This window comes from Muscardinus avellanarius (genome assembly GCF_963383645.1).
Source record: "Muscardinus avellanarius genome assembly, chromosome: 14".
Lineage (NCBI taxonomy): Eukaryota > Metazoa > Chordata > Mammalia > Rodentia > Gliridae > Muscardinus > Muscardinus avellanarius.
In genome coordinates, this window is record NC_137800.1 from 56,414,359 (window position 1) to 56,557,659 (window position 143,301).

Here is a 143,301-nt window from a genome sequence, read left to right on the forward strand (position 1 = left end):
AAAATAGGTCTGGGAGTGTAGCCTGGAGGTAGAAGGGCTTCCAAAAACCCCAATACCACCAAAAAAAAAAAAAATTACTTCCTTTTTTTTTTTTGGCAGTACCCAGGGGCATCTACCTCTGAGCTACACCCCAACCTGGTTTAATTTTCTTAAGTTTCTAAGCACCAGTGCCTCCTTTGTGCGAGATGTAAAATAGTCCCATAATACAAAATTGATGTCAACAAAAGGGTTTTTTTGTTGTTGTTTTTTTGTTTTTTGCAGGTCTGGGGATGGAACCCAGGGGCATTTGACCTCCAAGCTACATCCCCTGCCCTATTTTTTATTCTTTATTTTGTACAGGGTCTCACTAAGTTGCGAAGGGCCTCACTAAGTAGCTGAGGCTGTCTGCAAACCGTGATCCTCCAGTCTCAGCCTCCCAAATGCTGGAATTATAAGCGTGCATCACCACGCCCGGCTGTCAAAAGTCTTACTACAAAAATCGAGTGGTACTCATTCTAATGTTCCTCCAAGCAAATTGCCTGACCTTGATGTCAAAATGTATTTGAGAATTATTTGGAAATATCTTTAATGATTTTTGTGGAGTTTGTGATTTTTATCAGAAGTAATTTAAGTTTACCCTTAATTAAAAACTTGACCCAGGAAGTATAGAACCTGAAGATATTTTTGGTGCTAATTAGATAAAAAAATTTTTTTTGAATCTGGGGATGGAACCCAGGGGCATTCGACCTCCAAGCTATACCCCCTTCCCTATTTTTTATTCTTTATTTTAAAACAGGGTCTCAGCCTGGCATGGTGGTGTACGCTTGTAATTCCGGCGCTTGGGAGGCGGAGACAGGAGGATTGCTCTGGTTCGGAGCCAGCCTTGCTGGTTTAAGAGACCCTGTTTCCAAATTAAAATATAAAATAGGTCTGGGAGTGTAGCCGGGAGGTAGAAGGGCTTCCAGGAACCCCAGTACCACAAAAAATAAATAAACAAATAAAAAATAATAAATAAATAAATAAATAAATAAATAAATAAATAAATAAATAAAACAGGGTCTCACTAAGTTGATGAGGGCCCCACTAAGTACCTGAGGCTGGCCACGAACTGCGATCTTCTGGTCTCAGCCTCCCAAATGCTGAGATTACAAGTGTACACCACCACACCTGGCTGAGTAATGTATTTTTATTTTATTTATTTAATTATTTATTTGTGGTACTGGGATTCCTGGAAACCCTTCAACGTCCCAGACCTATTTTTCTATACTTTTTTAAAAAAATTCGGAAACAGGGTCTTTTAAGCCAGCACAGCTGGCTTCGAATGTGCGCATTCCTCCTGTCTCCGCCTCCCAAGCGCAGGGATTACAAGCCTGCGCCAGCACGCCCGGCTTCTATTATATTTTTGAGTTTGAAATAGAATCTTACTAAGTTGCTGAAGGCCTCTCTAATTTCTTTTCTTTTCTTTCTTTCTTTTTTTTTTTTTTTTTTTTTTTTGCGGGTCTAGGGATGGAACCCAGGGCCATTCTACCTCCGATCTACACCCCCTGCCCTATTTTTTATTTTACTGAGTTGCAGAGGACCTCACTAAGTGGCTGAGGCTGTCCGTGAACCACGATCCTCTGGTTTCAGCCTGCCCAATGCTGGGATTACAAGCGTACGCCACCACGACCGGCTAAGTAATGTATTTTAAATAGCTCATATCTTGGATCTTTTTTGAGTATTTAGTATATTGATATGTATTTTTATAAGGTGAGGTAACTTGAAATTTAAAAGTCTAAAACATACTGGTGTGGTTCAGATGTATTCTCTATATAGCCAGTTGCTTGCCTGGCGTGGTGGCGCGCGCTTGTAATCCCCGCACTTGGGAGGCTGAGACAGGAGGATCGCACAGGTTCGAAGCCAGCCTCAGCTACTTAGTGAGGCTCTCAGCAACTTAGTGAGACCCTGTTTACAAATAAAATGTAAGATAGGTCTGGGAGTATACCCTGGAGGTAGAAAAGCCCCTGGGTTCCACCCCCAGTACCACACACACACACACACACACACACACACAAGATTAAGTGGTTAATAAGAAATTTAAAGTTTAAAGTAAAAAAATAATAATAAATTTTAAAGTAAAAGCAACTGGCTATGTGTGTGTGTGTGTGTGTGTGTGTGTGTGTGTGTGTGTGTGTGTGGTACTGGGGATTGCATCCAGCCCTGTTTTATTTTTTTATTATTTATTTATTTATTTATTTATTTTCTGGTGGGGGTGGAACCCAGAGGCTTTCTACCTCCCGGCTATACTCCCAGACCTTTTTTATATTTTATTTGGAAACAGGGTCTCACTAAGTTGCTGAAAGCCTTACTAAGAAGCTGAGGCTGGCTTCGAACCTGCGCGATCCTCTTGTCTCAGCCTCCCAAGCGCGGGGATTACAAGCGCATGCCACCACGCCCGACTTATTTTTTTATTTTTAAACAGGGTCTCACTGAGTTGCAGAGGGCCGTCACTAAGTTGCTGAGGCTGGCCTTGAACCTGTGATCCTCCGGCTCAGCCTTGCCAGTGACTAAGGAGAAGGAATTCTGAGAGTGAGGGATTGATTATCATACTGGGACTAGAACCACTAGGTGGCTCAGGCTTAAAAAAAAAATGACACGCTGTGGATAGTGACAAAACCCATAAATATTTAAGAAAAATAGCATATAAGTTTTGACCAAAAAAGTTATATATATGGCTGGAGGTGTAGCTCAGAGGCAGAATTCTTCTGGGTTAAACCCTCAGTACTATCATGTGTACATACATAGAAACATACATACTAAATAAAATAAAGTAAAAGTTAATAAAGGCTGAGGGTACAGCTCAGAGGTAGAACAATTCTCCGTTTATCTCCTACTACAGGAAGAAAAGAAGGAAAGAAAACCGGATGTGAGCGCACAGGCTTGCAATCCCAGGATTTGGGAGGCAGACACAAGAAGATTGCAGATCTGAGGCCAGCCTCAGCAATTTAATGAGACTCTCAGCAACAAAGTGAGACTCTGTTACAGAATTTTAAAAAATTAAAAAGGCTGGAGGTTTAGCTCAGAGGTAGACTGCCCCCGGATTTAATCCCCACCCAAAAAAATATTACTGGCAGCAGAAAATGGCAGTTATCACTCTCCTTGTATAAAGAATCTTGTTGAAGCTGAATATGGTGGCACACAACCATAATCCCAGTACTCGGGAGGCTGAAACGGAGGATTGCAGGTTCAAGGCCAGCCTTAGCAATTTAGCAAGAAGCTGTCTCAAACTAGAAATAAAAAACTGGGCGTGGTGGTGTACCCTTGTAATCCCAGCATTTGGGAGGCTGAGACAGAAGGATTGCAGTTCGCGGACAGCCTCAGCTACTTAGTGAGGTCCTCTGCAACTGAGACACCCTGTTTCAAAATAAAGAATAAAGGCCGGGCGTGGTGGCGCACGCTTGTAATCCCCGCGCTTGGGAGGCAGAGACAGGAGGATCGCGCAGGTTCGAAGCTAGCCTCGCGCACTGGCTTAGGAGACCCTGTTTCCAAATAAAAATGTAAAAATAGGTCTGGGAGTGTAGCCCGGAGGTAGAAGGGCTTCCAGGAACCCCAGTACCACCAAAAAAAGAAAGAAAGAAAGAAAGAAAGAAAGAAAGAAAGAAAGAATAAAAAATAGGGCTGGGGGTGTAGCTCAGAGGTAGAATGCCCCTGGATTCCATCCCCAGCACCACTAAATAAATAAATAAATAAATAAATAAATAAATAAATAAATAAATAAAAAGGGATAGCCGGGCATGGTGGCACACGCTTTTAATCCTCGCGCTTGGGAGGCGGAGACGGGAGGACTGCACAGGTTCGAAGCCAGTCACGATGGCTTAAGAGACCCTGTTTCCAAATTTTAAAAGTATATAAAAAATAGGTCTGGGAGTGTAGCCCGGAAGTAGAAGAGTTTCCAGGAAACCCAGTACCACCAAAAATAAATAAATAAATAAATGGATGAGGGTATAGCTCAAAGTAGATGGTCCGTTCAATTCCTGCTTGGCACACTACATCTGTTGAGCTGATAATGAAACTCCAAACTGCCTGGGTGCAAAACCTCCAACCTAAGCCGGACGTGGTGGCCACACTTGTGATTCCAGCATTCAGGAGGCTGAGACAGGAGGATGGCAGTTTGCAGACAGCTTTAGCCACTTAGCGAGGCCCTTTGTGACTCAGTGAAACCCTGCTTCAAAATAAAGAATAAAAAACAGGACTGGGGTATAGCCTGGAGGTAGAATGCCCCCTGGGTTCCATCTGCAGTACATGCAAATAATAATAGTAGTAATAGTAGTAGTAGTAGTAGTAGTAGTAATAATAATAATAATAATAATAATAGATTAATTAATAAACAAAAAACCCTCCAACCTGTGCAGAAGCAAAACTGGGTCAGGGCTTGTGCCCGCCTGGGACTCTCAACACCCCTTTGTAGGTATCAGCGCTGTGGCATGGAATGTCACTCCACTCCCCGTGGAGAAAGTCCTTTTAAAGCAAGAAAGGTAGAACAATCTAAATTAAACCCATGGGATTATAACTTTGTGGTTCCATAATGTAATTTCTGAAGAGTTTGGAGTGGGAGTGATTATTTTTTGGAAGCACCTTCCATCCGAACGCTATGATCAAACAGACACCTATGGAAACAAAGGTCCAAAGGCAGCATCAAGAGCTGCACAGATTTTAGACAGAGCCTTAAAGACCCCGGCTGAATTACCAGAGGAGTACAAGGACTTCTATGCCCGGCAGATGGTCTTACACATTCAAGACAAGAAGTTTACTCAAACTTCTTGCCTACAGCAAACTTCTTGCCTACAGCAAGAAGTTTGAATAAACAATGAGGGGGAAGCAATGAATATAAACATTTTAATAAAATTTAGCTCAAACACTGGGAAAGCAAAAACTAAAATAAAATAAACCCAGAATGAGCCCTGCTTGCTTGGAAGGGACAAGACACCGGCTGGCTCGCCCTCCAAGGTCGGTGTCATTTATACCAGGGGAATCCTTGGACTAGTGCTCTTTTCTTTTGTGGATATCTCACATCATAATGTAAATCATGTTGACACTGACATACATGTACCCACTCTTGGTGCTCCCCTTCCCATTTCCCTCCCTCCCACTATGGAGTACCCAAATTGACATTGGTATATATTCACATGTATATACATAGCCAATGATAGTATTTCTACTAATGAACCTAAGTCTCCAGCCCCACCCTTCTATTTTCTCCCTGGCTCCCCTGAGGTTTCTCCTCATCTGGAGTCTCTCTTGTATCCCAATTACTCCCTATCCTGCACCTATTGAAGAAAACATAAGACCCTTCACTCTCGGTGCTTGGCTAATCTCACTTAACATAATGTTGTCCAGGTCCTTCCATTTTCTTGCAAATGATGTGATTTTATTTTTCTTTATTGCTAAGTAGAATTCCACTGTGTATTTCCCATAATTTTGTAACCCATTCATCTGTTGATGGACACCTAGGTTGGTGCCATAGTTTCATGCTATTATGAATTGTGCTGTTATGAACGTGAGTATGCATATGTTACTGTAGTTCTTTGGTTTCAACTCCTTTGGGATACCCAGTAATGGTATGGCCAGATCATACGATGGACCCATTCCCAGTTTTCTTTTTTTCTTTTTTTTTTCTTTTTTTTTCTTTTTTTTTTTTTTTACAGGTCTGGGAATGGAACCTAGGGCATTAAACCTCCAAGCTACACTCCCTGCCCTATTTTTTATTATTTATTTTGAAACAGGGTCTCACTAAGTTGCGGAGGGCCTCACTAAGTAGCTGAGGCTGTCTGCGAACCACGATCCTCCAGTCTCAGCCTTCCAAATGCTGGGATTACAAGCATGCGCCACCATGCCCGGCTCCATTCCCAGTTTTCTAAGGACTCTTCACACTAATCTCCATAGTGGCTGGACTAGTTTGCAATCCCACCAATAATGTAGAAGAGTGCCTATTTTCCCACAGCCTCGCCAACACTTATTGTTTTTTTCCTTCTTTATGATTGCCATTCTGATTGGGGTTAGATGGAATCTCAGTGTATTTTGATTTGCATGTCCCTGATTGCTAATGATGTGGAACATTTTTTCATGTATCTATTGGCCATTTGTATCTCTTCTTTTATGAAGTGTCTATTTAATTCAGTTGCCCTTTTCTTGACTGGGTTATTTGTTTTTCTAGTGTAAAGTTTTTTAAGTTCTTTGTATATTCTAGATATTAGTCCTCTGTCAGAGGTAAGGCTGGTAAAGTTTTTTCCATTCTGTAGGCCTTCCCTTTAGATTCTTGATGATTTCCTTTGGTGAGCAGAAACTTTTTAGTTTGAAGCCATCCCACTTATTAATTCTTGTTTTAATTTTCTGATTTTTTGGAGTCTTGTTGAGGAAGTTTCTACCTATGCCTATATGTTAGAGTGTTGAGCCTATGCCCTCCTCTAATAACTTCATAGACTGGTCTGATTTCCAGGTTTTTGATTCATCTCAAGTTGAGTTCTGTGCAGGGTGAGAGGTAAGGATTTAGTTCCATTTTTCTATAAGTTGATAGCCTGTTTTTCCAGCACCATTTATTGAAAAGGCTGTCTTTTTTCCAGCGTATGTATTTGGCCCCTTTCTTTCTTTCTTCCTTCCTTCCTTTCATTTCCTTTCTTTTCTTTTTTTGTTTGTTTGTTTGTACTGGGGGTGGAACCCAGGGGCTTTCTGCCTCCGTTCTACACTCTCAGACCTATTTTTAATATTTTATTTGGAAACAGGGTCTCACTAAGTTGCTGAACCTCACTAAGTAGCTGAGGCTGGCTTAGAACTTGTGCTATCTTCCTGTCTCAGCCTCCCAAGTACTGGGATTACAAGTGTGCACCACCACACCCAGCTGTATTTGACCCTTTTATAGAAGATCAGTTGACTATATAAGTGCTCTTTTTTTGACAATGGAAGAAAAAGAATGTCTAGCCTATTTTATCAATTATTTATTCATTGATCAGCACTTACTAGACACAGTATGTGTTGGGCACCAGGCTGGGTGCTGGGAAATACCTAAAGACATTGGGTAGAAGAGCGAGCCAGGCGTGGTGGCACACGCTTGTAATCTCAGCGTTTGGGAGGCAGAGACAGGAGGATCTCAGTTCACAGACAGACTCAGCTACTTAGTGAGGCCCTTTGCAACTCAGTGAGACCCTGTTTCAAAATAAAGAATAAAAAATCGGTCTGGGAGTGTAGCTTGGAGGTAAAGAGCTCTTGGGTTCCATCCCCAGTACCGAAAAAAAAAAAAAATAGTAAAAACAATAATTCATTTCTCCTTACATTCAAATACAGAGACTCAAAACACAACATTTTGGCCTGCCTGCCTGCCTGCCTTCATATCTCTCTCGCTCTCTCACTCTCTCTCTCTGTACTGGGGAGGGAACCCAGGAAAATTTTACCTCCAAGCTACTTAATTTTTTGAAACAGGATCTGAGTTGCAAAGGGCCTCACTAAGTAGCTGAGGCTGAAACCTCTCTAGGTTTATTGTCTTCTGCAATAACAATAACTGTTGAAATGAGTGGATTAGACCAGGACTCTTGCATGAAACTATGAAACAAAGACCACTTTTTGGTAACATGTGGCCCAGAGGCAGAACACCCTGGATTCAATCCCCAGTACCACAAAATACCAAGAAGAAGAAGAAGAAGAAGAAGAAGAAGCCGCCACTAGACATGGTGGCACAGGCTTATGATTCTAGCATTTACAATTTAGTAAACCCTAAATAAACTCTACTTCTTTTCCTTTTCTTTTCTTTTCTTCCCCCCCCCCCCAGTACTAGGGATTAGACCCATGGCATTCTACCTCCTAGCTATACCCCCAGCTCTACTTTTTATTCCTTTGTGTGTGTGTGTGTGTGTGTGTGTGTGTGTGTGTGTGTGTGCTACTGGTGATGAAACCCAGGGGATCCTACCTTTGAGCTACACCCCTAGCCCTATTTTTCATTCTTTATTTTGAAACAAGGTCTCACTAAGTTGCAGAAGGCCTAACTAGCTGAGGCTGGCCACAAACCTATGATCCTTCTTTTTCTTCTTCTTTTTCTCTTCTTTTTTTTTTTTCTTTTTCTTTTTCAGTACTGGGAGGAATGTAACCTAGGGGCATTCTCCTTCGAGCTACATCCCCAACCCTAATTTTTATTCTTTATTCTGAAACAGGGTCTCACTGAGTTGTAGAGGGCCTCGCTAAGTAGCTGAGGCTGCCTGCAAACTGTGATCCTCCTGTCTCAACCTCCCAAATTGTGGGATTACAAGCATGCATCACCATGCCCCGTTCAAATTATAAAAATCTTTTTATTTTTTTTCTTTTGCAGTACTGGGCATGGAACCCAGGGACATTCTACCTCTGAGATACACCTCCAGCCCTATTTTTTATTCTTTATTTTGAAACAGGGTCTCACTGAATTGTAAAGGGCCTCACTAAGTAACTGAGGCTGTCCAAGAACTGTGATTCTCCTGTCTCAGCCTCCCAAATGCTGGGATTCCAAACGTGTGCCACCACACCCCGCTATAAAAATCTTAAGGGAAAGCAAAGGGACAAATCTTCAAGACTTTAGATTTAGCCACTTTCTTAACTGTGACAGCAAAAACAGGCATCCAAAGGAAAAATAGATAAATTAGACTTCATTAATATTAAAGATTTGGGGATACGGTGTAGTACTTACTTCGCATGAGCCACCATCCCCAACTTTAGCCTCAGTAATTTAGTGAGGCCCTCCACAATTTACTGAGACCCTGTTTCAAAAGTAAAGATAAAAATAAGCCGGGTGTGGTGGTGCACACTTGTAATCCCAGTACTTGGGAGGCTGACACAGGAGGATCACAGGGTCATGGCCAGCCTCAGATACTTAGCGATGCCCTCTGCAACTAAGTGAGACCCTGTTTCAAAATAAATAATAAAAAATTGGGCCGGGGTGCAGCTTGGAGGTAGATGCCCTGGGCTCCATCCCCAGACATATGTATGATCAGCTTCATTGGTCTTCAGAAACTAAAGCCAGATTGAAATGACTTCACACCTGCTAGGACGATGAGAGTAAAACAAGAACAAAAGAGAAGATGACAAGCGTTGGAGAAGATATGGAGAAATCAGAGCCCTAGCGCACTGCTGGCAAGAATGTAAGTGGTGTAGCCACTGTAGAAAAAAATTAAAATATAGAATTACCATACAACCCTGTAATTCCAATCCAGTGTACACTCAAAATAATTGAAAACAAGGACTCAGACAGATACTTGTACATCAGTGTTCACTGTAGCATTAGACACAATGGCCAAATGGTGGGAACAACCCAAATGTCAATCGACTGGTAAATGGCTAACCAAAATGTGGTGAGCTGGGTACAGTGGCGCACGCCTGTAATCCCAGTACCTGGGAGACCGAGTCAGGAGAATCACAGGTTCGCAGCCAGCCTCAACAACTTACTGAGAACCTGTTTCAAAAATAAAGTAGGAAGCCGGGCGTGGTGGCGCACACTTGTAATCCCAGCATTCGGGAGGCCGAGACCAGAGGATCGCAGTTCACAGACAGCCTCAGCTACTTAGTGAGGCCCTCTGCAACTCAGTGAGACCCTGTTTCAGAATAAATAATAAAAAAAAATAGGGCTGGGGGTGTAGATCAGAGGTAGAATGCCACTGGGTTCCATCCCCAGTACCGCAATAAATAAATAAATAAATGTGGGAGCTGAACATAGTGGGACATGCCTGTCATCCTAGGACTTGAGAGCCTGAGACAGGAGAATCACAGGTTTGAGAAGAACCTCAGCCAAGTAGTGAGACTCTCATCTACCTAGCAAGACCCTGTTTCAAATTAAAAATAAAAAAACAGGGCTGGGGTTGTAGCTCGGAAGCAGAATGCCCTTGGGTTCAATCCCCAGTACCTAAGTAAATAAATAAGAATAAATAAATAAATAAATAAATAAAATAGGGCTGAGGGTGTAGCTCAGGTAGAATTCTCCTGAGTTTAATCCTCAATACTACAAGGGGAAAAAATGTGGTACATACATATTTTTCAGCCATAAAAATAAGTACATATCTAATATATATTACTACATCATAAATGAACCTTGAATACATTAAGCTAAGCAATATAAATCAGACACAAATGGACAAATATTGTGTGATTCCATTTCTATGAAATATCTACAATAGGCAAATTCATAGTTATGGAAAGTAGATTAGAGTTTACCAGGGGATTAGGGAAGGGGAGAGGGAGGTATTGCTTAATGGGCGCACGACTTCTGTTTGGGTCATGAAAACATTTTGGAAATAGATGGTGGCGATGGTTGCACAACACTGTGAATATAATTAATGAGTTGTACTTTTTTTTTTTTTTTTTTTGGTGATACTGGGGTGGAACCCAGAGGCTTTCTACCTCCGGGCTATACTCCCAGACCCATTTTATACTTTATTTGGAAACAGGGTCTCACTAAGTTGCTGAGAGCCTCACTAAGTAGCTGAGGCTGGCTTCGAACCTGCGTGATCCTCCTGTCTCAGCCTCCCAAGCGCGGGGATTACAAGCGTGCGCCACCACGCCCGGCCTAATGAGTTGTACATTTAAAAAGTAGTTTGCCGCCGGATGTGGTGGCGCATGCTTGTAATCCCAGCATTCGGGAGGCTGAGACAGGAGGATTGCAGTTCGCAGCCAGCCTCAGCTACTTAGTGAGACCCTCTGCACCTCAGTGAGACCCTGTTTCAAAATAAAGAATAAAATATAAGGTTCCATCCCCAGTACCTGTGATCTCAATATTTAGGTGACTGAGACAGGAGAATTGCAAGTTGAAGGCCAGCCTCAGCAATTTAGCAAGACCCTGATTCAAAATAAAAAGGGTTACGATGAGAGAAGTCAGGCTTGGTGGCACACACCTGTAATTCCAGCACGTGGGAGGCTGAGACAGCCTCAGCAATTTAGTGAGAGCCTCAGCAACCTAGCAAGACCCTGTTTGCAAAAAATAAAAAAAAAGAGCTGGGCGTGGTGGCACACGCTTGTAATCCCAGCATTTGGGAGATTGAGATAAGAGAATGTGGTTCAAGGACAGTCTCGGCTACTTAGTGAGGCCCTCTGCAACTTAGTGAGACCGTATTTCAAAATAAAAAATAAAAAGTCGGGATGGGGGTGTAGCTCAGAGGTAGAATGTCCCTGGGTTCAATCCCTAATAACAGGTACATGGGCGCACTCACACACACACACACACACACACACACACACACACACACACACACACCGAAAAAAAAAAGAAAGGAAGGAGAAAGGTGAAAAGGTTCAGACTGGTCAGACAGCACAGGCTGCTGACAGGGAAGAAATGGCTGGCTGTGCTTCCTGTCAGCTACCTTCAAGCCAGGCTTTGCGCTGTGAGGTAGGCGCCCTGGCTTTATCTGATAGGACTCTGCCTTCTATCTGCCCAGACTGGAGGAGCCGGGCTGCTGCCCTGCTACCTGCATCTTGCTATTCTTGTGGACAGCTGTGGGGCTGGAAATGAGAGGCTTTGTTTTCTTTTCTTTTTTTTTTTTTTCTTTTTCTTTTTTTTGCGGGTCTGGGGATGGAACCCAGGGGCATTTGACCTCTGAGCTATACCCCCTGCTCTATTTTTTATTCTTTATTTTGAGACAGGGTCTCAGTAAGTTGCAGAGGGCCTCACAGAGTAGCTGAGGCTGTCCGCGAACCGCGATCCTCTGGTCTCAGCCTCCCAAATGCTGGGATTACAAGCGTGCGCCACCATGCCTGGCTGGCTTTCACTTCTTATTAGGAACAATTTCCATCTCAATACAAACCAAAGAGCTGGGCACGGTAGCACACGCTTGTAAACTCAGTAGTTGGGAGGCTGAGACAGGAGGATCTCAGGTTCAAAGACAACCTCAGCTACTTAGTGAATCCTTCTACAAGTTAGTGAGACCCTGTTTCAAAAATAAAGGATAAAAAATAGGGTTGGGGGTGTGGCTCAGAGGTAGGATGCCGCTGGATTCCATCCCCAGTACTGCAAAAAAGTAGAGAGAAGAGAATTTTCTTCCCGCAGCCCTGGAGACTGAGCTTGCATGTGATCAGCACAGATAATCTTGTTCACTTAGTTTGGAATTGAGTCCCAGTGAACTCATCATTTCATCTGTAAAAAGACAGTCTGTATAAACTGGGCATGATGGCGCATGCTCGTAATCCCAGCATTGGGGAGACTGAGACTGGAGGATCGCTGTTCACGGCCAGCCTCAGCTACTTAGTGAGACCCTCCACAACTTAGTGAGACCCTGTTTGAAAATAAAGAATAAAAAATAGGGCAGGGGGTGTAGCTCGGAGGTAGAATGCCCCTCGGTTCCATCTCCAGTACCACAAAAAAAAAAAAAAAAAAAAAAAAAAAAGCTGAAGGTGTAGCTTGGAGGTAGAGCATCCCTGCGTTCAATCCCCAAAACCACCCCCTAAAAGATGATTTCTAGATGATTTATTTATTTATTTGTTTGTTTATTTATTTATTGTGTTACTGGGAATTGAACCCAGAGACATTGATTTTTTACCTCTGAAATACACCCCAGCCCTATTTTATTATATTTATATTTAATATATTTATTTATATATTTTTGGTGGTACTCGGGGTGGGGGGTAAAACCCAGGGGCTTTCTACCTCCGGGCTACACCCCCAAATAAATATAATTTATTTGGAAACAGGGTCTCACTAAGTTGCTGAGAGCCTCACTAAGTAGCTGAGGCTTTGAATCTGCATGATCCTCCTGTCTCAGCCTCCCAAGCACTGAGATTACAAGCGTGCGCCACCATGCCTGGCTTTATTTATATGTTTTTTATGGCACTGGGGATGGAATTCAGGGGCTTTCTACCTCTGAGCTACACCCCCAGACCTATTTTATGTTTATTTAGAAACAGGGTCTTCCTAGGTTGATGTGAGTCTCACTACTCTGTGTGTGTGTGTGTGTGTGTGTGTGTGTGTGTGTGGTACTGGTTATTGAATCCAGGGCCTATCGCCGAGGTATACTCCCAGCCCATTTATTTATTTATTTATTTATTTATTTATTTATTTATTTTCTTCTTTCTTTCTTTCTTTCTTTCTTTCTTTCTTTCTTTCTTTCTTTCTTTCTTTCTTTCTTTCTTTGCATATTGGCATATTGGGGGGGTGAGCCCAGGGGCATTCTACCTCCGAGCTACACCCCCAACCGTATTTTTTATTATTATTATTTTTTTTTTTGCGGGTCTGGGGATGGAACCCAGAGGCATTTGACTCTGAGCTACAACCCCTGCCCAATTTTTTATTCTTTATTTTGAAACTGGGTCTCACTGAGTTGCAGAGGGCCTCACTAAGTACCTGAGGCTGTCCGCGAACCGCGATCCTCCAGTCTCAGCCTCCCAAATGCTGGGATTACAAGCGTGCACCACCACGCCCAGCTTTTATTCTTTATTTTAAAACAGGCTCTCACTGAGTTGCAGAGGGCCTCAATAAGTAGCTGAGGCTGTCCTAGAACCTCAATCCTCCTGTCTCAGCCTCCCAAATACTGGGATTACAAGCATGTACCACCACACCCAGCTTATTTTTTATTTTGAAACAGGGTCTCACTAAGTTGGGGAGGGCCTCACTAAGTAACTGAGGCTGGCCACAAACCCGGAGCCTCCTGTCTCAGCCTCCCAAGTACTGGAATTACAAGCGTGCACCACCACGCCTGTCTCCACACTTTATTTTCTGAATATTTTTTTTGTCTGCAGTTGGTTAACTCTGCAGATGCAGAACCGACAGATATATAATGTCAGCTATAGTATTTCATGACATATGAAAAGTGCCTGAAATTCAAGTTTAAGTGTTCATTGTTTTTTCTTTATTAACCCAGTTTACTGTACGCTGGCAAGGGACCTGTTGGGGTTACTTAGTTGGGATCTCAAGTGTCCCACAAGGCCCATGTGTTAAGGGCTTGGTCCCCACCCAATGGCATTATTGGAAGGTTGTGGAACCTTTTTTGTTGTTGGTGGTGGTGGTACTGGGGGTGGAACCCAGGGGCATTCTACCTCTGGGTTATACTCCCAGACCTATTTTTTTAAATATATATTTTATTTGGAAACGGGGTCTCACTAAGTTGCTGAGAGCCTCACTCAGTAGCTGAGGCTGGCTTGGATGCGCGATCCTCCTGCCTCCCAAGCGCGGGGATTACAAGCGTGTGCCACCGTGCTCAGCTTGTGGAACCTTTTAAGAGCTAGGCTCTACTGGGAAGTTGGGTCATTGGAAATGGGCCCTTGTCAGGGAGACTGAAGCTCTGATGTGTGTCTCTCTCCTCTCTGTCTGTCTGTCTGTCTGTCTGTCTGTCTGTCTGTCTCTCTCTCTCTCTCTGCCTCCTGGCTACAAAGAGGTGAACAGGCCTCCTCTGCCACATGGTTTTGCCATGATACACTGGCCAAGTGACCATGGACTAAAACGTCTGGAATCGTACACAATGGAATTTTACTCAGCCATCAAAAAAAAAACTCAATTACGTCATTTTCAGGGAAATGGATGGAACTGGAGGACATTATGTTAAGTGAGATTAGTCAGTCACAAAAAATAAGAAATCAGATGCTTTCCCTAATATGTGAGAGTTAGGGAGAAAAGAGGAGCAAACAAGACAACCTAAAGGAGGAGAAAGGAGGGGGGAAGAGGAAAATCTCTAAAGCTCACAATGTACTTAAACATATCGAAGTCAATCACTAAGCCAAGCAAGGGAGGGAGGGACGGGGAGGGAATGGGGTGGGATTTGGGTAGGGGTTAAATCAGCGATGAGTACATGTTTGTACACACAAGTTTTTTACCCCAATAAGTTGTCTGAATATAATGCACTGATAAAATAAATAAATAAATAAAAAATAATAAAACCTCTGGAATCGTGAACCTTCCTTTTAAGTTTATTTCTCTCGGGTATTTTGTCACAATGATGGAATGATGATTAACACAGGAGTTGATTAGTCTTGCCAGGAAAACCTAGGTCAATTGGGGGCCTCCTGAAGAGCCTCTGGATTCTCATGTAAAGCATCATATATACCCGAGTTTCTAGGGTCACCGCAACCAGGACTTCCATGAGACCCACAGAGTCTGAATGGTCCATGTGAAGTCTGTGAGGCAGCCCGAAACAGCTCACATCAGCCATTTGACATTGGGAGGTTAGATGATTCTGATGTAGGAATGCAGCCTCTTTTTCTCTCTCCCCCTGTACTGAGATGGATTCAGAGACATTTTAACTGCAACCTACATTCCCAACCTATTTCATTTTCTATATTGAAACAGAGTCTTGCTAAATTGCCAAGGCTGGCCTTGAATGTATAATCCTCCTATCTCAGCCTCCCAAGTACTGGGGTTACAAACATGTGATACCCATTTCCCCAGTGTACTAAGTACATCTGTGTATGTGTGGTACTGGGATGGAACCCAGGGACATTCTACCTCCAAGCTACACCCTCAGCTGGTTTTATACCCTCAGCCTGGTTTTTGTTTGTTTTGTTTTGTTTTGTTTTGTTTTTTCAGTGCTGAGGATGGAACCCAGGGGCCTTCTACCTCCGGGTTACACTCCCAGACCTACTTTATATTTTATTTGTAAACAGGGTCTCGTTAAATTGCTTAAAGCCTCACTAAGTAGCTGAGGCTGGCTTTGAACCTGTGCAATCCTCCTATCTCAGCCTCCCAAGTACTGGGATTACAAATGTGTGCCACCACGCCGGGCTCTCAACCCTACTTTTTTTTTTTTTTTTATTGTGGCACTGGGGTGGAACCCAGGGGCTTTTCTACCACCGGGATATACTCCCAGACCTATTTGTTATACTTTATTTGGAAACAGCGTCTCACTAAGTTGCTGAGAGCCTCACTAAGTAGCTGAGGCTGGCTTCGAACCTGTGTGATCCTCCTGTTTCATCCTACCAAGCACTGGGATTACAAGCCTGTGCCACCACACCCGGCTCTCAACCCTATTTTTTATTCTTTTATTTTGAAACAGGGTCTCACTCTGTTGCAAAGCACCTCACTAAGTAGCTGAGGCTGGCCATGAACCGTGATCTTCCTGTCTCAGCCTCCTGAATGCGGAGTACAAACATGGACCACCATGCCTGGCTTATTTTTTAGTTTTAAATAGTGTCTTATTAAATTGCTGAGTTCTAGCCGGGCGTGGTGGCGCACGCTTGTAATCCCAGCATTTGGGAGGCTGAGACCGGAGGATCGCGGTTCGCGGACAGCCTCAGCTACTTAGTGAGGCCCTCTGCAGCTCAGTGAGACCTGGTTTCAAAATAACGAATAAAAAATAGGGCAGGGGGTGTAGCTCAGAGGTCGAATGCCCCTGGGTTCCATCCCCAGACTCACAAAAATAAATAAATAAATAAATTGCTGAGTTCTTTGGGATTTTCTCATAAACAAGCATTTCACCTGCCAATAAGGACAGTTTTGTTTTATTCTTTCCACTCTGTATGCCCTTGTTCTTTTTCTTTCTTTATTGCAGGGGACCTGGAGAGTTCTCTTTTGAGAAAGTAGCTATTTTATCTTGATCTCAACCTCTTTGTCTACTGAGTCACAAAGGCCTTGGCAAAATAATAAATTCTAAACTGGGTATGGTGGCACACAATTTTAATCTCAGTTCTTGGGAAGTTGAAACAGGAGGATCACAGGTCCATGGCCAGCCTCAGAAACTTATCAAGGCCACCCTCAACTTAGTGAGACCCTATTTCCAATAAAAAATAAAATAGGGCCAGGCTTGTAGTTCACACTTGTAATTCCAGTACTTGAAAGGCTAAAACAGGAGTATCACAGGTTCACAGCTAGCCTTAGCTACTTAGTGAGGCCATCCACAATTTAGAGAGATCTTGTTTCAAATTAAGAATAAAAAATAGGGCTGGGGGTGTAGCTCAGAGGTAGAATGCCCCTAGGTTTCATTCCTAGTGCTGCAAAAATAAATAAATAAAGCCAGGTGTGGTGGCACACATTTGTACTCCCCGCGCTTGGGAGGCTGAGACAGGAGGATCACACAGGTTCGAAGCCAGCCTCAGCTACTTAGTGAGTCTCTCAGCAACTTAGTGAGACCCTGTTTCCAAATAAAATATAAAAATAGGTCTGGGAATATAGCCTGGAGGTAGAAAGCTTCTGGGTTCTATCCCCAGTACCACCAAAAAAAGAAAAAAAAATACACACACACACACACACACACACACACACACACACACACACACATATATATATATATATATATATATATATATATATATATATATATATATATATATATATCTAGAACCACAAAAGACTTTGAAAGTCTTCAGATCCTTCCTCCCACCTCACATAAAAAGAAACGGAGGCCTGGGGATGGGGTTAATGATTTGCCCGAGGCTCTAAGCCAGTAAGCAGCAGAGATGAGAAGAGGCCAGATTTGGGGCAACCAAAATCTGCCAAGGAAGAGAGACTATCTCAGGGCGGTCCACCTGGGACCAGCTCTCTCTGTTGTCCTGATGGGCACTTGGATGAGAAATTGTACCAAACTGATAGCAGATAGAGTAGGCACTTCTTCTCCTAACAGAGTTGCCAAAGAGGAAATTGGGTCTTCTGGCTCACACACTCTCTGTTTTCCTTATGGCACCAACCAGAGGGCAGTTTCCCAACTGCAGGCAAGAAGGCAGGGAAAGAAATGGATGCTTTCAACCTCCACATTAACCACAGGACATTTCCACAGCCACAGCCATTTGCTGCTTACAGTGCCATCCAGCAGGGCCTTCTGTGATGGAAACATTGCGTATCTTCATGGTCCTGTGACATACACACTAGTCATATGTGGGTACTGAGCATGGGAAATGTAAATAGTGTCATAGAGGAACTGAAGTTTAAATTTCATGTCATTGGAATGAGTTTAAATGTAAACAGCCAGAAGTGACCAGGAGCTATACTATATTGGATCATGCAGAACCAGAGGGATGCCTGGAAGTGGTATATGCAATCAAGAAATAAAAAGCATATGAAGTCAGATGTGGTTGCGCACACCTGTAATCCCAGTACTCGGGAGGCTAAGATAGGAGTGTTGCAGGTTTGAGGTCAGCCTCAGCAACCTAGCAAGACTCTCGGCAATTTAACAAGAGCCTGTTTCAAAAGAAACAATTTTAATAAGGGGCTGAGCTGGGTGTAGTGGCACATGCTTGTAATGCCAGTAGAGGAAGATTGCAGGTTCACAGCCAACCTCAGGCACTTAGTGAGGTTGTCAGCAACTTAGTGAAACCTTGTTTCCAATAAAATATAAAATAGGTAAGAGGCTGTGGCCTGAAAGTAAAAGGCCCCTGGATTCCATCCCCAGGACCACACACACAAAAAATAAATAAATAAATAAATAAGTAAATAAGGCTAAGGGTGGGGGTGTAGCCCAGAGATAGAATGACCCTGGGTTCAATCCCCAATACCAAAACAAAGTGAAAACCAAAATCATAGTTTATAATCAAGAAAAGATCATTAAGACAATAAGTCACGTAAAATTGAGCCAAAAGTCAATGTTGTGGCACATGCCTGTAATTGGAGTACTTCGGAGGCTGAGACAGGAGGATGGCCAGTTTGAGAACAGCACCTGCAACTTAGTGAGACCCTTAGCAACCTGATGAGATCCTGTTTGAAAACAAAAAATAAGCCGGGCACACGTTTGTAATTCCAGCATTTGGGAGGCTGAGACAGGAGGATCACGAACAGCCTCAGCTACTTAGTGAGGCCCTTTGCAACTCAGTGAGACCCTGTTTCAAAATAAAAATAAAAAATAGAGTTGGGGGTATAGCTCGGAGGTAGAATGCCCTGAGTTCCATCCCCAGTACGGAAAAAAATAATAATAATGCTGGGAGTGTAGGTCAGAGGTAGAATGCCCTTGGGTTCCAGCCCCAGTGCCACAAAAAAAAAAAAAATAGAAAGAAAGAAAATTTTAAAAAGAGCTGGCGGTGTAGGTCAGAGGTAAAAGCCTCTGGGTTCCATCTCAGTAGGAAAGAAAAAAAAAGGGGAGGGAGGAAAATGCTGCGAGAATGGCCGCAAGAGAGCGCTCCAACAGCGAACAGGCAGCGCGGCTAAACGGCTCACCCTCTGGAGTCTCTGGGCTCACCTAGCACTTCCCAAGCTCTAGGCAGCTTCAGAACCGCAGCCTCCAGCCAAGGCCTCCCCGCCACACTTCCATTCGTCTGCGGGTGTTCTGTGTGTACATGCCAACCCTTTCAGGGATGCAGGCATCTGTAGGCAGTGCCAGCCCCCAAGAACGCCGGCACATTTGAGGGTTACACAGGAGAATTTCAGGGTTTGAGGACAGCCTCAGTAGTGTAGAAAACCTAGTGAGACTTTAAAAAAAATAAAATAAAATAAAATAAAATAAAGCCCAGCGTGGTGGCTCGTGCTTGTAATCCCAGCTCGTGGGAGGCTGAGACAAGAGGATCGCACATGTTCAAAGCCAGCCTCAACTGTTTAGTGAGGCTCTCAACAACTTAGTGAGACTCTGTTTCCAAATAAAGTCTAAAATAGGTCTGGGAGTATAGCCCAGAGGTGGGAAAGCCCCTGGGTTCTACCTACACACACACACACACACACACACACACACACACACACACACACGGGCTGGGATGTAGCTCGGAGGTAGAATGCTCCTGGCTTCCATCCCCAGTACTGAAAAAAAAAAAAATACATATTTTTTCTTTTTGTGTATTGGGGATCGAACCCAGCCCTGTTTTTTTTTTTTTTTTTTTTTTTTTTTTTTTTTTTTTTTTAGTACTGAGGTTCCTGGAAGCCCTTCTACCGCCGGGCTACACTCACAGACCTATTTTTACATTTTTTATTTGGAAACAGGGTCTCCTAAGCCAGCGCGAGCAGCTGGCTTCGAACCTACGCGATCCTCCTGTCTCTGCCTCCCAAGCGGGGGATTACAAGCGTGCCACCATGTCCGGCCCTATTTTATATTTTTAAATTTGGAAACAGAGTCTCTTAAACCAGCGAGGCTGGCTCCGAACCAGAGTGATTCTCCTGTCTCTGCCTCCCAAGCGCGGGGATTACAAGCATGCGCAATCCCGCCCGGCCTGTTTTATTCTTTATTTTGAAATAAAGTCTGACTAAGTTGCAGAGGGCTTCACTAAATTGCTGAGTCTGGCTTCGAACCTGTGATCTTCCTGTCCCAGTCTCCCAAGTATTGGGATTACAAGCGTGCACCACCATGTCTAGCTCCAATATAATCTTTTATTTTGAAGTAGGGTCTTACTAAGTTGCTGAGGGCCTCAATAAATTACTAAGGCTGTTTTTTGTTTTGTTTTGTTTTTTTGATACTGGAGATTGAGGCCAGAGGCATTCTACCTCCAAGCTAACCCCCCAACCCTATTTTTTATTCTTTATTTTTGTACCAGTATTGGGAAATGGCTTCAAAATGTATTTGAAAATAGCTTTGGTATTAATGTGCCAGTATTGGAGAATGACTTTGGTATTAATGTACTAAAAATGAATTTGGAAAATGAAAATGGTAGTAATGTATCGAAAATTGGTTTCAAAATGTAAAAAGCAAGCCGGGCATGGTGGGGCACGCTTGTAATCCCCGCGCTTGGGAGGCGGAGACAGGAGGATCGCTCAGGTTCGAAGCCAGCCATGCTGGCTTACGAGACCCTGTTTCAAAATATAAAAAAAAATAGGTCTGGGAGTGTAGCCCGGAGGTAGAAGGGCTTTCAGGAACCCCAGTACCACCAAAAAAAAAAAAAAAGTAAAAAGCAGTCAGGGCCTGATTACTGCCAGGCATTCAGGCAGCTGTTGTAATACAGTCTCCTCGCTAAATGTAATTAGCAAGTAGATAGAAGAGTTAGGACCTAGGACCTTCATATTCTTTTTTTTTTTTTTTTTTTTTTTTTTGTGTGTGTGTGTGTGTGTGTGTGTGTGTGTGTGTGGTACTGGGGGTAAAACCCAGGGACCTTCTACCTCCAGGCTGCACTCTCAAACCAATTTTATATTTTATTAGGAAACAGAGTCTCACTAAGTTGTTGAAAGGCAGCTGAGGCTGGCTTCGAACCTGTGTGATCCTCCTGTCTCAGCCTCCCAAGTGCAGGGATTACAAGCTTGCGCCACCACGCCTGGTTTAGGGCCTTCATATTCTAAAAACAGGTTTACATAATAAGTGACATCTAGCAGAGAAGCTAAAAATTCCCCAAGAGGATGAGGGCACAGACCTGTCAGAGGGGAGCAGATACCACATGACCCCGACTTCCTTAATCATTCTGGTCCTAACAAACTTAGGCTTACACCTGCAGTAAGGCAGGAAGAAGGGTTTTTTTGGCCGAGCTAGAAATCCCCATGATCATAATCCCCATAACCATAAAGAGAGGCCTGCACGAGTTAATGGCGGACTGACACTAGGTCAGAAGATTATTGGATGAGCAAGATGAAGGACCACGTGTCTATAAAACTGTTCTGTATCCCAAATCTTCAGTAATCAGCCAGGTGTGGTGGCGTGCGCTTGTAATCCCAGCATTTGGGAGGCTGAAACCGGAGGATCGCAGTTCGCGGACAGCCTTAGCTACCCCTCCGCAACTTAGTGAGACCCTGTTTCAAAATAAAGAATAAAAATAGGGCAGGGGGTGTGGCTCGGAGGTCAAATGCCCCTGGGTTCCATCCCCAGACCCACTGAAAAAAAACTTCAGTAACTTATTTTCAAGTTACTCCCCTACAATATCTGTTTCTATCTTCCCATCTTTGTAACAATAAAATCGCTTAAGCTTACAGCAAAAAGTAGTTCTGGCTATTGTTTTCTACACATAGCTAAGAACAAGAACCCGTGGCTACATCTCACTGTGACAGCTTCTTTCAGAGCCCAACAGGGACACCCTAACAGTCTCACTGTAAAAATTTTGAAACAGGATCTCACTAAGTTGTGGAGGGCCTCACTAATTAGCTGAGGCTGGCCAAGAACCTGTGATCCTCCTATCTCAGCCTCCAAGCACTGGGGTAACAAGCGTGCACCACCATTGTTGGCTAAAACAACAAATAAAAAGGGGTATAGCATGGAGGTAGAATGCTCTTGGATATAATCCCTGGTGCCATAATAATATAAATAATAAATAAATAAATAAATAAATAATAAATAAATAAATAAATAAAATAGAACAGTGTTTAGCTGAGAATCTAAGAATAATGCTGAGGCCGGGCGTGGTGGCACACGCTTGTAATCCTTGCGCTTGGGAGGCGGAGACAGGAGGATCGCGCAGGTTTGAAGCCAGCCGCTTGTGCTGGCTTAAGAGACCCTGTTTCCAAATAAAAAAGTATAAAAATAGGTCTGGGAGTGTAGCCCGGAAGTAGAAGGGTTTCCAGGAACCCCAGTACCACCAAATAATAATAATGCTGAGGCTGTCTTTGAACCTGCAATCCTCCTGTCCCAGCCTCCCAAGTATGTACTACCACACCTAGCCAGTTAATAATTGTGATGGGGAAAAAAAGTTGTGTTAGAGGAGGTGCACTGGAGCTAGAACCCAGGGGTGTCTACCTCTGAGCTACAGTGTAACCCTGTTTTATTTTTACTTTAGTTATTTTTTAAGAGAAATGCTACTATTTTATTGGTGTTTGATTTTTAATATAATAAAATATATATTTATTCATAATATACATATACACTGTGAAATCTTAAATAAATATCAATATGTAATTCCATAGAGTCCTTTATGATTCTTTTTTTTTTTTTTTTTTTGCGGATCTGGGGATGGAACTCAGGGGCATTCTACCTCTGAGCTACACCCCCTGCCCTATGTTTTATTCTTTATTTTGAAACAGGGTCTCACTGAGTTGCAGAGGCCTCACTAAGTAGCTGAGGCTGTCCGTGAATCGCGATCCTCCAGTCTCAGACTCCCGAATGCTGGGATTACAAGCGTGCGCCACCACGCCCGGCTTTAATTATTTTCTAAAATAGTAAACTGAACATTAAATAAGTTCAGAGTCTTTTGCCTTACTCTAGTGCTCCAGTGCTCCAGGGTTTTTTTTTAACTACTTCTTTTTAATTTTTTTATTTTTATGTGGATCATATTGAAAATGTCATACATTCAAAATGTACTTGGTGTCCTCTCCTCCCCCACTACCCCTCCCCCTCCCAGCAATGAGTGTCCAGGTCGACCATGCTACATTCATACTTTTACACATATTCGAATGTAGCCCCTCCATTAATCAACCTCAGCCTTATTTTTTTTTTTTCCAGTCTGGGGATGGAACCCAGGGGCATTCGACCTCCGAGCTACACCCCCTGCCCTATTTTTTTTTTTTTCTTTATTTTGAAACCGGGTCTCACCGAGTTTCAGAGGGCCTCACTAAGTAGCTGAGGCTGTCCGCGAACCATGATCCTCCAGTCTCAGCCTCCCAAATGCTGGGATTACAAGCATGTGCCACCATGCCTGGCCAACCTCAGCCTTCTTCCTCTCCTCTTCCATTCTAGCTTTGTTGAGGTTTCCCCTTCATTATCTGGAGTCCCTCTGGTATTCCTAATACTACATTCTGCCAAAAGTGAACTACAGATTCAATGCAATTCCTATCAAAATACCAACAATATTCTTTATAGACCTAGAAAAATCAGTCATGAATTTTATATGGAGAAAGAGAAGACCCAGAATAGCTAAAGCAAACCTCAGCAATAAGAACCATGCAGGAGGCATCACAATCCCTGACTTCAAATTATACTATCCAGGCATACAGACCAATGGAACAGAATAGAAGATACAGAAACAAACCCACACATTATAGTCAATTGATCTTTGACAAAGGGGCCAAACTCCTACGCTGGAGAAAGGAAAGCCTTTTCAACAAATGGTGCTGGGAGAACTGGCTAACCATTTGTAGAAAGATGGAACTAAATCCTTACCTCTCACCGTGCACATGGATCAACTCAAGAGGAATCAAAGACTTAGAAATTAGACCAGAGACTGTGAAGTTATCAGAGGAGAGCATAGGCTCAACACTATAACATACAGGCACAGGCAGTAACTTTCTCAACAAGACCTCCAAAGCTCAGGAAATTAAAGCAAGAATTAACAAGTGGGATGACATCAAACTATTTTTTTACTTTTGAAACAAAGTCTTGCTAAATAGCAGAGGGTCCTGATATATTTACTGAAGTTTACTGGAGACAAAGCTGAACTGAGTTACTTTTCAATGAAAGTGAAAACAAACAGGCAGAGTGCTGGGAAGCCTGAAGACGGCAGGGGGCGCTCATCAGCCAGGTGTGCAGACAAGGCGATCCAGAAACATAACACAGGTCAGCCCGCGTGGTGGCGCACGCTTGGAATCCCAGTACTTGGGAGGCTGAGACAGGAGGATCGCAGATTCCTAGCCAGCCTCAGCAATTTAGTGAAGCCCTCCACAGTTCAGTGAGACCTTGTTTCAAAATAAAAAATAAAATAGGGCTAGGAGTGTAGCTCTGAGGTAGAATGTCCCCGGGTTCAATCCCCAGTACAAAAAAAAAAAAAAAAAAAAAAAGAATAAAATGGCCTGGCACAGTGGCACACACCTATAATCCTAGAATTTGGAAGGGTAAAACAACAGGATTAGAGGATTGCAGGTTTGAAATTTAGCAAGACCCTGTTTCTTTTGTTGTGGTGGTGGTGGCGGTACTGGGGGTTGAGCCCAGGGACATTCTACCTCTGAGTTACACCACCAGCCGTATTTTTAAAATGTATTTATTATTTTAGCCGGGCATGGTGGCGCACGCTTGTAATCCCCGTGCTTGGGAGACTGAGACAGAAGGATCGCGCAGGTTCGAAGCCAGCCTCAGCTACTGAGTGAGGCTCTCAGAAACTTAGTGAGACCCTGTTTCCAAATAGAATATAAAATAGGTCTGGGAGTATAGCCCGGAGATAGAAAGCCTCTGGGTTCCACCCCCAGTACCACCACCAAAAAAATTTTTTTTTACTTATTTTTATTTGTTTAATTTTGAAAAAGGGTCTCGCTAGGTCGATGGGAGTCTCACTACTTCCTGAGGCTGTCCTCAACCCTGGGATCCTCATTTCTGAGCCTCCCACTACTAGGATTAAAGGCATGCATCACCACAAGCAGCTTCATGACCCTGTTTCAAAATAAAAAATAAAATAGGGCTGGAGATATAGCTCAGGGGCTCAATGCCCCTCAGTTCAATCCCCAGTAAAACACACACACACACACACACACACACACACACACACACACACCTGCTGTCTAGCTTGGAGGTAAAATGCTCCTGGGTTCAATTCTCAGTACCAAAAAAAGAAAAAGAAAAAGCAAGCCTTGGGCTGGAATCTTGATATTATTTATTTATTTGTTGATTTATTTTTGCGGTACAGGGGATGGAACCCAGGGGGATTCTACCTCCAAGAGGCACCCCCAGACCTATTTTTTATTCTTTATTTTGAAACAGGGTCTCGCTGAGTTGCGAAGGGCCTCAATAAGTAGCTGAGGCTGTCCACAAACTGAGATATTCTTTTCTCAGCCTCCCAAATGCTGGGATTACAAGTGCACACCACCACGCCCGCTGGAATCTTGATATTTATTTATTTATTTATTTATTTATTTTATTTTTGTGGTACTGGGGTTCCTGGAAGCCCTTCTACCTCCGGGCTACACTCCCAGACCTATTTTTACATTTTTATTTGGAAACAGGGTCTCCTAAGCCAGCGCGCGCGGCTGGCTTCGAACCTGCACGATCCTCCTGTCTCCACCTCCCAAGTGCGGGGATTACAAACGTGCGCCACCACGCCTGGCCATGGAACATGGAATCTTGATATTTAAACAGAGACAGTAGTCACGGGCTGAACTAGAGAAGGAATCAGGGTGCAGTTGCACAATTTTACACCAGTGCCTGAATCGTGTTGCTTTCTGCAGGCAAGGACAGGTAAGCCAGGACTCTGGCTGGGCGGCTTGCAGTTGTTTCTCTTGCATTCTGACAGTCCATGAGTGGTTCCTTTTGGAGCCCCAGAACTCATGGCTTCCTAAATCCCTACACCCTCAGCCCTACACCCTCAGCCCAATGTCTTATTCTTTATTTTGAATAAATATAATAGGGTCCCACTGAGTTGCAGAGGGCCTAAGTAGCTGAGGCTGTCCTTGAACAGTGATCCTCTGTCTCAGCCTCCCAAATGCTGAGATTTACAAGCATGCACCACCACACCTGGCTCCTATTTTATCTTTTACTTGAAACAGGGTCTCACTAAGTTACTGAGAGCCTCACTAGGTTGTTGAGGCTGACCTCCAACCTGTGATCCTCTGGTCTCAGTCTTACAAGTACAAGGATTTCAGGCGTGACCCTCAAGGATCTTTATATCCACCCTGTTTGGTGGACAGATGATGAAATTGAGGCCCAGAAAGGCAAAGAGACTTACCCAGGACCCAGCAGCTATTTAGTGGCAGCACCAGAGCTAGAACCTGTGTTCCTTACCCCAGGCAGAGGCCCCAACCATATCTATCTTATAGCTGTCCAGGGCCCTAGCTTTCCCTGTGCAAGGACCTACCTGGTTTCATGTGGGGAGCCAAGAGGCCTGAGTCTAGTCAACCTCCAGTCCTATGACTCCTCTGTGGCCTCATACCCCCTCCTCAGTCCTCTACAATCCCAAATCTGCTTGTGGTGCTCTTTTCCTTAGAATCTTAGCTCCCGGGAATCAAGGCCTCAGGTCCAACCACACTTGCACTTCCCCTAGTGTCAGGCCCCGCCCTCTTTCCATAAACTTAAATGGTTATGGACCCCATTCATGTGCTACTGGGACCAACTCTCCCCTTCCCCGGTGCAACCACCAGAGTCCACCTCAGCTCTGAATTCAGCTCACAGCACCGGGCAGGTTGGTTCACTCTCCTCCACGCTCTTTTAAAGGCTGGGAACAGGCATTTTCCTGTTTTCTTCAAAGCCAACTCCCAATCTTTTTTTTTCTTTTTTTTGCGAGTCTGGGGATGAAACCCAGGGGCATTCGACCTCCGAGCTACACCCCCGGCCCTATTTTTTATTCTTTATTTTGAAACAGGGTCTCACTAAGTTATGGAGGGCCTCACTAAGTAGTTGAGGCCGTCCGCGAACCGCAACCCTCAGGTCTCAGCCTCCCTGAATGCTGGTATTACAAGTGTGCGCCACCACGCCTGCTTTCCCACTTTCTAAATTGGGGTGATGGCTGGTGCGTGCCTGTAATACTAGTACTTACGTTGATACAAGAGGATCTCAGGTTTTAGACCAGCCTCCGCAATTTAAGAAGGCACTCAGCAATTTAGTGAGACCCTGTCTCAAAATATATATATAAAGGGCCGGGCATGGTGGCGCATGCCTGTAATCCCAGCATTCGGGAGGCTGAGACTGGAGGATCGCGGTTTGCGGACAGCCTCAGCTACTTAGTAAGGCCCTCTGTAACTTAGTGAGGCCCTGTTTCAAAATAAAGAATAAAAAATAGGGCAGAGGGTGTAGCTCGGAGGTAGAATGCCCCTGGGTTCCATCCCCAGCCCCGCAAAAATAAATAAATATAAAGGGCCGGGCATGGTGGCGCATGCTTGTATTCCCAGTATTTGGGAGGATGAGACAGGAGGATCGCAGGTTCGTGGTCAGCCTCAGCTACTTAGTGAGGCCCCCTGCAATTTAGTAGTGAGGCCTGTTTCAAAACACAGCATAAAAAATAGGGGTAGGGGTGTAACTTGGAGGTTGAATGCCCAGGTTCCACTCCCAGTACCATCAATCAATCAATCGGTTGGGAGTATAGCCAGGAGGTAGAATGCCCTTGGGTTCAATCCCTAGAACCACTGGGGGGTGGGGGAGTCCCACTTTCTTATCCAAGGAACTAAGGCAGGAACAATGCGGCGGCCGTGTCCGGCTGGATACTCCAAATGTAAAAACCATGCCTTCCAGGGTGGCTGGGATTCCGGCACTGCGCAGAGACGCCACTGCGTCCCCAGCCACTGAGGGACTGGCCCGGGCAGGCTCAGCGCCCCGCCACCCCCGCCCGCCCCTGCCAGCAGAGCGAACAGGCACCCGGGACCCAGGGCCCGGCGTGGAGCGCCCGCACCCGCGCCGCCGACCTGGGGCTCGCTCCCGGAGCGGGCGGGGCGGCGCCGCCGACCCCACCTCCCAGGGGGCGTGGAGGCCCGGGCGGAAGGGGCGGTCTGCGCCGGCCGGAGGGCTGCGGGAGGGCTGCGGAGGCTGAGGGTGCGGGGCGCGGGAGACCATGTCCGGGGGCAGCAGCTGCAGCCAGACCCCGAGCCGGGCCATCCCCACCACGCGCCGGGTGGTCCTGGGCGACGGCGCGCAGCTGCCGCCCGGCGACTACAGCACCACCCCCGGCGGCACGCTCTTCAGCACCACCCCGGGAGGTAGGCGCGGGCTCGGGCGCCGCGTGCAGCGCGGGGCGGGAGTCGCCGAGCCGACGGGATGTCCACGCTTCAGGGCGCCGTGGCTGGGGAGGACGGACCGGGGCGTCGGGGGCCAGCGAGGGTCGCGAAGTTGGCCGCCCGCACCGCCTGCCCTCCTGGGTGGGGGTGGGGGTCCCGAGCCCCGCTGCAGACCGCCCGGCTGGTGTTCTGCCTGGAGAGACCGCGGACACCCCGAGCGCGCAGGCCCGCACGCTCCCGGGCCCGCCGCGGGCCGGGCCAGGTGCCCCTGTGGCTGCCGGGGCTTCCGCGGTGGATGTGGTGGGGACAGGGTGGCCCAGGGTCCTCGAGAGGGCCTGGCCGGGGGTTTACATGCGATGGGCGGCCTCTGTGGGGATACGTGCAGACCACTTTTTCCTTCCCCAAGCACGCCTGATTTCGGGCCGCACTAGACGCCCTTAGCGGGAGCCCCGGCCGCGCCCGGACACCTCGGGGACTCTCGGACACGCCTAAGGTCTTTACGCGCAGGGGCTCCCGGCGGAGGGCCCCGGCGCGGCGGCCGGGGCTGTGCGGGAGAACTCGCTCGGCCCTCCCAGGCTGGGAGGGAGGACCCTGTGACCTCCCTGGGAGCAGATGAGGAAGAGGAAGCTGAGCTGGCGGAGTGCGGGCCAGCCTCGGACTGCCTCGGGAGCGGGGCACTCGCTCCCCGCCCGCCGGGGAGCCCAGCGCACAGGGGCTGATGAAACCTACCCTCCGGTTTGCATTATGAAATCCTCGTGGCTCGCCACTCCCCTCCCCCTCTTCCCGCCGCCCCCACCCCTTTTGCCCTTCTCCCCTCCCCAACGCCCTCCTCCACGCCACTTTCCAAAGTACTCAAAACCACGGGAGATTTGGGCGCTGTGCGGAGCGGCACACGGGCGCGTGCCGGCGCGGGAGGAGCAGGCCACATGCTTATTTTCCCAGCAGCTGTCCCATTGGCACCGGGCACAGCCGGATGCCAGGGCCTTGGGACTCTTACGGGATCTTAGCTGTTGGTGTCCAGTTTTGCCTCTTACTCTACAGAACAGGGTACTGAGACCCAAAAACTTAAACACGTGTCTCATTGTGCAGAGTCGGAGCATTTTCCCAGATTGAACAAGAAATGGCAACCCGGTAAGGGAGGGGGCAGTGCTCTTTTTTTTATTAGAAGTGACACAGTGAAAGTTCCAAAGCGCCCATGCCACCTTGCCTGGAATTCTTGTGCCCCGGCTAGGCCTTTTGTAGCCCGTGCTGTGCTGTTCTCCTTCGCCTCCCTGGGATGTGTGCCAGGAACCTTTCCAGAGAGTTTTGGGAGTTTTTTTCAGTGCAAATTCCTGCCCCATCTGTGTGGGATGAGCTCTAAGGCAGTCTGGAGGCCCAGGTAGCCCTTTATGGCCCCCTTTGTTATTGGATACTGTTTATAGGGAACTCTGATCCACTTCTGACTTTGGACTGGGGGGTCAGGGCTTTTGGTAGACCACAGTAAATCCTCCTCTGTCCCAAGGTCGGGAAGAGGAGAAGGGGCTTCTGCATCATAGTATAATATTCCTTTCTGAGGCCAGCTGGAAGGAAGAAAGCCAGCAGGGCCAGAAGCCCAAGCCAGCTCTTTTTTCTTTTTTTAAATTTTGAGGCGGGGTCTCTTGCTGGATTGCCCAAGCTGGTCTCAAACTTGCAATCCAACTGCCACAGCGCTGAGATGGTAGTCACTGCGACTACCATCTCAGCGCCGGTCCGCCGTGTCTAGTCGGGTGGGCACTACTCAGCATCCTGGACCTGGAGATACCCAGCTTGGTTCCACCCAAGAAGAAAAGCCTGGCCAGCCTCCCTTTTGAGGCTGGAGTCTCTAAGTCCACTTTCCCACCTCTGGCCTAATGAGAAATGGCCACGCCCAGACAGCCTTTTGTTCCAGAACTGGGAACTGTTTCTTAGTCTTCGCAGTGCCTGGAGAATTGCCTGGGGGCTCCATTTGAATGCAGATTTTGATTCTGTAGTTCTGGGGTGCGCCTGAGCTCTGCACTTCTTAGTCCACGTTACACCCTGAGTACTCAGGAATTTCAGGAAAACTGTAAGACTTCTTTTGCCTTTTCTGATCTCTGGAGTGTGGCCACAAGTGATGACTGTAATGTAAACTTCTCTTGAGGTCTGGGGTAGGGACTGTCAGCTGCTCTGCAGAGCTGGCGCTGTAAGTCCCTCCAGCTGGAAAGGTCCTGAAGTGACTTAACCCTGGAGGCTGCAAAGCACAGTTACCTGAGCCTGCTCCATACCTCTGACTAGTGTCTTTCCATGATCTTTAGCCCTTTGCCAGCAGAGCCATTGCTCTAAGGTTAGTTATCCAGAGAATTTAAGAACTCTGCTGAATGAAATTGTTGTGGGTGAATATTTGAGACTTGGAGTCCTGAAAATCTCCAGTGATACCATGAACAGCAAAATTTTCTAATGGGACACAAGCTTTCTCCCCATCCTCTGTCAATCTCCACATTCCCAGACAGATGTTGGATATTTGACCTCAAAGTTCACAAGGGTTGCTTGAGTGGTAGTCATTCCTAAGACCTGCACTATGGGGAGTTAATTCAAGGTATGCAGGTAGAGCAGCAGGTGTTAATGGCACCTTATTTTGTTAGCCAAATAAAGGTCCATGCTCAGGAAACTTCTTTGCCTACAGGACCAGCAGTGCTGGGAAAAGGGGAGGTGGGCTGCTCACCGAGGCTAGAGCAAGACCTTGGTTACAAAGATGGAAGTCATTGTTAAGGACTTTTTTTGGGGGGGGGGCTTCACCTCTGAGCTCCACATTCCACACAGACCCCCATCTCCTCTCCTCCTCTTGCTCTATACTGGGAAATGAACTTGGGCATTCTACCTCCAAGCTATATCACTACCTATTTATGTATTTATTTTGTCGTGCTGAGGATGAAATCCAGGGGATTCTACCTCTGACCTACACCTCTAGCCCTGTTATTATTATTATTATTATTATTATTATTATTATTATTATTATTATTATTGAGGGTCTGGGGATTGTTACAGTTTGAACTGTTATGGTTTGGGAAACTTACTCCAGGGACCTTTGTTAGGCTCCTGGAAACTGTTCCCGTAAAACCGCAGGTTCTTGTCCTGAGCTAAGGATAAATATGCAATAGACTGGACTCTTGCTGAAGATTTAAAGGAGTTTATTAAAAAGATAGAAATACAGAAGACAGTTACAGCCCCATGACACTCATGAGTGGCATGGTGGGTGGTTCGAATAAATTCACTGAAGATTCCTGGACACAGAGTGCTCTTATAGCCAGTCTTCTAACCCAACCAGATCCACCCCCTCTAGGGCCAGCCCTTTTTTTTTTTTTTTTTTTTTTTGGTGGTACTGGGGTTCCTGGAACCCCTTCTACCTCCGGGCTACACTCCCAGACCTATTTTTACATTTTTATTTGGAAACAGGGTCTCCTAAGCCAGCGCACGCCGCTGGCTTCGAACCTGCGCGATCGAACCTGCGTGATCCTCCTGTCTCTGCTTCCTAAGCGTGGGAATTACAAGCCTGCGCCACCACGCCTGGCTCATAGGGCCAGCCCTTTTGATGTGAGGGATTTTTTCTTGCTGTTCTGTCCTGTTTATGGTACAGATCCCAAGCCTCTTGTTACACCCCAAAATGTGTATCTCTTGAAGGCTTAGGGCATCCTCCCATGATTATCAAAGTCTGGGATCTCCTGCAGGTTTATGGCACCCTTTGACTTCCTTGGGAAATCTTATCTTTACACTGAAAAAGGCTCTGAAACTATCTCTGTTGTCTTGCTAATCACCCTTGGTGCCTGGAATCCTGCAGCCCTTTTCTTGAAGCTCCTGGCTTCTTTTACTACCAACAATAGACTTTCAAAATTGGAAATATTTCCCAGTACTGGTACATTAATACTTTTTTTGGCAGGGGAGGGGGTGATACTGGGATGGAACCCAGGGGCCTTCTACCTCCGGGCTACACTCCCAGACCTATTTTATATTTTTTATTTGGAAACAAAGTCTCTTAAGCCAGCGGAGGCTGGCTTCAAACCTGCGCCATCCTCCTGTCTCAGCCTCCTAAGCACGGGGATTACAAGCTACCACGCCCAGTTTACATTAATGTATTTTGAAGCCTCTTCTTAATACTGGTACAGGGGTGGAACCCAGGGACATTCGACCTCCGAGCCACACCCCCTGCCTCATTTTTTATTCTTTATTTTGAAACCAGGTCTTACTGGGTTGCAGAGGGCCTAAGTAGCCGAGGCTGTCCGTGAACTGCAATCCTCAGGTCTCAGCCTCCCAAATGCTGGGATTACAAGTATGTGCCACCACACTCATATTTATATTATTTTTTGAAGGATTCTACCTAAAATTGTTGAGGCTGGCCTTGAACATGCAACCTTCCTGTCTCAGCCTTACAAATCCAGGTGTGCGTCCTGCACCCAGCTTGTCATGAGTTCTTGCATGTTCAGACAAACAAATGAGAACCTGTTACTTTCTTGTCTGACACCCATGAAAGTGTTCTTTAGATGTTATTAGTCATAACAAATGAATCACATGTGTTTGTTTTCGTTATTTGTTTCCTAGGTTAGACAGGAAGTTCTTTCAAAGCAGTCTTACTGGTCCTTGTATTCCCAGCATGTAGTGCCAGATCTGGTGCTCACAAGGTCAAGACTTGAGGCCCTGTAGCTCAGTGGTAGAGCTCTTGCCAGCATGCACCAGGCCCTCTGTTCCATCCCAGCCCGGCATGGAAAGTTGAAAAAGAGCCGGGCGTGGTGGCGCACGCTTGTAATCCCAGCATTCAGAAGGCTGAGACCTGGAGGATCCCAGTTCGCGGACAGCCTCAGCTACTTAGTGAGGCCCTCTGCAACTTAGTGAGACCCGGTTTCAAAATAAAGAATAAAAAATAGGGCAGGGTGTGTAGCTCAGAGGTCAAATGCCCCTGGGTTCCAGACCCAAAAAAAAAAAAAAAAAAGTTGAAAAAGGAGGAGGAGATGAGGAGTTGAAAAGAATCCTGAATGAAGGCCTTCTCCTCAGGATAATCTAGTTTCTTTACCATGAGGCCTGGGTGTGAGCTGACTAAATTATAATATTTAAGCCAGGCATAGTGGCGCACGCTTGTAATCCCAACATTTTGGAGGCTGAGCTAGGAGGATCGCAGTTTATGGCCACCCTCAGCTACTTAGTGAGGCCCTTGCAACTCAGTGAGACCCTGTTTCAAAATAAAGAATAAAAAATAGGACTGGAGCTGGGCGTGGTGGCATACGCTTGTAGCTTGTAATCCCAGCATTCAGGAGGCTGAGACCAGAGGATTACGGTTCACGGACAGCCTCGGCTACTAAGTGAGGCCCTTAGCAACTCAGTGAGATTCGGTTTCAAAATAAAGAATAAAAAAAAAGGGCAGGGGGTATAGCTTGGCAGTCGAATGCCCCTGGGCTCCATCCCCAGACCCACCAAAAAAAAAATAGGGCTGGGGGTGTCACTTGAAGGTAGAATGCCCCTGGGTTCCATCCTCAGTACTGCAAAAAATATAATATTTAAATTTTCCTTTCAGTTGCAGAGTATAGTTGCTCATCTCAGAAGAGTCCAAGGGCAGAAGCTAACTTTCTCTGAACTCTCCACTTATTTCAGTATTATAGAGAATAGTGTTATTTATATCATTTGTTGCTAGGGGTTGAACCCAGGGACTTTCTACCCCTCCAAGCTATACCCTCAGCCCTTTTTATTTATTTATTTTTTGAGGGGGGTACTGGAAATTGAATCCAGAGGCATTCTACCTCAGAGCTACACACTCCGCTCTTTTTTTTTTTAACAGAATCTCAGAGTCGCTGGGGGTCTTTCTAGTTGCTGAGGCTGGCCTCAAACCTGTCGTCCTCCTGTAAGATTACAGGTGTGTAACACCATGCTGAGCTTCCAACTCTTTCTTACACAAGTCAACGTTGGAGCCAGGGTCTCAAGACACTGGGATTGAAGTTCTTTACCAGTTTGAACCTAGCTTTCCTGACTAGGCAAGAGTAGGTAACTTACAGTACTTAAGAGGCCAAGACTCGTGGATTGCAGGTTTATGGCTGGGACAACTTAGGGAGGCCCAGTTTAAAAATAAAAAGGGCTGGTGGTATAAGTAGACAACTTATGCCCATGGACATTGGGGTGCTCAAGGGCATGGGCAAAAAGGGGTGCCCTGTAACCCATTGGAAATGTCCCTGAAAGCTCTTTGGGGAAAAAACACAGGAACTAAGTCCAGATCATCAGGGCTTCCCAGCTGCTCAGGGACCCTTGTCTGGGTGAAAATGGCTATATCAGTTCACTTTTATAATACTACCAAACTCAACAACCTAAACAATGACAGTTTGGTATTTCTGTCTCTTCTTTGGTCTGGTTGGACATTCTTTGCCTATCTGGATTGCCTTGTGCTGGAAGGCTCAAGATGGCCTTATCCATGTGTTGGGGGCGTTACTGGGGACAACCAGAAGCCTAGGAGGTCCATCTGTTCTCCTGGGCTCACACCATTAGCCTCCCAACACAGCAGCTTCAATGACCACTTACAGCCTAGGCTTGGAAGCTCCTTAGCATCACTCAAAAAGGATTCTGACTGACCAAAGCAAACAAGCATGGGAAGGGGGTACAGGACAGCCGAGACTGAAGGAAGGGGAAATAACTGCCTGTATCTGTTTATTCATTGATAGTGGTACTGGGAATGGAGCCCAGGGCTTTTCTGCCTCTGAGCTTCACCCCCAGCCCTTTTACTTAAGATCTTTTTTGACTCAGGGTCTTACTAAGTTGTTGGGGCTGCCTCAAAACTGTGGTCTTCCTGTCTCAGCCTTCCAAGTACTAGGATTATAAGCATGCGCCATCACATTGAGCGGAAATAACTGTTTTTGACTGAAACAAGCCATATGTACAAACAGACATGAGAGGAGTTATGGGTCTCATGTCTTTAGACAGTCTTCCATAAAGGCCAAAGTTTGGAGAACTGTTCTTTGAGGGAACTTGCTGGCATCCTGGTCAGTTGCCAGCAGAGCCAGCTAGAGCAGATTTGGGACTGGAATCACAGGCCAGTGACTCAGCTGTTGGTTTAGGAAGAGCTGCAGCTTTCTAGAAAACACCAAGCCATAGATCCTGTGTCTGGTCTTCAAGACCTTGTGAACACAGGAAGCCAGTCTGATGGCCGGTGTCAGGCCACTGGGCACTATTCCATGAGTTCCAGACCTCTTTTTCCTAAAACCCGCCTCCTCCAAGTGTTCTGGTGGCTAGGCTTTGGGAACTCTCCTCAGGGGCCCCCGGCTCCTCTGCCCCAACCAGTAGTACTTCCTTCTGAAAGTCTTTGGTTTTCTGGGTACTAGCAGTAGCAAAGGGCCGGAGTCAAGGGTTTGCACCCAGCAGTCCAAAAAGTGTGTGTGTGTGTGGGGGGGGGGTTGGAGTGTGGATAACAGAGGCCACAGTTCAGAGATGTGGTCCCATGGCATACAGCATGGAGGTTAAACCAGGCCTGCCTTAAAGAGAAGGTGTGTTGGGGCCAGAGTGCAGCTCAGTGCATGCTTAGCATGTAGAAGGCTCAGGGTTCTCTGCCCAGCAACAAAAATAATAGAAAATAACCTTTTTCCACCTTTTAATTGTTTATCTCATCTGGGCATCGTGGCACATGCTTGTAATTCCAGTACTTGGGAGGCTGAGACAGGAGGATTGCATGTTCAAGGACAGTTCAGCAAAGAGTAAGAATCTTATTAACCTAGCAAGACCCTGTTTCAAAATAAAAATAAAATAGGGCGGGGGTGTAGCTTGGAGGTAGAATGCCTCTGGGTTCAGTCCCCAGTGCCACAAAAAATAATATTAATAAAATAGGGCTTGGGGTATAGTCAGAGGCGGGATACCCCTCTGATACCAAGTGTCACAAAACCAAATTGTTTATCCCAAGTATTTTGTCACAGTGACCCAGAACTTTTTTTTTTTTTTTTTTTTTTTCCGGTACTGGGGATGGAACCTTAGGAGCATTCTATCTCTGAGCTACACACCTAGCCCTATGTTTTATTCTCTGTTTTGAAACGGGCTTACTAAGTAGCTGTGAGGCTCTCCACGAACCACAATCCTCCTGTCTGAGCCTTTGAAATGCTGGGATTACAAGTGTGTGCCACCATGCCCAGCTCCCAGACTTTTTCTGTGTGTGTGTGTGTGTGTGTGTGTGTGTGTGTGTGTGTGTGTGTGTGCTTTTTTGTGTGTGGTTCTAGGGATTGATATCAGTGGTGTTCTACCCCCAAGCAAGACCCCCGGCCCTTTTAATTTTTTGTTTTGAACAGGTCTCACCAGGCTGCTGAGAATCTTGGTACATTGCCAAGGCTGTCCTCATACCTGTGACCCTCCCATCTCAGCCTCTTAACTGCTGGGATTACAGGCCTGCACCACCATGCCCAGTTTACAGTCTCTTTTTTTTTTTTTTTTTTTTTTTTTTTTTGTTGTTGTTGTTGTTGTTGTACTGGAAACAGAACCCAAGGGCATTCTACCTCCAAGCTACAACCCAGCCCTATTTTATTTTGTTTTAGTCTCATTAGGTTGGTGAGAGTCTCACTACTTGCTGAGGCTGTCCTTTTTTTTTTTTTTTTTTTTTTTTTAAATTTATTTTTTATTGGTGCAATGTATTCATACATCAGAGTGGTATAAATAAGATACTTTTGTAGACATACATGCACACATCGCCCAGTTAGCCCCTACCCGATCCCCACCCCATTCCCTCCCCATCCCTCCTTCCCACGCTTGGCTTAGTGGTTGACATCTAGTATTATAGCAATTTATACAATATTAACATTGATAATCTCACATAACAGTTTCATTTGTCTGGTACCAAACTTTTGATGACTTAAAGATAACATTTTAATATTTCTTTTTGCTTTCTTTCTTACCAGAGAATATTTTTTTTTCTTTTTTTTTTTAGGTGAAACTATCATACATTTATTTATTTATTTTTCAGAAAAAAAATCTATCCTGATATGGAATATGGGCTCTAGATACCCAAAACAGTCTCAAAGAAGAACAAAGCTAGAAGATGTATATTTTCTGATTTCAAACCATATAAAGCTACAATAATTGAAACAGTGTAGTACTGTTCTAAAGGCAGATATATAAACCATTGGAGCTAAATAAAAGCCTAGAGATAAATTCTTCCATACATTGTCAAGTTATTTTTGACAAGGTTTCCATGAACTTTTGGTGGAGGAAATACTAGTCTTTTAACTAAATATTGTTGAAAAATAATAATAAATGAAAAATAATAAAATTGGACCCTTACCTAACACATATACAAATATTAACTCAAAATAGATAAAGGACCTAAATATAAATCTTAATACTATCAGCTTTTAGAAGAAAATCTGGGTCATAAAACCTCACAACATTGAAATTGGAAGTGATTTCTTGGATATGATTTCAATGGCACAGGCAACAAAAGGGTAAATAAACTCCCTTAAAAAATAAAAAAATATTGTATATCCAAAGACAATGTAAACAGAGTTAAAAGTTACTGATGCTCTTCCAAGAGTTCCTCCTATGACCCATTTCTCCCTAACTCTCACATATTAGGGAAAGCATCTGATTTCTTATTTTTTGTGCCTGACTAATCTCACTTAGCATAATGTCCTCCAGCTCCATGCTGAGGCTGTCCTTGAACCTGCTATCTTCCCTCACAGCACCGCCAAGCCCAGCTAAGAGCCTTATTTTAACCTAATCCCTTTAATGGCCTTATCTCTAAATGTAATCATGCTCTGAGATCTATATTGGGGGTTGGCTTCAGCACCTGAGTTGTGGTGGTTGGGGGACTGGGGGTAGAAGCCAGGGGCTTTTCTACCTCTGGGCTATACTCCCAGACCTATTTTATACTTTATTTGGAAACAGGGTCTCACTAAGTTGCTGAGAGCCTCACTAAGCAGTTGAGGCTGGCTTCGAACCCGTGGGATCCTCCTGTCTCAGCCTCCCTAGCGCTGGGATTACAAGCGTGCGCCACCACGCCCGGCTGCACCTGAGTTTTAGAGGGAGTGCAACAGTCTATAACAGGGCTGCTCCCCATTCCTTCTGGGACAGCTGTTGCTGTTTGTAATGGGATATCTTAGGAGGTCTCTTAGTAATGATTTTCAGGGGTGCTTTAGCCCTACTTTACACAGAATACATTTTGAAGTGTTTTGGGGAGAAAAGTGAGGGAAGGGAAAGAGCGTGGCTAGTTGTTAGGATTATAATTTTTCAGGTTTTGCTTTTTTCTTTTTCAGCACTGGGAAGGCTTTTTGCCTCCCAAGGTATACCCCCAGCCTTTTTGTTTGGTTTTTGTTTCAAAATAGTCTCCCTCTGTTGTTGAGAGTCTTACTACTTTGCTGAAGCTGTCCTTGAAGTTGCAGTCTTCTTGTCTCAGCCTCCCAAATACTGGACTGTTCTACCATTCCTGGCTTATCGTGTGTGTGTGTGTGTGTGTGTGTGTGTGTGTGTGTGTGTGTGTGTCTGGGGATGGAACCCAGGGGCATTTTAATCTCCAAGCTACACCCCCTGCCCTATTTTGTATTTATTTTGAAACAGTGTCTCATTGAGTTGCAAAGGGCCTCACTAAGTAGTTGAGGCTGTCTGTGAACCGTGATCCTCCTGTTTCAGCCTCCTGCATGCTGGGATTACAAGTGTCCGCACCATGCCCAGCTTCCCTATTTAATTTGAAACAAGGTCTACCTAAATTATTGCATGCTGCTGGCCTCCAATCTGGGATCCTCTTATCTCAGCCTTCAAACTGCTGGGAGTATAGGTGTGTGCCACCATGCCCGACTTAATTTTCAAATAAATGGGCCTGTTTTGTGACATGTGGAGGCCCTAAGAGAAAGACTCACCCAAAGTTCCCCTTGCCACTTGAGCACCTCCATTTGGTTTCCTTGAACTTCCCAAGACTCCTGGCCCCCGAGACAGGCTGGGACCTCTGCTTTCTTGCAGAGGTCATGGGACTAAAGGTGGAGGGCAGCCCAGGGCTGATCATGCTCTGCTTCTCTCACCAGGATTTTGTCCCTGGCAACTTTGCTCTGTTTGCTAAAGAGACTGTCTAGCAAGAAAAGCCAGCTGCCCAGAGGGAGGCTGTGACAGGAGCATCACAGGTTTGAGGCCAACTGCAGGAATTTAGCAGGGCTGTGTTTCAAAATAAAAAAGACTGGGGGTGTAGCCCAGAGAAAGGAAGAATGCCCCTGGGTTCAATCCCAGTACTAAAAAATAAAAGAGAGACTGCCCAACAAGAAAAGTCACCTACCCACAAGCATCCTGCCCCTTACATGAGGTAGGGAGAGAGGGGAAAGAGACAAAGCCCAGGTAGACCCTAGCGTGTCTGTGCCTCCATGTGGTGCAGAGGAGCCGGGCGTGGTGGCACACGCTTGTAATACTAGCATTTGGGAGGCTGAGACTGGAGGGTAGCGGTTCGTGGCCAGCCTCAGCTACTTAGTGAGACCCTTCGCAACTTAGACCCTGTTTCAAAATAAAGAATGCTAAACCGGCCGTGGTGGTGTACGCTTGTAATCCCAGCATTCGGGAGGCTGAGACCTGGAGGATCACGGTTCACGGACAGCCTCAGTTACTTAGTGAGGCCCTCAGCAACTCAGTGAGACCTGGTTTCAAAATAAAAGAATAAAAATTAGGGCAGGGGCGTGTAGCTCGGAGGTCAAATGCCCCTGGGTTCCATCCCCAGACCTGCAAAAAAAAAAAAAGAAAAAGAATGCCGGGCGTGGTGGCGCAGGATTGTAATCCTCGTGCTTGGGAGGGAGACAGGAGGATCACACAGGTTTGAAGCCAGCCCCTCTGGTTTAAGAGACCCTGTTTCCAAATAAAAAAGTATTAAAATAGGTCTGGGAGAGTAGCCCGGAGGTAGGAGGGTTTCTAGGAACCCCAGTACCACCAAGATAGGAAGGAAGGAAGGAAGGAAGGAAGGAAGGAAGGAAGGAAGGAAGGAGAAAGAAAAGAAGGGAAAGAAAAGTAGGGCAGGGGGGGTGTAGTTTAGAGGTAGAATGCCCCTGGGTTCCATCCCCAGACCCGCCCAAAAAATAATAAAGTCATCTGAAACTGGGTGTAGTGGTGCACGCTTGTAATCTCAGCATTCGGGAGGGTGAGGCAGGAGGATCACGGTTCGTGAACAGCCTCAGCTACTTAGTGAGGCCCTTTGCAACTCAGTGAGACCCTGTTTCAAAATAAAGAATAAAAAATAGGGCTGGGGATGTAGCTCAGAGGTAGAATGCTCCTGGGTTCCATCCCCAGTACCGACCCCCCCAAAAAAAAAGAAAAAAAAAACAGAATCTGAGCCAGGTCTGATATTGCACGTTTGTAATCCCAGTACTTTGGAGGCTGGGACAGGAGGATCGCAGGTTTGAGGGCAGCCTCAGCAAGTAGTAAGGCTCTCATTAACCTCAAGAGAACCTGTTTCAAAATAAAAACAAGGCAGGCATGGTGGTGCACACTTGTAATCCCAGCATTTTGGAGGCTGAGAAAGGATGATTGAGGTTCATGTTCACAGACAGTCTCAGCTACTTAAGCCCTTTGCAACTCTGTGACACAATTTCAAAATAAAGAATAAAAGAAATAGGGCTGGGGGTGGAAGTCAGAGGTAGAATGCCCCTGGATTTCATTCACAGTACCGCGCGCGCGCACACACACACACCCCTCCCCCTTGTGAAATGCTCTTCCTATCCCTGGAACGAGAACAGCAGTTCTAGGAATTCTGTCCTAACTCTGGATAATTTCTCCTTCAAAGAAAAGCGTACTTCAGCCAGGAGAAGGTGAGCTAGGAGCTGGGCACAGTTTATAGAAGTCAGCTCCAACAGTAGAGTGGGTGTGCCAGAGGACTAGGCCAGAACTTAAAGGCAGGCATCTCCCTTGTGGAACCTCTCTGGGCACACTGAGAAGTCTAGGGAGAGGCCTCGATACCCCTTTAATATTCCCAGTGGAGAGCATTGGCTGAGGGTACTTTGCTTTTGGGGAGGGGATGAACCAAAGGGAATTCTACTACCTAGCTACGGCCCTACCTTTTGTAGTTGCACTGGGAATTGAACCCAGGGGCTTTTTACCTTTGAACTACACCTCCAGACATAGAGGGTTCCTGGAAACCCTTCTACCTCCGGGCTACACTCCCAGTCCTACTTTTTATATATATACTTTTATTTGGAAACAGGGTCTGTTAAGCCAGTGTAGCTGGCTTCAAACCTGCGCCATCCTCCTGTCTCCGCCTCACAAGCGCGGGGATTACAAGCGTGCGCCACCACTCCTGGCTTTTTTATTCTTTATTTTGAAACAGGTCTCACTAAGTTGCGGAGGGCCTCACTAAGTAGCTGCGACTGTCTGCAAACTTGCAATCCTCTTGTCTCAGCCTCTCAAATGCTGAGATTACAGGCATGTCCCACCACACTTGGTTTCTTTTGTTTTTGGTTCTAGGGATTAAATCCAGGGGCATTCTACCTCCAAGCTATACCCCAGCCCTAATTTTTATTCTTTATTTTGAAACAAGGTCTCACTAAGTTGCAGAGGGCCTCACTAAGTACCTGAGGCTGGATCCTCCTATCTCAGCCTCCATAATGCTGATATTACAAGCATGTGCTGCCACACTTGGCTCGTCTCCAAGTTTTGAGGAACTTGGGCCCCTCCTGAATCAGCCTGCCTGGTTTCTTTGTTTAATAGCTGTGCTAGGGATTAGACCTAAGACCCTACCTTAATTTTTTTTGTGTGTGTGTATGTATGTATGGTACTGGGGATTGAACTCAGAGGCATTCTACCTTTGAGCTACACCTCCAGCTTTATTTTTTATTTTTTATTTTTATTTTTGGTGGTACTGGGGTGGAACCCAGAGGCTTTCTACCTCCAGGCTATACTTCCAGACCTATTTTTTTAAATATATTTTATTTGGAAACAGGGTCTCACTAAGTTGCTGAGAGCCTAAGTAGCTGAGGCTGGCTTCGAACCAGTGTGATCCTCCTGTCTCAGCCTCCCAAGTGCTGGGATTACAAGCGTGCGCCACCACGCCCGGCTTTTTATTCTTTATTTTGAAACAGTCTCACTAAATTGTGGAGGGGCTTAAGTGCCTGAGACTGGCTGCAAACCTGCAATCCTCCTGTCTCAGCCTCCCAGATACTGGGATTTCAAACGTGTGCCACCACACTCGTTTTTTCATACCATTTCAGTGCCATGTGTTCACTATAGAATCTGGTTATCCCCAAAGTTTGATTATCCCCGAACTGTCTTGGGTTGCAAGTATTCCTTTTTTGGGGTGGTGGTGGTACTAGGGATTGATCCCAGAGGCATTCTACTTCTGAGCCATACCCCTAGCCCTTTTTTAATCTTTATTTTGAAACAGGGTCTCACTAAGTTGCCGAGGTTTGGCACGAACCTGCAGTCCTATCTCAGCCTTCCAAGTACTGGGATTATAAGCATGCACCACCATGTCCAGCTGAGGTGTGAGTATTCTTGAGGCAGACAGGAAAAAGTTCTAGTAGTTTTGTCCCAAGCTGGGCATGGTGGCGCATGCTTGTAATTTGGGGGACAGGGTCTGGAGGATCTGGGTTCATGGACAGCTACAGCCATTTAGTGAGGCCTTTGCAACTCAGTGAGACCCTGTTTCAAAAGAAAGAATAAGCTGTGCATGGTGGCACACCCTTGTAATCCCAGCATTTGGGAAGCTGAGATGGGAGGATCGCGGTTTGTAGACAGCTTCAGCTACTTAGTGAGGTCCTTTGCAACTCAGACCCCTGTTTGTTTGTATTTATTTATTTATTTATTTATTTATTTATTTATTTTGCAGGTTTGGGGGTGGAAACCAGGGGCATTCGACCTCCGAGCTACACTCCCTGCCCTATTTTTTCATTCTTTGTTTTGAAACCGGGTCTCACTGAGTTGCAGAGGGCCTCACTAGGTAGCTGAGGCTGTCCGCGAACCACAGGGTGTAACTTGGAGGTAGAATGCCCCTGGGTTCAATTCCCCAGTATCACACACACAAAAAATGTAGTTTTGTCCCTGGGTTATGGAACAAAAGTTTTCATACCTGAACACCACTATGGTAGTTAAAGTGTTGGCTCAGAATCATAGCCTAGACTAGGTGTTAGAGCATCATTCATAATAGCCACGGTATGGAATAAGCCTTAATTAACTGTCAGTGGATGGATAGAAAAAATGTTTGTGGGGATTGTAGAGAGAATATTACTAAGCCTTCCAAAGGAGGAAGCCACCTAGTGAAACAATGCTTCAAAATAAAAAGGCCTGGGGTATCGCTCAGAGTTAGAGTGCCTCTGAGTTCAGTCTCTAGTAACATGTGAGCACGCTTAGGCACACACACACAGAAATAGCCAGGTGTGGATGCACACTTGTAATCAGTACTTGGAAGGCTGAGATAGGAGGATGGCGTGGGTTCGAAGCCAGCCTCAGCTACTTAGTGAGGCTTTCAGCAACTTAGTGAGACTTTTTCCAAATAAAATATAAAATAGATCTGGGAGTATAGCCAGAGGTAGAAAGCCCCTGGGTTCCATCCCCAACACCACACACACACACACACACACAAAAAAAAAAAGACAAATTACAAATACTGTATTAAGAGATAGAAGTTAGAAGGGTAATTGCTGAGATATAGATAGAGGAAATGAGGAATAAGGAGTTACTAGTTAATAAATACAGAGTTTAGAGTTGGGTATGGTGGCACACACCTGTAACCTCAGGATTTGGGAGGCTGAGGCAGGAGGATCTCAGGTTCGAAGCCAGCTTGGCTGAGGCTCTCAGCAACTTAGACCCTGTTTCTAAATAAAAGCTAAAATAGGGGTATGGGTATAGCCTAGAGGTAGAATGCTCCCAGGTTCAATCTCCAGGATCACATAAACATACTAAAAAAGAGTTTCAGTTTTGTATGATAAAGTTCTAGAGATGGATGGTGGTGGAGTTGCAGAACAGTGTGACTGTGTACTTAACACTATTGAACTGCAGACTTAGTAGTTAAGATAATACATTTTATTAACTTAACCACAGTTTTTAAAATAACCACTTGAGGAGGGGGCTGGGAGCATTGCTTAGTAGTATCGTGCTGATTTACCATGTGCAAGGCCCTAAGTTCAGTTCCCAGTGATGCAAAAAACAAAAACCGCACTCCCCCTAAGAAGCTGAGCCATGTGATCACGAGAGGACTGTCAGCTTCAGCACCATTGCCTCCCAAGCGAGGGAACTGGAAGACCAGCGACTACTTAGCGGACCAGAGTCAGACCGGCAGCTTGGCTGGCTGGTGCCCATTTCCCTTTGGGCGACCCTGCCTTTGTGAGCCATCAAGTGCCACTCATCATCCCTGTAGGGGGCCAGATTCAGGGTGATGGATAAGAAGGGGCACTCCCGGAGTTTTGCATCGTGGCTCCAAAAAGGGATCTGTCATAGTTCATCTGCAGTTTTTTTTAGAATACTTTGGTTTTTTGTGGTGCTAGGAATGTAACTACACCAGATCCAAGGTGTTCATCTTTTTTTTTTTTTTTTTTTTTTTTTTTGTGGTACTGGGGGTGGAATCCAGGGGCTTTCTACCTCCAGGCTATACTCCTAGACCTATTTTATATTTTATTTGGAAACAAGGTCTCACTAAGTTACGGAGAGCCTCACTAAGTAGCTGAGGCTGCCTTCGAACCTGTGCTATCTCCTGTCTCAGCCTCCCAAGAGCAGGAATTACAAGCGTGCACCACCACGCCCGGCAATATCCTACTTTTTTTTTTTGGGGGGGTCTGGGGATGGAACCCAGGGGCATTCTACTTCTGAGCTATAACTCTGCCTACCTACCCACCCCTTTTTTTAATTTTGTTTTGTTTTTTCTGTACTGGAGATGGAGACTAAGGGCAGTCTACCTCCAAACTACACCCTCAGCCCTATTTTTTTTTTTAATTCTTTATTTTGAAACAGGGTCTCACTGAGTTGCAAAAGGGCCTCACTAAGTAGCTGCGGCTGTCCTCCTCGAACCGTGATGGTCCTGTCTCAGCCTCCCTAATTCTGGGATTACAAGCATGTGCCACCACACCCAGCTCATGTCTGGTCTTTTTTTTTTTTTTTTTTTTTTTTTTTTTTTTTAATGGCACGGGGGTTCCTGGAAACCCTTCTACCTTCGGGCTACACTCCCAGACCCATTTTATATTTTTTTATTTGGAAATAGGGTCTCTTAAACCAGCACGGCTGGCTTCAAACCTGCGTGATCCTCCTGTCTCTGCCTCCCAAGCCTGGGGATTACAAGCGTGCGCCGCCACGCCCGGTGATGTCTGGTCTTTTTAAATTTTGTTTTGAGACATTGGCTTACTTAGTTGCTTAGGCTAGCCTCAAACTTGAGTTCCTCCTGTCTCAGTCTCCTGAGTAGCTAGATTACAAGTGTACTACCATTCCTGGCTTTACTATATCCTATTATGTGTTATATAATATCGTATAATATATAACAAACATATAAATGATGCACCAGAGTGTATGGAAATGAGATTTGATACCACTGCTATATATGGGAAGCCAGATTCACTTGCTATAAATAGAAGGTGACTATTAAAAGAGACACAGTGACAGTTTTGAAATTCCATTGCTTGCTGCAGCTCTGGGCCCAAGCAGAGGGAGCGGTCAGCACGCACTCTGGAGACGGCTGGCTGTCCCACGCCACTGCTGTCTAGGCTCGTCCGGCTGTGCACAGTGCTCTCCTTCACTGCTACCTGACACGCCACTGGGGCCCCTCGCTTTGGGGAACATTCCTTTACACGTGTCATTTGGGCACCTGCATATGGGAGGGGTCCTGGGTCTGGTGTAAGGACAGGGAATAATTTTTCTTGGCACTAGGGATTAAACCCAGGGCCCTTCTACCTCTGAGCCTCATCCCTGACCCTATTTACTTATTCACTGGTACTGGAGGTTGAACTCAGAGGCATTCTACCTCCACGCTATACCCCCAGCCTTTTTTTTTTTTTTTTTTTAATTAGTCTCGCTAGGTTGCTGAGCCTAGTCTTGAACCTGTGATCCTCTTGTCTTAGCCTCCCAAGAATGGGTATTACAGGCTGGCACCAAAGTGTCTAATGACAGTAAATACTTCAGTGAGACAGGTCCTCACCATATAGATTAAGTCTCCCTTGTGAAAGGAGAATGGAAAGAAAATGCATAAAATGCAGGCTGTACAAACTCTCAAGTGACATGGCAGAGACACGATGGGGACTTCAGTGGGGGACAGGCTCAGCACGAGAGACTCTGTGGGGCCCACAGGCCTGTGCATCATTCTTCTGCCTTTCCACAAGCCCCAGGCAGGAAAAGTTCTCATTTTTCACTAGTTTGGATGAATCACACCAAGTTTTCTGTTTGCTCATTTGGGGTTACAAATACCTATTTTAGGGGTCCCACGGGATAGGATCTAATAATGATTAGAAATGTGCCTTATAGCTGAGCCTAGTGGCACACACTTGTAATCCCAGTATTTGGGATTCTGAGACAAGGACGATCGCAGGTTTGAGACCAGCCTTAGCAACTTAATGAGACCCTGTTTCAAAATAAAAAATAAAAAGCCAGGTGTGGTGGCGCACGCTTGTAATCCCAGCATTTGGGAGGCTGAGACAGGAGGATCATGGTTCGAGGACAGCCTCAGCTACTTAGTGAGGCCCTTTGCAACTCAGTGAGACCCTGTTTCAAAATAAAAAAAATAGCTTGGAGGTAGAATGCCCTGGGTTCCACCCCCAGTACCTCAAAAAATAAAATAAAAATAAATAAAATTAAAAAATAGAAAGTCAGGTGTGGTGGCGCACGCTTGTAATCCCAGCATTCGGGAGGCTGAGACTGGAGGATCACAGTTCACGGACAGCCTCAGCTACTTAGTGAGGCCCTCTGCAACTCAGTGAGAGCTGGTTTCAAAATAAAGAATAAAAAATAGGGGGGGGGTGTGGCTCGGAGGCCGAATGCCCCTGGGTTCCAATCCCCAGACCCGCAAAAAATAAATAAATAAATAAATAAATAAAAATAAAAAATTAGAGCCAGGGTATGGTAGTACATGCTTGTAATCCTAGTACTTGGGAAGCTGAGACAGGAGAATCACAGGTTCAAAGCTAGCCTCAGCTACTTATTTGTGAAGCCCTCTGCAACTTAGTGAGACCCCGTTTCAAAATAAGAGAATAAAATAGGGCTGGAGGTGTAGCTTGGAGGTAGAATGCCCCTAGGTTCAATCCCCAGTACCACAAAGAAAAAGAAATTAAAAAAAAAAAAAAATAGGGCTGGGGGTATAGTTTGGAGGCAGGGTATCCCTGAGTTCAATCCTTAACACCAAAAAAAGAAAAGACATACACATTCCCCACTGTGGCAAGACGGCATGGGGAGCTAACCATGAGCACTGGTGTGGGAGCAAGGGGGCTTTAGGCACCCAGAACACAAGGTGCACCAGCTCTGAAGAGACAGCAGCACTGGAGGCCAGCAGGCACTTCTGGGGGAGCCCCAACTAAAGGGGTGTCGGAGTATGGAGGCAGCAGTCGGGGCTGTGACTGGGCCCCTGAGGAAGCCTCCGTCCCCATCTGAAGGTAGACCTACTGCCTCTGCTGTGGCCACGGCCCTGGCCTGGCAACGGAGAAGTCAGCAGGCAGGGATTCAAGCGTGTTGACCAATTTTCCTGTGCCCTTCCAGGGACCAGGATCATTTATGATCGGAAATTTCTGATGGAGTGTCGGAACTCACCTGTGGCCAAAACACCCCCGAGGGACCTGCCCACCATCCCCGGGGTCACCAGCCCTGCTAGTGCTGAGCCCACCACGGAAGCCAGCCAGAGCCACCCGTGCAATGGTCCAGAAGATAAGCGAGCGGGTGGTGAGTGACCCAGCTGGGCCAGGCTGTCCCTTGGGAAGGGGAATGCCCTATCCTCGGGGGCACAGTTCCAAGAAGGGGGAATAATGGTGACTCTTCCACCATGTGGAACAGCTCAGACTGCAGGGGGCCACAGTGGGTTGGGGGATAGAACTTTGCAGCAGGACCAGCTTTTCTATGAGAGGGACCCAAGAAACACAGGCAAAGTGAGTTGGCACCATCTGATAATATCATTAGTGTCCAAAAGTGCAGTAGTGCCGAGAGTAATGGTGCACACAGAGATAGGAGGATTGCAGGTTCAAGGCCAACATCAGCAACTTGGTAAGACTGCTTCAGAAAAAATAAAATAGGATTGGGGGTATAGCCCAGAGGTAGTAGGCTCCTGGGTTCCACTCCCAGCACCAATAAATAAATAAATCTTTTTTTGTTTTTTTTGGTTTTTTTTTTTTTGGTGGTACTAGGGGTGGAACCCAGAGGCTTTCTACCTCCAGGCTATACTCCCAGACCTTTTTTATATTTTATTTGGAAACAGGGCTCACTAAGTTCCTAAGAGCCTCACTAAGTAGCTGAGGCTGGCTTCGAACCCGTGCGATCCTCCTGTCTCCGCCTCCCAGGCGCGGGGATTACAAGCGTGCGCCACCATGCCCGGCAATAAATAAATCTTAAAAGGGCTGAGATTATAACTTGGAAGTAGAACACCCCTGGGTTCAACTCCCAGTGCCAAAAAAATGCCAAATAAAAACCCCAGTATTGGGAGGATCACAGGTTTGTGGCCAGCCTTAGCTACTTAGTTAAGAGACCCTATTTCAAAATAAAGAATAAAAAAAAATAGAACTGGGTATAAATGTCCCTGGATTCAATTCCTAGTAGTGCAAAAAATAAAGGCAGTGGCTTCATAAGCATGCCCCCAGTGTAATTCTTCCCAAAGCATCACTGCATGTATGTGTGCTTGGAATATACCCATGATGTCCGAGGTGCAGGGGACAACTTAATCAAAGACACAGCATGCTTGCCCTCTAGGAAAATAAAAGACTTGGCATCTGGATGCCTCCTGTGTTTGTTCTTTCAAGGATCCTTTATGATGACAGATAGAAACAGTGTGGCCTGTTGTTCCTGCAGCTTTGACATTTGGAAGTGAGTGCTTCCTGCAGTCCCCACCTCCCAGGTGATCAAGAGCAGCCAGGCTGGAGCGCTGTGTGTGAATGTGCTCTTTGTAGGTCACAGAGCACCAGTGCTTGCAGCCTCAGGAGGATTCAGCACAGGCACTTCTAGACAACCCTAGATTGGAACCTGCCAACCTTCCACTTGGCAAGCAGCACACCAGGCCAACAGGAAGCAGCTGGGGCCTTGGGCTGGGCTTGTTCTGCTGACAGCAGCAGAATCCCTCTCCCCTAGGCCTGCAGGATATGATTCATAATTACCTTGGGAACTTCTGCAGCCTGAGACAGTCAACAGTTGCCTTGTCTTTTAGACTCTGGCGACAAGGGAGGGGGCTGTTGGAAGAGGGTGGGTTTCAATGCATGCAGACAGTGATGTGACAGATGCTGCCAGGCAGTGTGGTCACCTGCCATTTGTTTACTGACAGTTGGTTCATTGGCCATTGAAGAGCTTTGTGCCCCAAACTCAAGGCCACATTGCGGAATGGAGCTTATCAACACCTGCAGCTGTTGACTTCCCAGGACCTGGAGGCTGGCACTCACCCCTGTTCACATGCCCAGTTTCTAGAGCTGCTCTGGCTCATAACAAATGCAGTGCTGGTCTGGTGGCACCCCAATTAGTCAGCAGTTCCACCTAGTTGTTAGGATGGGGTACAGAGCAGGACTCAGTTTTCATTTTAACTGGATATAAGAAACCAAGACTCCTGCCCTGGGACCCACATATTTGTTTAAATGTAATCAGAAGGTATGCTATATAGACCCTTGGAGCAGTCCATTTGAAGAAAAATCAGCCACTGCAGGAATTACCTGGAGTATTAGTGGAAAGAGATGATGAGCGTAGGGAGTTGCCAAGCTACCCAGGAAAACAGCTTTCCTGTATGGTTGTGAGCAGTTGGATGTGAACCTGGTAGTTTTGGGCACCATATTCTAAATCAAAAACTGGGACAGGAAGTTGGATGTGGTGGCGTGCACTTGTAATCCCAGAACTTTGGAGGCTGAAACAGAAGGATCCTGGTTCGCAGACAGCCTCAGCTACGTAGGCCCTTTGCAACTCAGTGAGACCCTGTTTCCAAATAAAGAATAATAAAAACTAGGGATGGGGTGTAGCTCGGAGGTAGAATACCTCTGGGTTCAATCCCCTTTACTGCAAAAAAAAAAAAAAAGAACAGAAACCTGGGACAGGTACAAAAACTATGGGTTGTTTGTTTTCTTTTTTTGTGTGGTACTGGGGATTGAACCCAGGGACATTCTACCTCTGAGCTACACCCCAAGCCCTATTTTATTTATGAAATGGTCTCACTAAGTTGCAGAGGGCCTTAGTAGCTAAAGCTAGCTGTGACCTGTGATCCTCCTGTTTTAGCCTCCCAAGCACTAGGATTACAAGCACCCACCACCATACCTGGTTATCAATTTTTTTTTTCATGTGTACTGGTACTAGGAATTGGATACAGGGGCATTCTACCTCTAAGCTACACCCCCAGCTCTTTTTATTTCTTTTTATTTTTGCTTTTGAAACAGGGTCTTGCTAGGTTGCTGAGGATTTCAAGATTGCTGAGGCTACTAGCCTTGAGCCCCGTGAGGCTCCCATCTCAGCCTCCCCAAGTCCTGGAATTATATGTGTACTGTACACCACTGCACCCAGCAAAGTTTTATGTTTAAAGGACTTTTTTTCCCCCCTTGGGTACTGGGGATGGAACCCAGGGGCATTCTAACTCTAAATTATACCCCCAGCTCTATTTTTTATTCTTTATTTTGAAATAGGGTCTTGCTAAGTTGTGGAGGGCCTCACCAAGTAGCTGAGGCTGCCCGGGAACCTGCGATTCTCCTGTCTAAGCCTACCAAGTACTGGGATTACAAGTGTGTACCACCACACCCAGCTAGGAGACTTTTTAAATTGTTACTGGGGTTGAAACCCAGGAGCATTCTACCTGTGAGCTATACCCCCAGCCCTATTTTTTATTCTTTATTTTGAAATAGGGTCTCACTGAATTGCAAAGAGCCTCACTGAGTAACAGGCTGTCTGTGATCCCAGATCCTCCTGTCTCAGCCTCCCAAATGCTGGGATTACAAGTGTGTTCCACCATGCCTGCTCTTAGGAGACATATTTTTTATGAAGTTGCTTTTATATAGCCTCAAATAAACATTAACCCTTTTTATTATTGTTATTTTGTGTGTGGCACTGGGGATTGAACTTGGGATCATTCTACCTCTGAGCTACATCCCCCATGACTATTTTCATTTTGAAAAAGGGTCTCATAAAGTTGCTGAGGGCCTCACTAAGATGCTGAGGCTGACCTCAAACCTGTGATCCACCTGGCTGGGTCTCCCAAGTATTGGGATTACCAAGTGTGTGCCACTATCCCTGAATGTATTAACTTTTATTTATTGTTTTCAAACAGTGTTTTACTAGGTTTCTGAGAGTCTCACTTAGTTGCTGAGGCTGGTTTTAAACTTGTGATCCTCCTGTCTGTCTTCCATTAGCCATTATTAAAAATAAAATTTACAAGCCAGGCGTGGTGGTGCACACTTGTAATCCCAGTACTTAGGAGGCCGAGACAGGAAGATCGTGCAGGTTTGAAGCCAGCCTCAGCTACTTAGTGAGGCTCTCAGCAACTTAGTGAGACCTTGTTTCCAAATAAAATATACAAAATAGGTCTTGGAGTATAGCCCGGAGTAGAAAGCTCCATAGGATACCCCAATAAATAAATATATAGAACAAAACTTACATCCAGGCTTGGTGCATTCCTGTAATCTCAGTACTTGGGAGGCTAAGACAGGAGGATTGCAGGCTCAAGACCAGCCTGAGGAACTTAGAGAGACCCTGTTTCAAAATAAAAATAACTAGGTTAGGGATGTAGCTCAGAGGAAGAACACCCATGGGTTCAATCCCCAGTACCACTAACTTAAATAAGCCCAGCATTGTGGCACATAGCTATAATCTCAGCACGTTCAAGGAGAGCCTCAACACCAACAGTGAGACCCTGCTTCAAAACAAAAATAAAAGCCGGGCGTGGTGGCGCACGCTTGTAATCCCCACACTTGGGAGGCTGAGACAGGAGGATCGCACAGGTTCAAAGCCAGCCTCAGCTACTTAGTAAGGCCCTTTGCAACTCAGCAAGACCCTGTTTCAAAATAAAGAATAAAAAATGGGGCAGGGGGTATATAACTCAAAGGTAGAATGCCCCTGAGTTCCATCCCCAGTACCACAAGAAAAAAAGGGCTGGGGTATAGCTCAGAGTAGGATGCCCCTGGATTTAATCTCCAGTACCATAGTCAATTAATAACAGTACTGGGTATATTCAATCCCCAGCACCATAAATAAATGAATAAACAAATTAAAAATAGCATTGCTGGGGTTATAGCTTGGAGGTACAATGCACCTGGGTTCAATCCACAGTACCACTTATCAACAATCTAAATAAGCTAGGCATGTGGTGCACATTTGTAATCCCAGTACTTGGGAGGCTGAGACAGGAGGATCGCACAGTTTCGAAGCCAGCCTCAGCTACTTAGGCTCTCAGCAAAATAGGTCTGGGAGTGTAGCCCAGAAGTAGACACACACACACACACACACACAAACTCTCTCTCTCTCTCTCTCTAAATAAGCAAACAAATAATTATAAAAATTCAGAACTATCACCTCCCCTAGAAAGAAAACTAGTATCTGCTCTTGATTTGGGGATTGGGAAAGAAAACAGCTAGACAGGAGCTTCAGGCTTGTGCTCCGAGGATTTCCTAGCCTGATCCCGCCTTCTCTTTAGCCTCCAGGACATTAGCACTCGCATTTGCTCTTTGCTTACTGTCTCTGTCCCTTCTCTCCATAGGTGAAGAGTCACAGTTTGAGATGGATATTTAAGGAGCCAGCCATCGATGGAGCGATGCTTCTGGGCCCCACAGGCCCTTCTCGAGAGAAGAGCCATACCAGCTGAGCCTTAAGAGTGGATGTCGGCTGTAGGGTTGGCCACTCCGGCTCTGCTCCCTCACTCAGGGCACCTGCTCCCCTTCTTCCTTGTGAACACCAGCACATACCTCCATGTGCCTCTGTTGATGCAAGAGCTGCTACCCCAAGGGGGTGACTTGCCCACACCCTGCAGCCAAGCACCAAGACATGGACACTGAGGAGCCTTCTGAACCACCACCTGGCTCTTCCAGCCCATCCTCTGGGCCACACCCACCCCTCCCCAAGTTGGGATGCTTGGGAAAGCTCCCCTTCACTTCCGTCCCCAAGAGAAGAAATAAAAGCCATCCTCTCCCTAGGGCCAAGAGTTGGGCCCTGTCTGAGCTCTTTTCAACTCCAAGTAATTGCTAACAGCAGCTACCATCTGTGCAGGGCATACAGTGCACTTTTCCTCTACATTTTCTTATCTGGTTCTCACATTGATTCTGTAGGTAAGTGTATAGCAAGCACTATCCTTATTTTACAGCTGAGAAGACTGGCTTAGGATAAACTAGTAAAGGATACACGGTACTGGGTTTGAGTTCTGCTACTCTTTTATCTTTTTTGGGGGGAGACTGGGGATCAAACCCAGGGACATTCCACCTCTGAGCTACACTCCCAGCTATACCTTTTTTTTCTTTTCTCTTGTGGGTCTGGGGATGGAACCCAGGGGCATTTGACCTCTGAGCTACACCCCCTGCCCAGTTTTTTTTTTTTTTTCCCCCAAACCGGGTCTCACTGAGTTGCAGAGGGCCTCACTAAGTAGCTGAGGCTGTCTGCGAACCGCAGTCCTCCAGGTCTCAGCCTCCCGAATGCTGGGATTACAAACGTGCGCCACCATGCCTGGCTTTTTTTATTCTTTATTTCTAAACAGTCTCACTAGATTGCTAAAGCTGACCTTGAACCGGCGATCCTCCTGTCTCAGCCTCTAAGTACTGGGATTATAGGCATGCACCACCATACCAGCTGTTTTTCTTTGTTTGGTACTAGGGATGTACCCAGGGCCTTCCTACCTCCCAGATACACCCCAGTCCCATTTTACTTTGAAACAGGGTCTCTGCCGGGTATGGTAACACATGCTTATAAACCCAGTACTTGGGAGGCTGAGATTAGAGGCAAGCAGGTTCATGGACAGCCTTACCAACATAGTGAAACCCAGTTTCAGAATAACAAAAATGACTAGGGGTGGTAGCTTGGAGGCAGAATGCCTCTGGGTTCAATCCTCAGAACCTCAAAAAGGAAGGGAAAGGAAACGTCTGGAACCTACAATCCTCCTATCTCAGCCTCCAAAGTACTGAGATTACACACTTGAGCCACCTGTTGGGGCACTTTCTGAGCTTCTCTCCCACCACCCAGGTCTGTCAAGTGATGTAATAGATCATCTCTAAAGGCCCATTCATTTGAGAGTGAGCAGAGTCTGAGCCTTGGCCTGTGAAGTCCATGAACCACATGTGTCTTCTCTTTGTTGGGTGATCCCTTTGTGTGAGTTGTGATGGGGACACAAATGAGACTAGCTCTGAAGGATTTTGTTACAATGGAAGATTTAACCTGTAAGAAAAGTCAGCAGAAGCCGGGCGTGGTGGCACACGCTTGTAATACCAGCATTCGGGAGGCTGAGACAGGAGGATCACAGTTCACAGCCAGCCTCAGCTACTTAGTGAGGCCCATCACAACTCAGTGAGACTCTGTTTCAAAATAAAAATGATGCCAGTCGGGGTGGCGCATGCTTGTAATCCCAGCATTCTGTATTCCCAGCATTCAGGAGGCTGATACCGGAGGATTGTGGTTCGCAGACAGCCTCAGCTACTTAGGCCTTCCGCAACTTACTGAGACCTTGTTTCAAAATAAAGAATAAAAAAATAGGGCAGAGGGTGTAGCTCGGAGGTCAAATGCCCCTGGGTTCCATCACCACACCTAATAAAATAAGTAGCCGGGCGTGGTGGCACATGCTTGTAATCCCAGCATTTGGGAGGCCGAGACTGGAGGATCGTGGTTCGCAGACAGCCTCAGCTACTTAGGCCCTCTGTGACTCATTGAGACCCTGTTTAAAAATAAAGAATAAAAAAATAGGGCAGCAGGTGTAGCTCAGAGGTAGAATGCCCCTGGATTCCATCCCCATACCTGCAAAAAATAAAAGAATAATTTTAAAAGAATAAGGGCAGTCCAGTGTGGTGGCACACACTTGTAATCCCAGTACTTGGGAGGCTGAGACAGGAGAATCATCCAGGTTCAAAGCCAGCCTCAGCAACTTAGTGAGACCCTGTTTACAAATAATACATAAAATAGGTCTGGGAGTGTAGCTTGGAGGTAGAAGGGCCCCGAGTTCCATCCCCAGTACCAAAATTTTTTTTTAAAAGGCTGGGGTGTAGCTCAGTGGCAAAGCACTTGCCTGGAAAGTGCGCTGCCCTGACTTCAATCCCCAGTCTAAAAAGACAAGAAAAGGCAGCAGAAAAGATGGTGGGAGGTCATTTACCAGTGAGTTTTGTGCAGGTGATAAATCCATCGGGCATTTTCATGGAGGCAGTGCGGCAGTCAGGCCCTGAGAATCAGCGCAAAAGGAGGCCCAATGGGATGGGGTCAGGTGGGTGTACAAGAATGAAACATTAAGGAGACCAGTTTGGACAGACCAGGCAGTTTTTGTGGGTGGGAGTAACTTTATACAGGATGTGCTGGGGTTGCATCCCCTTAGCAAGAATTATCAGGAGGCAGTGGCTGGTATGGACTAAGGCTGGGCTCTGCTGGCGCCATGGCATGCTCCTGTGCTCCCGGCACTTTGGAGGCTGAAACAAGATTGCAGGTGCAAGACCCCATTTCAAAATAAAAACTAAGGCTGGGTGTGGTGGTGCATGCTTGTAATCCAAGCATTTGGGAGGCTGAGAGTAGTAGGATCACAGTTCATGGATTCAGCTACTTAAGCCCTGTTTTTTTTTGGGGGGGGCGGGTTTCCCCCTCAGTACTTGGGATGGAACCCAGGGGCATTCTACCTCTGAGCAACACTTCCAGCCCTATTTTTTATTCTTTATTTTGAAGTGGTCTCACTGAGTTGCAAAGGGCCTCACTAAGTAGCTGAGGCTGGCTTCAAACCTGCGCAATCCTCCTGTCTCGGCACCCCAAATGCTTGGATTACAATGTGCGCCACCATTCCCAGCTGAGAGCCTGTTTCAAAATAAAGAATTAAAAAATAGGGCTGGGGGTATAGCTCGGAGGTAGAACACTCCTGGGTTCCATCCCCAGTACCGCAATAAAAAAAAGTAGGGCTGGGGTGAAGGTCAGGTAGATCACTCCTAGGTTCAATTCCCAGTTATCACCTCTCAAAGCCACTGTTTTTCAGTGATCCACCTTGTTGGATCTAGCCCAGCAACTCCAGCATGCTATAGAAGCTCTCCCTACACCCCCAGTGTGCTATTACTGACTAAAGGACTGTTCCTTAAGCCTGATGAAATTTGCCACCATTTTAAGTAACCAGTCTAATTTGAGGAAAAACCAAAAGTAGCACGGCCTTCTCTTTTTCTCTATAAATGACATTTATACTAGATCAGCTTTTTTTTCTGAGACTGGGGATTGAATCCAGGGGGCTTTCTACCTCTGAGCAATACCTCCCAGCCTTGTTTTACTTTTATTAATTTGAAATAGGTTCTTAGGGCTGGCTTCCAGCCTACTATCCTCCTGTACCAGCCTCTCAGGTATTAAATGATGTGCTACTGTCTGGTCTATAAGCTCATTCTTAGATGATCTATCTCTACTTCAGGTCTGCTAACTCTGCCACCCTGGCCTTTCCTAGGGTTTTCCTAGGGTTTTTTTTTTTTTGTTTGTTTGTTTGTTTGTTTTGGTTTTGGTTTTTTGTGGGTCTGGAGATGGAACCCAGGGGCATTCGACCTCTGAGCTACACCCCCTGCCCTATTTTTTTATTCTTTATTTTGAAACCGGGTCTCACTGAGTTGTAGAGGGCCTCACTAAGTGTGCTGAGGCTGTCCGCGAACCTCAGGTCTCAGCCTCCCAAGTGCTGGGATTACAAGCGTGCGCCACCACGCCTGGCTTGAATTTTGGTATCTTGACCTGAGTTTCATCACTGTTTGGTCAGCTCCCCGTTTCTATGACATAATCAAGACAATTTGTAAAGAGAAAAGGTTTGTTTGGGCTCATGGTTTTAGATGTTCTAGCCCATGGCTTAGCCCTGTTGACTGGGGCTGTGGCAGAACATGGGAAAGCAATGGCTCAAAGCCATCTCTCCTGGAGATTTCCCACTAGGCATCACGTCTTTCAGGGCTCGCCACCTCCCAATTACACTACGACAGGGACCAAATCTTTATTCCAACAAAACTATTCGCCACATCCAGGCTAGAACCTGATGTGATTAGAAAAAGAGGAAACATGCCAGGTGTGGCACAAGTTTGTAATCCCAGCATTTGGGAGGCTGAGACCAGGGGATCGTGATTCGCAGACAGCTGTAGCTACTTAGTGAGGCTCTCTGCAACTTAGTGAGAGACCCTATTTCAAAGTAAAGAATAAATATCAGGGCAGGGGGTATAGTTTGGAGGTCAAATGCCCCTGGGTTTCATCCCCAGACCCGCAAAAAAAAAAAAAAAGGAAACATGGCTGGCTGGGTATTTGGTATGTACCTATAATCCTAGTACTTGGGAAGCTGAGATAGTAGGATTGCAGGTTTGAGGACAGCCTCTACGATGTAGGGAGGCTCTCAGCAACCTAGCAAGGCCCTGTTATAAAATAGGGCTGGGAGTGTACCTCAGGTAGAATGCCCCTGAGTCAATCTCAAGTACCACCAAAAAAAGGGGAGGGGTAATCAGTCTTTCCCTGGCCTGCAACAGAACCGCCAAAGAAAGTGTCAGCCTGACAGACACATGCATCCTAAAACCTCTCATCACTAGCTCCCTGAGGAACTGTTAGAGGATACTTTTCATCTTCCTTGCTTACATGTATTTGCCTTGATACTCAAAATGGGCCCTGAGCTTCCAATATTTGTCTCTCTAGGTTATCTAGCTCCTCCCACCCATCACCCCACTACATCAGTGGCTCTCAGACCTTCCTGTGTATCAATGACCTGTGTATCAATGATCTGGAGGTTCACATTGCTGAGCAGCCAGGCGTGATGGCACACACTTGTAATCCCAGCATTTGGGAGGCTGAGATCTGAGGATCGTGGTTTGTGGACAGATTCAGCTACTTAGTGAGGCCCTCTGCAACTTAGTGAGACCCTGTTTCAAAATAAAGAATACAAAATAGGGCTGGGGGAGTAGCTTAGAGGTAGAATGCCCCTGGGTTCCATCCCCAGTATCACACAGACACAAAAACTGGATGTGATGGCACAGGCTTGTAATCCCAGTATTTGGGAGACTGAGACAGGAGGATGGTAGGTTTGCCACCAGCCTCAGCAACTTAAGGAGACCCTGTTTCAAAACCGAAAAAGATATCAAAGTCAATCACTAAGCTTAACAAAAGGAGGGAGGAAATGGGGTGAGGATTGGGTAGGGGCTAATTGGGTGATCTGTGCATGTATGCCTATACTGTCCTGTACTCCACTAAAATGTATGACTACAATGCACCAATAAAAAATATAACAACAAAAAGGTTTGGGGGTGTACCTCGGAGGTAGAATGCCCATCACTCTTACCCCTCACACACATGCAAATAAGAGAATAGGGGCTCAGGGTTTTTTTTTTTTTTTTTTCAGGGTGTAGCTTAGAGGTAGAACACCCCTGGGTTCCATCTCTAGTATCACCCCCCCCAAAAAAAAAGCCACCTTCTGGAGATGACTTCCTCAAATACTGTGTTTGTTTTTGGTAGTGGGGATTAAACCTAGAGGCGGTCTACCTCTGAGCCACATCCCCACATCCTAATTTACACACACACACACACACACACACACACACACGGTCCTTTTTTATTTTTTTATTTTTTGCGGTACTGGGGGTGGAACCCAGGGGGTTTCTACCTCCGGGCTATCCTCCCAGACTTTTTTTTTATTCTTTATTTGGAAACGGTCTCACTTAGTTGCTGAGAGCCTCACTAAGTAGCTGAGGCTGCCTTGGAACCTGTGCGAGCCTCCTGTCTCAGCCTCCCAAGTCCTGGGATTACAAGTGTGTGCCACCACGCCTGGCTTATTCTTTATTTTGAAACATGGTCCAAGTTGCTGAGGGTATAGTTAAATCGCTGGCGCTTATCTCTGATCCCTCTGTCTCAGGAGGACTACAAGCATGCACCCCTGCAGCCCGATTCCTTTCTTTTGCTTCAGGGACTAGTGCTTCCTTTTCTTCCTTTCACAGTAAGCTGCCAGCAGCCTCACGGGTGCACATCAGTTCTTGCCTACTCTGCTTGGATACCCCATGTAAAGGTGGGGAAACTGTTACAGTGGGGTGTAGAGGTGGGTTCTTGTTCTGAGCTATGTATAGAAAATACTAGCCTGAACTCTTGCTGGAAGCTTAAATGAGTTTATTATTACAAAGATGGAAAGATAGAGCTGGGAGTGGTGGCACACACTTGGAATATCCCCGTGCTTGAGAGGAGAGACTGGAGGATCGTGCAGGTTCAAAGCCAGCCACGCTGGCTTAAGATCCCCTGTTAACAAATAAAAACATAAAAAATATGTCTGGGAGTGTGGCCCAGAGGTAAAAGGGTTTCCAGGAACCCCAGTACCACCAACGCCCCCCCCAAAAAAAACCCAAAAAGACCAAAGACGGAAAGATAGGACAGATTTAATAAAGTCCTATACCAAAGGTAGTATGGGGGGGGTGACTTGAAAAGAAGTCACCTGAGGTTTTAATGGACCCAGGACATTTTATACCCAGTCTTCTGACCAGACTAGATCTGCCCTTTCTCCAGGGCCAGTGGGGATTCCTTCCTATAGACCTGCCCTTTCTCTGGCACAAATCCCAAGGTGGTTTTTTTTTTTTTTTTTTTTTTTTGCCTGTCTGGGGATGGAACCCAGGGCATTTGACCTCTGAACTACAGAGGTAGTTTTTTTTTTTTTTTTTTTTTTTTTTTTTTTTTTGGTGGTACTGGGGTTCCTGGAGCCCTTCAACCTCCGGACTACACTCCTAGACCTATATTTTCATTTGGAAACAGGTCGATCCTGTCTGCCTCCCAAGCGCGGGGATTACAAGCGTGCGCCACCACGCCCGGCTTTTTTATTCTTTTTAATTTGAAACAGGGTCTCACTAAGTAGCTGAGGCTGGCGAACCACTATTCTCTGGTCTCAGCCTCCTGAATGCTGGGATTACAAGCGTGCACCACCACACCCGGCTCCCAAGTCTTTGGTTACACTCCAAAATGTGTTAGTTGATTATAAGAATCTGGGATCTCTTGGAGGCTCCTCCCACATCCTTGGGAACTTTGTTTATCTTTAAAATGTAAAAGACCCGGGACTTCCAGATGAGCCATCCTGCCACCTATCCTTGGGGAATTTTGCTTCTCAGAAATGTAAAAGACCTGGGCTTTCTCTAGTCTCTAGATAATCCCCTTTGAGGCCTGGAACGCTGCAGCTCTTTCTGGCTTATATTATTATTGATACAATTTGAAACCAGTTCCCAATACTGGTACATTAATATAATACATTTTGAAGCCCTTTCCCAATACTGGTACAACCCTACCCACATTCCCTCCTACCCCAGCTTGGGCTGTGGAATGCAGACTATAGTTTCTCTCTGGAAGTGGCCTATCACTAGGTTGTACTTCACAGCCAGGGCAAGCAGCGTGTGCTCCTCTTCCTGTGTGTTGGGGTGGGGGGTTACTAGGGGTTGAACCCAAGGGCATGCTACCTCCAAGGTACACTTCCAATTTTTTTCCCCCAGGTACCGGAGATGGAACCCAGGGACATTCTAACTCCGAACTACAACCCCGTCCCTGTTTTTTATTCTTTATTTTGAAACTGTGTCTCATTAGTTGCAAAGTGCCTCACTAAAGCTGCGGCTGTCCGCGAACCGTCATCCTCCTATCTCAACCTCCTAAATGCTGGGATTACCAGCGTGCGCCCCCTCGCCTGGCTCCAGTTGTTGTTTCTAGGCGGCGGCTCCCTAGGTGGCTGCGTTGGTGAGGCTGGCTCCGACCTGCTTGTGACCACCTCGTCTCAGCCTTCCAAGTACTGGGATTACAGGCCTGCGCCACCACGCTGGGCTACGTGCTGTTTTTTTCTGGAACATACATTTGCAAGACACAGCCAGCGCCACCTCTGCTGGCTGGGTGCGTTCATCCCTGAAAAGACCTAAATCCTCGAGGAAACCCTCCCCCGCCTTCCCTGGGCGTCGTCTGGGCCCCGCCCTCCTATCCTTAAAGCGGGCGGGCCTGGGGCGCGCAGCGCGCAGTGCCCCGGCAAGCGGTGGGCCCCGCTACAGGCCTTTACCGCTTGAAGAATGCAGTGCCTGGGCGAGACGAGGCAGTAATCTCGCGAGAAGCCTGGGAGGCGACAGTGATGGCGGCGGCGGGAACCGGCTCCGGCCCGGGAGCGGGTACAGGAGCTGGCCCAGCAGCTGCTGCAAATGCAACTTCGGTAGAAGAGGGAGAGATGAAGCCGGCGACAGCGGTAGCAGCCACTCCTGCCGGAGAGGGAGCATCGGCTGCTCTGGCGGCCGAGCCCAGTTCCGGAGAGGGCGAGAGCGGGTAAGACGTCCTGCAGCCTGAGGACTCGGGCCTCCCCCTGGAACCCCGAGGCAGCCCGAGCTCCCCGGCCCGCCCCCTCCGAACTCAGGCCCCGCGGCCCTCGGCTCTGCCGCCCTGCCCCCTCCGCAACCGTAGACCCGCCCGCCGCTCCGCCGGCCCCTCCGAACTGAGTCGCGACCACGCCCCTCCCGCACCTTCAGGGCTCGGGCGGTGTGCGTGCGGAGCCTCAGGCCTCGGCCCCCGACTCCGTAGGAGGGTGGTAATTTACTGTCCTTGCAGGAAGGAAAACACTTGACAGCGCTAGACTGAAAGAAGTGATGGTCCTTTGATAATCGAGTGGGAGAGTTGCATCTCTGTGACTCTCTCCCAGGACCAACTTCAGCCCGTGTAAACTTGTCTGTAAGGACCTAGTAGGCCTCCCAGTGCTCCCAGAACCCGCGTTTGCCTTGACCATATTCTTCTAATCTCCTGATTGTAATCCTGGACATCCAGCCACAGCCGGTTTAGCTGGAAAAACGGAAGAAGTGTGAAGTTCACCTGTATTTTTGATCACCATCTTATCTTACAGGGATGCAAACTTAGTTGATGTAAGCGGTGGTTTGGAGACTGAATCCTCTAATGGAAAAGATACACTAGTAAGTTTTTTGTGTGTGTGTTTTGTTTTTGGCGGGTCTGGGGATGGAACCCAGGGGTATTCGACCTCCGAGCTACACCCCCTGCCCTATTTTTTATTCTTTATTTTGAAACCGGGTCTCACTGAGTTGGCAGAGGGCCTCACTAAGTAGCTGAGGCTGTCCCTGAACCGCGATCCTCTGGTCTCAGCCTCCTGAATGCTGGGATTACAAGCATTACAAGCATGCACCACCACGCCAGGCACTAGTATTTCTTATTGGATGTTTGTAAGGCAAATTAGGATTGTTTTTATTTTTTGCCCCTTTTTCCTTTTTGTGGTGCTGGGGATTGAATCTAGGGCTCTGTGCATATTAGCAAGTGCTCTCTCACTGAACTACAACCCAACCCCTCTTTTAAAGTGGTTTTTTGGAAGCTGGGCATGGTAGCTCACGCTTGTAATCCTAGCATTTGGGAGGCTGAGACAGGATTGTAGTTCGCAGACAGCCTCAGCTTCTTAGTGATGCCCTTTGCAACTTAGTGAGACCCTCTTTCAAAATAAAGAATAAAAATAGGGCTGGGGATGTAGCTTGGAGGTAGAATGCTCCTGGGTTCCATTCCCAGTACTGCAAAAAATAAATAGATAATAAAGTTTTTTTGTTTGGGTGCTGGGGTTGAACCCAGAGGCATTCTACCTTTGAGCTACACCCCTGCTCTATTTCTTTTTTTTTTTTTGGGAGGGGGGGTGGTGGTGGTACTGGGAATGGAACCCAGGAGCCTTCTACCTCCAGTCTACACTCTCAGACCTATTTTATATTTTTTATTTGGAAACGGAGGCTGGCTTCAAACCTGCGCAATCCTCCTGTCTCAGCCTCCCAAGCACGGAGATTACAAGAGTGCACCACCAAGCCCAGTTTTTCAGTTTCTTTGTTTGTTTTTTGTTTTTTGGGGGTCTGGGGATGGAACCCAGGGGCATTCAACCTCCAAGGTATACTCCCTGCCCTATTTTTTATTCTTTATTTTGAAACCAGATCTCACTGAGTTGCAGAGGGCCCACTAAGTAGCCGAGCCTGTCCACAAACCACTATCCTCAGGTCTCAGCCTCTCGAATGATGGGATTATAAGCGTGCATCACCACGCCCAGCTTCAGTTTTTAATTTTAAAACAGGTCCTCACCAGGTTGTGGAAGGCCTCACTAAATTGCTTAGGCTGGTCAAGAATCTGTGATCTTCCTGTTTTAGCCTCCCAATTACTGGGATTATAAGCATGCACCACCACGCCCAGCTAAAGTTTTTAAATAAGAAATGCAGCCAGGCATGGTGACACACAATTGAAATCCCAGTACCTGGGAGGCTGAGACAGGAGGATACAGGCTCGTGGCCAGCCTCAGCTACCTAGTGAGGCACTCCAAAACTTAGTGAGACTCTGTTTCCAAATAAAGAATAAAAACTGGGCTGGGGTGTAGCTCAGAGTAATCAAGTCAACGTGTGTGTGTCCCTGGGGATGGAACCCAGGGACATTCAACCTCTGAGCTATACACCCCTGCCCTATTTTTTATTCTTATTTATTTATTTATTTATTTATTTATTTATTTATTTATTGGTGGTACTGGGGATGGAGCCCAGGGGCCTTCCACCTCCAGGCTACACTCCCAGACCTATTTTATATATATTTTATTTGGAAACAAGGTCTCTTAAACCATCTGAGGCTGGCTTCGAACCTGAGCAATCCTCCTGTCTCAGCCTCCCAAGCACCGGGATTACAAGCGTGTGCCACCACCCCCGGCTCTATTTTTTATTCTGTATTTTGAAACAGGGTCTCACTAAGTAGCTTATGCTGTCTGCGAACTGCGATCCTCCTGTCTCAGCCTCCAAATGCTAGAATTACAAGCCTGGCCACCACGTCTGGCCCCTGCACTATTTTATTACTTCATTTTGAAACAGTGTCTCACTAAGTTGTGTAGGGACTCACTAAGTGCCAGTCACTAAGTGCCTCAGACTGGCCTCAAACCTGTGATATTCCTGTCCCAGCTTCCCAAGTACTTGGGATTATAATCATGGGCCATCACACCCAGCTGTAGCCAACTTAATTTGATTCTCCAATTGCTTTGTGGTCACAGGAAGGCCCTGGGGATACTTCAGAGGTGATGGATACTCAAGTGGGTTCTGTGGATGAAGAAAATGGCCGACAGTTGGGAGAAGTAGAATTGCAGTGTGGAATATGTACAAAATGGTTCACAGCAGACACCTTTGGCATAGATACCTCGTAAGTACTTTCTTTTTCTTGTTTATTCTCCTGAAGTAAATCTCAGATGTTCAATATTTGGATAGTTTGCAGGCAAAATAAATGGAAAATTCTCTCTCTCTCTCTCTCTCTCTCTCTCTCTCTCCTCTCTCTCTCTCCTCTCTCTCTCCTCTCTCTCTCCTCTCTACACTAGGGATGGAATCCAGGGGGATTCTACCTTTGAGTGATAACCCCAGCCTTATTTTTTACTCTTTATTTGGAAACAGGCTCTCAGTTAGGTGCAGAGGGCCTAAATAGCAGAGGCTGTCCAGGAACCGCAATCCTACTGTCTCAGCCTCCCAAATGCTGGGATTACAAGCATTTACCACCATACCTGGCTTTTATTCTTTATTTGTAAACAGAGTCTCACTGATTGCAAAGGGCCTCACTAAGTAGCTGAAGCTGACTGCGACTGTGATTCTCCTGTGTCCGCCTCCCAAATGCTGGGATTACAAGCTTGTGCCATCACATCTGGCTCAATGCAAAGAATTTTCTATGTCTCCTAAACCCCTCTTCGGTGAATGAGGTGTTGAATAAGGATTTTTTTTTTTGGTACTGGAGATTGAACTCAGGGACATTCTACCTCTAAGCTACACATGTACCCTAGCCCTGTTTTACTTTTATTTTGGGTATTGCTAGGTTGATGAGAATCTCACCACTTGTTGAGACTGTCCCCAAACTTTTGAGCCTCCTGTATCTCAGCCTCCCAACTACTGGGATTGCAGGTGTGCACCACCACACCAGGCCTTTTTTGTGTGGATGTGCATGTGGTACTAGGGATAGAACCAGGGGCATTTTGCCTCCAATGTATATCCCTAGCCCTTTTTTTTATTTTGAAATAGGGTCTCACTAAGTTGCTGAGGCTGACTATAAACCTAGGATCCTCCAGTCTCAGCCTCCCAAATACTGGGATTACAAGGGTATACCACCCTGGCTGCTTTTTTTTTTTTTTTTGGAGTTAGTGGTGGTACTAGGGATGGAACCCAGGGGCATTCTACCTCCAAGCTATACTCCCAGCACTGTTTTTATTCTTCATTTTGAAATGGGGTCTCACTGAGTTGCACACTTGTAATCCCAGCATTTGGGAGGCTGAGACAGGAGGATTGCAGTTTGTGGACAGCCCCAGATACTTAGTGAGGCCTTTTGCAATTTAGTGAGACTTTATTTCAAAATAAAGAATAAAAAAAAAAAAAATAGGGCTGGGGGTGTAGCTCAGAGGTAGAATGCCTCTGAGTTCCATCCTTAGTGCCTCAAAAAATAAACTAGGGTTGGGAGCCGGGTGTGGTGACGCACACTTGTAATCCCAGAATTTGGGAGGCTGAGACAGGAGGATCACATATGTTGGAAGCTAGCCTCATCTACTTAATGAGGCTCTCAGCAACTTCCTGAGGCCATGTATCCAAATAAAAAATAAAATAGGTCTAGGAGTGTATCCCGGAGGTAGAAAGCCCCAGGGTTCCTCCCCAGTACCACCAAAAAAAAAAAAAAGCATGACTGGAAATGAATGGCTTCTCTTTTTTTGTGGTACAGGGGATTGAATCCAAGGATACTCTACCTACAAGCTATACCCTCAGCCCTATTTTTTATTTTGAGACAGGATCTAAGGAGAAGACCTCACTATTTTTGCAGGTCTAGGGATGGAACCCAGGGGCATTTGACCTCCGAGCTACACCCCCTGCCCTATTTTTTTTTTTTTTTAATTCTTTATTTTGAAACCGGGTCTCACTGAGTTGCAGAGGGCCTCACTAAATAGTTGAGGCTGTCCTAGAACCGCGATCCTCCAGGTCTCCGCCTCCGGAATGCTGGGATTACAACCATGCGCCACCACGCCCCGGCTGAGACCTCACTATATTGCTGAGGCTGGCCACACACCTGTGATTCTTCTGTCTCACCCCCAGTTACTGGGTTATAGGCATGTGCCACCACACCTGGCTAATGAAAGGCTTTTTTTTTTTCTTTCTTTCTTTCTTTTCTTTCTTTCTTTCTTTCTTTCTTCCTTTCTTTCTTTCTGTGGTACAAGGGGTGGAACACAGGGGCTTTTCTATCTCCGGGCTATATTCCCAGACCTATTTTATACTTTATTTGGAAACAGCGTCTCACTAAGTTGCTGAGGCTGGCATTGAACCTGTGCAATCCTCCTGTCTCAGCCTTCCAAGAGCTGGGATTACAAGCATACACTACCACGCCCGGCAGGAAAGGCTTTTTAGTCTGAGGACTTGGTCACTTTATCTGTTGCTGGCTTTCCATAAATTCGTCTTTCTCTCTCTTCCTTCCTTTCTCTCTCTCTCTCTCTTTTTTTTTTTTTTTGGTGTGTGTGTGTGTGTGTGTGTAGTACTGGGAATGGAACCCAGGAACATTCTACCCTAGAGCTACACCCCAGCCCCATTTTTTATTTATTTTGTTTTTTTGTTTTGTTTTGTTTTTTTGGAACCAAGAGGCTTTCTACCTCCGGGCTATACTCCCAGACCTTTTTTTTATATTTTATTTGGAAACAGGGTCTCACTAAGTTGCTGAGAGCCTCACTCAGTAGCTGAGGCTGGCTTCGAACCCCTGCGATCCTCCTGTCTCAGCCTCCCAAGTGCGGGGATTACAAGTGTGCACCACCACGCCCGGCTTTATTCTTTATTTTGAAACAAGGTCTTACTCAGTAGCTGAGGCTGGCCGAGAACCCATGATCCTCCTGTTTCAGTCTCCCAAGTACTGGGATTAAAAGGGTGCACCACCACACCTGGCTCATAAATTTCTTTATGATCCATATTATTCTCATAAATTAAGTCCACCTCAAAATAAGACAATTGCCCCTGGGTTCCATCCCCAGTTCTGGGGAAAAAAAAAAAGAAAAAAAAGACAGCATTATTTTGTACTTATTTGATACTGGCAATTTAACCCAGGGGCTATCTACCTCTGAGTTATACTCCCAGAGCCCCCCCTCCCTGCCAAACACACCTTTATGCTGCCTGGGATTGAACCCAGGGGCATTCTACCTTCAAGCTACCCTCAGTCCTTTTTTTCTTTTTATTTTCACAGAATCTTGTTAAGCTTCTGAGAGCCTTCCTAAATTGCTACGGTTGGTTTTGAATCTGTGGTCCTCCTGTTTCAGTTTCCTAAGTACTGGGATTACAGGTGTGGGCTATCATTCCCTGCTCTTATTTTTTTATTTTGAAACAGGGCCTTACTAAGTTGCTGGGTGTGACCTCAAACTTACATTCTTCAGTCACTGCCTCCCAAGTAATGGAATTTAGAGGCATGCACTACTATACTCAGCTAAGCTTCATTATTCTAATATAATTTTCCTTAATTAGTTTTGCGAACAAATACCTTCTTTATTGTGTGTTTGGCAGTTAAAAAGTTAATGTGAGAGCTGGGATGATATGTAAGAAGCTGAGACAAAGAGGATCATAGGTTTGAGGCCAAACTCAGCAACTTAGACCCTCCAAAACATAGACCCTGTTTCAAAATAAAAAATAAAAGCCACGTGTGATGGTGTATTCCGTAATCCCAGTACTTGGTAGGCAGGAGGAACATGGTTTCCAGGACAGCCTTAGCAATTTGTGAGACTCTCATTAACCTAACAAGACCCTGTTTCAGAATTAAAAAAATAGGGTCGGGTATAGCTTGGGGGTAGAATGACCCTGGGTTTCATCCCTGGTACAATAAATAAATAAATAAATAAATAAATAAATAAATAAAATACGGCTGAGGTGTAGCTCAGAGGTGGAATACCCCTGGTTTCAATCCCCAGTATCAGGCTGGGCGTGGTGGCACACGCTTGTAATCCCCGCACTTGGGAGGCTGAGACAGGAGGATCGCACAGGTTCGAAGCCAGCCTCAGCTACTCAATCCCCAGTATCATACCCAAACACACACACATAACACACACACACACACACACACACACACACACACTTAAATTAAGTGGGGATTGAACCCAAGAGCCTTCTATCTCTGAGCTATACCCTCAGCCCTATTTTATTTTTATTTGGAAACAGGGTCTCACTAAATTGAAGAGGGCCTAACTAAGTTGCTTGTGCTTGCTTTGAACCTGCAATCCTCCTATCTTAGCCTTCCAAGTACTGGAATTATAAGTATGTGCCACCATGCCCTATTATGTTTTTACAATTGAAGAGCATGTTAATAAACTGGGCATGATAGCACATACTGTAATCCCAGAACTTGAAAGGCTGGGGTAGGAGGATCACAGATTTAAAGATAGTCTCAGTAGTGTAGTGATACCATCAACCTAGTGAGGCCCTGTTTTTTGTTGTTTTTACTTTAAATAGGAGTATTTATTTAGTATCCTTTATTCCTAGAGCACTTTTGATACACAGCAAAATTAAACAAAAGTTACAGATATATTCTCCTCTTCAATAGCAACATCTAGCACCACCCTGCTATGTTGCTAGAATCAGTGAGCAGCATATATGCACCATTATAACATCATTCAGAATCTCTTTCCCCTTTGTAACTTCTGTGTTCTATCTACCTCTCCCTCTTCTCTAACTCTGGCAATCATTAACCCTTTCATCATCTCATAGTTTTGCCCCTTCCACAAAGTCATTTAGTTGGATTTACTTCTTTCTCTTAAGTGAGGCCCTGTTTTAAAATAAAAATTAAGCTGGGTGTGGTGGCGCATGTTTATAATCTCAGTACTTGGGAGACTAAGACAGGAGGATCATGGTTCACAGGCAGCCTCAGCTACTTATTGAGGCCCTTTGCAACTCAATGAGATCTTGTTTCAAAGTAAAGAATAAAAAATAGGGCTGAGGGTGTAGCTCAGAGGTAGAATGCCCCTGGGTTCCATTCCTAGGGAAAAAATAAAATAGGGCTGGGGGTATAACTTGGAGATACTAGTACCCAGTACCACAAAAAAAAAAAAAAAAAAACAGAGAGAGAGAGAAAGAAAAATAAACAGGGTCTGTTAATTTCTGAGGGATGTTGTTAAGGTGCCGAGGCTGGTCTTAAACCTACCTCCTCCTGCCTCAGCCTCTCAAGGTACTGGCATTATAGGCATCTGCCACCGTACCCGGCAAAGAGTACATTAGTATATTATTATTTTATATGACTTTACTGACGAGAAAGGATTCATATTGATTTATGTCTCAAAGAGATATGTTCAGAAGTTCGCTGATTTATAAAATTTTGCTTATCCACAGATCCTGTCTACCTTTCATGACCAACTACAGTTTCCATTGTAATGTATGCCATCACAGTGGGAATACCTATTTCCTCCGGAAGCAAGCAAGTAAGGACGACTGGAGTGGTTTTTTGTTTGTTTGTTTGTTTGTTTGTTTTTGTGGTACTGGGGATTGAACTCAGGGGCTTTTTACTTTTGAGCTACACTCCCAGACCTATTTTATATTTTATTTAGAAACAGGGTCTCACCAAGCTGCTGAGAGCCTAAATAGCTGAGGCTGGCTTCGAACCTGTACAGTCCTCCTGTCTCAGCCTCCCAAGCGCTGGGATTACAAGCGTGCGCCACCACGCCCGGCGACTCTGGAGTATTTTAAAATTGTTAACTACTGGAAAAAGACACAGGATCTGGGCATAACAGAGTCGGAGACCTTTTCTTGTAGCTGGTAGTTAAGTGGGGTTTAGCTCTGAATAATTGCTGTCACCCGTTTCAGTCAAACTGTGACACTACTTTTAGCTTCCCTAGATATTTTATGGACTATTACATTGAATACTTCCTTGGTGATAGAAATGTAGTGTCATATATAACTTTTTTTTCCTTTTTGGTTTTGATAGACTTAAAGGAAATGTGCCTTAGTGCTTTGGCCAACCTAACATGGCAGTCCCGAACACAGGATGAGCATCCAAAAACCATGTTCTCCAAAGATAAGGTAAAGACGGAGATAATATGATTACAGTTATGACGAAAAAAATCAAGTGGGACTTCTGCACGCGCTCATTTCTATAGTTCTTATAAATGAAAGACTGAGAGCTGGACGTGGTCGTTCACCCTTGTAATCCCAATCCCAGTACTTGGGAGGCTGAGACAGGAGGCTCCAGGTTCACGGCCAGCCTCAGCTACTTAGCGAGGCCCTCCACAACTTAGTGAGAACCTGTTTTAAAATAAAGAATAAAAAAATTGCCGGGCATGGTGGCGCACGCTGTAATCCCCACGCTTGGGAGACTGAGACAGGAGTATGGCGCAGGTTCGAAGCCAGCCTCAGCAGCTTAGTGATTCTCTGAAGCAATTTAGTGAGAACCTGTTTCCAAATAAAATATAAAACATATAGGTCTGGGAGTATAGCCTGGAGGTAGAAACTTCTGGGTTCCACCCCCAGTACCACAAAAAAGAAGAAGAGGAGGGGGGGAGGGGGAGGAGGAGGAGGAGGAGGAGGAGAAAGAAAATAATTGTACTGGACATGGTCGCACATGCTTGTAATCCCAGCATTTGGTAGGCTGAGACAGGAGGATTGCTGTTTGTGGACAGCCTTAGCTACTTAGGCTTTTTGCAACTCCTGAGACCCTGTTTCAAAATAAAAAGAATAAAAAATAGGACTGGGGTGTTGCTCAGAGGTAGAATGCCCCTGGGTTCCATCCCCAGTACCAAAAAAAAAAATAAAAAAATAAGTCAGGTGTGGTGGCACACTCTTTGTAATCTCAATACTTGGAAGATTATAGGACTTGAGACAGGAGGATCTTAGGTTAGTGGCCAGCCTCAGCTACTTAGTGAGGTCCTCCCCAACTTACTGAGACTTTGTTTCAAAATAAAGAATAAAAATATAGGGCTAGCCAGGCATGGTGGCCCACGCTTGTAATCCCAGCATTCTGGAGGTTGAGACCAGAGGATTCCGGTTCGTGGATAACCTCAGCTACTTAGTGAGGCCCTGTTTCAAAATAATAAAAAGTAGGGCAGGAGGTGTAGCTCGGAGGTCAAATGCCCCTGGGTTCCATCCCCAAACCTGCCAAAAAATAAAAAATAAAATAGACCTGAGGGTATAGCTCAGGGGTATAATGCCCCTGGGCTCAATCCCCAGTATCGCAAAAAACATAAATAAGGCTAGAGGTGTAGCTCAGAGAAAGAATGCCCCTTGGTTCACTCCCAACTTCACACACACACACACACACACACACACACACACACACACACGACTTTCTGGATTCTATTTCACATGATTTATTAATTTCCTACTATGTATCACTTGCCTTGCCTATTAGTATTATGAATCCTTAAGTAATTCTGATTGGCCTCATAGAAGCAAAGAACTTCTGGGCATGGTGGTGTGTAGTACATGGGAGGGTAAGACAGGATCTCAGGTTTGAGGCTAGCATCAAAATTTAGACCCTGTTTCAAAATAAAAAATAAAAACATCTGCCAGGCGTGGTAGCGCACACTTGTAATCCCAGCATTCAGGAGGCCAAGACTGGAGACTCATAGTTTGTGGACAGCCTCAGCTACTTAGTGAGGCCCTCCACACTTAGTGAGACCCTGTTTCAAAATAAAGAATAAAAAATAGGGCAGGGGGTGTAGCTTAGAGGTCAAATGCCCCTGGGTTCCATCCCCAGAACTCCAAAAAATATAAATAAATAAGTAAATAAATAAATAAACATCCAGGTGTAGTGGCACACACTTGTAATTCCAGTACTTGGGAGGCTGAGACAGGAGGATTGTGCAGATTCAAAGCCAGCCTCAGCTATTTAGTGAGGCTTTCAGTAACTTAGTGAGACCTTGTTTTCAAATAAAATATAAAATAGGTCTGGGAGTGTAGCTCAGAAGTAGAAAGTCCCTGGGTTCCATCCCCAGTACCTCTGCCCCCCCCCCTCACATACACACAAAGAATTGTTTTTTGGGTTTTTTTTTTTTAGTGGTACTGGGCATGAAACCCAGGGGCTTTCTACCTCCAGTATCTACTCCCAGGCCTATTTTTTTTATATTTTATTTGGAAACAGTGTTTCCAAATAAAAAGTTGCTGAGAGCCTCACTAAGTAGCTGAGGCTGGCTTTGAACCTCTGTGATCCTCATGTCTCAGCCTCCCAAGTGTGGGGATTACAAGCCTGTGCCACCACGCCCTGCTAAGAATTGTTTTTTTGATTGGTTGTTTTCAGTATTGGAAATGGAACTCAGGGGCATTATACTTCTGACCTACACCCACAGACTTTCTAATTTTACTTTTTTTTTTTTTTTTTTTTTTTTTGGTGGTACTGGGGTTCCTGAAGCCCTTCTAACTCTGGGCTACACTCCCACGGGCTACACTCCCAGACCTATTTTTTTACCTTTTTATGTGGAAACAGGGTCTCTTAAGCCAGCAAGGCCGGCTCCGAACCTGTGTGACCCTCCTGTCTCCACCTCCCATGCGCAGGGATTACAGGAGTGTGCCACCACGCCTGGCATACTTTTTTTTTTTTTTTTTTTTTTTTTTTTGTGATACTGAAGATAGAATCCAGCAGGGGGATTCTACCTCCGAGCTATACCCCCAGCCCTATTTTTTATTCTCTTTTTTTTTTTCCAGTACCAGAGATGGAATCCAGGGGCATTTTACCTCCGAGGTACACCCCCAGTCCTATTTGTTTTAGTCTTTTCTTTTTTTTTGGTGGTACTGGGGTTCCTAGAAACCCTTTTACCTCTGGGCTGCACTCCCAGACCTATTTTTATACTTTCTTATTTGGAAACAGGGTCTCTCAAGCCAGCGCAGCTGGCTTCGAACCTGCGCGATCCTCCTGTCTCCCCTTTCCAAGCGCAGGGATTACAAGTGTGCCCTACCACGCCCGGCTAGTCTTTTTATTTTTGAAACAGGGTCTCACTGAGTTAGAGAAAACTTCACTAAGTAACTGAGGCTGACTTCGAACCTGCGATCTTCCTGTCTCAGCCTCCCAAATACTGGGATTACAAGTATGCACCTCTATGCCTTGCAGTATCACTATTTTCTGTTTGTGAGCATTACTTTTTTTTTTTTTTTTTTTGGCTTAGTATTGGATATTGAACCCAGGGGCATTCTACGCCGGGCATGGTGGTGCACGCTTGTAATCCCCGCGCTTGGGAGGTGGAGACAGGAGGATTGCACAGGTTCTAAGCCAGCCGTGCTGGCTTAAGAGACCCTGTTTCCAAATAAAAATATAAAATAGGTCTGGGAGTGTATGCCGGAGGTAGAAAGGTTCCATCCCCAGTACCACCAAAAAAAAAAAAAAAAAAAAAAGAACCCAGGGGCATTCTACCTCCAAGCTATATCCCAAGGCTGTGTGTGTGTGGGGGGGGGGGGTACTGGGGATGGAAGCCAGGGGCTTTCTACCTCTGGGTTACACTCCCAGACCTATTTTTTATTTGGAAACAGATTCTCACTAAACTGATGAGAGCCTCACTAAGTTGCTGAGGCTGGCTTTGAACCTGTGCAATCCTGTCTCAGCCTCCTAAGTCCTGGGATTACAAGTGTGTACCACCATGCCTGGCTTCAAGACTTTTTTTTATTCTTTGAGATAAACAGGTTCTCACTAGTTTGCTGAGGCTGGCTTTGAACCTGTGATCCCCTTGTCTCAGCCTCCCAAGTACTTGGATTACAAATATGCACCACCACACTCGGTTTGTGAGCATCACTTTAAAGGCAGCTATAAGTCGGGCATGGTGACACACACCTGCACTTGGGAGGCTGAGACAGGAGGATTGCAGGTTTGAAACCAGACTCAGCAATTTAGGGAGACCCTATTAAAATAATAATAATGAAATCGGACAAGGGATATAGATGAAATGTAGAATGAATGCCCCTGGGTTCAATCCCCAGTTGCACACACACACAAAAAATTAATGAACTGTTTAAATTAAAGCAGCTGTAGAAGTCTTACTATATTTTGTTTTAAAACTCTAGGATATTATACCATTTATTGATAAATATTGGGAGTGTATGACGACCAGACAGAGACCTGGGAAAATGACTTGGCCAAATAACATTGTAAAAACAATGGTAAGTAGATTAAAGTTAAATTGACTTTACATTTGGAAAACCGCTGTTTTTTAGTCTTTGAAATTCTGTGATTAATAAGAAAATGAGAACAAGCTGGGCATGGAGATACATGACTAATCCCAGCATTTGGGAGGCTGAGACAGGAAGATCGAAGTTCCCGGAAAGCCTCAGCTACTACTTAGTGGGGCCCTTTGTAACTCAATGAGACCTTGCTTCAAAACTAAAGTATAAAAAATAGAGCTGAGGGTATAGCTCAGAGGTAGAATGCCACTGGGTTTCATCCCCAGTACCGCAAAAAAAAGAAAAAGAAAAAATCCAGGCATATTGGTAAATTATAATCCCAATACTTCAGAGGCTGACAGAGGAGGATCATAGGTTTTGAAACCAGTTCCAGTAACTTAACAAGGCCCTCAGCAACTTAAAGAGGCCCTATTTAAAAAGAAATAAAAAATCGGGTGGTGGTTTAGCTTGCAGGTAGAACACCACTGAATTCAATCTGTAGTACCACACACAAAAAAGATAATGAAATAAAATAGGGCTAGCCCGGTGTTGTTAGCTCAAGCTTGTAATCTCAGCATTTGAAAGGCTGAGACAAGAAGGATTCGGTTTTACGGACAGCCTCAGATACTTAGACTCTTTGCAACTCAGTGAGACCCTGTTTCAAAAATAAAGAATAAAAAATAGGGCTGGGGGTGGAACTTGGAGGTAGAATGCCCCTGGGTTCCATCCCCAGTACCACAAAAAAAATAGGGCCAGCCGGGTGTGGTGGCGCACGCTTGTAATCCCTATGCTTGGTAGACTGAGACAGGAGGATCACGCAGGAGGTTTGAAGCCAGCCTTAGCTGGCTTAAGAGACCCTGTTTCCAAATAAAATATAAAATAGGTCTGGGAGTGTAGCCCAGAGGCAGAAGGCCCCTGGGTTCCATCCCCAGTACCACCACCAAAAAAATAAAATAGGGCCGAGAGTGTAGCACAGACGTAGAATGCCCCTGGCTTCAAGTCCCAGTACCAAAAACAAAATTTATTTTTTCTAATGGGAGAGTAAAACAATGCTTTTTTTTTTTTTTTTTTTTTTTGTGTGTGTGTGTGTGTGTGTGTGTGTGTGTGTGTGTGTGTGTGGTACTGGGGGTGGAACCCAGAGGCATTGGACCTCCGAGCTGCACCCCCAGCCCTATTTTTTATTCTTTATTTTGAAACAGGGTCTCACTGAGTTGCAAAGGGCTTCACTAAGTAGTAACTGAGGATGACCTTGAACCACAATCCTTATGTCTCAGTCTCCTATATGCTGGAATTACAAGCGTGTGCCACCATGCCCGGCTACTATCATTCTTTTGAAGCTTACAACTAGAGGTATAGACTTTTGGAGCTCATGATAGATGATGTATTTCATATTGCTAAGTATAACATTTCCATTAATATTAGGATGTTGTTTCCTTTTAGAGTAAGGAAAGAGATGTATTCTTGGTAAAGGAACACCCTGATCCAGGGAGCAAAGACCCGGAAGAAGATTACCCCAAATTTGGACTTTTGGACCAGGTACATTAGTAGGCTTCTTGCTCTCTTTTTTGCTGTTAAAACTTTTGGAGGGCTGAGGGTGTAGTTCAGTGTAGTGCACTTGCCTAACATGTACAAGGCCTTGGGTTCAATCCCCAGCACTGCAAAAAAAGAAAGAATAATAATATATAGCTGGGTACAACAGCACAAACCTGTTGCCCAAGAACTTGGGAGGCTGAAACAGGATGATCTTAGGTTCAAGACCAGCCTCAGCAATTTAGTGAGACCCGTTTTTTTGTTTGTTTGTTTTGTTTTGTTTTGTTTTTGGTGGTACTGGGGTTCCTAGAAACCTTCTACCTCCGGCTACACTCCCAGACCTATTTTATACATTTTGTTTGGAAACAGGGTCTCAGCACGATCCTCCTGTCTCTGTCTCCCAAGCGCAGGGATTACAAGTGTGCCAGCATTGTTTGTTTGTTTGTTTGTTTGTTTTGCGGTACTAGGAATTGAACCCAGGCATTCTACCTCCAAGCTACAACCCTAACCCTATTTATTTATTTTGGTACTAGGGGTTGAACCATGGTCTTGCTAGGTTGATGAGAGTCTCATTACTTGCTGAGGCTGTCCTGGAACCTGCAGTCCTCCTGTCTCAGCCTCCCTCCCAAGTACAGGGATTACAGGCGTGTGTACCACACTTGGCTATTCTTCATTCTGTTTTGTGTTTTTCTTTTCTTTTCTTTTTTTTTGTTGTTGTTTTATTTTGTTTTTTTGCAGGTCTGGGGATGGAACCCAGGGGCATTCAACCTCCAAGCTATACTATCTGCCCTATTTTTTATTTTTTAATTTGAAACAGGGACTCACGAAGTTGTGGAGGGCCTCACTAAGTAGCTGAGGCTGTCCGCGAACCGTGATCCTCCAGTCTCAGCCTCCCAAATGCTGGGATTATAAGTGTGTGCCACTCTGCCCTTCTCTGTTCTTTATTTTGAAACAAGGCCTGTTTGAGCCTCCCAGACGCGGGGATTACAAGTGTGCACCACCATGCCTGGCTGAGACCCTGTTTCAAAATAAAGAAAAAAACAATTGGGTTGCCGGGCGTGGTGGCGCACGCTTGTAATCCCAGCATTCAGGAGGCTGAGATCAGAGGATCGCGGTTTGTGGACAGCATCAGCTACTTAGTGAGACCCTGTTTTAAAATAAAGAATAAAAGTAGGGCAGGGGGTGTGGCTCGGAGGTCAAATGCCCCTGCCCTTTTTTTGGTGGTACTGGGGGTGGAACCCAGAGGCTTTCTACCTCCAGGCTATACTCCCAGACCTATTTTATATTTTTTATTTAGAAACAGGGTCTCACTAAGTTGCTGAGAGCCTCACTCAGCTGAAGCTGGCTTCAAACCTGTGTGATCCTCCTGACTCAGCTTCCCAAGCACGGGGATTATAAGCATGCGCCACCACGCCCGGCTAGCCCTATATTTTTATTCTTTATTTTGAAACAGGGTCTCACTAAGTTGCAGAGGGCCTCACTAAGTAGCTGAGGCTGTCCAAGAACTGCGATCCTTCTATCTCAGCCTCTCAAATACTGGTATTATAAGCATGCGCCACAATGCCCGGCTTAGCTTCCTTTTTTTTAATTAGACATTTTTTCTTGTAGGATCTTAGTAACATTGGCCCTGCGTATGACAACCAAAAGCAAAGCAGCACCATGTCCACCAGTGGGAATCTTAACGGTGAGCCTTCAAATGTTTCATTGCTGAAGTATTTTTAAGCTATTGAATTCATACATGCCCCAAAGTCAGATTTACTATGTTTATATTAGATTCCTCATCTTCATAATTAACACTTAAATTAGAATGATTCATTTCCTTTCTACTCTTTTTTCAAAATTCAGGCATTACTTAACAGTCTTCCTATATCCGTCTTCTAATTTTCTTTTTGTCTGAAACTAGAGCATATTCAATGACAATATTACTATATAGATTGACCACTTCCGCAGGTTTTTTTTTTTTAATTGTTTTGTTTTCAGTTTGGTAACCTAATAGGGGAGTGCTCTTCATTACTGATGATAACATAATAACATAACGAGAAGTAGGATAGCTGGGAGGGTGGCTAGCTCTTCATCTGACATATGATGTCATTAACTTGTTTTTGGAGCGGGAAATCTTAAATAACCCTTTCCACAGTGACATTATAAGATGGGTTGGGAATAGTTAGGTATATTGCTTATCTTTTTACACCATGTTTTCCTATTTGTTTTTGACAAATACATGGTGCCACTTTGTTGTTACAGGTGGAGCCACTTTGGGAGGTGAATTCCTCCTCTGTCTTCCTTCTGCCTCTCAGACTTAAGTATTTTGTGGTTTGGAAAATGCTTTTTGCTGAGTTGTGGTAGAAACTAAAACTAAGTCATTTTAAAGCATTGTGAAAGTGGTGGCAGTAGCACTTAATGTGAAAGTAGTTCCAGTTTTATGTTAGTAATTAAAAGCTTGTATGTTGTCATATTCTGCCTAACATGGCCAGCACTCCCCTAGTTTTGTGTGTTCTGTTCAAATTGGAGCTAAAACTGTTCCCTTAGAATTATTAAAATGGAAATAATATCGTAAAAAAACTTAAGCCAGAGCCAGGTGTGGTGGCACATGCCTGTAATCCCAGTACTTGGGAGGCTGTGACAGGAGGATCACAGATTCAAGGATAGCCTCAGCAAGTAGTGAGACCAGTAAGGTCCTGGCATGGTGGCGTACACTTGAAATTCCAGCACTTGGGAGGCTGAGACAGGAGGATCACACAGGTTTGAAGCCAGCCTCTCAGCTACTGAGTGAGGCGCTAAGAAACTTAGTGAGAGCCTGTTTCCAAATAAAGAAAAAATAGGTCTGGGAGTATAGCCCAGAGGTAGAAAAGCCCCTGGGTTGTACCCCCAGTATACCACACACACACACACACATAGATAGATAGATAGATAGATAGATAGATATTAAAAAATAAAAGCCAGGTGTGGTGCATGCTTGTAATCCTAGTACTTGGGAGGCTGAGGCAGGAGGATCAATGTTTTATAGCCAGCCTCAGTCACTTAGTGAGGCCCTTTCAAAAAGTAAAAAATAAGCCAGGCATGGTGGCGCACACTTGTAATCTGTGCTTGGGAGGTGGAGACAGGAGGATCATGCAGGTTTGAAGCCAGCCTTGCTGGCTTAAGAGACCCTGTTTCCAAATAAAAAAATATAAAATAGGTCTGGGAGTGTTACCAGAAGTAGAAGGGGTTCATCCCCAGTACCACCAAAAAAAAAAAAAAAGTAAAAAATAGGGCTGGGGATGTAGCTCTGAGGCAGAATGCCCCTGGGTTCAACCCCAGTACAAAAGGGGGGAAAAAAAGCCAGGCATGGTGGTGTATCCTTGTAATCCTAGTATTTGGGAGGCTGAGACAGGAGGATCTGGGTTCACAGCCAGCCTCAGCTAGTGAGGTACCCTGAAACTTACTGAGACCCTGTTTCAAGATAAAAAATTAAAAATTGAATGCCAGTGTGGTGGCGCCTGCTTGTACTCCCAGCATTTGAGAGGCTGAGAAAGGAGGGCCGCAGTTCGCAGTCTCAGCTACTTAGGCCCTTTGCAACTCAGTGATGAGACCCTGTTTAAAAATAAAAGAATAAGCCAGGCATGGTGGCACACACTTGTAATCCCAGCATTTGGGAGGCTAAGATGGGGACCGCGATTCACTGACAGCCTCAGTTACTTAGCCTTGGCAACTCGTGAGACCCTGTTTCAAAATATAAAGAATAAAAAAATAGGGCCAGGGGTATAGCTCGGAGGTAGAATGGCCCTGGGTTCCATCCCCAGTATTGGGGGGAAAATAATAGAATAAAAAATAGAACTAGGGGTGTAGCTCAGAGGTAGAGTGCCCCTGGGTTCCATCCCCAGTACCGCAGAATAATAATAATAATAATAATAATAATAATAACACGAAATCAGGCTGGGGGTGTAGCTTGGAGGTAGAATGTCCCTAGTTTCAATCTCCAGCACCACAAAAAAATAAAAGAAAAAAGAAAAATTAAGCCAGTTGTGATGGCACATACCTGTAATATACTAGCTACTTGGGAGGCTTAGGCAGGGGGATTGAAAGTTCCAGGCCAGACTGGACAACTTAGCAAGATCTTGTCTCAAAATAAAAAAAATTTTTTAAGTGCTGATGGTGTAGCTCAGTGGTAGATAGAGCGCTTCCTTAGTATGTAAGAAGTAAGAAGTCCTAGGCTCAATACCTAGTACTGCAAAAAAAAAAAAAAAAAAGTTTAATAGTTTTTGATTAGCTGGGAGGGTGGCGCACACTTGTAATTCCAGCATTCAGGAGGCTGAGAATGGAGGATCGCGGTTCACGGACAGCCTCAGCTACTTAGTGAGGCCCTCCGCAACTTAGTGAGACCTGTCTCAAAATAAAGAGTAAAAAATAGGGCAGGGAGTGTAGCTTAGAGGTTGAATGCCCCTGGGTTCCATCCCCAAACCTGGGGGAAAAAAGAAGTTTTTGATTGACGAGAACTAGGATTAACGTCTGATGTGTTCATAGGAGGAATTTCTGTATGAATCTGGCCCTGTATATGCAGAATATGACCTCTCCTCTTTGTCTTGATCCTTTTCTTGCAATAGAACTGCTGTTAATGCCAGATTTACCTGTAGTACTCCATGCAGCTTACATAAAGGTGTTTTCCTGCAGTTCAGGGACAGTTTCTGAAAGGGGAAAAAACAAATTTAACTGAGAGGAATTATAGAATTGGACAAAAATTTCAGAGTACCTGTTTTGGAAACACACAAGTAGTATTCTTGTGGCCTCAGTATATAACTACATTTTTATATATAAAATATATAAATTAGCTGGGCATGGTGTCACATGCTTGTAATCCCAGTATTTGAGAGGCCAAGACAGGAGGATCTGGGTTCGTGGCCAGCCTCAGCTGCTTACTGAAGCCCTCCAGAACTCAGTGATTCCCTGTTTCAAAATAAAGAATAAAACATCGGGCTGGGAGTGTAGCTTGGAGGTAGACAGGGTTTAATCCCCACTACCACACACACACACACACACACACACACACACACACCCCAAATAAATAAAATAAAATATATAAGTTATTAGGGCTGAGGGTGTGCCTTAGTGGTAGAGCACTCACCTAATGAGTAAGGCCCTGGAATCAATCCCCAGGACTGTACAGGACAAACTAACAAGCAAAATCCACATATATATATACATGCATACATATATATGCACACACACACATATATATATGCACACACATACCACACCACATTATATACATGTAAATTGTCTTTTGATATTACTTACCCTTAATTCTACTAGCCAGAATAGCAGAATAGTCCAATCTCAATCTTTGTGCACTGGCACAATTTTAATAAATTGTGGACATAAACTAAAAATTGTCTACTAAATTTAAACCCTTCTTTTTTGTGTCATGTATAATCATGTTGGACATCTCTCAGCACTGGAGAGAAACACCTTTTGGTACTTGGGTTTCTGTTCTCCATGTCTGATGTACTTTGAAGCTGAGTGCTCAGCAGCTGTGCCTTTATTATGTTTATGGGCCCCTTGTGCTGCTCAAGGGAGTGAAAGTGAGGACACTTTCATTATGGAGGTGTGTATTTAAACTATCCACACAGTTGCTTTCATTCTTTTTGCCTATGGGTGCTTAGAATCTGAATGAGTACAAATACCTTTGTGTCACATCTTCAGAAAGTGCACTAGTAGATGCAGTCCATTAAGAAAGAAAGGCTGAAGCCAGGTGTGGTGGCACACGCTTGTAATCCCAGTATTTGGGAGGCTGAGACAGGAGGATCCAGCTTCGCGGCCAGCCTCAGCTACTTAGTGAGGCCCTCTGCCAATTAGTGAGACCCTATTTCAAAATAAAGAGTAAAAAATAGGGCTGGGGATGTAGCTCAGAGGTAGAATGCCCCTGGGTTGCAACCCCAGTACCACCAAAAAAAAGGGAAGGTTGAAATCTGGGCATAATGGTGTTGTGCTCTCAGTACTTGGGAGACTGAGACAAGAGTATCGCAGGTTCGGGACCAGCCTTAACAACTTGGTGAGACCCTGTCTCAAATTAAAACGATAATAAAGGCTGGGTGTGTGGCTCAGTGGTAGAGTGCCCATGGCATGGATTCAATTCCCAGTGCCTATTTAAAAAAAAGAAAGAAAGAAAGAAAGGGAAAAGAAAGTAAAAGAAAGGCTGAAGATGTAACACAGATAACAGTGGCAGGTTCATTTGCGCTTACTGTCAGTGTTCTGGGCTGTGAGACGCTCAGCTGATCTTTCAGAACCAAACTGAAATTTATGATGCTTTGGGAAGGAAATCCTCCTGTGGTGTTACAAATGCACATTGGGTGCGTCGGTCCCCATCCACAAAAGTGATCTTGCCTTTTATTCAAAGGAGGAATTGCAGCAGGAAGCAGTGGAAAAGGAAGAGGAGCTAAGCGCAAGCAGCAGGATGGAGGAACTACAGGGACCACCAAGAAGGCCCGGAGGTGGGAGAACGCATTTCCCACCCAGCACTGTTTTGAGTATTTGGAGCTGGGAGGGTCCATATTGGGGAAAGAGCAAGTGTTCTTCAGGAGCTCGAGTGTCTGAGGCTTCAAAGTGTGTCCATTTTTCTTTTTGCATTGAACACTTTGAGGAGCAGAATAACTCCAGGCTAGGTATCCTGTTTTATGAACTTGTTATTACAAAAATAGAGCCCAGGGTGGGCATGGTGGTGCGTGCTTATAATCCCAGTACTTGGCAGGCCTCAGGAAAAAGAAGGTTCAGGGACAGCCTCAGCAGCTAGCAAGACTGTTTCAAAATAAAATAAAAAATGGGGCTGAGGGTGTAGCTCAAAAGTAGAATGCCCCTGAGTTAAGTCGTGTGTGTGTGTGTGTGTGTGTGTGTGTGTGTGTGTGTGTGTGTGTGTATTTGGCAGTACTGGGGTTGGAACCCAGGGCAATCTACCTCCGAGCTCTGCCCCAGCCCTAATTTTTTTTTTTTTTTTTTGAAACAGGATCTCACTGAGTTGTAAAGGGCCTCATTAAGTATCTGGCTTGTGTGTGTGTGTTTTAATTTTATTTTTGCGGGTCTGGGGGTGGAACCCAGGGCATTGGACCTCTGAGCTACACCTCCTGCCCTATTTTTTATTCTTTATTTTGAAACAGGGTCTCACTGAGTTGCAGAGGGCCTCATTAAGTAGCTGAGGCTGTCCGCGAACCGCGATTCTCCTGTCTCAGCCTCCCGAATGCTGGGATTACAAGCGTGCGCCACCACGCCCGGCCTTTGTGTGTGTGTTTTAAACCACCCTAAATCATTTTCTACTCCCTTTTTCCCATAATATGTACTGGCTCAGTTGCACAGACAACAAGCAGTTCATGCTTAAGAACCACCAAAAGTGGTCAGTTTCTAGCCAAATTACTCGTGTGTGTGTGTGTGTGTGTGTGTGTGTGTGTGTGTGTGTGTGTGTGTGTGTTACTGAACATTGAACCCTGGGGCATTCTACCTCCAAGTTACACCCCCAGCCCTATTTTGTTTTTATTTTGAAACAAAATCTCGGTAGGTTGCTGAGAATCTCACTGCTTGCTGAGGCTATCCTCAAAATCTGTGATCCTTCTGTTTCAGACTCTTGAGTACTACAATTAACAAGGGTACATACCACACCTGGTTTCAAATCACTCTTTATTCCCTACAGATACAAATAATTTAACCAAAACTACTTTGCTAAATAAAGTGATCTTTACATTTCCCTTTTTGCCTGCAGGGGGCAGGATGATCTGAGTTAGAAAAACATTTGTCATGAGCTGGGCGTGGTGGCACATGCTTGTAATCCCAGTACATGAGAGGCTAAGACAGGAGGATCACAGGTTCGCAGCCAGCCGCAGCTACTTAGTGAGGCCCTCTGCAACTTAGTAAGACCCTGTTTCAAAATTAAGAATAAAAAATAGGGCTGGGGGTATAACTCAGAGGGTAGAATGCCCCTGGGCTTAAAAATTTTTGTGTGTTATGAAGTGGCCTATGTGCCCAGGAAAATAGGAATCAGAGGTCTTTCTTACCGATTAGTATGCTGTCAGCTTAGAGGAGGTTTTAGTGTTTGTTTTTTGTTTTTGTTTTTTCTTTCTTATTTATTTTGGTGGTACTGGGGATGGAACCCAGGGGCCTTCTACTTCTGGGCTATACTTATAGGCCTGTTTTATATTTTATTTGGAAACAGGATCTCTTAATCCAGATGAGGCTGGCTCAGAACCTGCGCGATCCTCCTGTCTCAGCCTCCCAAGCATGCGGATTACAAACTTGCACCACCATGCCCGGCACTGTTATTTATTGAGACTGTGCTATAATGTATTTGTTGTTGCTGCCCAGGCTGGCCTCAAATTTGCAGTCTTCCTGCCTTAGCCTCTAGTAGCTGGGATTATAGGCACGAGACACCATGTTCAGCTCAGTTTTACTTTCTTGATTTTTTTTCCCCTGCAGTGATCCTTTGTTTTCTGCTCAGCGTCTTCCCCCTCATGGCTACCCCTTGGAACACCCGTTCAACAAAGATGGCTATCGATATATTCTAGCTGAGCCTGATCCACATGCTCCTGACCCTGAGAAGCTTGAGCTTGATTGCTGGGCAGGGAAACCTATTCCTGGAGACCTTTACAGAGCCTGCTTGTACGAACGAGTTTTGCTAGCCCTGCATGATCGAGGTATGGAAGATACCAGTGATCATATGAACTACAGAATTGAAACTGCTATCATCAGCTTTGTTCAGTCTAAGATTAGGTAGACATCTCAGTCTGTTATCACTGCCCTATCCTCATCTTTAATTAAACTCAACCAGAATGTGTGAGAAATCATTTCTATCTCTCTTTTCCTGTAAGTTCTGATGTTTTATACCAATGTACTTTTTTTTTTTTTTTTTTTTGGTTTTGGGGGGTTTTTTGGTACTGGGTGTTGAACCCCAGGGGCATTCTACCTCCAAGCTATATCCCCAGCTCTATTTTTTATTCTTTATTTTGAAACAGGGTCTCACTAAGTTGCTAAGGGCCTCACTAAGTAGCTGAGACTGTCTGTGAACCTGTAATCCTCCTGTCTCAGCTTCCCAAGTACTGAGATTACAAGCATATGCCACCATGACCAGCTCCAACATACATTTTTAAATTTTTCTACTTTGAACTAATTTTTATTTTAATGTAAAGTTACAAAAATGATACAGAGAATTTCTCATCAAATTTCTAATGATAATGTCTTATACATTTGAAATACAGAGCATCCCCATTCTGCAAATCTAAAATGGTCTGAAATCTGAAACCTTTTGAGCACATTTTAGATTTCACATTTAGGATTTTTGAATTAGAGATGCTCAACCAAGTAATGTCTATGCAAATATTCTAAAATCTGAAAATCTTTGCAATCTGAAATACTTCAGTCCCAAGCATTTTAGATAAGGGATACTAAATTTTTTTTGTGGGTCTGGGGTTGGAACCCGGGGACATTTGACCTCCGAGCTACACCCCCTGCCCTATTTTTTATTCTTTATTTTGATACTGGGTCTCACTGAGTTGTAAAGGGCCTCACTAAGTAGCTGAGGCTGTCTACGAACCGTGATCCTCCAGTCTCAGCCTTCCAAATGCTGGGATTACAAGCATGCGCCATCACGCCCAGCTCCCTGCCCTATTTTTTATTCTTTATTTTGAAACAGGGTCTCACTAAGATACGGAGGGCCTCACTAAGTAGCTAAGGCTGTCCGCAAACCACAATCCTCTGGTCGCAGCCTCCCGAATGCTGGGATTACAAGCGTGTGCCGCCACACCCATCTAGGGATACTAAATCTGTACTAACAGTTTGTCGCCAATTTTCCTCTAACATCTGTTTTTCTTTTTCTTTTCTTCTATTTATTTATTTGCAGTACTTGGGATTGAATCCAGGGCATTCTACCTTGAGCTACACTCCTAGCCCAATTTATTTTTATTCTTTATTTTGAAACAGGGTTTCACTAAGTTGAGGGTCTGACAGTTTGCTGAGGCTGGCTATGAACTTGCAACCCTCCTATCTCGGTTCCCCAAGTACTGGGATTACAAGGGTGCACCTGGTGTGTGTGTGTGTGTTGTTTTGTAGTACTGGACATAGAACCCAGAGGCATTCTACTTTAGAGCTACACCCCCAGCCCTGTTTTTAATTCTGTATTTGAAACAGGGCCTCACTGAGTTGCAAAGGGCCTCACTATGTAGCTGAGGCTGTCCCGAGAACCGCGATCCTTCTGTCTCAGCCTCCCAAATGCTGGGATTACAAGCATGCACCACCATACCCAGTTTATAATTTTATTTTAAGACAGGTTCTCACATAGTTACTGAGAGTTACTAAATTGCTGAGGCTGGCTTCCAACCTGCAATCCTGTCTCAGCCTCCAAGTATTGGGATTACAGACATGTGCTACCATGCCTGGCTAATGTCTTTTTTCCTAGAATCCTACATTGCATTTATTTATTTATTTTTCATTACTTCTTATTATTATTATTATTATTATTATTATTATTATTATTATTATTATTATTATTTGCGGTACTGAGTTCCCAGGGGCATTCTACCTTTGAGCTTCACCCCCAGCCCTATTTTTTATTCTTTATTTTGAAACAGGGTCTCTCTGAGTTATGAAGGGCCTTGCTAAGTAGCTAAGGGTATCTGTGAATTGCGATCTTCCTGTCTCTTCCTCTCAAATGCTGGGTGTGGGCCACCTTGCCTGGCTTTATTCTTTATTTTGAAACAGTTTCATTGTGTTGCAAAGGGCCTCACTAAGTAGCTGAGGTTATCCATAAACTACTATCATCTTGGGCTTTCTTTATTTTTCCTTTCATTTCTTTTTTTTTTTTTTTTTTTTTTTTTGGTGGTACTGGGGTTCCTGGAAGCCCTTCTACCTCCGGGCTACACTCCCAGACCTAATTTTTACATTTTCATTTTGGAAACAGGGTCTCCTAAACCAGCACGCGCGGCTGGCTTCGAACCTGCGCGATCCTCCTGTCTCTGCCTCCCAAGCGCGGGGATTACAAGCGTGCGCCACCACGCCCGGCTCATTTCTTTTTTTATTGTGAGAATTGAATCCAGGAGCATTCTACCTCTGAGCTAGACCCCTAGTCCTATTTTATTTTGTTTTATTTTTATTTATTTATTTACTTATTTTTGGTGATACTGGGGTTCCTGGAAACTATTCTACCTCTGGGCTACACTTCCAGACCTATTTTTATATTTTTATTTGGAAACAGGGTCTCTTAAGCCAGCAAGGCTGGCTTCAAACCAGCGCGATCCTCCTGTCTCCACCTCCCAAGCTTGGGGATTACAAGCATGCACTACCATGCCCGGCCTTATTTTATTTTTTTTATTGGAAACAGGGTCTCCATAAGTTGATGCAAGCCTCACTGAGTTGTTGAAACTGGTTTTAAACCTCATGACTCAGCCTCTCAAGTACTGGAATCGTAGGCATGCACCACCAGCCCAGCTGTCCGTGCTGGGGATTTAACCCAGGGGCATTCTACCTCTGAGCTACACCCCCAGCCTGTTTTTTTATTCTTTATTTTAAAACAAAGTCTCACTAAGTTGGGGAAGGCCTTACCAAGTAGCTGAGGCTGGCTACATACCTGTGATCCTCCAATCTCAACCTCCCAAGTACTGGGATAAAAAGCCTGCACCACCATGCCTGGTTCCTATTTAATTTTATTTGGAAATAGAGTCTCACATGTATGTGCCACCATGCCCGACTTTTTCTTTTTTTCTTTCTGTCTTTTGTTTTGGTACTCAGGATCAAACCCAGAGTAGCCGCTGGGTGTGGTGGTGCATGCTTGTAATCCCAGTATTTGGAAGGCTGAGACAGGAGGATCATGGGTTCGCGGACAGCCTCAGCTACTTAGGCCTTTTGCAACTCAGTGAGACCCTGTTTCAAAATAAAGAATAAAAACATAGGACCAGGTGTGGTGGCGCACACTTGTAATCCCTGCACTTGGGAGGCAGAGACAGGAGGATCACGCTGGTTCGAAGCCAGCCTTGCTGGCTTAAGAGACCCTGTTTCCAAATAAAAATATAAAATAGGTTTGGGAGTGTAGCCCGGAGGTAGAACGGTTTCCAAGAACCCCATTACCACCAGGAAAAAAAAAAATAGGGCTGGGAGTGTAACTAGGAGGTAGAATGCTCCTGGGTTCCATCCCTGGTACCGCAAAAAGGAAAAAAAGAACAAACCCAGAATGGTGTTGTACTTGCAGGGCAAGTGATTTGCCACTGAGCTATATCCCAGCCCAATCCCAGCTAGGGATTGAACCCAAGGGCATTCCAACCTCAGCTGTGTTCCCAGCCAGCCCTATTTATTTTTTATTTGGAAACGGGGTCTCATTAGTTTGATGAGAGTTTTACTACATGTTGAGGCTATCTTCAAGCCTGGGATCCTCCTGTCTCAGCCTCCCAAGTACTGGGATTACCAGTATGTGCCACCACACGCAGCTCGTCAGTAGGTCTTACTGGTAGCAGTGACTATTATGCTGCTTGTTATGTGATTTTCCGTTCTCTCATCTCCTCCCTCCCTTTCATCCATCTGTATGTACATACATACATACATGCATTTTCATTGTTTTTGTGGCACTGGGGCTTGAACCCAGGGTTGCTCCACCACTCATTTGCCTAGTTGATGTGAAGCCCTGGGTTCGATCTCTAGCATCATAAATAACCAGAGATGACTTAAATATCTGTCTTCCTTTTTCTCCCTCTCTTTTTCTGAGGATCTTATATTGGGACTTTTAGGCTACTGAATTAATATTTCAAACACAATGTTTCTCACTTTTGATATTGTATTCCTGGAATGTTAAAGGGCTCATTGTCTCCCAAGTACCTCAAATAAGTTGCAGGCCTCTGTTGTCCGTCACTGCAGCTCCCCAGTTAAAAATCTCTGATGACCGGCTAACTGTGGTTGGAGAGAAGGGCTACTCCATGGTGCGAGCCTCTCATGGTGTGCGGAAAGGTGCCTGGTACTTTGAAATCACTGTGGATGAGATGCCGCCAGACACTGCTGCCAGGCTGGGTTGGTCCCAGCCCCTAGGTAAGCTGGGGCCATCGTGTGGGTATAATAGGAGGAAGAGAGATTTTCAGCTATCTAAAGCTTTAGGATTTTTGGCTATCCAGGCATGGTGGCACATACCGTATACCTGTCATATCAGTGCTTGGGAGGCTGAGGCAGGAGGATCATAGGTTTAAGGCCAGCCTCAGCAATTTATGAGGCCCTCCACAACTTAATGAGACCCTGTTTCCAAATAAAGAATAAAAAATAGGGCTGGGGGTATAACTTGGAGGTAGAATGTCCCAGGGTTCAATCCCCAGTACAAAAACACAAAACAAAAATACATTGGTATAAAAACATCCAGAATTTATAGGAAAAGACAGAGGCAGATCCTGGCTGAGTCATAGGTTTGAGGCTAGCTTTGGCAACTTATTGAGAACCTCCTTCAAAATAAAAAGAAGTAAAAAGGGCTGGGGATATAACTTGGAAGTCGAATAACCTTGTGTTCAATCCCAGTATCAAAAAAAAGCCAGGCGTGGTGGCGCGCGCTTGTAATCCCCGCGCTTGGGAGGCGGAGACAGGAGGATCGCGCTGGTTTGAAGCCAGCCACGCTGGCTTAAGAGACCCTGTTTCCAAATAAAAACATATAAAAATAGGTCTGGGAGTGTAGCCCGGAGGTAGAAGGGTTTCCAGGAACCCCAGTACCACCAAAAGAAAAAGAAAGAAAGAAAAAAGAAATAGAATACTTTTTTTTTTGGCAACCAAGGTTGACTTGTAATCCTCTGACTTTCTTACATTTTCATTGAGACAGGTAACCTTCAGGCTCCCTTAGGTTATGATAAATTTAGCTATTCTTGGAGAAGCAAAAAGGGAACGAAGTTCCACCAGTCTATTGGAAAACACTACTCTTCTGGCTACGGACAGGGAGATGTTCTGGGATTTTATATTAATCTTCCTGAAGACACAGAGACAGCCAAGTCACTGCCTGATACTTACAAAGATAAGGTGAGTGTGTCCTGCTGCAGTGGGTTTCTGTCTTCACAGACCTGACTGGTGGGCTGAGCGTGGTGGTACACGCCTACAACCCTAGTAATTGGGAGGCCAAGACAGGAAGATTGTAAGTTCCAGGCCAGATTTAGCAAGTTGGTGGGGTCCCTTAGGACTTAGCAAAACCTTGTTTCAGAATAAAAAAAAAAAAATCTAGAGTCCATATTCCATATCAGGATAGATTTTTTTCTGAAAAATAAATATATGATAGTTTCACCTAAAAAAAAAAAGAAAAAAATATTCTCTGGTAAGAAAGAAAGCAAAAAGAAATATTGAAATGTTATCTTTAAGACATCAAAAGCTTGGTATCAGACAAATAAAACTGTTATGTGAGATTATCATTTTTAATTTTGGATAAATTGCTATAATACTAGATGTCAACCACTAAGCCAAGCATGGGAGGGAGGGATGGGGAGAGAATGGGGTGGGGATCGGGTGGGGGCTGACTGGGCGATGTGTGCATGTATGTCTACAAAAGTTTGTATCCCACTATGATGTATGAATACAGTGCACCAATAAAATAAAATTTAAAATAATAATAATAATAAAAAAAAAAATAGGGCTGGGAGTGTACCTCAGAGAGAGAAGGACACTGGATTCAACCCCCAGTACCAAAGAAAATAAAAAAGACCTGACTGGTATCTCTTGTGTTCTCATGATGCTGACCCACATGATTTTTCTTTACATTTTATTGTGAACATAGACAGAATACGAGAAATGAAAGAATTAGAATAGTCAGTATCTGAATACCCATCACCTGGATTCTGCCATTAACATGTTATACATTCATTCTTTTTTATTTCCTCCCTTCTTTTTTTTTTTTTTCTTTCTGTATTGGGGGTGGAACCCAGAGGACTTCTACCTCCGAGCTGCACCCCACCCCTATTTTATATTCTTTATTTTGAAACAGGATCTCACTGAGTTAGAGAGGGCCTCACTAAGTAGCTGAGGCTGTCCACGAACCACGACCCTCCTGTCTCAGCCTCCCAAATGCTGGGAACAAGCGTGGGCTACCACGCCTGGCTTTTTTATTTTATTTATTTATTTATTTATTTATTTATTTTTTTTGAGGTACTGGGGATGGAACCCAGGGGAATTCTACCTCCAAGCTGTACCTTCAGCCCTAATTTTTATTCTTTATTTTGAAACAGGGTCTCACTGAGTTGCAAAGGACCTCCCTCAGTAAGTAGCTGAGGCTGGCCGCGAACCACGATCCTCCTGTCTCAGCCTTCCAAATGGTGGGATTACAAGCATGCGCAACCATGCCTCCTGGCTCTGGCTTCTTTATTCTTTATTTTGAAACAGGGTCTCACTGAGCTGCAAAGAGCCTCACTAAGTAGCTGAGGGTGCTCAAAAAGTGATCCTCCTGTCTCAGCCTCCCAAATGCTGGGATTACAAATGTTTATACATTCATTTTTGCACCATCTTTTTTTATGTGTTACAAAGAAAATGGTGAACATCTGAACACTTATTCCATAAGTATTTCAGGATGTGTATCATTAGCCAGATATAAAATTTATGTAGTACTAGAGATCAAATCCAAGGGTACTCTACCACTGAGCTACATCCCCATGTAGCCTTTTCTTTTTTTTTTTTTACTATGCTATTGGATTGAACCTAGGGGCATTCTACCTCCGAGCTACACCCCCAGCCCTATTTTTGCCACCACACTTGGCTGCATTTTTTATTTTGAGATGGGAGCTTCCCAAGTTGATGAGGCTGAACAAGAACTTGTGATCTTCCTGCTTTGGCCTCCTGATTTGTTGGGATTACAGGTGTGCACCATCATGTCTGGTACAATACACAATTTTTAAAAGTTATTTATTAGCTGGGATAGTGACACACACTTGTAATCCCAGCATTCAGAAGGCTGAGACAGGAGGATCGTGGTTCGCGGACAGCCTCAGCTACTTAGTGAGGCCCTCTGCAACTTAGTGAGACCCTGTTTCAAATAAAAAATAGGGCAGGGGGGTGTAGCTTGGAGATTGCCTCTGGGTTCCATCCCTAGACCTGCAAAAAAAAAAAAAAAGTTATATATTAAGCTGAGTCTGGTAGTACATATCTATAAACCCAGTACTTGGGAGGCTGGGACAGGAGGATTGCAGGTTCAGAGCCAGCCTCAGCAACTCAGTGAGACTCTTGGCAACTTAGCAAGACTCTGTTTCCAAATAAAAAATAAAATATGGCTGGAGTGTATCTCAGAGGTTAAAACCCCAGCACCACACACACAAATATAATTATTTATTAGGTGAGCATGGTAGTGAAGGCCTGTAATCCTAGTACTTGGGAGCAGACATAGGGGGGATCACAGATACACAGCCTACCTCAGCAACTTAGCAAGACCCTCCACAAATAGACCCTATTTCAAAATAAAAAGGATTGGAGGTGTAGCCCAGAGGTAGAATCTAGCCCCCAAGTTTAATCTCCAGTATGAAAAAAAAATTATTTAATGTTGATTATTGAACCTAAGGGCATTCTATCTTTGAGTTGTCCGCAAACCGCGATCCTCCAGTCTCAGCCTCCCAAACGCTGGGATTACAACCATGCGCCACCACACCCGGCTTGAACTACTGTTTTAAATTTTATAGTCTAGTTTATCGGGTTTTTCTTTGTTAGTTACATCTCCCTCCCTCCCTCCCTCCCTCCCTCCCTCCCTCCCTCCCTCCCTCCCTCTCTCTCTCTCTCTCTCTCTCTCTCTCTCTCTCTCTCTCTCTTCTTTCTCTTTCTCTCTCTCTTTTGTGATACTGGGGATGGAACCAAGGGCATTCTACCTCTGAGCTACACCCCAGCCCTATTTTTTATTCTTTATTTGGAAACAGGGTCTCACTGAGTTGCAGAGGGATTCTTCACTGAGTAGCTGAGGCTGTCTGTGAACCACGATCCTCCTTTCTCAGCCACTTAAGTCCTAAATGCTGGGATTACAAGCGTGTGCTACCATGCCCAGCTTGTAGTTACATTTCTTTCTGTGATTTACAAATCTTTGGATATTCTCAAATTATGAAAAATATTTTCCTATGAGAATATGATTTCAGCCAGGTGTGGTGGCACATGCTTGTTATCAAAGCATTTGGAGGCTGAGACAAGAGGACTGCGGTTCGCAGACAGCCTCAGCTACTTAGTGAGTAGACTCCGCAACTCAGTGAGACCCTGTTTCCAAATAAAGAATAAAAATAGGGCTGGGGTTGTAGTTCGGAGGTAGATTGCCCCTGGGTTCCATCTGTAGTACCACCAAAAAAAAAAAAATGCTTTCAGCTTTTACGTTTTGATGTCTGATCTGCCTTTGATTAATTTTTGTGGATGGTATGGAAATTAAAGTAGGTTTATTTGTTTGTTTTTTCCATAGTAATAGCCAGTTATTCCAACAGTATTTGTTAATCTCTTTCCTTTTTCCATTGGTCTTTTATGGTGTCTTTAGTGGAAATCAAATGACTGTATAAGCAGAGATTTTATTCTGAACTCTGTATTCTAGTAATCTGTTTGTTGTGCTGTATGCTGGTACCACAGTGTTTGGATTATGGTAGCTTTAAAGTAAGTCTTTAAGCTGGGCACAGTGACGCACACATGTAATCCCAGTACTTGGGAGGCTGAGACAGAAGGATCAAAGGTTCAAGGCCAGCCTCAGCAATTTAGCAAGGCTATCAGCAACTTAGACCGTTTCTTTTCTTTTCTTTTCCTTTCTTTTCTTTTATGGCACTGGGTATTGAACCCAGGGGCGTTAGTACATATACCCCAGCTCTATTTTATTTGAAAATGGAGTCTCATTAGATTGATGAGAGTCTCACAACTTGCTGAGACTGACCTCAAACCTATGACTCTTTTGTCTCAGCTTCCCAAGTACAGGATGACAGGCATGCACCACCATACCCAGTATTAGGACCTGTTTCAAAATTTAAAAATAGAATAGGGCCGGGCGTGGTGGCGCACACTTGTAATCCCCGCGCTTGGGAGGCTGAGACTGGAGGATCGCGCAGGTTCAAAGCCAGCCTCAGCTACTTAGTGAGACCCTGTTTCCAAATAAAGTAGAAAATAGGTCTGGGAGTATAGCCCGGAGGTAGAAAAGCCCCTGGGTTCCACCCCCAGTACCACAAAAAATTAAAAATAAAAATAAATAAGAAATAGAATAGGGCTGGGGTGTGGTTTAGAGGTGGTAAATTTTCCTGGGTTTAACACCCAGTTAAAGTAAGTCTTTAAATTTAGTAGTGGAGCTGGGCATGGTGGTGCATGCCTGTAATCCACGTACTCGGAGGAGTGAGACAGGAGGATTGAATGTTTGAGGCTAGCCTCAGCAACTTAATGAGACTCTCAGCAACCTAACGAGACCCCATTTCAAAACTAAAAAAATAACGAGGGCTGGGGGCTTAGCTCAGATGTAGAGTGCCTCTTGGTCAATTCCCAGCACCACCACACACAAAAAATATAAATTGGGTAATGGGCACCTCTGAGTTTGTTCTGAAATGAGCTGCTCCTCCTGTCTCAGCCTCCCAAATACTGGGATTATAAATGTGTGCCGCCATGCCTGGCTCTTATTCTTTTATTTTGAAACAGAGTCCTGTTAAATTGTATAGGGCCTTTCTAAATTTCTGAGGTTGGCGGCAACGCTGCAATCCTCCGTTCTCAGCCTCCCCAGTACTGTTATTACGTATGTGTGCCACCATAGCCTCGCTAAATAATTTGTTCGGAATATATCTGTACATACGAGTGAGTTTCCTTGGGAGAACCGTGGTGAAGCATGTGTGAGCGCACTGCTGTTCCTCCCCTCCCGTCACTGTGGTACTGGAGATCAAACCCAGGGCACTCTGCTCTGGACTACAAGCCCAGCCCTCTTTTATTTTTATTTTGAAACAGAATCTCACTAGGTTGATGAGATTCTCAGTACATCCTGAGGCTGTTCTCAAACCTGTGATTCTCCTCTCTCGGTCTCCCAAGTACTGGGATTATAGGCATGTGCCACCACCCCTGGCTTCTTCATCTTATATGCTTACATAGCTTGTGAATTTTTTTCACTATGCTTAATACATGTATGTGCTAAGAAATTAAATTCAAAACCAATGTCTTATTTTATCTGGGAGTAAATAGTTAAGTGAATGCTTGGCAGGCCTCAGTCTTTTCCACATGGTCCTGACCCACCCTCTGAGAGAAAATTAGGGCTAGTTTTGGGCATCCTGTCCAAGTGGACACAGGACACCACAGTTTTTAGTACAACAAGCAGTGAAAATTTCCTTCAAAGATAACATAACGGCTCAGCATTGAGCAATTAACTCGGTATAAAAATAAAGGCCATTTTGGTGGCTCACACTTGTGATCCCAGTACTTGGGAGGGTGAGATAGAAGGATGGTAGGTTCAAGGGCAGTTTCAGCAAGTAGTAAGACTGTGAAATATAATTAATACAGAAATAGACTTTTGGAACCCACCAGGAAGGAAGAGATGATTGGAGGTTGGGAGAAACAGATAGGAAACTAAGAAGGAACAAAGGAACAAAGTGACCCTCAGGGTATTATTACAGGATAAGTACTTTTTGGCTCTCTAAAATTGTCTTTTGTAGGTTTTTTTTTTTTTTTTGTACTTGTGCGTGTGTACGTGTGTGTTTGTGTGTGTGTGTGTGTACTGGAGGTAAAACCCAGGGGCTTTCTACATCTGGATCCAGGCTATGCTCCCAGCCCTATTTTATTTTTTATCTGGAAACAGGGTTTTGCTAAGTTGCCAAGACCCTCACTAATTTGCTGAGGCTGGCTTCCAACCTCGGATCCTCCTGTCTCAGCCTCCTAAGTACTGGTATTACAAGGCACGTCCCACCACACTCAGCTGTCTTGTTTTCTTCACTGAGATTGTTGGGAGGAAAAAATGTATGAATTAATTTAGCTTTTCCTAGGGGCCTTTCTGTTGTGGTAAGAATGTGTACTTAAAAGTATTTATTTCTTCACAGATTTTCTTATTAAGAGCATTTTTGAAAAATTTTAACAAACATGGCCATCTGGTATTTTTTACCAATATGTAGTTGTTCAAACTCTGACAGTGGTAAACATTGCTCCTGTCTGTTGTAGAGCGCGGGGACTCTGTGCTATTTGTGTGAGTCTGACTTGATTTTCTCCATGATGATGCATCTGATGCTTGGATGTTTCTTTTTTCCCTCTTGGTTTTCAAGGCTTTGATAAAGTTCAAAAGTTATTTGTATTTTGAGGAAAAAGACTTTGTGGATAAAGCAGAGAAGAGCCTAAAGCAGACTCCCCATAGCGAGGTGAGTCACAGTCACGGAAACGGCAGAAATAGAAGGCCTTGAAGAGTGTGACTGCTCTCATGATAAAAGAGGGCGATGGGGCCCACAGGGAAGAGGGAAGTTGCGGGCACGCAGCAGCAGAGCCAGCCCCAGGCCTGCCTAGCGACCTGCTCTTGCTGTATGCCATGGAGCACCTAGCAGAGGGAGGGAGTATTCTCTCGGGAACACGTGCTAAGAAGGTGTGAGTGGCCTCATAAGGAAGCACAGGAGATTCGGGAAGCAAATTAGACGTCTTTATTCCTTATTGGGGGGTTGTGGACCAGGGCTCTGTCTGTGACCCACCAGCTCCTATGGCTCCCTCTGCTCTTGAACTCTCCTTGCCTCGCCTTCTCAGGGATCATGTAGAGAACATGACCTTTGGGGTACATTCTGGGTCCTCCTCAAGGGCTGAAAATAAAGGGGCAATGAAGAGGAAGAAAACTCTGAGCTACAGACATTTTCTGTGGAAGTGCTGAAAGCCACTTGGGAGAGTAGCAGTAAGAAGTGTAGGAGAAAGGAACAAAGCAGGCGTCTTGGCACACGCTTTTAATCCTAGTGCTTTGGAGACTGAGACAGGAGGATCAGTTTTGAGACCAGCCTTGACAACTTAGCAAGACCCTGTTTAAACATAAAAATAAAATGAGCCTGAGAATGTATATATATGTATATGTGTATATATATGTATTTGAGAAACATATGTATATGTGCATATATATATGTATGTATGTATTTAAAAAACAGTTACTGTATCTATGATGGATGATCAACTGATAGCCAGAAAATAACAGCCAAAGAGATAGTATCTTTGCTGAGAAGAGAAATTAGTATTTTCTGGAGTACTAGGGGTGGAACCCAGAGGCTTTCTACCTCCGGGCTATACTCCCAGACCTTTTTTTATATATATATTTTATTTGGAAACAGGGTCTCACTAAGTTGCTGAGAGCCTCACTAAGTAGCTGAGGCTGGCTTCGAACCTGTGCAATCCTCCTGTCTCAGCCTTCCAAGCGTGGGGATTACAAGCGTGCACCACCACGCCCGACAAGAAATGAGTCTTTTCTAAACTATATATATATATATATATATATATATATAATCTCCTAAGGATGGAACTGTACCTACATACATTGAAGGCCAACTTATTTCTTATAGATAAGATATAATTAATAATGGAATGTACTTGGGAGGTTGAAATAGGAGGATTGCAGGTTCGAGGCCAGCCTCAGCAACTTAGTGAGACTGTTTCAAATTAAAAATAGAACTGAGAATGTGGCTCAGAGGTAGAATACCCGTGTTCAATCCCTAGTACCACTGCGAAAAAAAAATTTTTTAAATATATGTAGAAGAGTTTGGTATATGTAGCACAGGAATTCAGGAAACTTAAGAAACCTGCAGTCAACTGAATTACTGTTTATTTACATGGATTTTAGTTTGAAAAATCAAGTGTTATATAAATATAAGTTGTTATATTACACAAGCTGTATATTCTTAGAATACATTATTGTGAGTTTAGTAGCAACGTTTCTGATTGTTTCTCCAAGTGAGTTTTTTGTTTACTTGTGTGTTTTTTAATTCTGAAATAAAACCATGATTTTTGTTTCAGATAATATTTTATAAAAATGGTGTCAATCAAGGTGTAGCTTACAAAGATATTTTTGAAGGAGTTTACTTTCCAGCTATCTCGCTGTATAAGAGCTGCACGGTACGTATCAGATGTTCACCTGTAAATGGAGCTTGAGGGAAGTGTGAAATGGGATGTGATGAAAGAGTCACTGAGTTCTAGAAAGAACCCTAATTGGCTTCAGAACGACACAGGAATGAATTCCTGCTGTTACCGCTTGGTCCAGAAGCACTGGGGCATTTTAGGATGTGTTTGCTCAGGTAGATAGGCACCATGTAGTTTCTGTGCAGCATAATTTTCTTTGAGTGCAGTGGTATCATTTTTCAGTGGGAAGGTTAGAGTATATACCTTTGTAAAACAGTCTGGTGTTAATATGTTAAGATGACCTGCCATTATTAGTAATTGTTACTTTACTGTCTGGGTGTATGTGTGTGTGTTTTATTACGGATCCAACCCAGGGGAATTCTACTTCTGGCCTATACCCCCAGCCTTTTTTATTTTTTATTTTTTTTCCGGGTCTGGTGATGGAACACAGGAGCATTTGACCTCTGAGCTAAACCCCCTGCCCTATTTTTTATTCTTTATTTTGAAACAGGGTCTCACTAAGTTGCGGAGGGCCTCACTAAGTAGCTGAGGCTGGCCATGAACCACGATCCTCTGGTCTCAGCCTCCCGAATGCTGGGATAACAAGCATGCGCCACCATGCCCGGCTTATTCTTTATTTTTAAACAGGGTCTCACTAAGTTATGAGGTCCTCACTAAGTAGCCGAGGTTGTCCGCAAACCGCAATCCTCTGGTCTGAGCCTCCTGAGTGCTAGGATTACTAGTGTGTGCCACCATGCTCGGCTGTTTTTTGTTTTGTTTTGTTTTGTTTTGTTTCTTTAGTTTGAAACAGGGTCTCACTACTTGCCAAGGCCGACCTTGAACCTGTGACCCTCCAGTCTTCAGCTCCCCAGTATGGGGATTTTTTTTTTTTTTTTTTTTTTTTTTGTGGTACTGGGGGTGGAACACAGAGGCTTTCTACTTCTGGGCTATACTCCCAGACCTTTTTGTATATTCTATTTGGAAACAGGGTCTCACTAAGTTGCTGAGAGTCTCACTAAGTAGCTGAGGCTGGCTTCGAACCCATGCGATCCTCCTGTCTCAGCCTCCCAAGCGCAGGTATTACAAGCGTGCGCCACCATGCCCGGCTCAGTACGGGGATTTTTGGTGTGCACCACCATATCCAGCCATTAGGATCTTTTTGTGTGTGGAGGGGAAGGGGGTTACTGGTGATGGAACCCAGTTACCTTCTGCCTCCAGACTACACTCCCAGCCCTATTTTATTTTTTACTTGGAAACAGGTTCTTGCTACCTTGCTAAAAGCCTCACTAAGTTGTTGAGAGCCTGTTTTGAAATAAAAAATAAAATAGGGCTGGTGGGGTGCCTCAGGTACAGTGCCCCTGGGTTCAATTTCCAGTACCCCAATAAAAGAAAGAAGGTAAAATAAGGAGATTTTTAGGTTTTTTTTTTTTTTTCCTTTGTGGTACTGGGGATGGAACCCAGAGGTATTCTACTTCCAAGCTAAACCCCCATCACTATTTTTTATTCTTTATTTTGAAACAGGGTCACACTGAATTGCAAAGGGCCTAGGTAGCTGAAGCTGTCCACAAACCATGATCCTCCTGTCTCAGCCTCCCAAATGCTGGAATTATAAGCATGTGCCACCATGCCTGGCTGAAATTTTTAGGTTTTAAACAGGTATCAGTATAGGTCTTTGTGTGTGGTTTTTGGAATTGAACTCAAGGATTTTGAACCTCCAAGTCACACTCCCAGCCCTATTTTATTTTTTTTTTTTTGGGGGGGGTCTCACTAAATTTTTCAGAACCTCACTAAAATGCTGAGGCTGGCTTCTAATCTGCAATCCTTCTTTCCCAGCCTCCCTTGTACTGGGATTACAGGTGCATACCATCATATCCAGCTTCCCCCCACCCCTTTTTGTGGTACTTACTAGGGATTGGATTCAGGGATATTCTACCTCTGAGCTACACTCCTAACCTTATTTATTTATTTATTTGTTCAGTCATTTATTGATTGGTACTGGAGATTGAACCCTGGGGCACTCTACCTTTAAGCTGCACCCCCAGCCCAATTTTTTATTCTTTATTTTAAAACAGGGTCTCACTAAGTTGCAGAGGACCTCACTAAGTGGCTGAGGCTGGCTGTGAACATGCATTCCTCCTGTCTCAGCTTCCTAAGTACTGGGATTATAAGTGTGTATCACCACGCCCAGTTCTCTGGCTATTTATTTATTCTGGTGCTGGGGATGGAACCCAGGGGCCTGTACCTTCAAGCTACACCCCCAGCCCTTTTTTTTTTTTTTTTAATTCTTTATTTTGAAATAGGGTCTCACGGAGTTGCGAAGGGCCTCACTAAGTAGCTGAGGAGGCTGTCCGCGAACCTCCAGTCTCCACCTCCCAGATGCTGGGATTACAAGCAAGTGCCACCATGACCAGCCTGCAGGTTTTTTGTTTTAAAGCAGGCTCTTGCTATGTGGCTGAGGCTGCCCTTGAACATTCTATCCTCCTGTCTCAGCCTTCCAAGTACTGGGATTACAAGCAAGTGCCACTGCACCTGGCTTGTTTTTACCTAACTCTTAATGTACATTAGGATATTGGCCACTTTTAGCAATCGTAAGGTATCTCATTTGTTCCACTTAAATACTGAGTATCATAGCCACATGTAGTGTGAATTTTCCTACATCATTTTAACTTGTTAATATTTCCTTTCACTTTTTCCTTGCCTACTTGGATTGAAATCACCCCAGGTTTCCATTAATTTTGGACCATGCTTCAAGTATCCTCCAAAGGATCTCAGTTACCATCCTGTGAGTAACAGTAAAATATCTGCGTGCGTCCTTAGTGTACTTGTTTCTTGCCGTGGCTTTATTAATCACCCGTCTCCCTGTTTTTTTCCTCCTGCAGATGAGTGACATGGGTTGGGGCGCTGTGGTAGAACACACTCTGGCTGATGTCTTGTACCATGTGGAGACAGAAGTGGATGGGAGGCGCAGTCCCCCCTGGGAACCTTGACCTCTTTCTTTGCAGAGACACATTTTCTGGGAAATAAGATTGAGGTTTTTTTGTTTGTTTTTTAACTGTTAGATGTTCTCCCAAAGATGCTATAGAACACAGCCTCTACTTTGAGTGAGCAAGTTAAAAGCCTGGATAGAACTGCAGAGACTCCCCACCCTCCCCACTTGTGGTGGCTGCTCTTATTTTGTATGCCATAAATCAGCAGCCACTGACCCAGGATCCCATAAGCTCCCTGTAAAACCGGTGCTCTTCCACATCCCTGCCAGCTGGGAGTTATTACCTTACTGTATTTTCTAAGGAATGAATAATCTTGTCCAAGTAACTGACTTATTTAAAGAGATTTTCTTCTGTGGGCATTGATTGTGTCCTACCTGATTTTTATGGAGGTGGTTGAGCCTCTTTCAGTGAATAGCTAAAATCAGTGGCTATACATTCCAAAATGTTCCACTTCCTTCCAGCATGTTTATTGATTTTAGAATTTGCTTCTGAGCATTGGGATCTCTGAAAGTTCTATGTTTCTAGAACTGTAATTGTGAAAGGAACTTGATCTGAAGCTTTAACAGACTTAGAACTCTTGGGCAATAAAACTTGTCAAGTTTGTGATGCACTTGGCTTCCCTGTAGGCTGAGTTCTGTCTTGGTCCAGTGTCAGAAATGTGGGCAATAAGGCGGGGTGTGGTGGTGCTTGCTTGTAATCCCAGCATTTAGGAGGCTGAGACAGGATCCATGTTTGAGGACAGCCTCAGCTACTACTTAGTGAGGCCCTTTGCAACTCAGTGAAACCCTGTTTCAAAATAAAGAATAAAAAATAGGGCTGGGGATGTAGCTCAGAGGCAGAATTCTGCCCCTGGGTTCCATCCCCATTGCCACAATAAATAAATTAATTAATTAATTAAAGAAATGTGGGCAATATTTGGCAAGGGATCTAGCAGTGGAAAGAAGGGACAGGGTTCTGACATATCTCAACCCTCTCCATTCTCAGCCGCCACATCAAACATCCCTTAATCCCTCCAGCTCTTCCTTTTGTAACATGGTATTGGTGTATGCAGGTGTTTTTTTTTTTTTTTGGGGGGGGGGTTGCCTTGCTTATATTCCTTTGTAATAGCTGATGATTAAAGTTGTTTTTAGAATCCTAAAATCTAGAAGAATGAGCCTTCCTTAGGGATCCATTTACCATTTATTGTCTGTCTTCCTCCTCCTCCTCCTCCTCCTCCTCCTCCTCCTCCTTCTCTCTCTCTCTCTCCTCTCTCCTCTCTCTGCTCTCTCTCTCTCACCACTGAGGTGTATCCACAGCCTTTTTTGAGATAGGAGTTCACTAAGTTGCCCAAACTGACCTCAGACTTTCAATCTCCCTGTCTCAGTCTCCTGAGTAAATAGGATACTTGCATGTATCACCACGACTACTCTTGTCTGTCTGTCTCTCTCTCTTTCTCTCTCTCCTCTATTTTTATTTTTTATTTATTTTATTTTATTTTTTTGTGGTACTGGGCATGGAACCCAATAGCATTCTACCACTGAGCTACACCCACAGCCCTATATTTTTATACTTTAAATAACTGAGGCTGTCTGGGAACCATGATCCTCCTGTCTCGGCCTCCTGAATGCTGGGATTACAAACATGCCTGCCACCACACCCAGCATTTTTCTTTTATTTTGAAACAGAGTTTCACTAAGTTGCTGAGGCTGTCTTCAAACCTGTGATCTTCCTTGTAATTCCAGTACTTGAGAGGCTAAGCCAGGAAAATCACAGGTTGAGGACAATGTAGCAAAATTCTTGGCAATCTAATGAGACCCTGTTTCAAACTATAAAAATAAAAGGGTTGGGGGTGTGAGTCAGAGGTAGAACTCTTCTGGGTTCAATCCCCAATACAAAAAAAGTAATTTCCCAAGTTTCAAATGAATGTTGTTATGTTAACACAGTTGGCATTGACTCCTAATGAATCACCCAGGCTCGTTACTTTGTCCATTCTGTATCCTAACAAAAAGGGTTATATGATGGTTGGCTGAGCTCTTTAGCCTATCAGATTCTATCAGATTATTCTTAAAAGGACAGGCCTGGTTATTAAGATTCTAGATCATCAGAGTTTAAAGGACTCCAAGAAAAAAAGGGTTGTGTTGAAGCTACAGGTAAATTCTTTGTAATATAAATTACCACATATGAGTTGTAGTATACCCACTGTCCCATCTAAAGTCCTTTTTTTGTATATTTGGATTTCATAAATTAGAGGTTACAGAAGTAGTGCTCTTTTTGCTAAAACTTTATAATATTCAAAACAGTTCATATGTGTATATAAGTACATAAAATAGTTGCTGTAAGTTGGGCGTGGTGGCGCATGCTTGTAATCCCAGCATTTGAGAGGCTGAGACACATGGATCACGGTTTGAAGACAGCCTCAGCTACTACTTAGTGAAGTCCTTTGCAACTCACTGAGACCCTATTTCAAAATAAAGAATAAAAAAAGGGGGGGGGGCTGGGGTGTGGCTCAGAGGTAGAATATCCCTGGGTTCCATCCCCAGTACTGCAAAATAATAATAATAAAATAGTTGCTGTAATCAAATCATTAGTGGCAAGTTATTTTATTCAAATGTAAAATTTAAATAAATGGGGAAGCTGGGCATGGTGGCGCACACTTGTAATCCCCGCTCTTGGGAGGCGGAGACAGATGGATCGTGCAGGTTCAAACCCAGGGGCATTCTACTTCTGAGCTACACTCCCAGCCTTATTTTTCATCCTTTATTTTGAAACAGTGTCTCACTGAGTTGTAAAGGGCCTCACTAAGTAGCAGCGTCTGTCAGCTACTTAGACAGGAGGATTGCGCAGGTTCAAAGCCAGCCGCGCTGGCTTAAGAGACCCTGTTTCCAAATAAAAAAGTTTAAAAATAGGTCTGGGAGTGTAGCCCAGAAGTAGAAGGGTTTCCAGGAACCCCAGTACCACAAAAAAAAAAAAAAAAAAAAAGCAAATGGAGAAATTATGACCTTAGGCATCACAAAGACATAATTACATACCTTGAAGGAGCGGATCCTAATCCAGTTTGAAACCATTGTGTTTGTCAAAACCCCTCTTCTTTACTGTCTGAAGGGCAAAAACTCATGGAGACAGCCGTGCAGCCAAGAGACTTATTCAGGCAGCGGGGTCCACAAGGCAGAAGACATAGCGGGGGGAGTGGGGTCCTGAACTGACTTATATACAATTTGGCCTGGGTGGGGAGTTGTCCATGGCTGGCAGCAGCATCTCATTGGAGGGTCTGGTGTACCTTTAAACTTAGTGGTTAACAGGACAGGCATGTGTGGGCAGTTTGTGTGGGCTTTTAGGGTTTCCAGGAAACCTGGGCCTCTAGGAAACTGAAGCTAAGTAAGAAAGCAGGGCTGGAGCTTCTGTGTTAAAGCTGAAGCCTTTTTAGGGGACTAGTCTGACCTGTCTATCATTCCCACCTCTTTGATATTTTATGGGACTCAGCCGTCAAGTCGTTTCCCGCTACTTCCTGCTGTCATAGGGGATGAGGGATTGTAGTAGGAAGGGGAAAAGATAGGCAGGTCAGGTTCCAGAGGGGAGATTTCCCAAGAATCCGGTGCAGAATGTGTAAATCTTGGCTGAAGTGAAGTCTACCAGGGTGCCTTGTAGTCACAGGTCTATCTGTCATTCAGTCTGTAGCCGCAGTAAAGGGTGGGACAAGCCAGCTGCCCTGTCTTAGCATATTCAGGAATAAGCTCTGTCATTTATGTAGCATTTTGTTGACTTGAGGAGATAAAAGCAAAAAGTACCAAGGAAAAGGGAACAAATGAAGATAGAACAGACTACCAGGAGGAAGCTTTCTGTTTTTTTGTCCAGTCGTGTGGGCTAGTAGCACTTAATCCGACAGAGGAAAGGAGAATTAGAATGAGGTAGAGTCCTAGAATCCAGGGGCTAGAGCATAGCACAGAATAAGTTGATGCTGAAACAGCTCATGGATGTCTTGTTTGGATCGAGTGTGGTGATCCAGATGTTTCACCAACAGGCAGGTATTAGCATCCTGCGCGCTGGTGGTTAAGTAGACGGTTCCTAGACTGATCAGGTGTCTGTTTTTGGCAGCAGCTGGTATTCCCAGAGAAGAAGCTGGTTAAGCACTTGATTAGACATCTTGTTTATTTGGGTCTGTATAAATTTTATAAGGCAGGGGAGGAACATACAGGCAAGAAATATTCCTGATAGGGGGGCCAAAATTAGTAGTAGCCAGGCTAGAAGGGGATGATATAAAGTATCCCAGAAGCCAGAGTTGGAACCTGAGGAGGCCTTGAGGAGTCTCCTTTTTATTTGATGGAGGTTTTTAATGTTAGTCTCTACCATTTGAGATTCACTGATATAGCAGCAGCTTTCTTCATGTAGAAATGTGCAGGTTCCTCCCTTTTCAGCTGTCAGTGAATCCAGGGCCCTTCGATTTTGGAGTGTGACTCCCGCTCGGGATGTTACTTGTCACTGGAGAGAAGCTAGAGATTGGGCAGTTTCTTCAGTTGTGTTTTGCATGTTGATTTGAAAGGACTGAAGCTTTGATATATTTTAACTGATTTTTCGTGGACATACAATGTGAAGGGCTGTTGTAGATTAGGAGGATGTAAAGCCGGGGCCTGGGTTAATGCTTGTTGTAAGGTTTTGAAGGGTGTGTGTGTGTGTGTGTGTGTGTGTGTGTGTGTGTGTGTGTTATCTGAGGGACGATGTATGGACCCCTTTGCAGCCTTATATAGTGGTTTTGCTAAGAGAGAAAAATTGGGAATCCATGCCCAAAAATATCCAGCTAGCCCCAAAAAGGAGAAGATTTCATCTCTGGCTTTGGGGCATGGGAAGGATCTAATAAGGGCTTTTCAGTCTAATGTAATGGGCTTTAATTGGTGGGAAATCTGGGCTTCCAGGTAGAATATCTGGACCTGAGCCAGCTGTACCTTTTGTGGAGACACCCTGTATCCCTGAGAAGCAAGAAAATTTAGAAGGGCAAAGCTATCTGATTGAGATACCAGGAGAGAGGGGCTACACAGAAGGAGATCATCTACATATTGAAGGAGGCTAGAGGATGAAAATTTTAAATCTTGAAGGTCTTTTCCTGAGGTCTGACCAACGATGTGGGAACTGTCCCTATATCCCTGAGGGAGGACAGTCCAAGTTAGCTGTTGGTACTGTTGGGTGTCCGGATCTGTCCACGTAAAGGCAAACAGATCTTGAGAATTCGGATCTAAGGGAATTGTAAAGAAGGCATCCTTAGCCAAGCGTGGTGGCGCACGCTTGTAATCCCCGCACTTGGAAGGCTGAGACAGGAAGATTCCACAGGTTCAAAGCCAGCCTCAGCTACTTAGTGAGGCTCTCAGCAACTTAGACCCTGTTTCCAAATAAAATATAAAAGAGGTCTGGGAGTATAGCCTGGATGTAGAAAGCCTCTGGTTCCACCCCCAGTACCACCAAAAAAATAAATAAAAATTAAGAAGGCATCCTTAAGATCAGTGACAGAAAAGTAGGTTGCCTTTGACGGAGTGAGTGAAAGGATAGTATAAAGGTTGGGAACCAGCAGATGGATGGGTTTTACTGCTGCGTTAATGAGGCGGAGGTCTTGGACTAGCCGAAAGGACCCATTGGGCTTTTTTACCACGAGTATTGGTGTATTGTAGGGAGAATGGGTAGGCCTAAGAAAGCCCTTGCGGAGGAGGTCTAAAATAAGGCAGGAGGCCCCTCAGGCTAATGGCTGGAAGGGGATATTGAGTCTTATCAGGAAAGCTGCAGTGATCTTTTAAGTGAATCTGAACAGGAGGGCAGTGTGCCACTGAAGGGGTCTGGGTGTCCCAGACTTCTGGAGTGACCAGATGTTTAAAGACTGGAGGTAGCAGATTGTCTACCTTTTGTTGTTTGTCTTCTGAAACCGTGAGGAGGAGGACAGTTTTAGGAGAAAGAGCAAGAGAAGGAGTCTGGGTGCAGGATAACCGAGGCCCTTGGTTTGGCCAATAAGTCCCTTCCAAGTAATGGAATGGGACAGTGGGGTAAGATCAAAATTTGATGGGCAAGTTGGGTATGGTGGCGCATTCTTTTAATCTCAGCATTCGGGAGGCTGAGACCAGAGGATCAGCTACTTAGGCCCTCCACAACTTAGACCCTGTTTCAAAACAAAGAATAAAAAAATAGGGCAGGGGGTATAGCTTGGAGGTCAAATGCCTCTGGGTTCCATCCCCAGACCCACAAAAAAAAAAAAAAAAAAAAATGGATGGGCAAACAAATGGCGGTGTAGGTGTCAAGGTAAAATGGTGGTCTTGTGAGGGTGGAAGATTTTTCCATCTATTCCTTGTATGGTAGATGAAGACGGGGTGGTGGGTCCCCAGAACTCCTTTAAGACCGAGAATGTGGCACCAGTATCTAACAAAAACTCAATGGGGTGGCCATCTACCTGTAGGATGACCCAGGGCTCCTGTGTGACGATGTCCATAGCCGGAATAGAAGACCCCAGGCCCCATCAGGCCTCTACCGCCAGACCTAGTAAGGGTAGCGATGGCCTGTTCTCCCCCCCAGGAGGAGGGACAATTACCTGTCCAGGTTTTGTAAGGCCTTGAGGGTGGCAGGGCATTCTGATGCTCGATGTCCCTCTGACTTGCACCTGGGACATGGTTGGGACTGGGGCCTCAGGTTTGGGCATGACTTGGCCCAGTGGCCCTCTTTGCCACACGTAGCAAGGTCTTGAGGAGCCCCATGTTCCGGGGAATTGTCTGTTTCCCTGAGTAGGTGGCCTATTTTGGGAATCCCCTGACAGGCCCCCAGACTTTAAAACCTGAGTGAGCATTTGGTATCAGGCACATTCTCTGCCTTTTGACATTCACAATCTTCCTCCCTGTTATGAAAAGCTTTGAATGGGGCTGCCATGATCTCAGTTTGAGGAGTTGTGGGAACTTGTTCTACCTTTTTTAACTTGGCCCTTTATATCGGGGTAGCTCAGAGAGAAAATATAAGTCATAAGGACTTGCCAACCACCAGGGGATTCTGGGTCCAGATTGGTATATTGCTGAAGGGCCTTTGTAAGGTGAACAAGAAATGCAGGAGTTTTCTCTCTTTTTTGAATTATCTTGTGCATTTTTTCAAAATTTACTGCCTTCTGAGCGACCTTCCTTAAACCTGCCACAATATAGGTAGAAAAGTGGCTTCTTAAGGCCAAGTCTCCTGAGGAGTTGTAATTCCAGTTGGGATCTATTTCAGGGACTGATTTGGGGCCGACTGGAGAGTAGGGGTTGTCCTCCGTACCTCCTCTGCATGTGCCCCGGCCTGCTCCCAGACCCATCTCCTCCTTCAGGGAGAAGAGTGTTGTCAAGGACCCTATAAATGTCATGGAAAGTAAGGTTATAGGATTGTAAGATCCACTGGAATTCTCTGATATAAGACATGGGATTAGTATTATATGAGCCCAGACACTTTTCCAAAACTGATTGGTCAGCAGGTGAAAGGGAATATGGACACGAACTATCCTTTCAGCCCCAGCAACCTCTTGGAGAGGAGCCCTAGTTTGAGGTAGGGGCTGTGCCCGGGTGTAAAGTACAAGAGTGAGTGAGTGGCAGGGGGTGGGGACTAAAAGGAGGAGAAGGTGATGCAGGAGGAGGAGGGGAGCAGAGGGCTCAAACTGGGGTTCATTGGACTGGAATGGTCGTCGGTAAGGGGGTGGCTCATTTGCCAGGTCAAAATCAGAAAGTGATTTGGCTTGGCGGGCCAGAAGGACACTTTTAGCAGAGCAGGAAACGCAAAGGCCAGGGTTAGCTTGTAAAAAAGAGAATGCCTGAATATAAGGGATCTCTGCCCATTTTTTTGATCGCTTGCAGTAATTTTGTAGGTCCCCAAGAAGACTGGGATCAAGAGACCTGGGCTCAGGCCATTTATTCTGGTTATCTAAGGGGTAGGTGGGCCAGTCCTGAGTGCAGAGTTTGATAACCTAATATAAGGTTTTATATTAGGGGAAAGGCTGAGGGTATTTAGGTTATTGAGGCATTTAAGGGGAGAGTCGGCCAGGAGGGAGGAGGAGGAAGGACCTCATGGCAGTATATGTCTGTGGAAGCGACATTCCAGTACAAGGAGTGATTGGTCCCGACCCAAAGAGCCCGTCATCACTGAGATCTAGGGGGTGGTGGTCCCAGCGTGGACCGGAGGTCCTGAACCCCAAAGACAGTGGGTTACCAAGCATGCCTGGGTTTGGTGCCTGGGACCAACAGAAAGGGAAACCCAAGTCTGGAAGAAAGGGAAATTCCCTACTCTCGCGGCCAAGGTAAGGAAGAGGAAAGCAGGAAAAGGGATTTAGCCTATAAAAGTAGTAAGTCACAGTTTGCCTGCTTGGTTTAATTAAAAGAGGAAGCTAAAGTACAACGAATTATAATCATTAGGTTATTATAACAAAACAAGCCAGGAAAGTCGGGCATGGCATGGTGGCACACGCATGTAATCCCAGCATTTGGGAGGCCGAGACCAGAGGATCGCAGTTCACAGACAGCCTCAGCTACATAGGCCTTCCGTAACTCAGTGGGACCCTGTTTCAAAATAAAGAATAAAAAACAGGACAGGCAGGGGGTGTAGCTCAGAGGTCGAATGACCCTGGGTTTCATCCCCAGACCTGCAAAAAAAAAAAAAAAAAATAGCCAGGAGGGGAAGCTCATGCTACAAGGAACTACAAGCATTGTGTTATTATAACAAAACTAGCCAGGAGGGGGAGCTCGTGATTAGAATTGAGGGTTAAGGCTCCCCAAGGTCCACCATGATCAAGGTGAGGTATGTTCCTCCCCTACCAGTAAGTGTGTGGGACGGCTGTTGGTATCTGCCGGCAAGAGAGCTCTGAGCACTGGAGAGGGCGGCCTCAAGTTGGGTTTGGATTACGGAGGGTTGGTGTAAGCCCCCCTCTGGCTTCCGCCGTAGGAATGCTCCCTTCCTTAGGGATTACAAGTGGCCGGAAAACCACTCAAGCAAGCTTGGCAGAGAGAGGAACTCCTAAAGTCCACACGCCTGGTTTGAGGTCACCAATGGTGGAACGAGGCTCAGAGGATCTCTATTAACCAGCAGCACGCCTAACGGCCAGCGCCCATCAAAAGACCGGTGCAGTTTAGGAGCCCATGAGTCGGGGAGACTCACCAAATTAGTCGATGGTGGATGCGAAGTAGGCGATCAAAATAATGGGCGATGGCCGTGGTGTCCCAGTGGGTATTGCTCTCTGATCTGGGGTGGGACCCCACCACTGGGTGGTGGGTGACCCATCCAAGATGGACTCCACTCAGGTTAGTGTTGCAGCAGCTCTGGACAGTATTGTAGCACACCACAGTGCAGGGGATACCACCCTCACACGGGGCACCAATAAAGGGCAAAAAACTCCTCTGGAGACAACCGGGCAGCCAAGAGATTTATTCAGGCAGCAGAGTCCGCAAGGGGCAACAGGCCGGGGGGAGCGGGGTCGTGAACTGACATACACAGTTTGAACTGGATGTGGAGTTGTCCTTGGCTGGCAGCAACATCTCATCGGAAGGTCTGATTTACCTATAAACTTAGTAGTAAACAGGACTGGCGCACGCAGGCAGTTTGTGTGGGCTTTTAGGGTTTCCCGGAAACCAGGGCCTGTAGGAAACTGAAGCTAAGTAAGAAAGCAGGGCTGGAGCTTCTGTGTTAAGGCTGAAGCCTTTTTAGGGGACTATGTGACCTGTCTATCACTGTCAGCCTATTCTCAGTTTTTTGTTGTTGTTTTGGTTTGGTTTTTTCTTCAGCACCGGTGATGGAACCCAGGGGAATTCTACCTCTGAGCTACACCCCCAGCCCTATTTTCTATTCTTTATTTTGAAACAGCATCTTCCTAAGTTGTGGAGGGCCTCACTAAGTAGCTGAGGCTGGCTGCAAACCCAGATTTTCCTGTCTCAGCCTCCCAAGTACTGGGATTAAAAGCGTGCACCACCATATCTGGTTAGCCTGTTCTCTTAAAACCAACACACAAGCTGCTTTCCCTTATCTTTAAGCAAGTAACCATTTTCTCTTGGCTGGTGGTAGGGAGTGATTCTGTTGTAAAACTACTTATCCACAACTATTCTCCCTTGCTCTGAAGCTCCTAGATAAACAGAAATTTCACCTATGCTAAAAATAGACTAAGAATAAATTATAATAAATATCAGTTGTTATAATTTTAAGATCTCAGTAAATACCAGTGTTGCCACTACTGTTATTTTGTTTAATAAATAAACTAGAGTTCTGTTTCCAGATGGAGCAAATCATTAATGTTATTAAAACTAAAGTGGAAAAACTTCATATGGTAATGTTTGGTTTTTCACCCTACTTAACGCTTATACTTAGCAGGGTTCCCAGATCAGTTTTTGTTGTTGTTTTGTTTTGTTTCTTTTTCTGATACTGGGGATAGAACCCAGAAGCCTTCTACCTCGAGCTACATCCCCAGCCCTATTTTTTATTCTTTATTTTGAAACAAGGTCTCACTGTTGCAAAGGGCCTCACTAAGTAATAGCTGAGGCTGTCCATGAACTGCTATTCTCTGGTCCAAGCCTCCCCAGTGCTGGGATTACAAGGGTGTGCCACCAGCCCAGCATTTATTTTTTTATTTTGAAACAAAGTCTCACTAAGTTGCTGAGGCTGTCTTTTTAAAGAGTAGAACTTTATAACAAGTACAGACTGAAGTTTTCATGTTAGTCATGATTCTTTATTTGGACTAGTATGTGTGGAATAAGTAGCGAGCCCGCCTTTATCTTTTTCCACTGAGAAAGCTTGGGATATATTTCTGGCAGGTACCTACTGTGGGGAGTTGCTTGTTCTCTAGTGTCACCTAATTCCCTGTCGGTGGAGCAAGCGCCTCCTGGAGCCAGCTGTGTAGAGCCCTGTCCAGATCCCCACAGGGGAATGGAGTTCTTGAGCCCAGAAAACACGTCCCTGCATTTAGCAGCCCACATCCATATTAGCTAGTAGGTCTTTTTTGTTTTGTTTTGTTTTGCGGTACTGGGGATGGAACCCAGGGGCATTCTACCTCTGAGCGACACCCCCAGCCCTATTTTTTATTCTTTATTTTGAAACCGGGTCTCACTAAGTAGCTGAGGCTGTCCACAAACCATGATCCTCCTGTCTCAGCCTCCCAAATGCTGGGATTACAAGTATGCCCCACCACGCCCAGCTAAGCACTAGGTCTTTACAGGTTTTTTAGATGAACATGTAAGGGTCCAGAAGAAAGCTAAACAAGTATCTTAGCCTTTATCTTCATTTCATGACTAAACAGTGAATGGTGTTACAAGTCTCTGCTTTATCTAAGAACCTCATCTCTATTTTCTTGGTACTAAAACTTTTACCAGTCTGAGTCCTGATGTCATACTCTAAACACGACCAGCCCCTCTGTTGTTGCCAGGTGAAGATCTTAAACAGACTTGGAGGCTTCTAGCAGGAGTTTTCCTGTTGTGTGGGCAGTTGGGAACAGTAGACTGCTGCTTAACACCTCACTTCAGAGGCCGGGCTGGACTCCAGACGCTTGCGCAGGTGCTTGGCAAAATCCATTTGGGTCTGTGATAAGACCTGGTTGATGATAGTCTTTGGCAGCCATCCCTGGAGAAGATAGAATTTTGCACTCTAAGGGTAATGCACTGCTCTCATACCTTTGCACCCTGTCACAGACATGGGCTTGGCCTTCCAACTCTATAGGTACAACCTTGGAGTTGGCCCAGACAAGGGCTAGGCTGCTTTGCTGCCCAGACAAAATTCCTGTCTTCCCAGCTGTGTGACCCCAAGCAGTTTATATTCCTATCACCTTTCTCATACTTGAGATCTCTGGGCCTAAATGAACCCAGGGGCATTCTACCTTCAAGCTACACCTCCAGCCCCTCCACCCCCGCTTTTTTTTTTCCCCCCTAGTACTGGGATGGAACCCAGAGGCTTTCTACCTCAGGGCAGCATTCCCAGACCTATTTTATATTTTATTTGGAAACAGGGTCTCACTAAATTGCTGAGAGCCACACTAAGTAGCTGAGGCTGGCTTTGAACCTCTGCGATCCTCCTGTCTCAGCCTCCCGAGTACTGGGATTACAACCATGCGCCACCACACCTGGCTCCAAATTTCCTTCTTTCTAAAATGATACTGCCAGGGCACGGTGTTGCACACTTGTAATTCCAGCATTTTGGAGGCTGAGACAGGAGGATCGAGGTTTGCAGACAGCCTCAGCTACTTAGGCCCTTTGCAACTCAGTGAGACCCTGTTTCAAAATAAAGAATAAAAAATAGGGCTAGGGATGTAGCTCAAAGGTAGAATGCCCCTGGGTTCCATCCTTAGTACTGCAAATAATAAATAAAATAACTATACTCCCAGTGCATGCCTATAATTCCAGTATTTGTTAAAACAGGAGGATTGCAGGTTCTAGGCCAGCACATAGTGAGATCTTATTCCAAAATAAAAAGGCTGGGGTAAGTGGGGTGTGGTGGCACATGCTTGTAATTCCAGTACTTGGGAGGCTGAGACAGGAGAATCACAGGTTTGTGACCAGCCTCAGCTATTTAGTGAGGCCCTCTGCAACTTAGTAAGACCCTGTTTCAAAATTAATAATACAGTAGGACTGGAGATACAGCTCAGAGGTAGAATGACCCTGGGTTCCATCCCCAGTCCCACAAAAAAATAAAGGCTGGGGTATGGCTAGGCATGTTGGTATATGCCTGTAATCACAATGCTTGGGAGGCTGAGACAGGAGGATCATGGGTTTCAAGCCAGCCTCAGCAACTTGAACTGTCAGCACCCTAAGGAGACCCTGTTTTGAAACAAATAAATAGGGCTGTGGGTATAGCTAGTACCTAAACAAAAAAGGCTGGGGCGTAACTTAGACATAGAACCTCCCTGGGTTCAATCCCCAATACCACACACACACACACACACACACACACACACACACACACACACACACAACTATGGCGCTGAAATTTGGTATGAGAGGTAAGATGGAGCCATTACTGGTTTTGGAAATGGGATAACAATTAGGCCATCACTTATATCTTTTCCCTGTCCAGCAGCCTGTGATGCTATCATGTATGGGAAGGAAGAGCCCATTCTTATTCCCGTGGACTCTGAGCCTGCACCCTCACCTTGAGGTCGATACTGAGCAGCCAGGTGAGTTTAGTCTTTGAGGGCCTTCCAGCCAGTGGATGAAGCACCATGCAGGTGGGGCCATGCTCAGCTCTGAAAAATGAAGACAAGCCAGGTCAGGAAGTCAAGTCACTTCTCTCCTAGAAATATGAGCCCTGCTTCTAGGAGGTACTCTTGGCCTGTCTGGCTGTTGGCTTGGTTACCAGCTCATTGGAACAAGTAGCTATCAACTCTCCCCTTGCTTTGGAAAGTTAGTAAAGTTCTGAAACTTTTGGGGAACATAAGGACATGCTGGTCACTCTTGTCTTTTTTCCTTACTTTGGAAAATTAGAACCATCTTTTGTAAAAGGAAGTTCAGTGTGGGGACTGAAGATTGATTTGGAGCGGGGATTCAGACCGTCACACATGGGTAGAGGCAGGCCTACAGGCCTAAGTTAAAAGAAGGGAATTTTACTGGACGCAGTAGTGCCCACTTGCAAACCTATAACTTGAGAGGCTGAGAGAGGAGGATTGCAGGTTCAAAGACAGGCTCAGCAATGTAACAAGACTCAGAAACTTAGACCCTGCTTCAAAACAAGGGCTGGAGGTATAGCTCAGAGATAGAATACCCCTGGGTTCAATCCCCAGTACCAAAAAGAAGAAAAGAATTCTGAAGCTACTGCCAGTATTACCTGATGATACCTTTCTGCTCAGGCATCTCCCCAAAGTGTGTTGCCATGCCAGCCAATATACAGGTGGAGCCTCGGCGCCTGGCACAGCGCACACTCACGAAGTCACGTGGCCCCACAAGGTTTCCTCCTGCTTCTGCAGCCAGCTCGTGGGTGATGAGTGTGTCTTTTCCAATCTTCTGTAGGACCTACCAAGCCACAAAGAAACCCGAGTCACTGAGCAGCCGGTGCTAGGGCTGAGCACCACCCTGGCTTGGGGCCCCTTTGACCCACCTTTCAGACTGGCCTTCTTGGGTCTGTGCCACTTGCACCTAGGCTTTCCTCACCTTGATCTCCTTGACGTTTGGGTTCCAGTCTCCCATCTCCTCCATGCGTTCCACAAGCTCCTCATAGAGCCGCTCCATGGGCTGGTCCACCACCACCTCCAGCCGGAACACCTTGCCAATGTCTGGGACTACCTTGCTCAGTACCTCGTCCCCATTTGCCTATCAGGGAAAGAAAGGAAGTAGAGATGAGATAAAAATATTCCTAGCCTAGGCTTTGGGTGATACCAGGCAAGCTAGGGAGAGAACCAGCAAAGGGAAGTCCGAGCTGAACACGAGGACACCTGGAACCTATCTGGTTAGGAAAGAGTGGTGACCGTTGCTGCCACAAGCCTTGGACAGCTGCTGAAGACTGGAGGTGGCCTGCCCACCTCAGGTCCTTTTTCTTGGTGGTGAAAATAGGTTGAGTGGTAAGCCAGGCGTGGTGGCGCACGCTTATAATCCCCGCACTTGGGAGGCTGAGACAGGAGGATCGCACAGCTTCAAGGCCAGCCTCAGCTATTTAGTGAGGACCTCAACAACTTAGTGAGACCCTGTTTCCAAATAAAAATATAAAAATAGGTCTGGGAGTATAGCCCAGAGGTAGAAAGCCTCTGAGTTCCACTCCTAGTACCACACACACACACACACACACACACACACACACAAATAGGTTGAGTGGATGGGTTCAGCTGAAAAGCCTCAAGTTTGTCTTTAGAAGTACAAAGATTCACTGGGCATGGTTGCACATGCTTGTAATCCCAGCATTTGGGAAGTGGAGACCAGAGGATCACTTTTCTCGGATAGCCTCAACTACTTAACGAGGCCCTTCGCAACTCAGTGAGACCCTGTTTCAAAAAATAAAAAGAATAAACACTAGGGCTGGGGGTGTAGTTCAGAGGTACAATGCCCCTGGGTTCCATCCCCAGTACTGCAAGAAAAAAAAAAAAAAAAGAGAGAGAGAGAGAGAGAGAAGAAATACAAAGATTCTAAGCAGGGCTTGGTGTGTAGGGCTTGGTGGTGTAGGCTTGTAATCCCAGCATTGGGGAGGCTGAGACAGGATCGTGGTTCTAGGACAGCCTCAGCTACTTAGGCCCTTTGCAACTCAGTGAGACCCTGTTTCAAAATAAAGAATAAAAAAATAGGGATGGGGTGCAGTTTGGAGGTAGAATGTCCCTGGCTTCCATCCTCAGTACCGCAAAAAAACAAAAAACAACAACAACAAAAAAAAAAACAAAACTGAAAAGCAACCTGGGAGTAGGTCTATAACTAGCTAATTATATGTAGAGCATATTGGGGGGACCTTTAAGATCAACATTCCAGAAAGGACATGGGGCCAGAGAGGTTAACCTGTAGCTAAGAATAATGCTAGGCCTAGATCCCAGGGTTTTTTGTTTGTTTGTTTTGTTTTTGCAGTACTAGGGGTGGAAACCAGGGGCACTCTACCTCCAAGCTACATCCTCAGCCCTATTTTTTTTTTTTTCTGGTTTGGGGATGGAACCCAGGGGCATTCAACCTCCGAGCTCCAGCCCCTGCCCTATTTTTTGTTCTTATTTTGAAACCAGGTCTCACTGAGTTGCAGAGGGTCTCACTAAGTAGCTGAGGCTGCCCATGAACTGCGATCCTCAGGTCTCAGCCTCCCGAATGCTGGGATTACAAGGGTGCACCACCATGCCTGGCTTCAGCCCTATTTTTTATTCTTTTTGTGTTTGTATGGGGGGGGGGCGGTCTGGGGATGGAACCCAGGGGCATTTGACCTCCAAGCTACAGCCTCTGTCCTATTTTTTATTCTTTATTTTAAAATGGTCTCATTGCCGGGCGTGGTGGCGCACGCTTGTAATCCCCGCGCTTGGGAGGCAGAGACAGGAGGATCTCGCAGGTTCGAAGCCAGACGCGCGCACTGGCTTAGGAGACCCTGTTTCCAAATTTAAAAAAAAAAAAATGTAAAAAATAGGTCTGGGAGTGTAGCCCGGAGGTAGAAGGGTTTCCAGGAACCCCAGTACCACCAAAAAAAATAAAAATAAAAAAATAAAAAATAAAATAAAATAAAATGGTCTCACTGCCAGGGGGTGGTGGTGCATGCTTATAATCCCCACGCTTGGGAGGAGGAGACAGGAGGATCGCACAGGTTCAAAGCCAGCTATGCTGGCTTAGGAGACCCTGTTTCCAAATTAAAATATAAAAAAAAATAGGTCTGGGAGTGTAGCCCGGACGTAGAAGGGTTTCCAGGAACCCCAGTACCACCAAAAAATAAATAAATAAAACAGTCTCATTAAGTTGCAGAGGGCCTCACTAAGTAGCTGAGGCTGTCAACAAACTGTAATCCTCCTGTCTCAGCCTCCCAAGTGCTGGAATTACAAGTGTGAGTCACCATGCCAGACTCTGTTTTTGTTGTTGTTATTGTTGGTGTTTATTTGTTTTTTTATGGTACTGGGGGTTGAACCCAGGGGCTTTTCTACCTCCGGGCTATACTCCCAGACCTATTTTATATTTTATTTGGAAACAGGGTCTCACTAAGTTGCGGAGGGCCTCACTAAGTAGCTGAGGCTGGCTTTGAACCTGTGTGATCCCCCGTCTCAGCCTCCCAAGCGCTGGGATTACAAGCATGCGCCACCATGCCCGGCTAACCATTGCCTTTTTTTCTTTTTTCTTTTTTCTTTTTTTTTTTTTTTTTTTTTTTTTTGCGGGTCTGGGGATGGAACCCAGGGGGATTCGACCTCTGAGCTACACCCTCTGTCCTATTTTTTATTCTTTATTTTGAAACTGGGTCTCACTAAGTTGCAGAGGGACTAAGTACCTGAGGCTGTCCGAAAACCGCCATCCTCTGGTCTCAGCCTCCGAATGTTGAGATTACAAGCGAGTGCCACCAGACCCGACTTAACCATTGCCTTTTAACAGGAGATTTGTTACTAGCTCCCAGTGTGGGTGCAGTGCTCCAGAGCAGAAAGCCTGGACAGCTTTGAGCGCCTCTTGTCCAGACCTGTGGCAAGGGAGCCCACATTGCCTCCACAAGCTCATTCCCAGTGTGGGCTGAGTAGCATGGAAGGCTTTGGCCCTTTGGGCACGCCGATGTTGGCCTCTAGTGCAAGTGAAGTGCCCTCTGCACTGTCTGCAGGATGGCTGTACAGAGTATTTGGATGGCCGCTAAGAATAATAGGAATAGTGTTTCTCAAACAAGAATCTTCTGAGCAAAGGGAATTATCTGAGGATAAATTCTAAGAAAAGAGCTCTTAGGCCAGGTGTGGTGTTGCATGCTTGTAATCCCAGTTCTTGGGAGGCTGAGACAGGAGGATCACAGGTTTGAAGTCAGCCTCAGCAACTTAGACTCTGTTCCCCAATACAAAATAAAATAGGTGTAGCCTGCCGGGCGTGGTGGCGCACGCTTGTAATCCCCGCACTTGGGAGGCAGGAGACAGGAGGATCACACAGGTTCGAAACCAGCCGTGCTGGCTTAAGAGACCCTGTTTCCAAAAATAAAATAGGTCTGGGAGTGTAGCCCGGAGAAAGAAGGGCTTCCAGGAACCCCAGTACCACACACACACACAAAAAAAAAGTTCTCAAAGCTGCTTGCTTACTTACGATTTGCAGGCAGCTGGAAGCCTGAGAACAGTGACCCAGGTCACCTTGAGGATGACAGGGAACAATGGGAGAACAACAGGTGTCTCCATCCCCACCCTACCTGCTGGTTCTCCTTCTTCCAGCCCTCCTGGTTGCTGAGGATGCTCAGGGCCTTCTGCATGGCCTCCTCACCCTGCTGGATATAGGCCATCTCCTGGTCACTGTAGAGAGTCTCTTCTAGCCGAGAACCTAGCCAGGGAGAAACAGTGTCCTTGCTATGCTCTCTCTCCCACCAGCCAGCATCCCTTTGATCCTTGGTTTGCTTGCTTCTCCACAGAGCCATAGGGCACCATGCTCAAGTCAAGTTGGACACAGTAGCCTCAGGTGATGGGCAGGGGATCTGGTCTTGAGGAACACCAGGATGGGATCACCCTCTCAAAGTGGGAGTAGGCCAAAGGGCCTCAGCGGCAAGTGTCCATGCACCCCGGGGGCCTCCACTGACAGAGGCTCAGCACTTACCCAGCAGAGAGCTGCGGCGCCGAACCTGGTTGACCCACGAACCAGGGGTCGGGTCCCCCCGTGCCCTGCGGCTCAGCTCCTGGCCAATGGCCAGCACAGCTTGGTGCCTCAGCCCTGAAGGAGGGAAGGAAAGTGTCGTGAAGGAGCTAGAAAGCCCCTAGAAAAGGACCATTCCACCCTCTTGTCTTACTGCATATGAGGAAGTTGGCTGGGGAGGAAAAGGCCTTGCTCAGGAACACAGATTCCTAAAAGAGACCTGAACAAGGGCCACATGTGCAATTCCTAGTTCGGTGCTTGTTATACTACACCAGGGACTTCTGGGGCTCAGAAATCTGCATGTGTGTGTGCGTGCGTGTGCGTGTGTGTGTGTGTTACTAGGGGTAGAAACTAGGGGATTTCTACCTCAACCCTATTTTATAATTTATTTGGAAACAGGGTCTCACTGAGTTGCTGATAACCTCACTAGCTGAGGCTGGCTTGGAACCTGTGTGATCCTCCTGTCTCAGCCTCCCAAGCGTGGGGATTACAAGTGTGCACCACCATACCCAGCTCTGCCTTCCATTTTGGCATGGGCAGACCAGGCCCTGTCTGCATACGAGTGCTGTCCCAGAGCCTGCTGGAGAAGCTTTGTTCACAACCCCCCCAAAAAAAATCCTGCCACCGAAGGAAAATGCAAGAAACTATCCCCTGAGGTCTCTGCTGGGCAGCAGCTAGTGCCCTTCACTGGCTGAGCCGCTGCATGTGTCACTGGACTGTGAGCCAGGTAAGTCCTGCCACTTCAGTGAGGCAGCACTAATCCTGCCACAGATCTTCAAAGTATGGCTCCCAGGCCTCTTCAGCCCAGTGCAATGCAACTGCAAAGGTTCATCTACACTGGCTTGTTTACCCTTAAATGGCAGTAGGAGGTTGGCTCAAATGACTTTGGAGCTAGACATGATGGTGCACTCCTGTAATACCAGTATTTGGGAGGCTGAAACAGGACAATCACAGATTTCAGACCAGCAAGAGTCTCAGCAATCTAGCAAGACCTTGATTCAAAATAAAATATAAAAGAGGACTGGCAACGCCAGGCGTGGTGGCACACACTTGGAATCCCAGCATTCGGGAGGCTGAGACCAGAGGATCATGGTTTGTGGACAGCCTCAGCTACTTAGTGAGGCCCTCACAACTTAGCGAGACTCTGTTTCAAAATAAAGAATAAAAAATAGAGTTGGGGGTGTAGCTTGGAGGTAGAATGCCCCTGGGTTCCATCCCCAGTAACACACACACACACACACACACACACACACACACACACACACACGACTGGAATTGTACCTCAAAAGTAGAATGCCTCTGGGTTCAAAATCCAGGACCCCCTCCTTTTCCCCTAAAATAGACTTTGGGTCCTAATGAGCCCCTCAAAAGTGGCCCATAATGGTCTCGGTCTCTTCATGGATATAAAATAAGACTCCTCTGCCCTCCTCATTTTGCTCTCTGCCTTGTCTTCTAAGGTCTTTTCCCCATCTTCTTCCCTGCCAATGTCTTGACTTGCCAACACTGCTCACTGGAGTCAAGACTTATTTCTGCCTCTATCACTGTGGTTCAGACTTGCCTGTACCCTTGGTACAAGCTGTATCCAGCCCTGAAATTAAACAGAGGCAAGAATAGTTCAAAACCAGGAATGGTGGCGTACACTTGTAATCCCAGTACTTGGGAGGCTGAGACGAGGATCGCGGTCAGCCTCAGCTATTTAGTGAGGCACTATTTCAAAAAATAAATAAATAAAAATAGAGTTGGGGAGTATAGCTCAGAGGTAGAACGCCCCTGGGTCCAATCTCCAGTACTGCAAATAAGAATATAGTCAGCCTAGGGGTGTAACTCAGAAGTAGATGCCCCGGGTTCAAAAATAAATAATTTTAAAAAGGATTGGAAAGCCGGGGTGTTGGTGCAGGATTGTAATCCTAGCATTTAGGAGTCTGAGACAGGAGGATCGTGGTTCACATATAGTCTCAGCTACTTAGTGAGGCCCTTTGAAACTCAGGGAGACCCTGTTTCAAAAAAATAAAGAATAAAGCCAGGCATGGTGGCACACACTTGTAATCCCAGTACTTGGGAGGCTAAGACAGGAGGATCACACAGGTTTGAAGCCAGCTTCAGCTACTTAGGCTCTCAGCAACTTAGTGAGACCCTGTTTCTAATAAAAAATATAAAAATAGGTCTGGGAATGTATCCCAGAGGTAGAAAGCCCCTGGGTTCCATCCCAGTACCACCAAAAAAAAAATTTTTTAATAAAAATAAAGAAAAAATAGGTCTCGGGGTGTAGCTTGAAGGTAGAATACTCCTTGGTTCCATCCCTAGTACCGCAAAAAAAATAAATAAATAAAAATAAATAAAAATAAAAAGATTGTAGGTGGAGCACACTTGTAATTTCAGTACTTGGGAGGCTGAGACAGGAGAATCACAGGTTCAAGGCCAACCTCAGCTACTTAGTGAGAAACTCTGCAACTTAGTGAGATCTTGTTTCAAAATAAGGAATAAAAAAAGCCAGAGCCGGGTGTGGTGGTGCACACTTGTAATCCCCGGACTTGGGAGGCTGAGACAGGAGGATCACACAGGTTTAAAGCCAGCCTCAGCTACTTAGTGAGGCTCTCAGCAACTTAGTGAGACCCTGTTTCCAAATAAAATATAAAAATAGGCCTGGGAGTATAGCTTGGAGGTAGAAAGCCTCTGGGTTCAACCCCCAGTACCACAAAAAAAAAAAAAAAAAAAAAAAAGCCAGAGTGGTGGATTATACTTGTGTTCCCAGGAGGTTCAAGGTCCGAGGACATCCTCAGCTATTTAGGCCCTCTGTACTTACTGAGACCCTGTTTCAAAATAAAGAATAAAAATCAGGGGTCCAATGCCCCTAGGTTCCATCACCAGACCCGCAAAAAAAAAGTCTGCTACTTAGCGAGGCCATTCACAACTCAGACCCTGTTTCAAAAAAAAAAAAAGACTAAAACCTAGGGCTAGGGGTATAGTTTGGAGGTACAGTGCCCTTAGGTTCCATCGCCAGTACCACAAAAAAAAAAAAAAAAAAGAAAAGAAAAGAAGAGAAAAGAAAGAAAGGAAGGGAAAAAAAAGAACCTGAGCCTGGTGTGGTGGTGCACACTTGTAATCCCAGCATTTGGGAGGCTGAGAGAGGAGGATCGTGGTTCGTGGACAGCCTCAGCTACTTAATGAGGTCCTTTGCAACTCAGACCCTGTTTCAAAATAAAGAATAAAAAAAAACATAGGGGTTTTTTTCTTTAATAAAAAAACATAGGTTTTCTAATTCTTTATTTATTTTATTCTTTATTTAGGCTGAGGTGTAGGTTGGAGGTAGAATGCCCTTGGATTGTATCCCCAGTACAGTACCATAAAAAAAAAAAAAAAAGGAAAAAAAAAAAAGAATCTGAGCCAGCTAGGCGGCGTATCACTGGCCTGTAATCCCAGCATTTGGGAGGTTGAGACAGGAGGATCCACAGACAGCCTCAGCAGACAGCCTCAGCTACTTAGTGAAGCTCTTTGCAATTCAATGAGACCCTGTTTCAGAATAAAGAATAGGCCTGTGGGTGTAGCTTGGAGGTAGAATGCCTCTGGGTTCCAAACCTGAGTTTAATTGGGGGTTGAACTCAGTACCAAAAAATAAAAATTGGGGCAGGATTCATCCCAGTTCCTGGGTGGGGGGAGTGCGGATGTTCAGGAGGGACAAACATGCCCATGCCCATAGACCTTACCAGCAAGAGGCACCACTGGGACCAGCGCCTGAGTGACCTCTCCCCCACCCGGCGCTTTCCCCACCAAACCACACTGCCTGAGCTCCTGCTCAGCACCTGTACTGCCCTGCCCGACTCACCCTTCATGTTGCGCACGTGTCTGTAGGAGCTCCCAGCACACAGCTTAAATGTTGCTAGTAGCATTATGCTGCGGCTGCTTTTAAGAGTGGCTTCTTTGTCCTCAGTGAGCTCCCTCAAGGTCCACTTCTGGGTCCTGCAGCTGTGGCCTGGACCATGTGCTCTGCGCCTTAAATGCATCCTGCTGAGGGCTGTGTTTCATCACCAAGAGATAAAAAAGCCATCACTCACCGTGCAAAGGACGGGGTCAAGGATATAGTGATTGCCTCATGGTGCTGGCCTGGCTGCTGTGGGGAGTGTGGGGGAAGTAGGCTATGTAGAAGGGACTGAAGAAGTCACTTCCGGATGCTGTGGGTAGGAGAGGGTAGTGGCAGCTGAGGTAGGCAGCTTAGAATTCGGAGCACTCCTCAGTTTAAAATGAGCCGGGCATGGTGGCCCACGATTGTAATCCGGGTACTTAGGGGCTGTGATGAGAGGATTGCAGATTTACAGCCAGCCTCAGCTACGAAGACCCTCAGCAACTTAGGTCCTGTTTCAAAATAAAATAAAAAATAGGAGCCAGGCGTGGTGGCGCACGCTTGTAATCTGAGCATTTGGGAAGCTGAGACCAGAGGATCGTGGTTCACAGACAGCCTCAGCTACTTAGGCCCTTTGCAACTCAGTGAGACCCTGTTTTAAAAAATAAAGAAAAAAAAATAGGGCTGGGGGGTGTCGCTCGGAGGTAGAATGCCCTTGGGTTCCATCCCCAGTACTGCAAAAAATAAAAATAAAAAATAGGGCTGGGGGCACAACTCAGGTAGAATGCCCCTGGGTTCCATCCCTAGTACCCCCTAAAAAAAAATGAAGCTGGGTAATCCACAGTAATTTAGTGAGACCTTGTCTCAAAGTAAAATATAAAAGAGGCCTGGGGGTATAGCTCAGAGGTAGACCGCCCCTTGGTTCAGTCCCCAGTACCATATGCACACACACATACATACACACAAAGTTCAAAGTGCAAATCTCAAGCTGTTACCTTCGAACCCAAATTTAACAAGTCTGGATATGAGGCTTGAAAAATCTTCATTCACACACAAAAATGTGTCCAGCCCATCACTGTGTGGATATTTTGTGGACTGCCCATTGTTCTCTAAGAAACACTGGCTGGGGAGAATGAGCCAGGTAGTGGCCAAGAGAACAGAGTAAGTCAGAGTGGTTAGGGCCCAGACTCCTGTTCTTGTTGATGGGGAGCCTGGAGTGCAGAGAGCAGAAACGCCATGTCAAGGGTTAAATAGCTGGTTAGGGCAGGGCTGGGACAACACAAGTTCTCTGGCCTTTGATCTAACTGTCCACAGTTGCTTCTGTAGTCATCTGGATACCTGTGTGTTCACCTGTTCATTTTCTTTTTTTTTCTTTTTTCTTTTTTTTTTGTGGTACTGGGGTTCTTGGAAGCTCTAATACCTCCGGGCTACACTTCCAGACCTAATTTTATATTTTTATTTGGAAATAGGGTCTCCTAAACCAGCGCATGCGGCTGGCTTCGAACCTGCGCGATCCTCCTGTCTCTGCCTCCCAAGCACGGGGATTACAAGTGTGCACCACCACGCCCGGTTCACCTTTTCATTTTTTTTTTTTTTTTTTTTTTGGTGGTACTAGGGGTGGAACCCAGAGGCTTTCTACCTCCGGGCTATACTCCCAGACCTTTTTTATATTTTATTTGGAAACGGGGTCTCACTAAGTAGCTGAGAGCCTCACTAAGTAGCTGAGGCTGGCTTCGAACCTGTGCGATCCTCCTGTCTCCACCTCCCAAGCACAGGGATTACAAACGTGCGCCACCACGCCCGGCTCCTTTTCATTTTCTTATCCACTGATATAAAGCACCTTTACCAAAACCCTGTCCCAAGTGACTTCTCCTGTTGGGTTTTTGTACTGAAGCAAAGACCAGACTTCATGGGTGGGTGGAAATGTCCTGCCTGGAAGCATCCAATCAGAGGAACCTGGGCCTGGCCACACCCTGCACATTCCTCAAGCCTGCCCCCAGCAGCCACGGATGGGCAAACTGAAAGATGGAAAAGACCAATTGGCTGTTGGGCCTGGTGGTGCACACTTGTACTCTCATTCTTTGGGAGGCTGAGACAGGAGAATCATAAATTCATGGCTAGCCTCAGCTATTTAATGAGGCCCTCCACAACTTAGTGAAACCTTGTTTCTTTCTTTCTTTCTTTCTTTTTTTTTTTTTTTTTTTTTTTTTTTTTTTTTTGCAGTACTGAGGAAGGAACCCAGGGTCATTCCACCTCTGAGCTATACCCCCAGCCCTATTTTTTATTTTTTATTTTGAAATAGGTTCTTACTGAGTTACAAAGGGCCTAAGTAGCTGAAGCTGTTGTGAAAACAATCCTGCTGTCTCTGCCTCCCAAATACTAAGATTATAAGATGTTTCAAAATAAAGAATAAGGCCAGGCGTGGTGGCGCACGCTTTTAATCCCTGCATTTGGGAGGCAGAGACACGAGGATTGAGTGCAGGTTCAAAGCTGGCCTAAGAGACCCTGTTTCCAAATAAAAAATATAAAAATAGGTCTGGGAGTATAGCCCGGAGGTTGAAGGGTTCCATCCCCAGTACCACCAATAAATAAATAAACAAAATAAAAATAAAGAATAAAACTAGGTGTGGTGTGTCACTTTATAATTCCAGTGCTTAAGAGGTTGAGACAAGAGGATCTGGATTCAAGGTCAGCCTCAGCTACTTAGTGAGGCACTCTGCAACTCAGTGAGACCCTGCTTCAAAATAAAGAATAAGCTGGAGCCAGGCATGATGGCACAGGCTTGTGATCCCAGCGCATTCAGGAGGCTGAGACAGGAGATTCACAGGTTTGCGGCCAGCCTCAGCTACTTAGTGAGACCCTTTACAATTCAGTGAGACCCTGTTTCAGAAATAAAGAATAAAAAGTCAAAGCTGGTCATGGTGGCGCACACTTGTAATCCCGGCATTTGGAAGGCTGAAACAGGAGGAGTGTGGTTCCTGGCCAGCCTCAGCTACTTGGGCCATTTGCAACTCAGTGAGACCCTGTTTCAAAATAAAGAATAAAAAATAGGGGTAGGGGACAGCCGGGCATGGTGGCACACGCTTGTAATCCCAGCATTTGGGAGGCTGAGACTGGAGGACCGCGGTTCGAGGGCAGCCTCAGCTACCTAGTGAGGCCCTCTGCAACTCAATGAGACCCAGTTTCAAAATAAAGAATAAAAAATAGGGCAGGGGGTGTAGCTCGGAGGTAGAATGCCCCTGGGTTCCACCCCCAGACCCACACACACACAAAAAAAAGACTAGAAAATAGGAGTAGGGGGGTAGCTCAGAGGTAGAATGCCCCTGGGTTCTATCCCCAGTAAAACACATATGTGCATGCACACGCACGTACACACACACACACACACACACACACACACACACACACACACACACACAGGATTCAAGTGTTTAAGCTCAGCTTGGGGCCCTGGTAAAATGGTTCATGCAGCCTCCAGACACCTGACACAGAGAGACAGGGAGGAGACCGCCAGCAAGCCTGGCCCTGTTCTAATCTTCCCTCTTTTTTTTTTTTTCAGTACTGGGAATGGAACCCAGGAGGGGCTTTCTACCTCTGAGCTATGAGCTACACCCCCAGCCCTATTTTTTATTCTTTATTTTGAAACAGGGTCTCACTGAATTGTAAAGGGCCTCACTAAGTAGCTGAGGCTGGCCGCAAACCTGTGAATCTTCTGTTTCAGCCTCCTGAATGCACTGGGATTACAACCATGTGCCATCATGTCCAGCTCCAGCTTATTCTTTATTTTGAAGCAGGGTCTCACTAAGTTGCAGAGGGCCTCACTAAGTAACTAAGGCTGGTCTCGAACCTTCGATCCTTTTGTCTCAGCCTCCTAAGTACTGGATTTAGAAGTGTGTGCCAAGCCGGACATGAGCTCAGTGAGACCCTGTTTCAAAATAAAAAATAAGCCTGTGTGGTGGCACACACTGGTAATTCCAGCATTTTGGAGGCTGAGATAGGAGGATGGCAGTTACTGGACAGCCTCAGCTACTTAGTGAGGCTCTTTGCAACTTAGTGAGACTCTGTTTCAAAATAAAGAATAAAAACTGGGCATGGTGGCGCACGCTTGTAATCCCTGCACTTGCTTGGGAGGCTGAGACAGGAGGATCGCACAGGTTCGAAGCCAGCCTCCGCTGCCTTAAGAGACGCTGTTTCCAAATAAACAATATAAAATAGGGTTGGGAGTGTAGCCCAGAGGTAGAAGGCCCCTGGGTTCCATCCCCAGTACCACCAAATAAAATAAAATAAAGAATAAAAAATGGGCCTGGGAGCGTACAGTGCCCCTGGGTTTCATCCCTAGTACTGGAAGAAAAAAAAAAAAGAATTAAAAAAATTGGGCTAGGGGTACAGCTCGGAGGTACAGTGCCCCTGGGTTCCATCCTCAGTACCATAAAATAAGTAAATAAATAAAAAATAAATAAATAATAAAATATAATAGGGCTGAGGGTATAGCCCATAAATAGAATGCCCCTGGATTCAACACCCTCACACTCACATACAAACACACACACACACACCCCTAAATATAAATACAAAATAGGGATGGGGTGTAGCTCAATGGTAGAATGCCCCAAGGGGGTAAAAAACCCATTGTGTAATCCCACAGTACATGCAGGTTGAGACAGAATCTTCAGGTTCAAGGCCAGTCTCTGCAACTTAGCAAGGCCCTCAGCAATTTAGACTGTTTCAAAATAAAAGAATAGGTCTGGGGAAGTAGCCCAGAGGTAGAACATCCCTGGGTTCAACCCCAGTACCAGAGAAAAAAATCAAAAAGATCTTGAGGCTGCCTGTAAGCCAGATGCACCTAGGTCCGCCCTGAGCAGGCCCTGCTCCTGTGTGAGAGCTCCCTGTCCTGTAGCCACTGCCCACAGGTGGGGACAGCAGTAGCAGGACTGGAGCCACTCTCCCCTGAGACAGGATGAAAGGGCAGGATCTGCTCAGAACCAGGCTGGGTGCCTGGAAAGAACGGGTGAGTCCCCTGGCTGCCCCTGCACAGGGAAGGACTGCCTGGCAGCACCAGCCCATTCCTCAAGGCCAGCTGCAGCTGCCGCCTCTGCACAGCCTCCGCACAGCACTCTGGCCTTCTGGAGTGCCTCATTCCTCTGACGCACGTTTTCTGTCCACGCGCTGGAGTGGCATGGCCTGGGTCTTGATGCAGGTGTGTCTGCACGAACTATCTACTTCTCCCTGCGACAGGCACCTACCTCATCCACTCTCAAAAGCTGCCCCTTGGAGCTGGGCGTGGTAGCGCAAGCTTGCATTTTTTTTTTTTTTTTTTTTGGTGGTACTGGAAGTGGAAACCAGGGCCTTTCTACCTCCAGGCTGGCTTCGAACCTGCGCGATCCCCTGTCTCAGCCTCCCAAGCGCGGGGATTACAAGCGTGCGCCACCACACACGGTTTCTGCTTGTAATCTTGTAATCCCAGCATTCGGGAGGCTGAGACAGGAGGGCCATGATTCACACACAGTCTCGGCTACTTAATGAGGCTCTTTGTAACTCAGTGAGACCCTGTTTCAAAATAAAGAATGAAAAGTAGGGCTAGGGGTGTAGCTGGGAGGTAGAATGCCGCTGGGTTCCACCCCCAGTACTGCAAAAGAAAACAAGACTTGCCCTTGGCCATGGTGCTCAGCTCTCGGATGGTACACCACCAAGGGTTTGTGGGTGGGATGGGATGGAACCCGGGGTTGCTCTACCTCTGAGCTACGCCCTCAGCTCTATTTATTTATTTGTCTGTAATAGGGATTGAGCCTAGGGGCACTGTTCCTCTGAGCTACACCCCCAGCCCTAGTTTATTTTGTATTTTGAAAGATCTCACTAGGTGGCTGAGACTGACCTCAAGCCTGTGATCCTCCTATCTCAGCCTCCCAAGAATAGGTGTACGCTGAGCTATTTATTTATTTTGTGATGCTGAGGATTGAACCCAAGGGCATTCTACACCTTCAGCCTTATTTTTTTTTTTAATTTGGAAACAGGGTCTCGCTAAGCTGCTGAGCGTCTCGCTAAACTGCTCAGATCGGATTTGAACTTGAAATCTTCCTGTCTCAGCCTTCCAAGGACTTGGATTATAGGTGAGCATCACCACTTGGTTTGTTTTATTTATTTATTTATTTATTTATTTATTTATTGCAGTACTAGGGATTGAACCCAGGGATGTTCTACCTCCAAATTACATCCCCAGCCCTATTTTTTATTCTTTAATTTGAAACAGGGTCTCACTAAGTTATAGAGGGCCTCACTAAGTAGCTGAGGCTGGCTGCAACCCTACAATCCTTCCTGTTTCAGCCTCCCAAGTATTGAGACTACAATAATACACCACTATGCCCGACTTTAATTTTTTATTTTGAAAAGATCTCAGTAAAGTCAGGCATGATGGCTCATGCTTGTAATCCCAGAGCTTGGGAGTCTGAGACAGGAGGATCGCACAGGTTCGAAGCCAGCCTCAGCAACCTAGTGAGGCTCTCAGCAATTTAGTGAAACCTTGTTTCCAAATAAAGTATAAAATAGGTCTGGGAGTATAGCCCGGAGGTAGAAAAGCCCCTGGGTTCTACTCCCAGTACCACACACACACACACACACACACACACACACACACAAAAGAAAAAAGAAAAAGAAAGAAAGAAAGAAAGAAAGAAAGAGAAGAAAGAAAGAGAAGATCTCAGTAAGTTGCTGAGGCTGGCCTCAAACTTGGATCCTCCTGTCTCAGCCTCCCAAATACTAGGATTATAGGCATGTGTCGCTGGCCCCTTCTCTGTTGAGTGACCACCTGAAGTAATGGCTAGGGATGCAAGAAAATCTGGAGTGGGATATCTGCCTTGTGGGCATTGTGTGTGGTCCTTGGAGAGTCCCAGGAAACACAAGGGCTTCCCTGGTCTCCAGCCTGCTTCCTGTCCTCCAGCTTTCAGAGGACAAGTGCAGAGGGTGTGCTGGGCAGGCTGGGGCCTGAGACCCCACTTCTCCTCCCTGCCCAAGGCTTGTACACGTGCAGCCTCCTGCACACGTGCGCTTCCCCTCAGGGGAGGTGCTGTGGGGCAGGCCATAGAGATAATGTTCAAGGCCCCTGTGTTGCCATCCTGTGGAGGATCCTGGTCATTCTGAGGAGGGAGGAGGAGTGTGGGGAGTCTGGAGCACTGAGCCTGTAACTGCTGCTGATGTCAGAGGCTGCCATTGACTCAGAGGCAGAGGCAGGTGGTGACCTCCCCCAGTGCCAAGGCCCTCTTCCCTCTTCTTTCCAGGAAAAGGACTGTTAACTCTTGCCATCCCTCACCACAGTGAGGCGGGAAAGAGGGCTGGGGATTTCCTCTGATTTTGGAAATCATCTCTAGTTAGTTCTGCTTTTCTAGGGGAAACAAAGGACCCCAGTCCTATTTTATTTTATTTTACTTTATCTACTTTTGTGGCATTAGGGATGGAACCCAGGGACATTCTACGTCTGACTTATACCCCCAACCCTATTTATATTTTATCTTAAAACATGGTCTCAGCCGGGCATGGTGGCACACACTTGTAATCCCCACACTTGGGAGGCTTAGACAGGAGGATCGCTCAGGTTGGAAGCCATCCTCAGCTACTTACTGAGGCTTTCAGCAACTTAGTGAGACCCTGTTTCCAAATAAAATATAAAATGGGTCTGGAAGTATAGCCCGGAGGTAGAAAGCCTCTGGGTTCCACCCCCAGTACCACCAAAATAAATAAATAAATAAATAAATATAAAAAACTATAAAAAAAAAAAAACATGGTCTCACCGTGCGTGGTGGTGCACACTTGTAATCCCCGCACTTGGGAGGCGGAGACAGGAGAATCTCGCTGGTTCGGAGCCAGCCTCACTGGCTTAAGAGACCCTGTTTCCACAAGAAAAAGTAAAAAATAGGTCTGGGAGTGTAGCCCGTGGGAGTGTATCCCAGAGGCAGAAGGGCTTTCAGGAGCCGGGTGTGGTGGCGCATGCTTGTAATCCCCGCGCTTGGGAGGCTGAGACAGGAGGATCGCACAGGTTCAAAGCCAGCCTCAGCTACTTAATGAGGTTCTCAGCAACTTAGTGAGACCCTGTTTCCAAATAAAATATAAAATAGGTCTGGGAGTATAGCCTGGAGCTAGAAAGCCTCTGGGTTCCACCCCCAGTACCACCAAAAAAAAAAAGAAGGGCTTCCAGGAACCCCAGTACCACCAAAAAAGAAAAAAAAAAATGGTCTCACTAATTTGCTGAGGGTGGCTGTGAATCTGTGATTCTCCTGTCTCAACCTCCCAAGAAGTGGGATTACAGGTGTGTGCCACCATGCCTGCCTATACCCACAGAACTATACACAAAAAAGACTGAATTTTACTGTATGCAAATTAGTTCTCTTTTCAGTCACAGAGGCATTTTACCACTGACACCTCCAGCCCATTTTATTTATTTATTTACAGTACTGGGGATGGAACACAGGGGCAGTCTACCTTTGAGTGACACTTCCAGCTATTTTTTATTCTTTATTTTGAAACCGGGTCTCACTAAGTTGGGGAGAGTTTCCCTAAGTAGCAGAGGCTGTCTGTGAACCTGAATCCTGTCTCAGCCTCCCAAATACGGGGATTACAAGCATGTGCCAGCACACCAGGCTACAGACACTCTTCTATGTCTGGCTGCTGTATGTAAATTATACCTCAATAAACCTGGCCATTGGGGGAAAAAAACTGGCTGGGCATAGTACTTGTAATCCCAGTACTTGGGAAGCTGAGATAGGAGGATCACAGGTTCAAGGACAGCTGCAGCAAGTAGTGAGATTCTCATCACCTAGGGAGACCTTGTTTAAAAAAAAAAAAAAAAAAGCCAGCATTCGGGAGGCTGAGACAAGAGGATTACGGTTGGCAGCCAGCCTCAGATACTTAGGCCCTTTACAACTCAGTGAGATCCTGAGGTAGAATGCTCCTGGGTCCTATTCCCAGTACCAAAACAAAAAACAAAAAACAAAAAACAAAAAACAAAAACGAACAAACAAACCATAGGGCTGGGGGCATAGCTTGGAGGTAGAAAGCCCTGGGTTCAATCCCCAGTACCACAAAAAGACAGAAACCCAAACAAAAAACTGGGTCTTAGAGATTCCCAGGCCTTCTGATCTCTGACCCTGAGGTCTGCCCAGCACAGAGCCCTCTTCCTTCCACTTGGCTCCAGCCACTGACTGCTTTGAGCTTGGCCACCCAGCTCTCTGTTTCCAGAGGAGGAGTACTTGAGTCCATTTCCCCTGAGTACTAAGTGACTGGAGTGTGGTGGGGAGGAGAGCCGGTGAGGGATAAGAGGCTGATGTGGGGAGAGAGGCGAGCAATGAAGGGGGTGAGAGAAAAGGAGCTCATGACTGTATGTGTACCTGGGATTGAACCAGGGTGCTCTACTGCAACCCAGCCCCTGCTTTTTTTTTCCCCCTTTGATACTGGGGATAGAACCTAGGGGCAGTCTACCTTTGAGCTACACCCCCAGCCCTGTTTGTTTATTTTTTATTATTTATTTATTTATTTATTTATTTATTGTGATACTGGGGGTGGAACTCAGGGACTTTTCTACCTCTGGGCTATACTCCTAGACCTATTTTATACTTTATTTGGAAACAGGGTCTCACTAAGTTGCCGAGAGCCTCACTAAGTAGCTGAGGCTGGCTTTGAACCTGTGCAATCCTCCTGTCTCAGCCTCCCAAGCACTGGGATTACAAGCGTGCGCCACCACGCTCAGCTTATTTTTTATTTTTAGTTTGATTTTTTTTTTTGTGTGTGTGTGTGTGGGTCTGGGGATGGAACCTAGGGTCATTTGACCTCCGAGCTACACCCTCTGCCCTATTTTTTATTCTTTATTTTGAAACTGGGTCTGAGTTGCGGAGGGCCTCACTAAGTAGCTGAGGCTGGCCTCAAACCTGTCATCCTTCTGTATTGGCCTCCCAAGTACTGGGATTACAGGCTTGTGCTACCATGCCTAGCTTTTTTATATTTTTTTGTTCTTTCTTTCTTTTATTTCTTCTTTCCTTCTTTTCGGTGGGTCTGGGGATGGAACTCAGGGGCATTTGACCTCCAAGCTACACCCCATGACCTATATTTTATTTTTTATTTTGAAACAGGGTCATTAAGTTGCAGAGGACCTCACTGAGTAGCTGAGGCTATCTGTGAACTGCAATCCTCCTGTCTTAGCCTCCCAAATGCTGGGATTACAAGCATGCACCTGCAGGCCCGGCTCTTATTCTTTATTTTGAAAGAGTCTCACTAAATTGCCTAGGGCTTCACTAAGCAGCTGAGGCTGTCCATGAATCTGTGATCCTCCTATCTCATACTATCATAGGTGGTTGCAACCACGCCAGTAAGACGCACCTGATTTTATTGTTTCCTCTCAGCCCTAGAAAACCTGGGGACTCAACAGGCAGAGGAGTCCTAACTAATGTGGGCTGACTAGAGCTTTGGGGCAGGTGAACAGCAGATGTGCTCCATTTTCTAGGCTTGGTTTCTCAGTTTCTTCAGGAATAGCGAAGGGGATGAGAAAATGTATGGTGAGAGCCAGGAGTGGTGGGGCAGGCCTGTAAATCCCAGTGCTTCGGAGGCTAAGAAAGGAGGATCACAGATTCAAGGTCAGTCTCAGCTATTTAGAGAGACCTTGTTTAAAAAAACAAAACAGCTAGGTGTCCCGTCCTTAAGGCTCCGTCCTGCAGAGCCCTGGGAAAGAACACACAAACGCCCAGTCTGTTGATGATGCTTCCTCTTTAATGCTTTTTTAATGCGTACAGCAAGCAAATATATATCAGCATCATAACCCCTCCCTGGGCATGCACATTTCTAACTCTCTCATAGGCAGGCTGGTGGTAGCACGAGGCGCTGCATCACTGATCATTCTTAGGGCGCCTGATAGGGCTCACTGCGCAGGCTCAGGGCACCGCCAGCCTCGTGAGCCTCGTGACTTGGCAACATGCCTAGGCGCCATCTTGAGCCACCGCCCCATCCCGGTCTAGCCGAGCGGCCCCGACAGCTAGGTGTGGTGTCGCGTGCTTGTAATCCCAGCATTTGGGAGGCAAAGACCAGAGGATTGCAGTTTGAGGACAGCTTTAGTTACTTAGCAAGGCAATTCGGAACTCAGTGAGACCATGTTTCAAAAATAAAAAGCCATCCAAGGATGGTAGTCCACACTTGTAATCTCAGCATTCGGGAGGCTGAGACTGGAGGATTGCGATTCGTGAACAGCCTCAGTTACTTAGGCCCTTTGCAACTTAGTGAGAACATGTCTCAAAATAAAGAATAAAAAATAGCTGGGCGTGGTGGCACAGGCTTGTAATCCCAGCATTTGGGAGGCTGAGACCTAGAAGATCGCAGTTCGCAGACAGCCTCAGCTACTTAGTGAGGCCCTCTGCAACTCAGCGAGACCCGGTTTCAAAATAAAGAATAAAAAATAGGGCTAGGGGTGTAGCTCGGAGGTAGAATGCCCCTGGGTTCTATCCCCAGACCCACAAAAAAAAAAAAAAAATAGGGCAGGGGGTGTAATTTGGAGGTAGAACATCCCTGGGGTCAATCCCTAGTACTGCAATAAATAAATAAATAAATAAATAAATAAATAAATAAATAATAAATAATAAATAAAGCAGTCCAACCTGTTACAGATTGAGAGAATATGGTTGTGGGGAAACTGTTCCCAGGGACCCCTGTTAGGGTCCTGGACACACTTTCCCCCGACCCAAAACAACCCAAAACAGAAAAACCGCGGGCTCTTGTCCTAAGCTAAGAATAAATATGCATAGCTTGGACAGTTGCTAAAGATTTTTAAAAGTTTATTAAAAAGATAGAAATACAGAAAATAGTTACAGCCCCATGCCAAAATGGCATGAGTGGGGAGGGTGGCCCGGGCCAACTCACCACTCCCAAGATACAGCACGTGGACTGTGTTAAGTTGGGTCCTGCACTCATGTGACTTTGTGTCACATGACCTCTGCAGGGCAAAGGAGGGGCTGAAACCCCCGGGAGAATTGGGCGTTCCCGCGAGTAAACCCTCCTCTCGTGAGATGCATACCTTGAAAAGGAGAGCCCGCGTCCTCACGGTGCCTCGCCCTGATCCCCGGGAGAGCCGTGCCATTAAAACTTTACATGCCACGTGTACCGGACCTCTCTCGTGTTTTTCACACTCCGCCGTACGCACATTATTTTTATTTTACTCGCATTTAATTTTTTATTTTACTTATCAGACTGGAACTTTTATACCCATGACCTCCATCTTGTTTACTTAATTTTGACGTGGTGAACGTCCCTGTAAGGTACCTCCCCTTAACCCTGTAAGGTACCTCCCCCAGCAAAGTGTGGCAAAGTGTCTCCTTTCATGAAGGTCGACCCCTCCTACCATCTTAGCTGGCTTATCATGTAGATCTGTCTTTAGTTAGAGAAAGGCCTAGTTCCCCTCTCCTATTGACTTGTTAATTACTTTTAACTATGTTAATTTACATTGGAATAGTTGCTTGCTTTTAGGCAGAAACCAAGTCCTTGCACAGATTTGCCCCTCACCCAATTTTTGAAATATATTAATAATCATAGCTTTCTAAAATCTTCCTAGGCCATTCCCAATATTGGTACACAACCCAGTGAAGGAGTAGCGGTGGCAGAGATACCACACCCTAGTCGCAGCTTCCCGTGGGAAAATGCCCAGCCTGGCACCCCACAATCTCGTGAAGCCTCGATTAACTCCCTGGGTCTAAGACTTTGCGATACAACCCAGTAAAGGAGTAGTGGCAGCTGAGATGACCACAAACTTGAGATCCAGAACACCCTAAGCTAAGTCGTGGTAACCCGGGGAAGAACCCAGAGAAGGAATAAACTTCTGAAATCATGGCAAAGAGGAACAACAAAGGAGCAATGAACGCCCACAACCCCACAATATCAGAACCTGATAACACAGAAATTCAGAGATCTCCAGAAGATCAAATCAGGAATATAACTGTAGAAATAATACAGGACCTTCAAAAAGAATTTAGAGAAAGTCTAAAAGAAATAAAGATGCAATCATTGAAGTAAAGGCCTCAATTCAAAGTATAAACAATTGATTAGACCACATGGAGAATAGAATCTCACTCCTAGAAGATGACCACCCCAAAAACGAACGCATAATTTATAACTTAGAAAAAAATGCAACAGCAGGAATTTGACATTGAAGAAATATGGGCCCATTTTAAGAGAGCTAACCTAAGAATAATTGGAATAGCAGAGGGAAAAGAAGGTGAAACCAAAGGGATCAATAATCTCTTCAAAGAAGTAATATCAGAAAATTTCCAAACATAGAGCAAGAGGTTGATACACAGGTCCAGGAAACTTATAGAAAATTTCCAAACATAGAGCAAGAGGTTGATACACAGGTCCAGGAAACTTATAGAACTCCATTTAGACAGGATCAGAGAAAAGGTTCACCATGCCACATAATTGGCAAAATGACCAATGTAGAAGCCAAGGAGAGAATCTTAAAGGCAACAAAAACAAAAGTTCAAGTGATATTCAGATGCAAACAAATTAGAATCACTCCAGACTTCCCAAACCAAGTCATGAAAGCCGGAAGGGCTTGGAGTAACATATTCCAAATTCTGAAAGAAAACAACTTGCAGCCAGAAATTTCCTACCCAGCAAAACTATCTATCAAATTAGATGGGGAAATAAAAAGCTTCCATGACAAACAGAATCTGAAGGAATTTATGTCTTCAAAACCAGCACTAGAGAAAATACTCAGAGATTAACTACAAAGAACAGGTAATACACACCAGAACCAGAGAAACAAGATTTTCCATCCAGCAGACAACTAAGCAAAGAAGAATAAACTTAACCAAGGGGTAAAAGATCTCTACAAAGAAAATTATAAAACATTGAAAAAAGAAATCAAAGAAGATCTTAGAAGATGGAAAGTTCTTCCATGTTCATGGATCGACAGAATAAATATCATCAAAATGGCCATCCTTCCAAAAGTAATCTACAGATTCAACACAATGCCCATTAAACTACCAAGATTGCTGGGTGTGGTGGCATCCCTTATAATACCTGCGCTTGGGAGGAGGAGACAGGAGGATCGTGCAGGTTCAAAGCCAGCTGTGCTGGCTTAAGAGACCCTGTTTCCAAAAATAAAATAGTTCTGAGAGTGTAGCCCGGGGTAGAAGGATTTCCAGGAACCCCAGTGCCACACACACAAAAAAAAACCTACCAAGATTATTCCTCACAGACATAGAAAAATCACCCCCCTATTCTATCCCTGGATAGTATCGGGCTGTAACTGTCTCCTGTATTTTTATCTTTGTAATAATAAACTCATTTGAGTTTTCAGCAAGAGTCCAGACTATTGTTATATTGATCTGAGTTCTGGACAAGGACCTGTCGCTACGGGAACAGGTTCTGGGAGCCTAACAGAGGACCCCCCGGGAACAATTTTCCCACAAACTGTAACAGTTACAAAACAGAACAAGCAGCTGGAAGACTTTTATTTATTTTTTTAGGTGCTGGGGATTGAACCCAGGAGGATTCTACCTCTGAGCTATACCCCCAGCCCTATTTTTTATTCTTTATTTTGAAACAGGGTCTCACTGAATTGCAAAGAGCCTCACTAAGTAGCTAAGGCTGGTCATGTCCTGGATCCTCCTGTCTCAGACTCCCAAATGTTGGGTTTACAAGCGTGCACCACCATACCTGGCTCTGACCCCTATTTCCTTTTTTCTTTTTTTTATTTTTACAGATCTGAGGATGGAACCCAAGGGCATTCAACCTCTGAGCTACACCCCCTTCCCTATTTTTTATTCTTTATTTAGAAATAGTTGTGGAGGGCCTCAGTAAGTAGCTCAGGATGTCCACGAACCATGATCCTGTGGTCTCAGCCTCCAGAATGCTAGGATTACAAGCATGTATCACCATGCCCAGCTTCCCCCTCCCCCCCCTTTTTTTTTTTTGCAGTACTGGGGATGGAACCCAGGGGCATTCTACCTCCAAGCTACACCTCCAGTCCTGTATTTTATGCTTTATTTTGAATAAAGGATCTCTTTTTTTCCCCTTTATTTTTTAAATTAATTAATTAATTAATTAATTAATTTTTTTTGTGGGTCTGGGGGTGGAACCCAGGGGCATTTGACCTTCGAGCTACACCCCCTGCCCTATTTTTTATTCTTTATTTTGAAACCGGGTCTCACTGAGTTGCGGAGGGCCTCACTAAGTAGCTGAGGCTGTCCCCGAACCGCGATCCTCTGGTCTCAGCCTCCCGAATGCTGGGATTACAAGCGTGCGCCACCACGCCCGGCTTTAATTAATTAATTTTTTAAATTGGTGCATTGTAGTCATATATCAATCACATTGGAGTACAAGACTTGAGAGGATATACAAGCACACATCATCCAATTAGCCCTCCTCCAGCCCCCATCCCATTCCCTCCCCTTCCCTCCATCCCACGCTTCTTTGGTGATTTACTTTGATACATTTGTTTATGTACCTCCTGTGTTTTAAAGAGGCTCTGTCCTCCAGTATTACATACCCTCTGATTGGTCACATGAGTTGCTTCACTATAGGGCCCTTTCTATAGCTCAACCTCTTCCTGTTGCCCCTTTCCTCCTAGTTATGGCTGATTAAGAGAAGCGTCTGATTTATATTTTCTGCGATATTTCTCTGTGCATGCTGCGTTGCAAGTACTGATCCCACTCTTGACGGCCCTAGTAGTAGCCTGGCTACTCAAGGACTGATCCAGACCTCGCTGGCTCAAGCAGTGGCCTTGCCTCATGGGAGGCCCCAGTTCTGGTCTCGCTGGCCCCTGCACTGGCCTTGGAGGCCGCAGGAGTGGCCTTGCCTCATGGCAGGCTCCGATGCTGGCCATTGGCCCCTGCACCGGCCTAACCCCTTGGGAGGATTCCAATCCCGGCCTTGGAGGCCCGAGCACTGGCCTTGCCTTACGGCAGGCTCCAATGCCAGCCTTGTTGGCCCCAGGACCGGCCTAACCCCTCGGCAGGTTCCACTCCCGGCCTAGGAGGCCCCAGCACTGGCCATGCCTCACGGCAGGCTCTGATGCTGGCCTCCCCTCACGGCAGGCTCCGATGCCAGCCTCACTGGCCCCAGCACCGGTCTAACCCTTCGGCAGGCTGTTATCCTGGCCTCGGAGGCCCCAGTACGGGCCTTGCCTCACGGCAGGCTCCGATGCCAGCCTCGCTGGCCCCAGCACCGGCCTAACCTCTCGGCAGGCTCTTATCCTGGCTTTGGAGGCCCCAGTACCGGCCTTGCCTCAAGGTAGGCTCCGATCCCGGCCTCGGAGGCCTCAGCACTGGCCTTGCCTCACGGCAGGCTCCGATGCCAGCCTCACTGGCCCCAGCTCCGGCCTAACCCCTCGGCAGGCTCCGATCCCGGCCTCGGAGGCCCCAGTTCCGGCCTTGCCTTACAGCAGGCTCCGATGCCGGCCTCGCTGACCCAAGCACCAGCTTAACCCCTCGGCAGGCTCCGATCCTGGCCTTGGAGGCCCCAGTACCGGCCATGCCTCATGGCAGGCTCCGATGCCAGTCTTGCTGGCCCCAGCACCGGCCTAACCTCTTGGCAGGCTCTTATCCTGGCCTCGGAGGCCCCAGTACCGGCCTTGCCACAAGGCAGGCTCCGATGCCGGCCTCGCTGGCCCCAGCACCGGCCTAACCCCTCGGCAGGCTCTTATCCTGGACTCGGAGGCCCCAGCACCGGCCTTGCCTCACGGCAGGCTCCGATGCCAGCCTCACTGGCCCCAGCTCTGGTCTAACCCTTCAGCAGGCTCCAATCCTGGCCTCGGAGGCCCCAGTACCGGCCTTGGCTCATGGCAGGCTCCGATGCTGGCCTCACTGGCCCCAGCTCTGGCCTAACCCCTCAGCAGGCTCCAATCCCGGCCTTGGAGGCCCCAGTACCGACCTTGCCCCATGGCAGGCTCCGGTGCTGGCCTCGCTGGCCCAAGCATCGGCCTCACCCCTCAGCAGGCTCTTATCCCGGCCTCGGAGGCCCCAGCACCGGCCTTGCCTCACGGCAGGCTCCGATGCTGGCCTCACTGGCCCCAGCTCCGGTCTAACCCTTCGGCAGGCTCCAATCCCGGCCTCGGAGGCCCCAGTACCGGCCTTGCCTCATGGCAGGCTCTGGTGCCGGCCTCGCTGGCCCCAGCACCGGTCTAACCCCTCAGCAGGCTCTTATCCTGGCCTCGGAGGCCCCAGTACCGGCCTTGCCTCATGGCAGGCTCTGATGCTGGCCTCGCTGGCCCCAGCACTGGCCTAACCCCTCAGCAGGCTCTTATCCTGGCCTCGGAGTCCCCAGTACTGGCCTTGCCTCATGGCAGGCTCCGATGCCGGCCTCGCTGGCTCCAGCACCGGCCTAAACCCTCAGCAGGCTTCGGTCCCATCCTCGGAGGCCCCAGCACCGGCCTTGCCTCACGGCAGGCTCCGATGCCGGCCTCGCTGACCCCAGCACCGGCCTAACCCCTCGGCAGGTTCCGGACCCGACCTTGGAGGCCCCAGCACCAGCCTTGCCTCATGGCAGGCTCCAGTGCCGGCCTTGCTGGCCCCAGCATCGGTCTAACCCCTCAGCAGGCTCCAATCCCGGCCACAGAGGCCTCAGTAGTGGCCTTGCCTCACAGCAAGCTCCGATGTCGGCCACTGGCCCCGGCGCCCGCCTAACCCCTCAGCAGGTTCCGATCACTGTCTCTGTGGTTATTATTTCAAAGGTTCCAGGTGTAATGTATCAGATGTCTGCCTCCCCTGAGTACTGGCCACTGCCATTGCCACTGCCTCCACCATTTCAAATCCTTCCCAGGCTTTTTTTCCACTCTGAATGTTGTCCAGTGTTCCTAAGCATGCGTGATGGTAGCAATCGACATTTGGTGTAATTTCTCCAAAAAAATAAGGTTGGTAGGATCCAGTTTCTGCTTCTCCTGAATACAAGTCTCCACCACCATCGCGGAGACCTCTTTCAACACCGCCTTTCTCCTTGGTCTCTGCTAAACTCTCTCCTTACAGGTGATGTCCGAGATTCTTAACAATATAGAGAAATAGCAGTCTTCTTTCATGGGGAATTTTTCCATAAGGTCCAGTGCACTTAGATAAGTTTTGTCTGCATCTCCAGTGTCCTGGCATCCATAACGGCTTTCTTACCTCCTCTCCGATATTTTTCTTTTCTTTTTCTGTTCCTTTTTTTTTTTTTTAATAAGAGAAGACAGTATATGTGGTTTGAGGAGGTAGTGGGATCAGGCACTCAGTAGCACTATAACCCTGTTGGTTTCCCCATGGGTCCAGAGTGATACGCACTACTCCGCCTGGGGCCCAGGGTCCCACGACCCGGCCCTGGCTGGCATGCTCTGCGTGACTCCCGCCCAGAACCCAGCGTCTTACTGGGCCCGGTTTCTCCAGGGGTCTGGCGTGCTACGCGCAGTTCGGCCCGGGGCCCAGAGTCCCGCGACCCAGGCCCTGGCTGGCGTGCCCCGCGCGCGACCCCCGCCCGGAACCCAGCGTCTTACTCTAAAGGATCTCTTTGAATAAAGGATCTCACTGAATTGCAGAGGGCGTAAGTAGTAGCTGAGGCTGGCTGCAAACCACAATCCTCCTTTCTCAGCCTCCGAAATGCTGGGAATACAAATGCGCGCCAACATGCCGCCTCCTATTTTCTATTTTCTTTTATGGTACCCAGAGTTGAAGTCAGGGGCATTCTACCCCTGAGTTACACCCCCCCACACACACACACACTCTATTTTATTTTAACTAATTAGTTTATTTATTTTTGTGGTACCCAGGGGCTTTTCTACCTTTGGGCTATACTCCCAGACCTATTTTTTATACTTTATTTGGGAACAGGGTCTCACTAAGTTGCTGAGAGCCTCACTAAGTAGCTGAGGCTGGCTTTGAGACTGTGCAATTCTGTGGGGGTGGAAAGCCTCTGGGTTCCACCCCCAGTACCACCAAAAATAAAAAATAAAATAAAATACCAATCAAGCTACACCAAACCAATCTTTTGTATTTTAATTTTGAAATAGGGTCTTACAAGGTTGCTGATTCTTGCTAGTTGCTGAGTCTGATCTCAAACCTGTGATCTTAACTTCCCAGTTACTGAAATTACAGGTGTGTGCATACTTTTTTTTTTAGGTACTGGGGATTGAACCCAGGAACAACCTACCTCCTAGCTACACCCCAGCCCTATTTTGTGTGTGTATGTGTGTGTGTGTGTGTGGGGGGGGGGGGTGTCTGGGAATGGAACCTAGGGGCATTTAACCTCCAATCTACACCTCCTGCTCCTATTTTTTTTTTTTTTGCAGGTCTGAGGATGGAACCCAGGGGCATTTGACCTCTGAGCTATACACCACCCCAGCCTTTTTTTTTTTTTTTGCAGTACTGGGAGTGGAAACCAGGGGCATTCTACCTCCAAGCCACACCCCCATCCCTAATTTTTTTTCTTTTTGCAGTACTGGGGATGGAATTCAGAGGCATTCTACCTCTAAGCTATACCCCCAGCCCTATTTCTTATTCTTTATTTTGAAACTGGGTCTTACTGAGTTGCAAAGGGCCTAAGTAGCTGAGGCTGGCCGTTAACCGGGATCCTTGGTCTAAGCCTCTCAAATGCTGAGATTACAAGTGTGCGCCACTACGCCTGGCTCCCATCCCTAATTTTTATTATTTTTATTTATTTTTTATTTTTTTGGTGTTACTGGAGGTGGAACCCAGAGGCTTTCTACCTCCGGGCTATACTCCCAGACCCATTTTATATTTTATTTGGAAACAGGGTCTCATTAAGTTGCTGAGAGCCTCACTAAGTAGCTGAGGCTGGCTTCGAACCTGTGCGATCCTTCTGTCTCAGCCTCCCAAGCGCGGGGATTACAAGCGTGTGCCACCACACCCGGCTATTCTTTATTTTTAAACAGGTTCTCACTCACTGAGTGAAAGGCCTCACTAAATAAATGAGGCCATCCGCAAACTGAGATCTTCCTATCTCAGCCTCCCAAATGCTGGGATTACAAACCTGCGCCACCACACCCAGCTTGAGTAGAAACAATTTTGTCCATTCATTGAAGGCAACTTTACACCTAAGAAATAATATGACAGTTCTGAGATTCTATTTTATTTACAAGTAAATGAAAAATGTCCCTGTAAACTCCAATTTGGGATAAGAAAAGCAATATAAAGACATAGGTGCAGGCTCCAGAGTGATGTGTGCGTGATGAGTCCATTTCACTGTTTCTCTAAACAATGATTTTGTTATTTAAAAAAACAAACTCCCACATAATTTCTTCATGTTTTATGTGTCAAAGTATTAA

The 143,301-nt window shown here is 45.7% G+C and overlaps 3 protein-coding genes across 5 annotated transcripts; 2 read left to right on the forward strand and 1 right to left on the reverse strand.

Moving 5' to 3' along the window:
- Window positions 1–28,101: 28,101 nt before the first annotated feature.
- Window positions 28,102–53,056, forward strand: EIF4EBP1 (eukaryotic translation initiation factor 4E binding protein 1; the record flags this gene model as incomplete). Its single annotated transcript, XM_080710710.1, has 3 exons — window positions 28,102–28,246; window positions 47,867–48,046; window positions 53,025–53,056. The coding sequence occupies 3 exons, from the start codon at window positions 28,102–28,104 to the stop codon at window positions 53,054–53,056; spliced, it is 357 nt and encodes a 118-aa protein (XP_080566836.1).
- Window positions 53,057–61,538: 8,482 nt separating this feature from the next.
- On the forward strand, window positions 61,539–101,036 carry ASH2L (ASH2 like, histone lysine methyltransferase complex subunit; the record flags this gene model as incomplete). 3 transcript variants are annotated; one of them, XM_080710868.1, is made up of 17 exons in its annotated part: window positions 61,539–61,747; window positions 62,316–62,382; window positions 64,476–64,621; window positions 69,793–69,881; window positions 70,385–70,479; window positions 74,443–74,538; window positions 75,979–76,074; window positions 77,677–77,752; window positions 78,313–78,330; window positions 82,442–82,535; window positions 84,502–84,719; window positions 88,921–89,088; window positions 89,858–90,051; window positions 96,237–96,329; window positions 97,948–98,046; window positions 100,772–100,831; window positions 100,929–101,036. In XM_080710868.1, the coding sequence occupies 17 exons, from the start codon at window positions 61,560–61,562 to the stop codon at window positions 101,034–101,036; spliced, it is 1,905 nt and encodes a 634-aa protein (XP_080566994.1). The 3 variants fall into 3 exon arrangements, with proteins under 3 accessions (XP_080566994.1, XP_080566992.1, XP_080566993.1); XM_080710866.1 differs by lacking the exon at window positions 78,313–78,330 and having other exon boundaries at window positions 61,560–61,747; XM_080710867.1 differs by lacking the exons at window positions 61,539–61,747; window positions 62,316–62,382; window positions 78,313–78,330; window positions 97,948–98,046 and having other exon boundaries at window positions 64,503–64,621.
- An 11,439-nt stretch (window positions 101,037–112,475) lies between these two features.
- STAR (steroidogenic acute regulatory protein) lies at window positions 112,476–123,081 on the reverse strand (the record flags this gene model as incomplete). Its single annotated transcript, XM_080710137.1, has 7 exons — window positions 112,476–112,589; window positions 114,111–114,204; window positions 114,783–114,967; window positions 115,106–115,264; window positions 118,761–118,888; window positions 119,159–119,272; window positions 123,018–123,081. The coding sequence occupies 7 exons, from the start codon at window positions 123,079–123,081 to the stop codon at window positions 112,476–112,478; spliced, it is 858 nt and encodes a 285-aa protein (XP_080566263.1).
- Between the last annotated feature and the right edge of the window lie 20,220 nt (window positions 123,082–143,301).